This window comes from Oncorhynchus clarkii, chromosome 9 (assembly GCF_045791955.1).
Source record: "Oncorhynchus clarkii lewisi isolate Uvic-CL-2024 chromosome 9, UVic_Ocla_1.0, whole genome shotgun sequence".
NCBI lineage: Eukaryota > Metazoa > Chordata > Actinopteri > Salmoniformes > Salmonidae > Oncorhynchus > Oncorhynchus clarkii.
This window is the reverse complement of record NC_092155.1, coordinates 16,162,266-16,305,930: the sequence shown is the minus strand read 5'-3', so window position 1 is coordinate 16,305,930 and position 143,665 is coordinate 16,162,266. Positions and strand designations below refer to the sequence as shown.

Sequence of the window (143,665 nt, the reverse complement as noted above, 5' to 3'; positions counted from 1 at the left end):
AAACAAAGGTTAGAGTTGTGTGATGAATTTTGTTTGTAGGTGTTGAGACCCTTGAGATTAAATGCTGCAAGATTTTGTTTGAAAAATACAAAAATATCTACATTCATGAAGTACTGAAGAGTATCCTATTGAGTTGAATGTTTATAAAGAATTAACACTAGGAAACTCTATTTTACTTTCTCTTTCAACAGGAAATGACCCCTCCTTGCCGTAAAGATAAGTGTGACGCACCCACCCATGCACGCGCGCGCACACACACACACACACACACACACACACACACACACACACACACACACACACACACACACACACACAGTAAAAACAGGTAGAGTCAGACACATGCCCAGCCCATGTCTGGCTGTTTCACAATCTATCAGAGACGGAGAGACGGAGAGGGAGAGACTGAGAGGGAGGGAGAGAGAGACTGAGAGGGAGGGAGAGAGAGACTGAGAGGGAGGGAGAGAGAGACTGAGAGGGAGGGAGAGAGAGACTGAGAGGGAGGGAGAGAGAGACTGAGAGGGAGAGAGAGAGACTGAGAGGGAGAGACTGAGAGGGAGAGACTGAGACTGAGAGGGAGAGACTGAGACTGAGAGGGAGAGAGAGAGACTGAGAGGGAGAGAGAGAGACTGAGAGGGAGAGACTGAGAGGGAGAGAGAGAGACTGAGAGGGAGAGAGAGAGACTGAGAGGGAGAGAGAGACTGAGAGGGAGAGAGAGACTGAGAGGGAGAGGGAGAGAGAGAGACTGAGAGGGAGAGAGAGAGACTGAGAGGGAGAGAGAGAGACTGAGAGGGAGAGAGAGAGGGAGAGAGAGAGAGACTGAGAGAGAGACTGAGAGAGACTGAGAGAGAGACTGAGAGAGACTGAGAGAGAGACTGAGAGAGAGACTGAGAGAGACTGAGAGGGAGAGAGAGACTGAGAGGGAGAGAGAGACTGAGAGGGAGAGAGAGACTGAGAGGGAGAGAGAGACTGAGAGGGAGAGAGAGACTGAGAGGGAGAGACTGAGAGGGAGAGACGGAGAGGGAGAGACGGAGAGAGAGACGGAGAGGGAGACGGAGAGACTGAGAGGGAGAGAGACAGAGAGAGAGAGAGAGAGACTGGGAGGGAGAGAGAGAGAGACTGAGAGGGAGAGAGAGAGACTGAGAGGGAGAGAGAGAGACTGAGAGGGAGAGAGAGAGACTGAGAGGGAGAGAGAGAGACTGAGAGGGAGAGAGGGAGAGAGAGACTGAGAGGGAGAGAGAGACTGAGAGGGAGAGAGGGAGAGAGAGACTGAGAGGGAGAGAGAGACTGAGAGGGAGAGAGAGACTGAGAGGGAGAGAGAGACTGAGAGGGAGAGAGAGACTGAGAGGGAGAGAGAGACTGAGAGGGAGAGAGAGACTGAGAGGGAGAGAGAGACTGAGACTGAGAGGGAGAGAGAGACTGAGAGGGAGAGAGAGACTGAGAGGGAGAGAGAGAGAGAGACTGAGAGGGAGAGACTGAGAGGGAGAGACTGAGAGGGAGAGACTGAGAGGGAGAGACTGAGAGGGAGAGGGAGAGACTGAGAGGGAGAGAGAGAGACTGAGAGGGAGAGAGAGAGACTGAGAGGGAGAGAGAGAGACTGAGAGGGAGAGAGAGACTGAGAGGGAGAGAGAGACTGAGAGGGAGAGAGAGACTGAGAGGGAGAGAGAGACTGAGAGGGAGAGGGAGAGAGAGAGACTGAGAGGGAGAGAGAGAGAGGAGAGAGAGAGAGAGAGAGAGAGAGAGACTGAGAGAGAGACTGAGAGAGACTGAGAGAGAGACTGAGAGAGACTGAGAGAGAGACTGAGAGAGACTGAGAGGGAGAGAGAGACTGAGAGGGAGAGAGAGACTGAGAGGGAGAGAGAGACTGAGAGGGAGAGAGAGACTGAGAGGGAGAGACTGAGAGGGAGAGACTGAGAGGGAGAGACGGAGAGGGAGAGACGGAGAGAGAGACGGAGAGGGAGACGGAGAGACTGAGAGGGAGAGAGACAGAGAGAGAGAGAGAGAGACTGAGAGGGAGAGAGAGAGAGACTGAGAGGGAGAGAGAGAGACTGAGAGGGAGAGAGAGAGACTGAGAGGGAGAGAGGGAGAGAGAGACTGAGAGGGAGAGAGAGACTGAGAGGGAGAGAGAGACTGAGAGGGAGAGAGAGACTGAGAGGGAGAGAGAGACTGAGAGGGAGAGAGACTGAGAGGGAGAGAGAGACTGAGAGGGAGAGAGAGACTGAGAGGGAGAGAGAGACTGAGAGGGAGAGAGAGACTGAGAGGGAGAGAGAGACAGATAGAGAGATGGTGGGGGGTTTAGGGAAAGAAAGAGGGAAATTAATAGGTGTGACAAAAAGGGGAAATGTGAACTTTACAATGTTTGTCAGTTTTGTAGAAGTAAATAAATGAATGTTATAGCCAATCATAGTAAGATGTACGTACGCACCTTCAGAACTATCAGTTGATAGAGTATGAGTGAGAGACACAAAACCCAATCTAAACCTTTTAAAATATTTTATTAACCCAGTAAACAGTAGCATCAGAGAGAGACGAGATTCCGATCAGTTTTGATTTCTCAGAAGAGAGTGGGAGGTGTTCTGCCAGATAGACAGAAAGAGAGAGCCACGGTACTGCTGTTGTGTGGTGTAGATTCATAATAATTGCTGACAAATGTGATACACTCCTGTTTTATAAATAGATAAATCAACAGAATATGGAATACTTATTCCACAGTCCTAAAATTGAGAAATCATTTAGAAGAGAAAATAATACATAATAATCGTATATATTTTTTTACTTTAAAGACTTTTGTCCATTAAAAAAACATAGGTCGCTGTGTTTCTTTAGCAGTTCATCAGTAGTTTAATTGATTTACCTTTTGCTGAAACACACCAGTATTCTAGTCCAGTAGCCATGTTGTCCAACCGTTAAGCTTTTACCATAGTACCATAGTATCCTCCAAGCTCATCATTAAGCTCAGGCCCTGGGTCTGAACCCCGCCCTGTGTAATTGAGTCCTGGACTTCCTGGCGTGCCGCCCCTAGGTGGTGAAGGTGGGAAACAACACCACCACTTCGCTGATCATCAACACTGGGTTCACACAAGGGTGCGTACTCAGCCCCCTCCTGTACTCCCTGTTCACCCATGACTGTGTGGCCAAGCATGCCTCCAACTCAATCATCAAGTTTGCAGACGACTAACTAGGCTTGATTACCAACAACGGGAGGAGGTGAGGGCTCTGGGAGTATGATGCCAGGAAAATAACCTCTCGCTCAACAAAACAAAGGAGATGATCAGAAACAGCAGAGGGAGCATCCCCCAGCATCCACATGACAGCATTTTTAAAATGTATTTAACTAGGCAAGTCAGTTAAGAACAAATTCTTATTTTCAATGACGGCTTAGGAACAGTGGGTTAACTGCCTGTTCAGTGGCAGAACGGCGGGGTTTGAACTTGGAACCTTCTGGTTACCAGTCCAACACTCTAACCACTAGGCTACCCTGCCGCCCCGGAGAAGGTAGAAAGTTAAGTCCCTCAACGTACACATCACTGACAAGCTGCAACACAGACATTGTGGTGAAGAAGGCGCAATAGCGCCTCTTCAACCTCAGGAGGCTGAAGAAATGTGGCTTGTCACTTAAAACCCTCACAAACTTTTACAGATGCACAATGGAGAGCATCCTGTTAGGCTTTACACCACTTGGTATGGCAACTGTACCGCCCACAACCGCGGTGCTCTCCAGAAGGTGGTGCGGTCTGCACAACCCATCACCGGGTGCAAACTACCTGCCGTCCAGGACATCTACAGCACCCGATGTCACAGGAAGGCCAAAAAGATCATCAAGGACAACAACCACTCGAGCCACTGCCTGTTCACCCCGCTATCATCCAGAAGGTGAGGTCAGTACAGGTGCATCAAAGCTGGGACCGAGAGACTGAAAAACAGCTTCTATCTCAAGGCCACCAGACTGTTAAATAGCCACCACTAGCACAGAGAGGCTGCTGCCTATATACACAGACTTGAAATCATTGGCCACTTTAATAAATGGAACACTAGTCACTTTAATTACGTCACTTTAATAATGTTTACATATCTTGCATTACTCATCTCATATGTATATACTATATTCTATACTATTCTAATGTATCTTAGTCTATGCCGCTCTGACATTGCTCGTCCATATATTTATGTTCTTAATTCCATTCCTTACTTAGATTTGTGTGTATTGGGTATATGTTGTTAAATTGTTATATATTTCCTGTTAGATATTATTGCACTGTCGGAACTAGAAGCTCAAGCATTTCACTACACCCGCAATAACATCTGCTAAACACATGTATGTGACCAATAAAATTAGATTTGAGCTCTTTTATTGTTTTGGCAAGCAATTCTAATCAACAGAGTATGGAATACAAGCCTTAACACAATCCTTCTGTAATCATTTAAAAGAGTAAATACAAAATGAATCATAGTAATCAAATAAGTCAGCAAGATTTTTTTGTAAATAAAGTCAATATTTTTACAATTGAGGTGATGTCACTGACTACATTTCCATGAACTATAAGCTATTAGGCTGTAAAAAGGGAAACCCTGATATCAAATCTTGTCACGGTCGTCGTATAGAGGAGACCAAGGCGCAGCGTGGTAAGCGTACATACTTCTTTTAATGGAAGATCAAACACTGAACAAAACTATACATAACGTAAAGCTATTACGGCTAATGCAGACAGACAACTTAACATAGACTAAGAACCCACAAACTACCCAAGGAATATGGCTACCTAAATATGGTCCCCAATCAGAGACAACGATAAACAGCTGCCTCTGCTTGAGAACCAATCCAGGCAACCACAGACATATAAACACCTAGACTTACAAAAACCCCTAGACTTACAAAAACCCCTAGACAATACAAAAACGAAACAAACCACCCTCGTCACACCCTGACCTAATCAAAATAATAAAGACTACAAAGATAACTAAGGTAAGGGCGTGACAAATCTATGCCTTGGGAAATACAATTTTATGAGCCACTTCTCTGTCTCCAGTTCTTTCAACTCATACACTGTTATAATGACATGTTATAATCATTCATGTTATATATCGTGTTCTTTTTGTGTGTGCTTTTTTTCATGTCACTCATTACATGATTTACATTGAAAGGAAATTATTTGTCTTTTAATCATTTGAAATTAGCAATCAAAAATGTGCTAGTGTAATTCTGTAAAACATTGAAATAAAAAATGTGCTACTGTAATTATGTTAAAACAATGACATGACAGGTTTGATTTGTCTGAAATGGTTATTTGTTTGAACAGTTTTTCTTCTTCTGTGGTATGGTACTGACTGTTGTGTTTAGTAAACTATTGAAACAGAGGTTGTTAACACTCATTGACTCATTTCACCTGTGTTTTCTGAATACCTAGAGTGCTCCTGCTACTTCTTTTCTTCACTCAAACTCAGTTTGCTGTACCCCTCTGACACACTTCTTACACTGTCCAAAACACCATTTCCCTCCTCCAAGATATACTTACCCACTTCCCAGACTGCCTCAGCTGCTTTCTTTACTACCTCTCCTGGTGTCTCTGCATCCTCTGCTGCAGCAGCTCCTATCATCCCCCCTCCTATTGCTCCCCCAGCAACAACTCCTCCAGCTATGCTTACTGTTATTGCTGTTCCTAGTCCTCCTGCTGCAAGTTCAGTTACCGTGGGAATCTTACCAAGTACTGAGCGAACTAATGCTACTGCCCCTGCAACCCCAAGGAGAGCTGCCACTATTGTACCTGTTGCTATCCCTGTCAATTTGATCAGGAGTCTCTTCCACACATTTTCAGTGGCCTGTTCTTTGATCTCTTCCGGTGACTTCTGGCCTTTTGACTCCTCTGTAATACTTTCTATCTCTACTTTTATTTCCCGCATCACTGCTTTGAGCATCTCGTTGGTGTAACATCCTCCTCTGTTCTCTCTCATCATCTCCTCTATGGTGTTGAGTAACTCTGCTACTTGGTACTGGTTGCTGTACTGACCCTGCTGACTGTTGTTCCAGAATTCATTATCAATGACATGACAGCGGCCACCACATTTCTTCACAAGCTCATTCAATTTCTTGTTAGTTTTCACAAAATCATCAATGGCTCTACCTTTGAGCTGGTAACCATGAGTGAAGAGAACTATGGCATATTTGAAGGCCTCTGGTGAAAAACATTCCTCAATTTCTGCAATGACTTGTTCCTCGTGGACTGTGTACTTTCCCACTTTAAGCACAATGAGAAAGGCATGTGGCCCCGGAGCACACTCTACAATACATCTCACTAGTTCAGGTTTCAGCTCCTCTTCAGGGATGTTTGTGTCAAAGAGTCCAGGTGTGTCTACTACAGTGAGCTTTCTTCCATTGATGATCTTGGTCTTTGTTTCACACTTGTGTGTTTCAGAGTTGGCTGAACTGTCTATCTTGAACTCTTCATCTCCTCCTCCAAAGATGGTGTTTCCTGCACTGCTTTTGCCCCATCCTGTTTTCCCCAGCAGCACAATCCTCCTTTGGTTTGACTCTATAGGGAGGAGGGGTTGTCATTATGACTTAAATGTATTTTCATTAACACACTGGACATATTGTTTATAGTAATATGCATGTATAATCACAAAGATCTCTAAAGGATCCCATTAATTGTTAACTAATTTTTTGTAAAGAATTGTACCTTAAATAATACTTTAAAGCTAGAGTCCTTAATGGAAAAATAGTCTCACCAAACCTCTGCATTGGTAAACAGCTGAGGGGTGGGCCCATAGTTTTAACCATGTTATGAGGATAAACAATATTTGATTACATTTACATTGTTGACAAACTTTGGAGTGAAACAAGCTGTGCATTTGGGGTTTTGATGGGGTGCGACAGTTGAACTAAGCTCATATATATGTTATATTCGTCAATAATCAATAGATACAGTGCCTTGCGAAAGTATTCGGCCCCCTTGAACTTTGCGACCTTTTGCCACATTTCAGGCTTCAAACACAAAGATATAAAACTGTATTTTTTTGTGAAGAATCAACAACAAGTGGGACACAATCATGAAGTGGAACAACATTTATTGGATATTTCAAACTTTTTTAACAAATCAAAAACTGAAAAATTGGGCGTGCAAAATTATTCAGCCCCTTTACTTTCAGTGCAGCAAACTCTCTCCAGAAGTTCAGTGAGGATTTCTGAATGATCCAATGTTGACCTAAATGACTAATGATGATAAATACAATCCACCTGTGTGTAATCAAGTCTCCGTATAAATGCACCTGCACTGTGATAGTCTCAGAGGTCCGTTAAAAGCGCAGAGAGCATCATGAAGAACAAGGAACACACCAGGCAGGTCCGAGATACTGTTGTGAAGAAGTTTAAAGCCGGATTTGGATACAAAAAGATTTCCCAAGCTTTAAACATCCCAAGGAGCACTGTGCAAGCGATAATATTGAAATGGAAGGAGTATCAGACCACTGCAAATCTACCAAGACCTGGCCGTCCCTCTAAACTTTCAGCTCATACAAGGAGAAGACTGATCAGAGATGCAGCCAAGAGGCCCATGATCACTCTGGATGAACTGCAGAGATCTACAGCTGAGGTGGGAGACTCTGTCCATAGGACAACAATCAGTCATATATTGCACAAATCTGGCCTTTATGGAAGAGTGGCAAGAAGAAAGCCATTTCTTAAAGATATCCATAAAAAGTGTCGTTTAAAGTTTGCCACAAGCCACCTGGGAGACACACCAAACATGTGGAAGAAGGTGCTCTGGTCAGATGAAACCAAAATTGAACTTTTTGGCAACAATGCAAAACGTTATGTTTGGCGTAAAAGCAACACAGCTGAACACACCATCCCCACTGTCAAACATAGTGGTGGCAGCATCATGGTTTGGGCCTGCTTTTCTTCAGCAGGGACAGGGAAGATGATTAAAATTGATGGGAAGATGGATGGAGCCAAATACAGGACTATTCTGGAAGAAAACCTGATGGAGTCTGCAAAAGACCTGAGACTGGGACGGAGATTTGTCTTCCAACAAGACAATGATCCAAAACATAAAGCAAAATCTACAATGGAATGGTTCAAAAATAAACATATCCAGGTGTTAGAATGGCCAAGTCAAAGTCCAGACCTGAATCCAATCGAGAATCTGTGGAAAGAACTGAAAACTGCTGTTCACAAATGCTCTCCATCCAACCTCACTGAGCTCGAGCTGTTTTGCAAGGAGGAATGGGAAAAGATTTCAGTCTCTCGATGTGCAAAACTGATAGAGACATACCCCAAGCGACTTACAGCTGTAATCGCAGCAAAAGGTGGCGCTACAAAGTATTAACTTAAGGGGGCTGAATAATTTTGCACGCCCAATTTTTCAGTTTTTGATTTGTTAAAAAAGTTTGAAATATCCAATAAATGTTGTTCCACTTCATGATTGTGTCCCACTTGTTGTTGATTCTTCACAAAAAAATACAGTTTTATATCTTCATGTTTGAAGCCTGAAATGTGGCAAAAGGTCGCAAAGTTCAAGGGGGCCGAATACTTTCGCAAGGCACTGTACATATCATTAATTTAATTAAATCTCCAAAAGTAACTGCTGGTTGCCCCTTTAATGAAAATGAGTTCATGAACAATAACTACATGAATCAACAAAACTACATGTCACAATTCCCCCATAAACTATAAACAATGAATAAGAAGATACTCACTGTCCATCCTTGTCGAACAAGTGCAATATTTTTCTGTTTAAGCAAACTTGACTATTGGTTTGATCCAAAAGAGTGAAGGAACATAGGAACTTTCTGAGCAACTTCTGTCTTTCTGTTATATTGTATCTAGTTTAAGTAAAGAGAAAATGTCCCACTTTTTTAACTAAATGGATCTTCCTAGATTCTCTATAAAGTATCTCTATGGTGAGACTCCTCCTGTACACTTCTCATTTGTAGCAGGCTAAATACAACATTTTGAATTGCAGGGTCAAACTTTAATGGGACTTTTCGGCATCGTCAAATAATTGTATCTACTTCCCCAGATTCATATGAACTCGTGGATATATTTTTTTATGTATCTGCGTCAAATATGAAGGAAGTTAATAGGTCGTTTCGCGAGCCAATACTAACTAGTGTTAACGCTATGACTGGAAGTCTACAGGAACAGCTAGCATGTTAGCAATTCCAGTCATTGCACTAACGCTACTTAGCAAAACAAGTTCATCTGACTCTGGGGAAGTAGATAAAGGGCCTCACTGCCAAAATCATAAACTATCCCATATAATCCACTAAACCATATAAATGTGCCACTTTTCCGCCGTTTGACACTTAAATATTTGTAGTCCGTCCCAGGCTTCTGAAACAACCTCACATCACCTGCACCTAGTTCCTCTAGTCAAGGACTCCATAGTCTAGAAGTCAGTAATGTGAAGATAAGCAATAGTGCAGAAAGAGCCTAGTCCTGGTTTAATTAAAGCTCTGACCAGGAAACCACCCCATAATGTTATTGAATTATAAAATATGTTCTATTTAACAGACACTCACCAGACAATGAAGACATCTTCTCATATAGACAAGTATCCTCTGCTCAAATGACAGAATGTGAACTTAAAACAGTCTATTTAGCTGTGTGAAGGGATGGCGTGTTGTAACCTGCATGTGTTATGATGAATGTGGCTAAATAAAAATCTCTCAAAGTAGTAACTCTTGGCTTGCACATATGAATGTAGGAGCACAGCATTCCTGAAATAATGCATCTTTGTATAATGCAGTGTTCATGTGTAATGATCCCTCCTTGTCATAAAGATAAGTGTGACACACCCACCCATGCACACAGGTGAGTCAGACACTTGCCCAGCCCATGGCTGGCTGTTTCACAATCTATCATCACATCCTGCTTTACTCTCTCTCTCTTTACTCTCTCTCTCTCTCTCTCTCTCTCAGACAGACAGACAGACAGACAGACAGACAGACAGACAGACAGACAGACAGACAGACAGACAGAGTATCAAAGGATTTGATTTAAGAGTATCAATCCCTTTACAAGGTTCCTCAATCAGTGCAGCCTAACTCTGATCCTGAACTAAATCGAACCTATAATGCCTTCCTCCTTTTACACCCTGACCTTAGAGACGTTTTATTTCTCTATTTGGTTAGGCCAGGGTGTGATGTGGGGTGGGCATTCTATGTTTTGTTTTCTTTGTTTCTTTATTTCCATGTTTTGGCCGGGTATGGTTCTCTATCAGGGACAGCTGTCTATCGCTGTCTCTGATTGGGAATCATACTTAGGTAGCCCTTTTTCTCTCCTTTCAGTGTGGGTAGTTATCTTTGTTAGTGGCATTATTGCCCTGTAAGCTTCACGGTTGTTTTGTTGGCAACATTTTAAATAAAAAGGAAAATGTACGCTCACCACGCTGCGCCTTGGTCTACTTCTTTCGACTGCCGTGACACCTCCCTACCCCTCATGATTTCAAGATTGGAAAGGGTCTTGGTTTTTACATATCAAAATCCGATAAGTAAATTGAACTCTGTGGGTGTTTAATTTTACACTTTTGAAGTGTTTATATGAGAACCACCAGAAAGTTGTAGCGGCTTCTAGGAGTAGTGGGTAGAGGAGTCAGGCGCAGAGAGCAGGTTAGTTCAGAACGTGGATCTTTATTCCACAGACAGTGAAAACGGACATGCCAAACACAATGGCGCATAAAAGACCCAGTCCAAAACAAACAGGACTAAACTGTCCGGAAAAATAGAATCCACAAATAATCCAACACCATGAACAGAAAACAAGCCCGCACAATAGCCGGCGGGCCTAGTGCCCTTAAATAGCCCACAAACAAAACTAAACTCAAAACAGGTCTAACCAATCAGACCAAACTAACAGAAACAAAAAAGCACCGCCCGAACAGGAAGAGGCACCATCTTCGGTGGGATTCGTGACAAATATGTTGAATTTACACTTTTCAAATTTTTGCCCTTTTGACACTGATACTTTCCAACACCAGTGGTATATTTATTTACCTTTATTTCGACAGGGAAGTCATATTGAGAATAAAGTCTCTTTTACAAATGAGCCCTGCACAATACAAAAACAAGCACATCAATAGGCAAACCTGAGCAAGAAGGGCCTTGGTCAGGGAGGTGACCAAGAACCAAATTGTCACTGACAGAGCTCCAAAGTTCCTCTGTGTAGTTGGTTGTCCTTCTGGAAGGTTCTCCCATCTCTGCAGCGCTCCACCAATCCGGCCTTTATTGTAGAGTGGCCAGACAGAAGCCACTCATCAGTAAAAGGCATGTGACAGCCTGCTTAGAGTTTACCAAGAGGCACCTAAAGGACGCTCAGACCATGAGAAACAAGACTCTCTGGTCTGATGAAACCAAGATAGCATTCAGGCCAAAGAGTTCAAAGTGTCACGTCTGGAGGAAACCTAGCGCCATCCCTGAGGTGAAGCATGGTGATGGCAGCATCATGCTGTGGGGATGTTTTTCAGTGGCAGAGACTGGGAGTCTAGTCACGATCGAGGGAAAGATAGAAGGAACAAAGTACAGAGAGATTCTTGATGAAAACATGCTCCAGAGCACTCTGTACCTGGGGCAAATGTTCACCTTCCAACAGGACAATGACCGTTGTCACGAACCGGCTCAAAGCCCATAACAAAAGGGAGACAATGTGGAGGTAAGGAGTAACAAAATATATATTTATTAAATAAAGCAACTAAGGAAAATATACAATGGTGTGTGTAATCAGTAATCAGTAGTGTAAGTGAGTGTTTTGCATGCATGAATGTGATAATGCAGGGTGTTGAAAGGTGCTAAAGCAAACAAGAAAAAACCACCAAGAAACACAACAAAAACTATCAAAGTGTCTGCATGGAGAGAGACTCCCCTATGAATGGGGATTTTATCCTGGGACACACCGGGCCCAGGTGTTTCCCATGTAGCTGACGACCCTCCCAACTCCGCCCACCGGCATCATAACAAGGAAACAAGAACAAAGAGAGAACCACGGCAGACAGAGTTAGAGGGAGGGTCGTCACACCGTAAACACACAGCCAAGACAACGCAGGAGTGGCGTCGGGACAACTCTCTGAATGTCCTTGAGTGGCCTAGCCAGAGCCCGGGCTTGACACCCGATCTAACATCTCTGGAGAGATCTGAAAATATCTGTGCAGCAACGCTACACATCCAACCTGACAGAGCTTGAGAGGATCTGCAGAGAAGAATGGGAGAAACTCCCCAAATACAGGTGTGCCAAGCTTGTTGCATCATACCAAAGAAGCTCGAGGTTGTAATCAATGCCAAAGGAGCTTCAACAAAGCATTCAGTAAAGGGTCTGAATACTTACAGTTGAAGTGGGAAGTTTACATACACTTAGGTTGGAGTCATTAAAACTAGTTTTTCAACAACTCCACAAACTTCTTGTTAACAAACTATAGTTTTGGAAAGTCGGTTAGGACATCTACTTTGTGCATGACACAAGTAATATTTCCAACAATTGTTTACAGACAGATTATTTCACTTATAACTAATAATGTATCACAATTCCAGTGGGTCAGAAGTTTACATACACTAAATTGACTGTGCCGTTAAACAGCTTGGAAAATCCAGAAAATTATGGCTTTAAAAGCTAATTGACATCCTTTGAGTCAATTGGAGGTGTACCTGTGGATGTATTTCAAGACCTACCTTCAAAGTCACTGCCTCTTTCCTTGACATCATGGGAAAATCAAAAGAAATCAGCCAACACTTCAGAAAAAAATTGTAGACCTCCACAAGTCTGGTTCATCCTTGGGAACAATTTCCAAATGGCTGAAGGTACCATGTTGATCTGTACAATCAATAGTACGCAAGTATAAACACCATGGGACCACGCAGCCGTCATACCGCTCAGGAAGGAGACACTTCTGTCTCCTAGGGATTAATGTACTTTGGTGCAAAAAGTGCAAATCAATCCCAGAACAACAGCAAAGGACCTTGTGAAGATGCTGGAGGAAACAGGTACAAAAGTATCTATATCAACAGTAAAACAAGTCCTATATTGACATAACCTGATAGGCCGCTCAGCAAGGAAGAAGCCACTGCTCCAAAACCGCCATAAAAAAGCCAGACACGGTTTGCAACTGCACATGGGGACAAAGATCGTATGTTTTTGGAGAAATATCCTCTGGTCTGATGAAACAAAAGTAGAGCTGTTTGGCCATAATGACCATCGTTATGTTTGGAGGAAAAAGGGGGAGGCTTGCAAGCCGAAGAACACCATCCCAAACGTGAAGCAAGGTGGGTGGTAGCATCATGTTGTGGGGGTGCTTTGCTGCAGGAAGGACTGGTGCACTTCACAAAATAGATGGCATCATGAGAGAGGAAAATTATGTGGATATATTGAAGCAACATCTCAAGACATCAGTTAAAACTTGGTCGCAAATGGGTCTTCCAAATGGACAATAACCCCAAGCTTACTTCCAAAGTTGTTCCAATATGGCTTAAGGACAGCAAAGTCAAGGTATTGGAGTGACCATCACAAAGCCCTGACCTCAATCCTATAGAAAATGTGTTGGCAGAACTGAAAAAGCGTGTGCGAGCCTGGAGGCCTACAAACTTGACTCAGTTGCACCAGCTCTGTCAGGAGTAATGGGCCAAAGTTCACCCAACTTATTGTGGGAAGCACAAATTTCTAAAAAACAGTTTTTTGGGGGTATTGTGTGTAGATTGATGGAGGGGGGGACAATTTAATACATTTTAGAATAAGGCTGTAATGTATCAAAATGTGGAAAAATCAAGGGGTCTGAATACTTTCCGTATGCACTATATATCACAGTGGCAAGAGATACGAACTAACAGGTTGTAGAGAAAGCAACGCAACAATCACAACACATAGGTTGTAATATGGCTTTTCTTCAGGTTTGACTTCCCCAGTGATTTTACCCACAGACCGCTACTGATGAAACCAAGAGCAGACGTCAGGGCCCAGGCCGATTTGAGGACAACTTGTTCAATAAAATAGCATGATCAACAATCAAATAAAATCAATATATATATATATATATATATATATATATATATATATATATATATATATATATATATATATATATATATATATATATATACACAGTGCCTTGCGAAAGTATTCGGCCCCCTTGAACTTTGCGACCTTTTGCCACATTTCAGGCTTCAAATATAAAGATATAAAACTGTCTTTTTTTGTGAAGAATCAACAACAAGTGGGACACAATCATGAAGTGGAACGACATTTATTGGATATTTCAAACTTTTTTAACAAATCAAAAACTGAAAATTTGGCCGTGCAAAATGATTTTGTCACCCTGCAGCGCCCGTGTCAGGGTCACCTCCCACAGGTAGGCCACGTGGCCAGGCAGGAGAAGACTTTGGAGAAGATGCATTTGTTCAGGCCTCCCTGTGGTTCTGCTGGCCCTTGAGGAAGTAGATGGGGAAAATGATGGAGGCAGAGAGCCAGAGCAGGGTGGCGTAGCAGGCCATGGTGATAGGGAAGTTATTCCAGGAGACGGGGCCTTGGGCCTGGAAGCCAAAGTGCTCCATCAGCAGCACCAGCAGGGTTCTAGTGAAGCTGAAAGCCCAGCAGAACACACACCAGTCTCCCACCCCGGAGAGGGAGGCCCCGTGGGCCGACACACTGAAGATGACGCAGGAGATCAACAGGGCAGCCACACGCACCCACAGCAGCTGGGAGATGAGCAACACTATCAACGGCATGGTGGGAGGTGTTTTACAGGGGAGTGCGGAATATATACTGTAATACAATATTAATACAGTAGGAATACAGTAGAAGTTCACTTGCTCAGAATCTTTAGTTGTGTCTAAGGAGGGGATCAGTGTTATCCTGTCCTTATACAGTGTTCTGCAAGAACATAAGAAACAAAGGGCCAGGTGATTCACAGAGCATCCAGAACTGTGAAACAGAAACTATTAGCATGACTTTCGGTTTTACATTTCTATACATGAGAGCAGTTCTTGGAAATGGTTCCCAGCCAGTTCTTTTCTGTCTGCACCTGAGGACATACTCTCCTAGTTTGGTACACACATTCCATCAACATGACTCTCGGTAAATTGTTATATGCCTGAGAGCAGTGTTGTCATATTCACTAGGACGAAACTAAAGCAAAAGGGTTGAAACTGAGAGGGTCTACCTTAATTGGTTCAAACAGAAACTTGTTTCCATTGCAAGGTGTAAAACATTTTGCTACGGTGTATAACCTTTTGCTACGGTGTATAACCTTTTGCTACGGTGTAAAACCTTTTGCTACGGTGTAAAACCTTTTGCTATGGTGCAATACATGTTTGCTACGTTAAGCACTAATAAATGCAACCCGGCTTATTTTGGTTGTTAAGCCTGTTAATTGATTACCACATCGCCCTCCTAGTCACATGTTCTACTCCAGTACATTTATTCTCACACTAATGATGATATGACAGTCAGAGAGAGAAAACTCTTCTAGCTGTGACTTGTACTAGGCTAGTCAGTATACACAGAGATAGAAAGCCCTGGGGTGAATGTCAATTTTAGTTCCTTGATTCCTCCCATCCTCCCTCCTAGTCTCCTCCTTAAAGCACATTGGTGCAGAAGATCGGAGGTTCCTCCCCTATCTCTTCTTCTCCATTGCGTTTTGAGAAGGAGGCAAGGAGAGAGGACGAGAGGAATCAAGGAAATACAATTTATTCAGATGCACTCCTTGAAGTCAAGCTGAAAGGATAAGCCATGTCCTCCTTGATGCCAACTCCCTCTATTGGCATTGGTGTTTGCTGTCAGTCTCACAACTCACCACTCGTTTGTCTCAGCTTCATCCCTTTTCATTGGGCCAAAGCTAAGATCCTCCTAGGACTTTGAGTAGCTGGCTTCTTCTGAAATTACACCAGACAGATGACACAGAGACTAAGATCAGATTTGTTTCCTCTGATAGTGGATTTGAAACACCACAGATTTCCAAAGATTTCATTGAAAAAAAGCTGAGTTACTGAGTTTGTATTTGTATTTATTATGGTTCCCCATTAGGGGATCCAGCAAAATTAAGGCAGTATATACAATTGAAACATTTCACAAAACACTGTGTGCCCTCAGGCCCCTACTCCACATCTACAGCACTAAATAAATGTGTATGTGTGTATATAGTGCGTATGTTATCGTGTGTGTGTGTGTATGCATCAAATCAAATCACATTTTATTAGTTGCATGCGCCGAATACAACAGGTGTAGACCTTACAGTGAAATACTTCCTGATGAGCCCCTAACCAACAGTTTAAAAAAAATACAGATAAGAACAAGAGAAAAGAAACAAGTAATTAAAGAGCAGCAGTAAAAAACTACAAATATACAGGGGGTTGCCGGTACAAAGTCAATGTGCAGGGGCACTGGTTAGTTGAGGTAGTATGTACATGTAGATAGAGTTAATTAAAGTGACTGTGCATAAATGACAACAGAGTGGCAGTGGTGTGGAGATGGGAGGGGGTGGCAATGCAAATAGTCTGGGTAGCCATTTGACTGGATGTTCAGGAGTCTTATGGCTTGGGGGTAGAAGCTGTTTAGAAGCCTCTTGGACCTAGACTTGATGCTCCGGTACCGCTTGCTGTGTGGTAGCAGAGAGAACAGTCTATGACTAGGTTGGCTGGAGCCTTTGACAATTTATAGGGCCTTCCTCTGACATCGCCTGGTATAGAGGTCCTGGTATAGAGGTCCTGGATGGCAGGAAGCTTGGCCCCAGTGATGTACTGGGCCATTTGCATTACCCTCTATAGTGTCTCGCGGTCGGAGGCCGAGCAGTTGCCATTCCAGGCAGTGATGCAACCATGCTGTCGATGGTGCAGCTATAGAACCTTTTGAGGATCTGAGGACCCATGCCAAATCTTTTCAGTCTCCTGAGGGTGAATAGTTTTTGTCGTGCCCGCTTCATGACTGTCATGGTGTGCTTGGACCATGTTAGTTTGTAGGTGATGTGGACACCAAGGTACTTGAAGCTCTCAACCTGCTCCCCTGCAGCCCTGTCGATGAGAATTGGGGCATGCTCGGTCCTCTTTTTCCTGTAGTCCACAATCCTCTCCTTTGTCTTGCACCATTCGGCCAGGTCCCTGACCTCCTCCCTACGTTGTTGTTGGTGATCAGGTCTACCACTGCTGTGTCATCACCAAATGTAATAGTGGTGTTGGAGTCATGCCTGGCCATGAAGTCATGAGTGAACAGGGAGAACAGGAGGGGGCTGAGCACGTACCCCTGAGGGGCCCCTGTGTTGAGGATCAGCGTGGCGGATGTGTTGTTACCTACCCTCACCAAATGGGGGAGGCCCGTCAGGAAGTCCAGGATCCAGTTGAAGAGGGAGGTGTTTAGTCCCAGGGTTCTTAGCTTATTGATGAGCTTTGAGGGCACTATGGTGTTGAACGCTACGCTCTAGTCAATGATTAGCATTCTCACATAGGTGTTCCTTTTGTCCAGGTGGGAAAGGGAAGTGTGGAGTGCAATAGAGACTGTATCATCTGTGGATCTGTTGGGGCGGTATGCAAATTGGAGTGGGTCTAAGGTTTCTGGGATGACAGTGATGATGTGAGCCATGACCAGCCTTTCAAAACACTTCATGGCTACAGACGTGAGTGCTACGGGTCGGTAGTCATTTAGCAAGGTTACCTTAGTGTTCTTGGGCACAGGCACTATGGTGGTCTGCTTAAAACATGTTGGTATTACAGACTCGGACAGGGAAAGGTTGAAAATGTCAGTGAAGACACTTGCTAGTTGGTCAGCGCATGCTCGCGGTACACATCCTGGTAATCCATCTGGCCCTGAGGCCTTGTGAATGTTGACAGCTGGTGGTGTCATGCATGTTTCAATGTTATATGCCTCGAAGCGGGCATAGAAGTAGTTTAGCTCGTCCGGTAGGCTCATGTCACTGAGCAGCTCTCGGCTATGCATCCCTTTGTAGTCTGTAATGGTTTGCAGGCCCTGCCACCGCCGACGAGCGTCAGAGCGTCGATCTTAGTCCTGTATTGACGCTTGCCTGGTTGATGGTTCGTCGGAGGGCATAGCGGGATTTCTTATTAGCTTCCGGGTTAGAGTCCCGCTCCCTGAAAGAGGCAGCACTAGCCTTTAGCTCAGTGCTGATGCTGCATGTAAATCATGACTTCTGGTTGGGGTATGTACCTACGGTCACTTCGTGGACGACGTCATCGATGCACTTATTGATGAAGCCAATGACAGATGTGGTGTAGTCCTCAATGCCATTGGAGGAATCCCGGTATATATTCCAGTTTGTGCTAGCAAAACAGTCCTGTAGTTTAGCATCTGCTTCATCTGACCACTTTTTTATAGACCGAGTCACTGGTGCTTCCTGCTTTAATTTTTGCTTGTAAGCAGGAATAGTAGGATCAAATTATGGTCAGATTAGCCAAATGGGGGGTGAGGGAGCGCTTTGTATGCATCTCTGTGTGTGGAGTAAAGGTGGTCCAGAGTTATTTTCCCTCTGGTTGCACATTTAACATGCTGATAGGAATTAGGTAAAACTGATTTAAATTTCCCTGCTTTAAAGTCCCCGGCTACTAGGAGCGCCACCTCTGGGTGAGCGTTTTCTTGTTTGCACATGGCAGAATACAGCTCATTCAATTCTATCTTAGTGCCAGCCTCTGACTGTGGTGGTATGTAAACAGCTACAAAGAATACAGATAAAAACTCTCTCGATAGGTAGTGTGGTCTGCAGCTTATCATGAGAAACTCTACCTCAGGCGAGCAATAGCTCGAGACTTCCTTAGATATTGTGCACCAGCTGTTGTTTACAAAAATGTATAGCTGTTCCTTTCAAGCTGACGTACAGGACAACACCCAACGCCCAACGGGACCACACCCACTACCCACATGTCCAGCGAGCAGTTAAATTGCTAACATAAATTGCTAGCACGTTTGGAAAAGAAAACCTATATTTCTATTCACCACTATATAGTAAAACTGGATTACTATATGAAGTTTTGTGTTTTGTTTTTATTTCCCATCACCAGAAAGGAAGTGGCAGTGCTGATGAATTAAGATCAGTTGCAAATGTTCAGAATTATAAAAATATTTTTTTTTTACTAGTTCCTAGTTATAATTAGGAAATACAATAAATAACTATTTGAGGTTTGTTTAAATATAAACACTCTGACGAGACTGTAATACAACTAAAATACACCGTTCTTAGAATAAACACTCCAATAAAAAAATAAAAAATGAGAAGCAGAGTTTATTAGGTGTACAGTGGAAATACACTCACAGTTCACATTAACAGAGGCACCTCAGCCAGATACCCAGACTAAGTCTTCCTTAATTAACAGGACCACATTGAATGTGTAAACACAAGGCCCTGTATACACTCAAGTTGTACAACTCACATACCACACTTTTGACACAACGGTTGTGATACAACAGAGTTTGTCTGCAAAAACTAAAATTACGCAAGTGTTGTGGAGACACAACACAATGGTTGTGTAAAACATGTTGTTAAAACAAATTCTTTGTTGCATCACAAAAGTGTATCAGTAGAATCACACTGGGAGACAAATGTATATCTAAATGCAGTCACAGAGAACGTAAATAACCCTACCAAGTTCTGGAAGCTAATCAAATCAGGTGTCAGGTTCTTATGTATCAATCTTTTCAGTCTCCTGAGAGGGAATAGGTTTTGTCGTGCCCTTTTCATGACTGTAATGGTGTGCTTGGACCATGTTAGTTTGTTGGTGATGTGGACACCAAGGAACTGCCCCGTCGATGAGAATGGGGGCGTAATCGGTCCTCTTTTTCCTGTAGTCCACAATCATCTCTATACCCGGTCTGCTAGGTGGTTGCAACTTAAAGTCCACTAGGCAAGACTACCTTCTCGTCTTATGCACCAGAGTCATGGAATAATCTACAATCCATGCTTCATCTAGTTATGTTAGTGCTGCTGAATGAATTTAAAATGTTGATGGGAGACTGTTACAGAGGAGTGTAAATACTTTATTAGGCTGGATCATGTTGTTGTGTTGTATAGTATTGTTGTATGTCTTAATTCTGTAATGTATTAATTGCTGCTGCCTTCTTAGCCAGCTCTCCCTTGAAAAATAGGTATTTTCCTGGTTAATTAAAGGAACTAATAAATAAATATATGCATCTTTCAGCAGGACAGTAACCTAAAACACAAGGTCAAATATACACTGGAGTTGCTTACCATGACGACATTGAATGTTCCTGAGTAGCGTATATACAGTTTGATTTATATCGGATTTAAAATATTTGTGAAGACTTGAAAATGTCTGTCTAGCAATGATCAACCAACTTGACAGAGCATGATTTTTTTAATACTAATAATGTACAAATAATGTAAAATCCAGGTGTGTAAAGCGCTGAAACTTACCCAGAAAGCCTCACAGCTGTATTCACTGCCAAAGGTGATTCTAACATTGACTCAGAGTTGTGAATACCTATGTAAATGCAATCTATCTGTATTTAAATTAAAATACATTCACAAACATTTCTAAAAACATTTTAATTTTGTCATATTGGGGTGTTGTGTGTAGATGGGTGAGATTTAAAAACAATATTTAATCAATTTTGAATTCAGGCTGTAACATGACATGTGGAATAAGTCAAGGGGTATGAATGCTTTCTGAAGTCACTTTATATAAATCTAACCAATCACATGTATTTATGTTCTTTAGGAAGAGCTGCATTTTTTAAATTTCGAATTGCTTGCTTAAACTTACCAAATGACATTTCTTTCCTAAACTTAATCAATCACGTTTCTGCCCTCAAGGTAGAACTGCCCTTCGAACAAGACTGAATAAGGACAACTCTAATCTGCTCTAAATACCTCTTATGGATTTGATAATTGCTTGTTGTAATGTACAAAGAAAAATACAACAAATTGTGAACAAAATACAAGTGAATATAAAAGATTTCATAGTGACCATAACAAAACAGGACGATTGAGTAAATAAAGTAATTTCACAATGCTGGTAATTGCTACTAAGGTGATGTCACGGACCTTACTTACATAAGCTAAAAGCTATTAAGCTGTGACACCCTGATATAACATTTATGTTGTGCTCAATAAGAATTGACGAACCACTTCCCTGTTTCTCCAGTTCTAACTCATACAGCGTTATAGTCATTCAAATATGGATTTGTATTATTCCTTTCATAATTTACTATGAAAGTACAATACAAACTGTTGAATCATTTCAAATTATAATAATTTTAGCCAAACATACAGTACGGAGAAAAAAGTAAATGCACTCACTTCTGTTAGTCACTCTGGATAAGAGCATCTGCTGACTAAAATGCAGTTTAAACTCTAATGGATGTGTCGGCAGTCATTGTAAATAAGAGTATGTTCTTAACTGTCTTGCCTAGTTAAATAAAGGTACAACTTTCAAATTCAAATTAAAACATTAAAATCAAACATGTTCTACTCTATCATTGTGTTAAAAAAATGTCATAAAACATTTGTAACCGTAATTCTGTTTAAACATTCAAATCAAACATTTGCTAATGCAATTATGTTCAAACATTGATAAAGAAAATGTCTTACTCTAATTAGGTTAAAACATTGACCTGTTCTAACATTTAATTTGTCTGAATATTTTTGAATGGTTTGAACAGTCACTTGATTTTCACAAGGCAACAGGTTTTAACATCTTCTACTGTGGTATAGTAGTCCTATAGCAAACTATTGTTATCACTCATTCACTCATTTCACTCAAATTTAAAAACCTGTGTGGGTTTTTTTCTGAATAGCTAGCAGTCCTGCTACTTATTTTCTTCACTCAAACTCAGTTTGCTGTACCCCTCTGGCCCTGACAAACGTTTGACTGTACCCAAAAATACCATTAGCCTCCTCCCAGATAGCCTTAGCTGCTTTGTTCTGTATCTTCCTGGTGAATCTGCATCCTCTGCTGCATAGGTACCTTTTATTCCCCAACCTATTGCTGCCCAAGCAAACCATCCTGCAGCTATTGCTAATGCTCCTAGTCTTTCTAGCGCACTTCTCCCAATAACTACTAATGAAAATGGCACTGCAACCCCAAGGAAAGATCTAAGTACTTGACCTGTTGTTACCCCTGTCATTTTGTTCAGGAGTTTCTTCCACACTCTATCTTTTCCATTGACATTTGGCCATTTAACTGCCCAAATAATCTTTATCTCTGCTTGTATTTCTTCCTCTACTGCTTGGAGAAACTCGTTGGTGTAGCACCCTCCTCCGTTCTCTCTCAACATGTTCTCTAAGGTGTTGACTAGTTCTGCTACTTGGTACTGGTTGTTCCTGTACTGATCCTGCTGAATGTTGTTCCATAATTCATTATCGATGACATGACAACGGCCACCACATTTCTCCACAAGCTCACTCAGTTTCTCATTAGTTTTCACAAAATCCTCAATTTTATTTATCTGTTATTTTACCAGGTAAGTTGACTGAGAACACATTCTCATTTGCAGCAACGACCTGGGGCATAGTTACAGGAGAGAGGAGGGGGATGAATGAGCCAATTGTAAACTGGGGATTTTTAGGTGATCGTGATGGTTTGAGGGCCAGATTGGGAATTTAGCCAGGACACCAGGGTTAACACCCCTACTCTTACGATAAGTGCCATGGAATCTTTAATGACCTCAGTCAGGACACCCGTTTAACGTCCCATCCGAAAGACGGCACCCTACACAGGGCAGTGTCCCCAATCAATATTTTTAGACCAGAGGAAAGAGTGCCTCCTACTGGCCCTCCAACACCACTTCCAGCAGCATCTGGTCTCCCATCCAGGGACTGACCAGGACCAACTCTGCTTAGCTTCAGAATCAAGCCAGAAGTGGTATGCAGGGTGGTATGCAGGGTGGTATGCAGGGTGGTATGCAGGGTGGTATGCAGGGTGGTATGCAGGGTGGTATGCAGCATATATTGTTTTTGCAAGCAATTTAATCAACACAGTATGCCAAACCACAATCACAAAGTCCTAATAATTTATAATGGTAAATACAAATGAACTTGAAACGAAAGATATAATACAGTTATTGTCGAACCATCTTTTTGCATTTCACCCATTACATGACACAAACAAACAGAATAATATTTTTCTTTTAAATCAGCAGTTTGGATTTAAAACAGTTTCCAAGAGCATATTATCAAACTTGTATTGTACTATTATAAAATGTTTCTCATTCTGTTAAAACATAGACCATCATAATTTGTCTCCCTTTTCTTTGATTTCCCTTGTATGTATCTTGAATACCTTGAATATCAGTAAAAAAAAAACATGATGTGACTGGTCACATTTAAATGATAAAAATGAAGGCAATGACATATATATATATATTTTTATCTGCATGTGCAATACTTTGTTATAACCTGAAGATTATAACCATGATGGGAAAATCCCATTAAAAAGTTAACTTCCTACGCCCAGATGTCAACTTTCTCTTCTCCTCCCTATAATGACTTGTGAGTTAAAGGAGTTGGGCCGGATGATGTAGAATTGTGATAAAGCCACTTTCGCTACACTGGAAGTTAATAGGAATACAACTTTTAGATCGCAAAAACGTCTATCATACATGTCAGGTTTCAATACTGGCCGATGTCATAACGTGGGAGATCGTCATGTCTCGGATGAGTCATTTATAATATTTTAGCGATATTCCTACCTCAAGAAATGTGTAATTTAACAGAGGGTCCACCACATTTCTCTTTTTTGTCTGCCTCTTCAGTCCAGAGTGCATTGCATGGTGCTGGTGCATTGCCGTTGCGAAGGGACACTCTGCAAGGAACATCGATCTGCAGGTTGAACATGGTGAGTTTGTAGACTCCTAAATTGATAATGCACTTTGTTTAGGTGATTTTACAGCTAACTAGCTACTTCACATGCTGATATTGACTTTTGCATTATTGTGTGTAGCTACGTTTACTAGCTTGCCACCCAGCACATAGAGAGAGCATTGCATTGTGGGTTGTGTAGTCGACTTAACGTCTGCTAACCATGTGTATGTGACAAATAAAATTAGATTTTGACTTGAGCTGCAACAGATTTCCACAACCATTGTCTTGTATTGCTACCAACCTTATTATAATGACAAAAATAAACATTTGTTCATAAAACATATTGTTCTCACAAATTATTAGAATTAGGGGTTTATTAGGGAGGATTTTGGATTCGGGTTTAGGGTGGATTTTTCCTCTAACAGATAGTAGACTGCTGTAACTTGCTGCACGTTTAGATATCACTCCACTACATATTCCACCATATCCAGCACACCTGGATTAAAGAGTACTGCTTTAGCGGTGTTCACTGCTGCCTCCTTTACTGTATTTGCTGCAAATATTTACAACAATTGTTTACAGACAGATAATTTCACTTATAACTCACTGTATCACAATTCCAGTGGGTCAGAAATGTACATACACTAAGTTGACTGTCCCTTTACACAGCTTGGAAAATTCCAGAAAATTATGTCATGGCTTTAGAAGCTTCTGATAGGCTAATTGACATCATTTGAGTCAAATGGAGGTGTACCTGTGGATGTATTTCAAGGCCTATCTTCAAACTCAGTGCCTCTTTGCTTGGCATCATGGGAAAATCAAAAAGAAATCAGCCAAGACCTCAGAAAAAAATTGTAGACCCCCACAAGTCTGGTTCATCCTTGGGAGCAATTTCCAAATGCCTGAAGGTACCACGTTCATCTGTACAAACAATAGTATGCAAGTATAAACACCATGGGACCACGCAGCTGTCATACCGCTCAGAAAGGAGACGCGTTCTATCTCCTAGAGATGAATGTACTTTGGTGCGAAAAGTGCAAATCAATCCCACAACAACAGCAAAGGACCTTGTGAAGATGCTAGAGGAAACAGGTAGAAAACTATCTATATCCACAGTAAAATTAGTCAAATATCGACATACCGCTTGGCAAAGAAGAAGCCACTGCCATAAAAAAGCCAGGCTATGGTTTGCAACTGCACATGGGGACAAAGATCATACTTTTTGGAGAAATGTCCTCTGGTCTGATAAAACAAAAATAGAACTGTTTGGCCATAATGACCATCGAAAAAGGGGGAGGCTTGCAAGCCGAAGAACACAATCCCAACCGTGAAGCACGGGGGTGGCAGCATCATGTTATGGGGGTTCTTTGCTGCAGGAGGGACTGGTGCACTTCACAAAATAGATGGCATCACGAGGGAGGGAAATTATGTGGATATATTGAAGCAACATCTCAAGACATCAGTCAGGAAGTTAAAGCTTGGTCGCAAATGGGTTTTCCAAATAGACAATGACCCCAAGCATATTTCCAAAGTTTTGGCAAAATAGCTTAAGGACAACAAAGTCAAGATATTGGAGTGGCCATCACAAAGCCCTGACCTCAAACCTATAGAAAATTTGTGTGCAGAACTGAAAAAGCGTGTGCGAGCAAGGAGGCCTACAAACCTGACTCAGTTACACCAGCTCTCAGGAGGAATGGGCCAAAATTCACCCAACTTATTGTGGGAAGCTTGTGGAAGGCTACCCAAAACATTTGACCCAAGTTAAACAATTTAAACGCAATGCTACCAAATACTAATTGAGTGTATGTAAACTTCTGACCCACTGGGATTGTGATGAAAGAAATAAAAGCTGAAATAAATCATTCTCTCTACTATTATTCTGATATTTCACATTCTGTTAAAATAAAGTGGTGATCCTAACTAACCTAAGACAGGGAATTTTTACTAGGATTAAATGTCAGGAATTGTGAAAAACTGAGTTTAAACGTATTTGGCTAAGGTGTATGTAAACTTCCGACTTCAACTCTATGATGGCTTGGGGATATCTACAGCCTGCATTCCATATATTGAATTGGTGGTTGTGTACTATGAGGTACCAGGGAGGAGATGGCTCTGGTATGGAGAGCTGATAAGAAGAACCTCGTCTTGGGGTCCAAACCCTGGTTTCTATACAATGGGAACAGTCTTCACAGCAGATTCTATCTGTGAATTATTCATTGATTTCATACAAATCCTAACCTTTTGACCCATTCCACACATCTGTTGTTTGTCACGTATTCAGGAGGATGTTTTAACTATAAAATGCGGTGTCTCAGTTATGCTCGTTGGGCTCTCAACGATCTCTACGGGTCATGGTTGACCAGCTCCATTATTGCAACAATTAATCAAAATTAAAGTTTGATTGTTTGAAGAATCCGCAGTCTCTCTTTTAACTAGAATTTCCACGACACTGTTTACAAGCTTCCTCAATCTCAACAGTGGAGCCTAAAAGTATTAATCCGTTTACATGGTTCCTCAATCGCAACAGTTGAGCCTGATCCTGAACTCAACAAAACCTATAAAGCCCTCCTCCCTACCTCTCATGATTTCAAGATTAGAAAGAAATTTGTTTTTTTGCATATGAATTCCTGAGATAATGTACACTATATATACAAAAGTATGTGGACACCCCTTTAAATTAGTGGATTTGGCTATTTCAGTCTCCATAGACAAATATTGGCAGTAGAATGGCCTTACTGAAGTGTTCAGTGACTTTCAATGTGGCACCGTCATTGGATAAGTCAGTTAATCAAATGTATGCCCTGCTAGAGATTCCCCAGTCAACTGTAAGTGATGTTATTGTGAAGTGAAAACGTCTAGGAGCAACGAAGTGGTAGGCCACACAAGCTCACAGAACGGGACTGCAGAGTGAAGAAAGCATGTAGCTCATAACAATCTTCTGTCCTCGGTTGCAACACTCACTATCGAGTTCCAGAATGCCACAAGAACTGTTCGTCGGGAGCTTTATGAAATGGTTTCCATGGCCGAGCAGCTGCACACAAGCCTAAGATCACCATATGCCAAACATTGGTTACAACTACGCCTGGTGTTTGTCAGTGTGTGAGAGAGGAGGGAGAGAAACTATTGTGTAAAATGTATTCAGTTGCTCTTTGACAATGTAAAAGTATTGTTACATTACCTTTATCTTCACCAAGCAAATGAAAAGACAGTTCTGTCTCACTGTGGATGAAATATCAAACTGTAGATCATGTATTATTTAGGCTACAGTTGGGCTGATAAAAAATGGTTTAAAAAACTGTTCTGCAATGTGGATATAATGGCTCCCGAGAGGCGTAGTGGTCTAAAACACTGCATTTCAGTGCTAGAGGTGTCACTATAGACCCTGGTTTGATCCCAGGCTGTGTAACACTTAGGGCGGCGCACAATTGGCCCAGCGTTGTCCAGGTTAGGGGAGGCCGGGGTAGGCCGTCATTATTCTTAACCTTTGCATGAAGTTAACATCCCCTTTAAAATGCTGCTATCTGGTACTTTTAGTTGAACGCCATCCTTTACTTTTCCATGAGTTGAAGTTGATTTTAATGTCTGGTTTGTATGAAGACAATGAAAGGCTTGGTAGTATACATTTTCTTTGTCATATTGTAATTCAGTGCCTTCAGAAAGTGTTCATACCCTTTGACTTATTTCATACCCTTTGCCTTCAGAAAGTGTTCATACCCTTTGACTTATTTCACACCCTTTGACTTATTTCATACCCTTTGACTTATTTCATACCCTTTGCCTTCAGAAAGTGTTCATACCCTTTGACTTATTTCATACCCTTTGACTTATTTCATACCCTTTGACTTATTTCACACCCTTTGCCTTCAGAAAGTGTTCATACCCTTTGACTTATTTCATACCCTTTGACTTATTTCATACCCTTTGCGTTCAGAAAGTGTTCATACCCTTTGACTTATTTCATACCCTTTGCCTTCAGAAAGTGTTCATACCCTTTGACTTATTTCATACCCTTTGACTTATTTCATACCCTTTGCGTTCAGAAAGTGTTCATACCCTTTGACTTATTTCACACCCTTTGACTTATTTCATACCCTTTGACTTATTTCATACCCTTTGCCTTCAGAAAGTGTTCATACCCTTTGACTTATTTCATACCCTTTGACTTATTTCATACCCTTTGACTTATTTCACACCCTTTGCCTTCAGAAAGTGTTCATACCCTTTGACTTATTTCATACCCTTTGACTTATTTCATACCCTTTGCCTTCAGAAAGTGTTCATACCCTTTGACTTATTTCATACCCTTTGACTTATTTCATACCCTTTGCGTTCAGAAAGTGTTCATACCCTTTGACTTACACACTCAATAGCCAAGATGGAAGAGGTACATCAAAACAAAACACACCAAATGTGTTGTTTATGCTGCATCCACATATTCCTATCGCATACAAAAATACTTTACATATCAAATTAACCTGAAATCATCATGTTTTTACATTTTAGCCTGTTAAAGGTTAAACCTAGTTAAAGGTTAAATATAACAACAACAAAAATAAAACATAGGTTATTGTTAGATGATTGCAAACGAACTTGCTGCTTGCTGTCACTTTGTGAGAGAGTTTGTCACATTAACGTTGTACCACAGCCATTTTGAAAAGGAGGTTTTCCACCAACGTATCCGTATGATCTGATCAGCCTGTCAGGGAGTCTGAGTGTCTGGTTGAGGTGTTCTGCTGGTGTCCACTGATACTGTGTTTATTCTGCATGCACAAAGTATTCAGACCCCTTGACTTTTTCCACATGTTGTTACATTACAGCATCATTATAAAATGTATTAAATCGTTTTTTTTACTCATCAATCTATACAGTGTGAAATTAAAAAATAATATCACATTTACATTTACAAACCCTTTACTCAGTATTTTGTTGAAGCTCCTTTGGCAGCGATTACAGCCTTGAGTCTTCTTGGGTATGACGCTACAAGCTTGGCACACATGTATTTGGAGTGTCACTGCACGCCTATTTTCAGGGCTCTCCAGAGATATTAGATTGGGTTCAAGTCCGGGTTCTGGCTAGGCCACTCAAGGACATTCAGAGACTTGTCCCGAAGCCACTCCTGTGTTGTCTTGGTTGTGTGGTTAGGGTCACTGTCCTGTTGGAAGGTGAACCATTGCCCCAGTCTGAGGTCCTGAGCGCTCTGGAGCAAGTCATCAAGGTTCTCTCTGTACTTTGCTCCGTTCATCTTTCCCTCGATCCTGACTAGTCTCCCAGTCCCTGCCGCTGAAAGCATGATGCTGCCACCATAGGGATGGTGCCAGATTTCTTTCAGATGTGACGCTTGGTATTCAGGCCAAAGAGTTCAATCTTGGATTCATCATACCATAGAATCTTGTTTCATGGTCTGAGAGTCCTTTTGGTGTAAACTCCAAGAGGCTGTCATGTGCCGTTAACTGAGTAGTGGCTTCACGTCTGGCCACTCTACAATAAAAGCCTTATTGGTGGAGTACTGCAGAGATGGTTTTCCTTCTGAAGGTCTCCCATCTCCACAGAGGAACTCTGTCAGAGTGACCATTGGGTTCTTGGTCACCTCCCTGATCAAGGCCCTTCCCCCCTGATTGCCCTTCCCCCCTGATTGATCAATGGGAAGAGCATGCAGCTGAGCTCAATTTCGAGTCTCATAGCAAAGGGTCTAAATAGTTATGTAAATAAGTTATCTGTTTTCTTTTTTTTTTTTCTGAATTTGACCCCTTTTTCTCCCCAATTTCGTAGTATCCAATTGTTGTAGTAGCTACTATCTTGTCTCATCGCTACAACTCCCGTACGGGCTCGGGAGAGACGAAGGTTGAAAGTCATGCGTCCTCCGATACACAACCAACCAAGCCGCTGCTTCTTTAACACAGCGCACATCCAACCCGGAAGCCAGCCGCACCAATGCGCCGGAGGAAACACTGTGCACCTGGCCACCTTGGCTAGCGTACACTGCGCCCAGCCCGCCACAGGAGTCGCTGGTGCGCGATGAGACAAGGACACCCCTACCGACCAAGCCCTCCCTAACCCGGGCGACGCTAGGCCAATTGTGCGTCGCCCCACGGACCTCCCGGTCGCGGCCGGTTACGACGTTTTCTTTTGTTTTAAAACATTTGCAAACATTTCTAACAATCTGTTTTCACTTCATCATTATATGGGGTATTGTGTGTAGATTCATGAGGGAAAAAAATGTTTTAATGAATTTTAGAATAAGGCTGTAACGTAATAAAATGAACAGTTTATGCATGACGAGTGTCTGGTTGAGGTTCTATAGTAATGTTCACTAATACTGTATTTCTACTTTCTACTTTCTACTTTCTAAACTGTGTGTTTCATATTATATTTCCTAAATGAGTGTTTATGCTATATAATAAACTATGTTTGCGTCTCAGTGGTGTTACGGCTCAGTAGGCAGTTTTTCTGAACAACTGATCTGATCAACTGAGCAATTGTCCCTGTGTCTCCTTCAAGGAAGTTACTCTCCCTTTATAAAGCCGTTATTCAAAATATGTTATGAATGTATGAAAACTTGTCAGACCTGTTGGGGGAAGGGCACCTTTGTCCTATACTGTAGGTAGATGTTGTACAAGGGCACAGAAGTCCATTCTCAGCAGAAGAATGTAGAGGATGATTTTGGCAGTGGGGTATTCGTGGGTTGCTGTTATTGCCACTTGGGTGAAAACCTTGGCTACATCAATCCTTCCTGTGCTGATGTCACTTGTCCCTGTGTGGATGACGATGTGAAATGTTTCTCCCAGGGTGCGTTCTGACAGGGCAGAGTCCCAGGGCAGAATGTGTTGTTGGGCACTAGATCTTGTTAACCTTTTACCCTTCAAATAGTCATCTTTCACTGAAGAACTTGCTGTTGGAGGAGTCACACAAGATGACAATGTTAGCCTTCTCCTGCACTGACCGTGTGCCACTGTTGTGAGCTGTGGAGTCTGGTACTAGGGGTATCATTGGTGTAAGTAGGTGGAGTAGCCAGGGGTACAACTTTGGTTATAAGTGTCATGAATGATGATGTGTGTCAGTTTTGAGGGTGAAGTGCAATAGGTCAAATCATATCAAATGTTATTTTTCACATGCGTCTACATCAGGTAGACCTTACCGTGAAATGCTTACTTACCTTCACCAACAATGCAGTTCTGAATATGTCACCTATGTATGTGTTTATGTATTCATGTATTTCACAACATTAAGTGCTAGATGATTTGTAAACGAACTTGCTGCTTACCGTCACTTTGTGAGAGAGTTTGTCACATTAATGATGTACCGTCGCTACGTCACAGGCATTTTGAAAAGTAATTTGTACACCACCGTATCTGTGGTCTGATCAGCCGGTCAAAGTCTGAGTGTCTGGTTGAGGTGCTCTGCTAATGTCCACCGATACTGTATTTCTTCTATATAGCGAATAAACGCTGTTTCATATGGCGTAAAAGAAGTGTGAATGTTGGATTCTGATGGGATATGACGGTTGAACTGAGCTCATAGGCATTTATAAGTTAAGGTCCTTGAGAATCAATTGGTTTATGTAATTCATTTAAAAGTCCCAGAATGGATGCACCAATCATAGATTGGTCTTGCAATTAACCCTTAAGCTACCGACTGGGGTCATTTTGAATTCAAAGGCATATTTTTGATCACATCGCAAAGGTGTTGTATTCAATTTTACATTAATAAATCCACTTGTTCTTAATACATCTAAATGGTTGTTCAATGTCAGTATAAATATGGACTTATTTTTATCCCCCAAAAAAACACCTGTCTCCACCTATAGTATTTTGATAAATAGGATATTTTATCTAGCTTTCTCTGGAGATATAACAAGTTACCGATACCCCCAGAGGGTGAACCGGGACCGGTAGCAGTAATGTTGACCTGAGAGACAGATCACCTGCAGAGATGGAGTCCCTTTTGCACTCACCTATGATAATACCTAATTGTATAACAGGTATTACTGTATACAAATTCTAAATGACCTTAGATGTATGCATAGTTGCTGTCAAAGCAGCTCATTAAAGTATGTACGTACATAAGTGGTATGAATACTTGGTAGATCTGCAATACAGAAACCAGCTACTCTTTGAATGTACACATACGTAGTCCTGTATTGGTGTGTATTCTCAGAAAATGAGTTATACCAGAATTCCTATAATATCCACCAGAATTCATATAATACCCTCCAATATTCTATATGTGAAACTTATGAGATGTTCGATCGGGTTCAAGTCTGGGCTCTGGCTGTGTGCTTAGGGTCGTTGTCCTGTTGGAAGGTGACCTTCGCCCTAGTCTGAGGTCCTCAGCAATCTGGAGCAGGTTTTCATTAAGGATCTCTCTGTACTTTGCTCCAATCATCTTTCACTTGATCCTGACTAGTCTCCCAGTCCCTGCCACTGAAAAACATCCCCACAGCATGATGCTGCCACCCCGAAACTTCTTGGTTTCATCAGACCAGAGAATCTTATTTCTCATGGCCTGCGAGTCCTTCAGGTGCCTTTTGGCAAACTCCAAGCAGGCTGTCATGTACCGAGGAGTGGCTTCTGTCTGGCCACTCTACCAAAAAGGCCTGATTAGTGAATTACTGCAGAGATGGTTGTCCTTCTGGAAGGTTCTCCCATCTCCACAGAGTAACTCTGGAGCTCTGTCAGAGTGACCATCGGGTTCTTGGTCTCCTCCCTGACCAAGGCCCTTCTCCCATGATTGCTCAGTTTAAATACAAATACAAATAGAACCAACAATGATTCCTTGTTCTACATGTCGGTGAGGCATGTTAACACATACTGCATATCTAAACGTTCCAAAACGTTGTGTCCTGGTTCAGCCCCCAGTTGCAGACATAGGTCGCATTCCTGTGCCTAGGCGTCGCTGACGTAGGTCAGATCTTACACCACCTGGGGTCCAGCAAATTATACAAAACGTTTTAGCTGTTAATAGGCTGTATTGATACAATACCGGTCATTCTTGTGACCGGTCATTCTGTATGGAGTGTTGCAATACTGGAGTATGACCAGTTGGTGACGTCTTGTGTTTGTCTTGCTCTTCGGACATGGTTTGATATCCATACACAACTACCAAATACTGTCTGGGAGAGGACTAGCTAGCCAATAACAACATAATATGGAACATCGGTTTGAAGGCTGCAATTAAATACATGAACATATTAATGCAATCAGAAATGTGGATTAATCAGGGAATGCGAGGAAATATAGGACAATGGGATCTCACCTAATGGAATGAACCAGTTTGATCATATGAAGCGAGTTGTTTGGAAAGCCACGACGAATCGAATGGACTGTCTTTCCATAAAGAAATGAATGCAGGTTTAATGAACACATTGTTACGAATGGGGCACTGGACATACTATTACATTCAAGAAGGATAACTGGCCTCAGTCGCAGCGTTTCAGATTCTACCTTGCGAATGCTAATTCTTTAGCTTCAGCTAGACCCCTGTCGCGTCGGCGTCATAGACGACGGGACGCGCTTGTGCCCAGTCACAGAGCGTAGGTGATGTCGCGGATGGCATTCGGCCTCTATCAGAATTAACTAGGTAACCAGCCATTATTTGCTTATCAAAAAACAAGTATTCTCTACACAAGTGAGTGCTGCAGTAATAACCGTCATTTTGTTGGCAACAGCAAGTGTTTCATCTACATCAAAACAATATTTGTCAATAGAGCTTGACATGATGGTAAGCCAGCCTTATGGTTATGGCTAACTTGATGTAAGGCGCTAACTAACGTTAGTCAGCTAGTCAGCTAGCAAACATCACTGCATTTTATCCTGGATGTCAATAACATCAGCTAGCTAGTCGCTTGTCTGCTTGGGATAGTTAATCAGAAACATTTCCTTGCATCGTTCACTGACATGCCAACAGCTAGCCCTGACAAAGTAGCTAACTAACTTTGCATTGCTAACTAGCAATACACAGGCTCCAGCTTCTAGCCACAATGGCAAGCTAGTGGTGTCGTGTTGCAGTGCAACGTCCAGTCAGGTCAGATGCCATTCTGTTTACAGCGGATAGTCTTCTCTCAAACAAGCTAGATAACAAACTGGACACTTCGCTAGGTAATCTGCACCAGTGCATGTATTGAACGAGACGGTTTGAATTGTGCAATATCAATGTTGCAGTTAGCCAGCTTCTTGGAACAGTTCACTGGACCACATTGAGCGTTAGCCAAGTTCTTAAAACAGACAAACATGTACTATTGGTCTTCTGGAAGAGCCACACCAGTAAACTAGCATTAAGGACTCTGTAACTAAATTTAGCTCGCAGGGGATGGAAACAAATTTACTGAGGATAATGCGAGTAGAGTTGTCTAACGTTAGCTGACGTTAATTGGCTTGGCAGTGTCAACATAATAAACTAGAAGAATACAATTTCAAACGTTATTTAGATTTGAATGATATTAACGTTGGGATACTAGTTTGAATTGCATTTGTGTCCTTCGTTTTGGATGCTTACTAGCTGATGTACCTCAGAAAGTAGAATAGAAGCTGTTTACATAGATATCAGACAGCGAACCAAGCATCACTGTCACCAGGTCATAATTGATGAAGTTATTGTGACAGTTATCACGTCAAATCAAAGTTTATTTGTCACGTGCGCTGACTACACCAGGTGTAGGTAGACCTTACAGTGAAATGCTTACTTAAAGGCTCTAACCAAGAGTGCAATTTTGAAGTAAAAAAAAGTATTAGGTGAACAATAGATAAGTAAAGAGAAAAAAACAGACGGGGAACGGGGAAACACAACAACAAGCCTTTTACCTTTTTAAAAATGGTTTTGTTAAAAATTGTTTTGTTAAAAATAGTTTTGTTCATGTTGCTAGTGTTGATTGCTATGTAATGACACTTTGTCTTAAGACTGAATGAACAAAGTAGACATTGCACAGTCAGTGGTGTCTGCATTTCATGCATCTTGCTTGAAGGTGGCACCCACCTTAAAGGTGTCCCCCACCCACCAGCTATTTCTAATATTTTCCTGTGGCACTAGATAGTTCTAACACTGTATCAATTTGTCGGGTTCCCCATTACAACTGTCTACTGTAAGGTACTTGGAGATTGCCTGTGAAAACATGAGGAAGGTGTTCAGAGCAGTCTCTGAACGGAATAAGCTCCCCACTAGCTGACGTGAGGAGTTGAAACGTAGCAGGCGGCAGCACTGTGGAACTCTGCGGAAGAAATTTGAAGAACAAAGGAGATGGTCACCCTGCTGTGACATAATTGGACCGCCGGAGAGGACACGGACGCGCTCGAGCCGTCTGCAGTCATGAGTCTCCGCACCCCCACCTCAACACTGGACAGGTAGGACTGACTGCTGGTGATGGTGGTACTAATGACAGATGGGACAAATGTATTTCCTTGATTCCTCATGTCCTCTCCTTGTATCCTTCCCAAAATGCCTTGGAGGAGTATATCAGAGGGGAGGGAAATGCAATGTGCTTTGAGAAGGGGAGAGGCAGTGACTACAGATAGGCAGCCAGTGACTATTATCAAGGTTCTCCCTAAATTGTGCAAGAGTGACACTGCGCTACCTTGTGGACTACCTGTGCCACTTTGTAATGAAAATATATAAGTACCACCTTGTTAAAAAATCCTGGGGAGAACCCTGATATTTGAACATAATACACTATAAAGTGGTTTGAACACTGAATGCTGATTGGGTATGATAAATAACTTTTTATTGTTCAAATTACATTGGTAACCAGTTTACAATAGCAAAGAGCCACTTCAGGGGTATGCGATATATGACCAATATACCACGACTAAGGACTGTATCCAGGCACTCTGCGTTGTCTTGCTTAAGAACAGCACTTAGCCTTTGGCAATATACCACACACAGCCCCTCGTGGCTTATTGCTTAATTAGCCTATTGCTTCTACCATTACAACTTGAAGGCCTAGTTGTACGCTTAAGCATCTCTGTTGGATGTTGTGTTAAATTGGGATCCCCTCAGCTTAGCCTTCTGTACAGGGCTATTCTCAGCTGGGAGGCAGCTTTATCACCTTTGATGTGACGTCCTTTATGGCTCACTGCCCATTATTCTGTGTGCATGCCTGTCTGTCTGCCTGTCTGTCTGTGAATCGTTGTCTCAAAGTCGGGAAGTCAGGCGACAATGTCCAAAATAAGCCTTTAGAAACGCAGCTAATTTTGGACATATTTTAGCGAGAGTGAATTCTTCAATGTTGAGAGATCACATCTTCCGCTATTTGCATTTGAGCTTTGGTCCAACAGAGTAGGTCATATGGACCCCAAAACACATTGAGACATTATTTTTGCTGTAATAGAGGATAAATGAACTCTTCCATTTTAAGTCTCAACTCCTCAAATTGCCCACAGAACAGACACTAATAAAACGAGAGCATCAATTAACATTGATTCTGGATAACGAATCATCTGCATTGGGTTACCACGTACCGCTAGCAGCATTTTAGCCAAATACTGTTATACTGGCTGTCTAGTCTGTGTTTTATAAATGTGCAATAAGCATAAAGAACAATTATATAAGGAATTGGCAACTCGCTCTCATTCTGAGGAATAAGGTAGGCCACTTGATTTCAACATCTGAACAAGGTGGACAGGCTAACATGCTTTTCAAACAGTTGGAGAGGTTAAACTATTTTTTATAAAGTCATTCAGTTATTAGTGGGTCTTTTTTTGTGGAAAGCTCATATAGCCTGGGTATAACTTCACAAACCCTGAATTCATTAGATTATTGCTGACTGTATGAAATGCAGTGTATTTGACCTTTAATTGTACAACAACACTTATTTAGAGAGAACATTAAAAAACATATATTTATAAATAGTGAATTGCCCATAAATTTGAAATAATGGAGATATGATTGCTAGGCCACATCTCCCAGCCTTATCTCCTGTCTGTCAGTGTTTCTCCACTTTTAAGTCTTCTACTTTATCCTAAACTCATTTTCTTTCCTTTTCTCTCTTGGTCCCTTTCTGTATTCTCTGTTGTTCCCTCTCTTTCTCACGCTTCGCTTTCAGCCCTTTTGCTGCTTGGTGAGTTTTCTGCTCAGTTTGTTGAGCTTCGTAGAAACTAAGCACAGATTACAGTACTGCACTTCCAGCAGTCTCTCCTCACACAATCTCTCCTCCAAGCCCTGGCACTCTGTCCATCTATCTACCCCCTGGTGTCCTCTCCTTCCACCCACCTATAGTCCTGGCACTCTGTCCATCTATCTACCCCCTGGTGTCCTCTCCTTCTCCTTCCACCCACCTATAGTCCTGGCACTCTGTCCATCTATCTACCCCCTGGTGTCCTCTCCTTCCACCCACCTATAGCCCTGGCACTCTGTCCATCTATCTACCCCCTGGTGTCCTCTCCTCTCCTTCCACCCACCTATAGCCCTGGCACTCTGTCCATCTATCTACCCCCTGGTGTCCTCTCCTTCCACCCACCTATAGCCCTGGCACTCTGTCCATCTATTTACCCCCTGGTGTCCTCTCCTTCTCCACCCACCCACCTATAGTCCTGGCACTCTGTCCATCTATCTACCCCCTGGTGTCCTCTCCTCTCCTCACGCCCTCCGTCCTCCTGCCTGACATCCCTCTCCTTCTTTCCTCACGCCCTCCTTTCTGCCAGACATCCCTCTCCTTCTTTCCTCACGCCCTCCATCCTCCTGCCAGACATCCCTCTCCTTCTGTACTCACGACCTCCTTCAACAGTGTAGCCTATGTGTGTCTCACATGTTCTGGGGTGACGTTTCCCCTATGTACTCATCTAGGATCAGCTTTCCCTCCCCCAGTATTAACCTTAACCATTGGTGGGGGAAATGCTGTACGGACCCAAGATCAAGCCTCTAGGGGCGACTTCACCGTACTCTGTCTCATGTTCCTCATGTCCTGCTTTTCCCTCCAGGCTAAGCAGCCTGACGATAGGAGACTCGGAGCGCAACACCTCCAGCGGCCAGCAGAGGGAGCCTCCAGCTGACATCCCCCCTGAGAACACAGGTACATGGGGTTTGTACTAGCCTCACAAGCCACCTGATCTCACAAGCTTACATGAATGTTTCATGCATCTGTCTGGTAATTATGAGGCTAGGTTTGTAGCACAGATGTGGCATACCCAAACCTATATGTACAAACTACCTAGACTAACCTCTACCCTGCACTTTGACTCGGTACCGGTACCTCCTGTATATAGACTTTTTATGTACTTGTTACTTTATATTTTTTACTTTAGTTTATTTCGTAAATATTTTCTTAACTCTATTTCTTGAACTGCTTTGTTGGTTAAGGGCTTGTAAGTAAGCATTTCAAGGTAACACCTGTTGTATTCGGCGCATGTGACAAATAAAATTTGATTTGAAAATGTGATTTCATATAGCAGTTTAGTACTGGTTCATGGTATGCCCAACTGACTTGAATGGTCTTCTCTTAATCTCTCTCTCCCTCATCTCTCTACTTCTCTATTTCTTTCCCTCTTTATCGCTCTCTTCAACTCCCTTTTCTTTGTCTCTCTCCATCTCCCTCTCGCATCTCTCACCTCCCCCTCTTTCCCTCTCTCTCCCCCTCCCTCTCTCAGGTCCAGGTCTGGTTCAGAGATGTGTGGTGGTACAGAAAGACCAGCTGGGGTTTGGCTTCACCGTGTGTGGCGAGAGGATCAAGCTGGTGCAGAATGTCCGACCAGGTCAGACACACATCCACACAGTAACTGACTTCATTTCTACACGTCTTATATGATGGTTCTGGAATGTTTCTCACCTGTCTCTTCATGCAGGTGGTGCAGCAGTCAAGGCAGGGGTCCACGAGGGAGACAGAATCATAAAGGTTACTCCTCATTTCAAACGTAAACTAAAAACCATCTCTGTCTCGGTCATCAGAGACTCAATACAATCAGCAGACTTAGTCTGCCTTCTCTCTTTCTTTCTCAGGTGAACGGCTCGCTGGTGTCGTCCATGTCTCACCAGGAGGTGGTGAAGCTCATCAAGTGTGAGTGTCACTGGTTTCTGTATCGATGATGGTTAAGGTTATGATGACTTTAGGTCTATGCTGTCAGTAAAATGTCGTTGCCAACAGCTGTTTATTAAATTATCTTTCTTTCTCTTTTTTTCCTTTCTCTTTCTTTATTTTTCTTTCTCTCTTTCTCACTTTCTTTCGTTCTTTCTTTCGTTTTCTTTCTTTCTCCTTTCCTTCTTTCTTTCTCTCTTTTTATTTTTCTTTCTTTCCAGCTGGGCCGTATGTTGCCCTGACACTTCAAGGACCGCCCCCTTCAGCAGCCGCCCTCATCCTCCAACCCCTCCCCGCTGACCTCTTACCCAATCAGAGGACGTCACTGGGAGGTGAAGCCCCGCCACCACCACCTCCACCCCTGCCCCCCGGACTTACCAGCACCCCCTCCCAAAGAATCAACAAACCACTACAGGTGAGCACCACACCTGGGTCTGTATTCACAAAGCGTCTCAGACAACGAGTACTGATCTAGGATCAGTTATACATTTTGGATCATAAGGAATAAGATTATATGGACTCCTATATTAGACACTTTATAAATACTGTTCCTGGACCATTGCCTTACAAATACTGACTGGTATACCAGCTTGACCATAATACTGACCAGATGTTCAAACCAATGTGGTATAACATGGGTCAACAAGGAGGAGCCTAACATTTCTTTTCCCTCTCCTCTTCTGTCATTGTGTTAGAACCTAGATGTACAGAAACACGCCACTCAGATCCTCAGGAACATGTTGGAACAGGGAGAGGCTGAGCTCCAGGTAACAGTCATAGGGTGCACTCGTTTTCAGGGGTGCGCTCGGGCGGGGTCTGGTTTTTCCCGCCCTTGGAAAATTATTTTGGGGCGGGGCCTTGCTGATCGTGACAATATAAACAAGGAAGTGAAAATAAAAAAAATGTAAAATCAAATTTAAGTCACAGGGTTTCAAGTCTCTGTTAAACGATTCCCAGAATCAGAAGAGAATTGTTAGGAAATCTGTAATTCTCCATCCAAGATTTTTGGAAAACCTGGGAATATGGAGAAATGTTGCAAACCCATACAATCAAACCCACTTAGAATGGACACTGATCTGGAATATAGACATACCTGTTCTATATGTTGCATTTCTAGCTGTAATGTTGTGGCCCACTGAATATGCAATGGTAAGGACTAGCGGTCGACCGATTATGATTTTTCAACGCCGATACCGATTATTGGGGTACAAAAAAAGCCGATACCGATTTAATCGTCCGATTTAAAAAATATATATAAACAAAATTAAAAAGACAATTACAACAATAAAATCAATTTATCCTCAAATAAATAATGAAACATGTTCAATTTGGTTTAAATAATGCAAAAACAAAGTGTTGGAGAAGAAAGTAAAAGTGCAATATGTGCCATGTAAGAAAGCTAACATTTAAGTTCCTTGCTCAGAACATGAAAACATATGAAAGCTGGTGGTTCCTTTTAAAATGAGTCTTCAATATTCCCAGGTAAGAAGTTTTAGGTTGTAGTTATTATAGGAATTATAGGACTATTTCTCACTATACCATTTGTATTTCATATACCTTTGACTATTGGATGTTCTTATAGGCACTTTAGTATTGCCAGTGTAACAGTATAGCTTCTGTATCTCTCGTCACTCCTCCCTGGGCTCGAACCAGGAACACAACGACAACAGCCACCCTCGAAGCAGCGTTACCCATGCAGAGCAAGGGGAACAACCACCCCAAGTCTCAGAGCGAGTGACGGTTGAAACGCTATTAGCGCGCACCCCCGATAACTAGCTAGCCATTTCACATCGGTTACACCAGCCTCATCTCGGGAGTTGATAGGCTTGAAGTCATAAACAGCAGAGCTGCTGGCAAAACGCACAAAAGTGCTGTTTGAATGAATGCTTACGAGCCTGCTGCTGCCTACCACCGCTCAGTCAGACTGCTCTATCAAATCATAGACTTAATTATAACATAATAACACACAGAAATGCGAGCCTTAGGTCATTAATATGGTCAAATCCAGAAACTATAATCTCAAAAACAAGACGTTTATTCTTTCAGTGAAATACGGAACCGTTCTGTATGTTATCTAACGGGTGGCATCCATCAGTCTAAATTTTACTGTTACATTGCACAACCTTCAATGTTATGTCATAATAATTAATTACGTAAAATTCTGGCAAATTAGTTCACAATGATCCAGGCGGCCCAAACTGTTGCATATACCCTGACTCTGCGTGCAATGAACGCAAGAGAAGTGACACAATTTCACCTGGTTAATATTGCCTGTTAACCTGGATTTCTTTTAGCTAAATATTCAGGTTTAAAAATATATACTTCTGTGTATTGATTTTAAGAAAGGCATTGGTGTTTATGGTTAGGTACACGTTGGAGCAACGACAGTCCTTTTTCGCGAATCCGCACCGCATCGATTATATGCAACGCAGGACACACTAGATAAACTAGTAATATCATCAACCAACTAGTGATTTTGATTGATTAAGTTTAATGCTAGCTAGCAACTTACCTTGGCTTCTTACTGCATTCGCGTAACAGGTGGGCTTCTCATTTATTTCACCTTTAGTTAACCAGGTAGGCAAGTTGAGAACAAGTTCTCATTTACAATTGCGACCTGGCCAAGATAAAGCAAAGCAGTTCGACACATACAACGACACAGAGCTACACATGGAGTAAAACAAACATACAGTCAATAATACAGTATAAACAAGTCTATATACGATGTGAGCAAATGAGGTGAGATAAGGGAGGTAAAGGCAAAAAAAGGCCATGGTGGCGAAGTAAATACAATATAGCAAGTAAAACACTGGAATGGTAGATTTGCAGTGGAAGAATGTGCAAAGTAGAAACACAAATAATGGGGTGCAAAGGAGCAAAATAAATAAAATAAATACAGTAGGGAAAGAGGTAGTTGTTTGGGCTAAATTATAGGTGGGCTATGTACAGGTGCAGTAATCCGTGAGCTGCTCATCTGCTGACAGTTGGTGCTTAAAGCTAGTGAGGGAGATAAGTGTTTCCAATTTCAGAGATTTTTGTAGTTCGTTCCAGTCATTGGCAGCAGAGAACTGGAAGGAGAGGCGGCGTGAGGTAGGTGGTTAGAGCGTTGGACTAGTTAACCGTAAGGTTGCAAGATTGAATCCCTGAGCTGACAAGGTAAAAATCTGTCGTTCTGCCCCTGAACAAGGCAGTTAACCCACCGTTCCTAGGCCGTCATTGAAAATAAGAATGTGTTAACTGACTTGCCTAGTTAAATAAAGATTAAATAAAGGTGTAAAAAAATGAACTTGAAAACGGCCCTAATTAATCTGCCATTCCGATTAATCGGTCGACCTCTAGTAAGGACACTGTTTATGAGAGTATCTATTTAGTTTGACCAATCATCATTGACCATTATCAGTGCCTCTGATAATGTCACTCTGACCAATCCCGCAGGACTTGATGGAGGAGCTGTCACGGAACCCCTCCCCATCACTGGAGGAGCGAATCGATAGTGCCAAGAGGCGCACCCAACAAGTGCGGGTTAAAATCAAGCAAGATCTGGTGAGATGCCTGTGTGCATGACAACAGACCCCTAACAACGCTTAACTAGATCTCTCATGTCCCCACTAGATACTATATATTAGATTGTCATTACCTTAGTTTATAACGTTTGTTATTTGTTATTTCTTTGTCTCTCAAGGATGGAACTCGCCCCGAAGCTGTGTCCAACTATGTAATAGCAGGAGATGGTTTGTATTGGATTTGTTTGTCTATGATTCTCTGAGTTGTGTGCGTTTTTATGATACCAATGCACTGGTGTAAAGTACTTAAATAAATCAAGTACTACTTAAGTAGATTTTTTGGGTATCTGTACTTTACTATTTATATTTTTGACAACTTTTACTTCACTACATTTCTATAGAAAATAATGTACTTTTTACTCCATACATTTTCCCTGACACCCATAAGAACTTGTTATGCTTAGCAGGACAGGAAAATCGTGTAATTCACGCACTTATCAAGAGAACATCCCGGGTCATCCCTACTTCCTCTGATCTTGCGGACTCACTAAACACAAATGCTTTGTTTGTAAATTATGTCCAAGTGTTGGAGCCCATGCTATCAGTAAAAAAAAAAAATGACAAGAAAATTGTGCCCTCTGGTTTGCGTAATATAAGGAATGTTAAACAATTTATACTTTAACTTTTGATACTGAAGCATATTTTTGCAATTACACTTATTTTTTATATTTAAGTATATTTTAAACCAAATCATTTTACTCAAGTAGTATTTTACTGGGTGACTTTTACTTGAGTCATTTTCTATCAGGATCAGTGTCCAAGGTGTATTTACTTTTACTCAAGTATGACAATTGGGTACTTTTCCCACCACTGTACAAATGTATATAATTTCTCCATTTATCGGCAGCTCGGCTGTCGGTGGACTCAAGTGAAGGAGACTTTGAGGTAAGTAATGTCAGCACCAGATGCACCAGACCTTTATGAATGACTGTCCTTCTCACCCCTCCACCCCCTTCTCCCCCAGACCTGTGAGAGCCCCCACTCCTCCCCCTCCTTCTTCAGGACCCCCCTACGCTGGAGACAGGGCTCCGACACACACACCTTCTCTGACTCGGTGATACCAACACACACACACTCTTCCACTCACAAACACACACACACACACATTCTGATTCAGAGAAGATTTTTCACACATGCACTGCATATATACCGTCTAGTCTGAGTCAGTGATGTGAACAATGTCTCCTACACAACTACACACACACACACACACACACACATGCCAAAGGTTTTATTTTCCTAATCCAGACCTTTGTGACCTGTCTTTTGGCAGGCTGGGAAGACTCAGATCATTGGCCCCGAGGAAGAGGAGGAAGAGGACGACAGCTATGCTGTCAATGAGGTGAGACCGTCTTTATCAGCAAACATCACTTACCTCATCTACGTATCCTGCATCTCACTCATCTGTGGAACTATATGAATCTCCCTCTCTCTCTACGTCTCTCTCCCTCTCTTTCCCCTTCCTCTGTCTTTCCCTACTTTAGATGGACGGTCCATTTCAGGACATAGAGCTTCTCAAGTCGAGACCGGCCCATATGACGGTGTTCATGAGATATGTCTTCAGCCAGCTACTGGATCCCAACCCACTGGTCAGTACTCTGACCCTAAAGACTGCTATTGACGGTTGTTCCACTTCTTACATGGGAACTAATCTGGTGTGTGTGTCGTCTCTCTACAACAGCTGTTCTACCTGTCAGTGGAGGCCTACCTGGGCTCCAGCCCTAAAGACGCCCGTGCCCTCGCGCCTCAGATCTGCTCCCACTTCCTGGACCCTGATGCTGTGCGTCTCTCATTGGTTTATTCAGTTAATTAGTTTGGTAAATTAGTCTTAATCAATTAGACCGGACCATTTAATAATCTTGCAAGATTTTAAAGTACTCTTGTAGTAACGGTTGTAGTTACGGTTCCTTACATTTTTTATTGAATTTTCAGCCGTTAAAAATCAGAGTACGAGAAGAGTACCTGGCTGATATAGGTAAGATCCAACACAACACACTAACGTTACTGTGATGGTTTTATTTTGAGTTAACCTTTAACCAGCCAAGTCAATTAAGAACAAATTGTTATTTGCAATGATGGCCTGGCAAGAAGCCAAAGGCCTCCTGTGGGGACGAGGGGTTACAATAAAAAAACAACAATGTAAGACAAAACAGACAACAGACAGAAGACTGGCAACAGCACAAATACAACCGCAAACAGTGCGTGTGTGCAGTAAAACATGTTTCCTCACAGAAGGCAACGCAATCTAGTGACACGGGGTGACAACAATAAACAGCTACATGTCTCAACAACCTGTTCATCTATTTGCCCTTTGACCTCCTCCAGGGACACCAGGTCCTGGGGTTTTAGGTTGGCTGGGAGGGAATTCCACGACCAGGGGGGGCTGAGTAATGAAATGACCTTTTTCCATTCTCTGTAAACATTTTTGGGACTGTTGGCATAAAACAGATTAAGATCAGAGCTTGTTTTAATTTCGAGTTAGAAGAGAGGATAGATAAAATGAGCGGTGTTTGAGCCTGCGTGTTGCTAGTGATGTCCACTCGACAGCACTGTAGCGATTGGTGACAAAAATAAGGCTGCATGACACACAGTCAAGAGCCTTCAGTATAGAGCTTGAGGACATGAACAGTATCACCAATCACGGAGAGAAAAGCACAACTAATCAACTATTTTCTGACTGCAAAGGAAAAACAAGCTCAACTTCTCATCCCAGTTATTTGTACGTTTTGACGTGCTCTATAGAATGGCCTTCCAAGGTACTAATTACATGGTTTTCAGAGTGTTTACTCTTGGAAAATACCATGCATTTTGTTTTACAGGAATTCAGAACAAGCTTCAAATCTTCCAGATTCTTTTGAATGATGTTTTAAAGCCGTTTGAGCTTTGCCAAAAGCTAAAGGGAAATTTCTGCCACTTAATAAGTAAACAGTGTCACCTGCATAAACATTTCTCTGTCTCCCAATGTTGTTGATCTAGATAATAAACCACAGGGGACCTAAAATGGATCCTTGAGGAACACCTGATTGCAGCTCTATGGTGTCAGACTTACAACCGTCTGCCTTAACACACTGGGTTCGATTTGCCTGGTAGTTTACAAACCCCTCCAGCGCATGACCAGTAATGGTAGTTGTGTAAAGTGGTCAGTCTTAACTCTGTCAGTACAGGGTTGTGATTCTAGTTCAGTCTGTAGTAAGTCTTACTGTGAGGTGTTGTGTCCTGTCTCAGAGAGTCGTCTCCATGCCCAGGAGGACATCAGGGGACCTCTGTCTGAGCTCCAACAGCAGGTGCTACCTGACATTCAGGACCAAATACAGGACTACAGGTACAGTACAGTGTATGGAACAAGCTGAATCATCTAGAGGGGTGTCTTGTGTTTGACAGTGTGTGTGTATATGAAACCCATTGGTGTGTGCATTGAGGCTTGTGCTAAATGCAGATAATGGCCGTGTGTATGTTATTTTGTTTGTTAGAGTTGGGCGATATGGACAAAAATCCAGATCGACTGTCCCATTAACAACCATATTATCAAACTTATTTCAATTCAATCTTCAATTCAATTTCTCTGTTATAGGCTACTTGTCGTAATGAAAGGGAAGGTGGGGATACCTAGTCAGTTGTACAACTGAACACATTCACCTGAAATGTATCTTCCACATTTAACCCAACCTCTCTGAATCAGAGTGGTGCGGGGGGGCTGCCTTAATCGACATCCACGTCATCGCTGCCCGGGGAACAGTGGGTTAACTGGCAGAACGACGTAGTTTTACCTTGTCAGCTCGGGAACGATATCAGCATAATGCCTGCGACGAGAGGATCGGTCGGATCATTTTCAGTTTTTCGTCCCAGCTGTAGTTTGTGTGTATTGAAAGTTGTGTGACCTTTGACCTTGTGTGCTCTGGCGCATGTGTTTGTGTAGGAACAAGCAGATGATGGGTCTGGGCTCTCTGTTTGGAGAGGGAGACCTGCAGCAGCTGGATGGAGACCCAGCCAAGGAGAAACAGGTGGTGGACAGACAGGTCACTGCTCTCTGGGAGATACTGTGAGTTGGACCATCTAGCTATGATACAACATGTTTATCCCATGTGACCTTATCAGGAAAAACTCTGGGGCCCCTATATATGCAATGCATTCTAAGGGAGACACAGTAAATAGGACTGCTAAGATTGCAACAAATAACACACATTGTTACTTTTGTGCTTTGCTGCGATGGTTCAGTGTTAGCATAGCAAAACAGTAACTATGGTAGGACAGTGACCGAGCCAGCTGGCAGTAGAGGGAGCTCAACTAGCCTCAACATCTCACCGTACCAAAGGTCAGAGTGTGATCACTGATCACTCGGGAGGCTTTGCAGGTAACCTCGAGCCGCGGCCGCCCTACCCACATGATGTTTGTTACACACCTACTCACTCCTATCACATGACTCACTGCTAGGTAGATACAAAACAGGTCACCTTGTTTTTTATCAGCAAGGATTTATTTATTTTGCACCTTGTTCAACAGGACCGAGTCACTTTGGAACTAAGCCAGAGACCTTATTAAAAGAGAAGTTGTTGTTTTTGAGCAGAAGAGTGCGAGAGTGAAGAAGCTAACAGTTGTTTTTCTGTGTGTTGCAGCTCGAAGCACGAAGACGACAGAAGGTAATAAAAGTTGGAGCGTCTCATGTCTGTTGCTGGAACGTGATTGAATAATAATGCTTGTTTGTTTGTGTAAACGTACCCTTCTCCATTCTGTTATTTCTCTTCCTTTCTTTGTCTGTTTCTCTTTCTTTCTCTTCCCCGTTACCTTTTTCACACTCGCTCGCCCTCCCCCCTCTCTCTCGCCCTCGCCCTCACACTGCCTCTCTCTCTCGCCCTCACACTGCCTCTCTCTCTCGCCCTCCCACTGCCTCTCTCTCTCGCCCTCACACTGCCTCTCTCTCTCGCCCTCACACTGCCTCTCTCTCTCGCCCTCACACTGCCTCTCTCTCTCGCCCTCACACTGCCTCTCTCTCTCGCCCTCACACTGCCTCTCTCTCTCGCCCTCCCCCCTCTCTCTCGCCCTCACACTGCCTCTCTCTCGCCCTCACACTGCCTCTCTCTCTCGCCCTCCCCCCTCTCTCTCGCCCTCGCCCTCACACTGCCTCTCTCTCTCGCCCTCACACTGCCTCTCTCTCTCGCCCTCCCACTGCCTCTCTCTCTCGCCCTCACACTGCCTCTCTCTCTCGCCCTCACACTGCCTCTCTCTCTCGCCCTCACACTGCCTCTCTCTCTCGCCCTCACACTGCCTCTCTCTCTCGCCCTCACACTGCCTCTCTCTCTCGCCCTCCCCCCTCTCTCTCGCCCTCACACTGCCTCTCTCTCGCCCTCACACTGCCTCTCTCTCTCGCCCTCCCCCCTCTCTCTCACCCTCACACTGCCTCTCTCTCTCGCCCTCCCCCTCTCTCTCTCGCCCTCACACTGCCTCTCTCTCTCGCCCTCCCCCTCTCTCTCGCCCTCACACTGCGTCTCTCTCGCCCTCACACTGCCTCTCTCTCGCCCTCACACTGTCTCTCTCTCTCGCCCTCACACTGTCTCTCTCTCTCGCCCTCACACTCTCTCTCTCTCTCGCCCTCACACTGCCTCTCTCTCTCTCGCCCTCACACTGCCTCTCTCTCTCTCGCCCTCACACTGCCTCTCTCTCTCGCCCTCACACTGCCTCTCTCTCTCGCCCTCACACTGTCTCTCTCTCTCGCCCTCACACTGTCTCTCTCTCTCGCCCTCACACTGTCTCTCTCTCTCACCCTCACACTGTCTCTCTCTCTCACCCTCACACTGTCTCTCTCTCTCGCCCTCACACTGCCTCTCTCTTGCCCTCACACTGCCTCTCTCTCTCGCCCTCCCCCCTCTCTCTCGCCCTCATACTGCCTCTCTCTCACCCTCACACTGCCTCTCTCTTTCCTTCCCTCTCCCTCCTCAGTTCTCCTCTAGCCTCTGCGGTGCTGTTGTACCTCCGTCACTCGGGCATTAAGCTGAGGGACTCCAGGGTGTTTCCAGGACTCAGCACTGAGAAGGAGAAGTGGCTCGCCTTTTTCCCCAAGACCAAGAAGGTAGGAGCTGGAGTCAAAGGTCGAATACTGTGTTCTGGGTCATATTCAGTAGGCACTTGTCCAAAAAGAAACGTTTGCTTGAATTTTTACTATGCAAAAAAAAAAAAACGTTCTCCATGTCCAAGATGTAAAACAATCATTTCAAGCACATCAGAGCTTTACTGTTGTTTACTTCTACAGCTGAGCAGTGCAAAGAAAGAGAAGGATGGAGAGGACAGGAAGAGAAACCCCATCCTGAAGTATATCGGCAAGCCTAGGAGCACCTCCCAGTCCAGTAACTACACACACACACACCGGGACAGACACACAGACAAACACACACACACATTATGTTTTCATCGTAACAGTATGGTTTAATTCCCATTATCTCATCCTTCGTTTTGACCCTCGTTGATCATTTTTTTGTCTCATGTTTTCTTTTGCTTCACTTTGATTTCCCAGCGTTCCATGTCCCCTTGTCTCCCACTGAAGGTGTGTCATTTATTATTTTGAATATCTTATTTTATCTTGTTTTTTTTTCCAGTGTTTTCTCAGCTTATTTTAAAACATGATAATGTATAATAATAAATGCCATTTAGCAAACACTTTTTTTTTATCCAAAGAGACTTGATGTACTGTTATTGCATTCACTTTGGGGTTTTAGGCTGGGGATCAGTAAAGCACACTGTAACAACTGCTGATTTTTAAAATGGGCTTTATAAAATACATTAGATTGATTTGATGTTCTGTGTGTGTGTGTGTGTCCTGTCTCGTCTCCTCTCAGTGCGTCCTGGCAGTGTGAGGAACATCATCCAGCAGTTTGAGAACCACCCAGAGATCCCCGGGGAGGAGGGGGACGAGGGAGACCTCCAGAGACTGTCCTCCAGCAGCCTGGGAGAGGACAGTATGGACAGGTATCAGAGAGAGAGAGAAAGAGAGTGTCAGGTCTATTGTGCACAATTGTTTGTGTGTCAAGATTGTACATGTTTACTTATGTGTTTCTCTTTCTCTCTCTCACTGTCTCTTTCTCAGCCCTATGGTGTCGGTGCGTCTGGCTCGTAGTGAGTCTCTGAAGGCGCAGGGGGAGGGGCGTCGGCGGGGCGGGGCTTCAGGAGTGGAGACAGTCCCTCGTTCCCGTAGCGACGTGGACATGGAGGACTGTGGGGAGGAGATAGAGGGGCCGGGCCTGAGACCCCTACACCACAGCGCCTCCTCCTCAGCCACCAGTAGCTCAGCACGGTGAGACTACACACACACACACACGTCTTGCTCATACACACATATCTGAAACCACACACGTTGCACAAACTCACACACAGACACTGTTTCGGAACACACTGAAGGATCCACATGCTCCTGACGGGGTTGAGCAGCAGCATTGTAGCACAGAATAAAGACAACAGAATAGAACCAGATCTGATTGGTTTTTCCTCCTCAGATCCTTGGAGAACCCCACGCCTCCATACACCCCTCGGTCGTCTAGACGACAGTAAGTCATCACTACAACATCACTACAACCTACTGAGGTCTTCAACTTTGATCGACCTGGAAGTATATTAAAACATCTCTCTCTGTGTGCTTCTGCGCGCGCGCGCGCGTGTGCGTAGGTTTGAGGAGTCCCCGGTGGCCCTGCTCCCTGATGCCCCAGCCCTAGAGGACGACGTGGTGGACAGTCACAACTGGCAGGAGACAGTGGCCCCTCAGGTCCTGGCTACACTCTGTCCCCGAGAGGTGGACCGACAGGCCGTCATTTACGGTAAACATCCACTGCTTGACCTTTGGGTAGCAGCAGAGGAATGTGCAAGGATACATTCAGGCCGAGAGGAACATGTGAAAACCTTATGCATCTACAACTGTTCCTATATCCTGTCTAAACACTTCTATTCTGTTATTTTCAGAAGGAAATATTATTAGGTTGTTATATTTACATTCTTCTCTGTGTCTCCCCCTTCCTCTCACCTCTCCCGCCATTCCTCCCTCCCTCCGTCGTCTCCCCCCCCCCTCTCTCCTCAGAGTTGTTGACGACAGAGGCGTCTCACCTGCGTACTCTCAGGGTCTTGGATCAGGTGTTTTTCCAGAAGATGAGGTGTGTTCTGAGCTCTGACGAGCTGGCCTGCATCTTCCCCAACCTGCCTCAGGTCTACCAACTACATGGTCAGTGTGTGTGTGTGTGTGTGTGTGTGTGTGTTTCTCAGTTCTGTCAATAGGTATTCAGGCCATGTGGATTTAAAGATCTGATAAGATTGTGTTGCATTAAAAAGGTTCTCTGTTTGTGGCATCGCTGTGTAAATATAATATGTTTTGATAGATTTAAGTGCTCCATGGTAGAGAAGCACTGTTTTAGCGTTGTCTTTGATTTGGTAGTGTCTCATTGACGTTAAGCTCAATGTTATTGTGTTTGATCAATGTTGCTTCAATGATTTTACTGTTTAATCAACGTTGTTCCATCGTTGTTATTGCGTTGCAGTGAGCCTGTGTGAAGCCATGAAGAAGAAAAGGGAATCTCCAATCGTTCAGGGCATCGGTGACATCATGCTGGCCAGGGTGAGTTGAACTAGCTAATCACGTCATCCCAGTCCCGTGGCTCAGTTGGTAGAGCATGGTGCTTGCAACGCCAGGGTTGTGGGTTCTATTCCCAGGGGGACCAGTATGAAAATGTATGAACCCACTACTGTAAGTCGCTCTGAATAAGAGTGTCTGCTAAATGACTCAAATGTAAAAAAAATGTCATCTCTCCCTCCCTCAGTCTTTGTTTTACTATCCCTTCAAATCAAATGTTATTGGTCACATATTTCCAGTGTTAGCATGTTCATCAGTGTTACGCTGTTAGTGGTCAGTTTGAGGGATCAGCTGTTGATAACACCTGTCCAATAGTTTTCAATCATATGCTTATTGAGTGAACCGAACATTAGGAACACCTTCCTAATATTGAGTTGTACCCCCCCTTTGCCCTCAACAGCCTCAATTCGTCAGGGCAGGGAGTCTACAAGGTGTTAAAAGCGTTCCACAGGGATGCTGGACCATGTTGACTCCAATGCTTCCCACAGTTATCAAGGTGGCTGCATGTTCTTTGTGCGGTGGACCATTCTTGATACACACGGGGAACTGTTGAGTGTGAAAAACCCAGCAGCGTTGCAGTTCTTGACACAAACCGGTGCGCCTGGCACCTACTACCATACCCCGTTCAAAGGCACTTAAAAAGTTTATCTTGCCCATTCACCCTCTGAATGGCACTCATACACAATCCATGTATACTTGTATACTGGAGCCTCAGAATGGAATGAGTTGCCTCTGCCCATAAAAACAACATCCTCTCTGGGCAGCTTTAAACATATGTTTGATGTCTTCTGTGCCCATATGAATAACCCCTATGATGTAACTGGAATGATGAGATAGAGGTTCTTCTTCTCTGTTGTTGTTTTATTATTTCACTGCCATACTGTGTTGGATCTTGTCTAGTAGCCATCTTGTCTCAAGAGGACCACAATGGAAATAAGTCCCAGACTGTATTGTGTTATCCTCAATGATTTTATTCATGTGCATGTATGGCTTTTTCAAGTTTTATGTGTGCTTGTTTTTTAAAATGGTCGAATTAATAAACTAAACTAAAATCCATGTCTCAATTGTCAAAAAGGTGTAAAAATCCTTCTTTAACCTGTTTCCTCCCCTTCATTTACACTGATTGAAGTGAATTTAACAAGTGACATCAATAAGGGATCATAGATTTCACCTGGTCAGTCTGTCATGGACAGAGCAGGTGTCCTTAATGTTTTGTACACTCAGTGTATATTGTGTAGTGTTGTGTTTTGACTGGGATATCTGTGTGTACCTGTGTGTTAGTTTGAGGGCGTGGCGGGGGAGGAGTTTCAGGAGCAGGCGTCCCACCTGTGCAGCCAGCAGTCTCAGGCTCTGGAACTCATTAAGAACAAGCAGCGCAAAGACCCCCGCTTCACACACATCATCCAGGTAACACACGCATTACCCGGGTAACACACACGCATTACCCGGGTAACACACACGCATTACCCGGGTAACACACACGCATCACCCGGGTAACACACACGCATCACCCGGGTAACACACACGCATCACCCGGGTAACACACACGCATCACCCAGGTAACACACATACATGCAGTCACAATGGCTTTTCCATTAATTGATTTGATTGTTTGATGGATGTATTGTCAGGAGTGTGAGGCCAGTCCTCACTGTAGGAGGCTGCAGCTGAAGGACCTGCTGGTGTCTGAGACACAGAGACTCACCAAGTACCCTCTGTTACTGGACAACATCATCAAACACACAGAGGGTACGTAGTATCCATCATCCACCTCCATCTCTCACACTCATACTCACCAAGTACCCTCTGTTACTGGACAACATCACACACACTGATAGTCTGACAGTTTAGCACCAGTGGTCTTCATTAAGTTACTGTTAGATTATATGTTAGTCTTAGTAGTTAGGTGATATGTTAGTCTTAGTAGTTGGTGATATGTTAGTCTTAGTGGTTGGTGATATGTTAGTCTTAGTAGTTAGGTGATATGTTAGTCTTAGTAGTTAGGTGATATGTTAGTCTTAGTAGTTGGTGATATGTTAGTCTTAGTGGTTAGGTGATATGTTAGTCTTAGTAGTTGGTGATATGTTAGTCTTAGTGGTTAGGTGATATGTTAGTCTTAGTAGTTAGGTGATATGTTAGTCTTAGTAGTTAGGTGATATGTTAGTCTTAGTAGTTAGGTGATATGTTAGTCTTAGTAGTTAGGTGATATGTTAGTCTTAGTAGTTGGTGATATGTTAGTCTTAGTGGTTAGGTGATATGTTAGTCTTAGTGGTTGGTGATATGTTAGTCTTAGTAGTTAGGTGATATGTTAGTCTTATTAGTTAGGTGATATGTTAGTCTTAGTAGTTGGTGATATGTTAGTCTTAGTGGTTAGGTGATATGTTAGTCTTAGTAGTTGGTGATATGTTAGTCTTAGTAGTTGGTGATATGTTAGTCTTAGTAGTTAGGTGATATGTTAGTCTTAGTAGTTAGGTGATATGTTAGTCTTAGTAGTTAGGTGATATGTTAGTCTTAGTAGTTGGTGATATGTTAGTCTTAGTAGTTAGGTGATATGTTAGTCTTAGTGGTTGGTGATATGTTAGTCTTAGTGGTTGGTGATATGTTAGTCTTAGTAGTTGGTGATATGTTAGTCTTAGTAGTTGGTGATATGTTAGTCTTAGTGGTTGGTGATATGTTAGTCTTAGTGGTTGGTGATATGTTAGTCTTAGTGGTTGGTGATATGTTAGTCTTAGTGGTTGGTGATATGTTAGTCTTAGTGGTTGGTGATATGTTAGTCTTAGTAGTTGGTGATATGTTAGTCTTAGTGGTTGGTGATATGTTAGTCTTAGTAGTTGGTGATATGTTAGTCTTAGTGGTTGGTGATATGTTAGTCTTAGTGGTTGGTGATATGTTAGTCTTAGTGGTTGGTGATATGTTAGTCTTAGTGGTTGGTGATATGTTAGTCTTAGTAGTTGGTGATATGTTAGTCTTAGTGGTTGGTGATATGTTAGTCTTAGTGGTTGGTGATATGTTAGTCTTAGTAGTTGGTGATATGTTAGTCTTAGTGGTTGGTGATATGTTAGTCTTAGTAGTTAGGCGAGTAGGTTAGTCTTAGTAGTTAGGCGAGTAGGTTAGTCTTAGTAGTTAGGCGAGTAGGTTAGTCTTAGTAGTCAGGCGAGTAGGTTAGTCTTAGTAGTTATGCGAGTAGGTTAGTCTTAGTAGTTATGCGAGTAGGTTAGTCTTAGTAGTTATGCGAGTAGGTTAGTCTTAGTAGTTATGCGAGTAGGTTAGTCTTAGTAGTTAGGCGAGTAGGTTAGTCTTAGTAGTTATGCGAGTAGGTTAGTCTTAGTAGTTATGCGAGTAGGTTAGTCTTAGTAGATAGGCGAGTAGGTTAGTCTTAGTAGTGTTTTAAGAATAGCTACTGCTTTGAACTAACTGGTCCTATTTGATGTTGTGATATCACTGGGTGTAACGTCTTTCTATACAGCTGGCTCCACAGACCTCCCGCCTCTCCAACGTGCACAGGCCTGCTGCCGTGGGATTCTGCAGGCCGTCAATGAAGTCGTCAGGGAGACTGAACACCGGCAACGACTCAACCAATACCAGCGCAGGCTGGACCCCACGCCACAGTTCAAGGTACCTCCTTTTCCTCTTCAGAGTTTTTAGTATTTTCCTCATCTTCAAAGTTAGTATTGACCACCTCTTCAAAGTTAGTATTGACCACCTCTTCAAAGTTAGTATGGACCACCTCTTCAAAGTTAGTATTGACCACCTCTTCAAAGTTAGTATGGACCACCTCTTCAAAGTTAGTATGGACCACCTCTTCAAAGTTAGTATTGACCACCTCTGCAAAGTTAGTATTGACCACCTCTGCAAAGTTAGTATTGACCACCTCTTCAAAGTTAGTATTGACCACCTCTTCAAAGTTAGTATTTACCACCTCTTCAAAGTTAGTATTTACCACCTCTTCAAAGTTAGTATTTTCCTCCTCTTCAAAGTTAGTATTTACCACCTCTTCAAAGTTAGTATTGACCACCTCTTCAAAGTTAGTATTGACCACCTCTTCAAAGTTAGTATTTTCCTCCTCTTCAAAGTTAGTATTTTCCTCCTCTTCAAAGTTAGTATTGACCACCTCTTCAAAGTTAGTATTGACCACCTCTTCAAAGTTAGTATTGACCACCTCTTCAAAGTTAGTATTGACCACCTCTTCAAAGTTAGTATTGACCACCTCTTCAAAGTTAGTATTGACCACCTCTTCAAAGTTAGTATTGACCACCTCTTCAAAGTTAGTATTTTCCTCCTCTTCAAAGTTAGTATTTTCCTCCTCTTCAAAGTTAGTATGGACCACCTCTTCAAAGTTAGTATTGACCACCTCTTCAAAGTTAGTATTGACCACCTCTTCAAAGTTAGTATTGACCACCTCTTCAAAGTTAGTATTGACCACCTCTTCAAAGTTAGTATTGACCACCTCTTCAAAGTTAGTATTTTCCTCCTCTTCAAAGTTAGTATTTTCCTCCTCTTCAAAGTTAGTATTGACCACCTCTTCAAAGTTAGTATGGACCACCTCTTCAAAGTTAGTATTTTCCTCCTCTTCAAAGTTAGTCTCTTCCTCCAACACACTCTTCAAAGTTAGTATGGACCACCTCTTCAAAGTTAGTATTTACCACCTCTTCAAAGTTAGTATTGACCACCTCTTCAAAGTTAGTATTGACCACCTCTTCAAAGTTAGTATTGACCACCTCTTCAAAGTTAGTATTGACCACCTCTTCAAAGTTAGTATTGACCACCTCTTCAAAGTTAGTATTTTCCTCCTCTTCAAAGTTAGTATTTTCCTCCTCTTCAAAGTTAGTATTGACCACCTCTTCAAAGTTAGTATTGACCACCTCTTCAAAGTTAGTATTGACCACCTCTTCAAAGTTAGTATTTTCCTCCTCTTCAAAGTTAGTATTGACCACCTCTTCAAAGTTAGTATGGACCACCTCTTCAAAGTTAGTATTGACCACCTCTTCAAAGTTAGTATTGACCACCTCTTCAAAGTTAGTATTGACCACCTCTTCAAAGTTAGTATTGACCACCTCTCCAAAGTTAGTATTGACCACCTCTTCAAAGTTAGTATTTTCCTCCTCTTCAAAGTTAGTATTTTCCTCCTCTTCAAAGTTAGTATGGACCACCTCTTCAAAGTTAGTATTGACCACCTCTTCAAAGTTAGTATTGACCACCTCTTCAAAGTTAGTATGGACCACCTCTTCAAAGTTAGTATTGACCACCTCTTCAAAGTTAGTATTGACCACCTCTTCAAAGTTAGTATTGACCACCTCTTCAAAGTTAGTATTGACCACCTCTTCAAAGTTAGTATGGACCACCTCTTCAAAGTTAGTATTGACCACCTCTTCAAAGTTAGTATTTTCCTCCTCTTCAAAGTTAGTATTGACCACCTCTTCAAAGTTAGTATTGACCACCTCTTCAAAGTTAGTATTGACCACCTCTTCAAAGTTAGTATTTTCCTCCTCTTCAAAGTTAGTATTGACCACCTCTTCAAAGTTAGTATTGACCACCTCTTCAAAGTTAGTATGGACCACCTCTTCAAAGTTAGTATGGACCACCTCTTCAAAGTTAGTATGGACCACCTCTTCAAAGTTAGTATGGACCACCTCTTCAAAGTTAGTATGGACCACCTCTTCAAAGTTAGTATTGACCACCTCTTCAAAGTTAGTATTGACCACCTCTTCAAAGTTAGTATTGACCACCTCTTCAAAGTTAGTATTGACCACCTCTTCAACGTTAGTATTTTCCTCCTCTTCAAAGTTAGTCTCTTCCTCCAACACATAGCATAACAGCTTTATTCTGATGATGTCCTCTGTCCTGTCAGAGTCTGGACCTGACCAGTAAGACAATGATCCATGAGGGTCCTCTCACCTGGAAAGTCAGTAAAGACAAAACCTTAGGTAAGACCCACAACACTCCACAGATATAACTGTTGTGCTTTAGATTCTGTTGGCTCCTCTGTCCAGAGCTAAAAGGAATCAGCTGCGAGAGACCCCGGGAGACACTGTCCCAGACATGTATTCCATATTGGAGTCACTGTTCTGATTCTGCTGTATTGTTGCTTCAGTCACCAGATAATACACTGGGAGTTGAATCATTTGTGCCTTGTTAACTTTTTGGGTGACTATCTTTGACTTGATTGATTTTCCCTCCCAGAGATCCAGGCCCAACTGCTGTCAGACCTGCAGGTTCTAAGTTCTAGTGTTCAGTGTTCTGTAAGCGTTCTAACCGTATGGTTCTGGTTCTCCTTCATCTCTCAGAGATCCAGGCCCTGCTGCTATCAGACCTGCTGGTTCTGCTCCAGAGAGGTCCAGACGACCGGCTGCTACTGCGCTGCCCGTCCCGCTGGCTGGGGGGAGGAGGAGGTGGTAGCGGGGACACCAAGGCCTCCTTCAGCCCCGTGGTCCAGCTAGACTCCCTCCTGGTGCGCTCTGTGGCCACAGGTAAGAGGTTAGAGGTCAGGGGTTATGGGACAAAGTGTAGAGTGGCCAATGGTTGTGTATAGATTAATCAGTGATCTGGGTTAGATTTAGATAACAGTTTAATGCTGTAACAACAATGTAATAACAGAAAATGGGATCTCAATCATTTTGCAAGATAATAAGATAATGGCTTTATTATCCCTGTGGTGATGATGATGGTTTGATTGTGTCTGATTCCCTCAGACAACAAGGCCCTGTACGTCATCAGCACCACAGAGAGAAAGATCTATGAACTGGTAGCGGGGACGTCCTCAGAGAAAAACATGTGAGCACATCTACATCATCCATATCTATGCCAGGAATAGAGATTAGTTTACAGATAATATACATGATAGAGGTTCATCAGGATTTTAACCTGCAGCATTTTACTCATCACATGGAAAAGCTTTGGTGGACATTTTGAGTGCCATTTTATTTTTATTTTTCACAGCTGGAAGGACCAACTTGAAAAGACCATCTCATTGGTTGCTGGCTCCTCACCTTCGACCAATAACAGATCCACACCTATTTTGTGAGTAATCCTTACACTGGCCCGTTTCTAACAATTAACATTGAAGATCTGTAGACTCTGATAGCATTGCAGACCATTCGCTATAGTTGTCTTAAGCAGTACTGATTCCATCTCATTGATCTCTCTTCTGTCTTCTCACTCATTCCTCGCCCTCTCTCTCCTCTCGCCCTCTCTCTCCTTTATCTCTTTCTTCTTTATCTCTCTCTCAGCTCCCCAAGTCTTGGCAACGCTTCCCCTGTCTCAACTGGCAGCCATGTCTATCAATCAGGTGAGACAAATTGTGTTAGTAAGGAAGTGTATGTTTTTGGAGTGGATTATAGTGACTACAGATATAAATATTTATTTCTGTACAGTAATATTCTCTATCATTCCCCAACTCTGCTCTGTCGTTCATCACATTGATGATCTTTAATCTCCCTAGACGACTCGATGACGGAGCAGGTGGTTTTCATGGAGACGGACTCCCCTAACGATGAGGATAACGAACTCGCACGCACCACACCAACGGACCAATCAGGAGCTTTCTTCTGCGGGGAGGGGCAGGACTACGTCAAGCGACGAATTGGAGTAGCAGAGGCAGCTCTTGAAGACGGTGAGAAAGCAAGAGACTTGACTTGAACATATTAAAATATGATTTTGTATACGTATGTACTAGCGTCACTAGAATGTGTTTGGTTGAGAATCAACTTTCCACTTATTCAATACCACTTTTCTTCCTTTTCAGTGGAGACGCTAAGGCAGCTGATTTTCCGCGACCTGGAAGATGGGTGGAGTCACGGCTCAGATGGCACGCCCACAAATGAGGCAGCCAATGAGAGGAGCCCGTTCAATGACCACCAGAGGACGCCGTCCTCTGAGACTCTCCTTAGCGTCAGTCCCAGCCAATGGGAGGCTGAGCACGCAGAAGCACCGCCCTCGGAGGTGGAGTGCCCAAGTGTGCATGTTGTGAGGAAAGGTAACGAGGACAGAAGATTTAGACAGTAACCTAATATTGTTGTCCATTTTCATTAAATTACTGCTTGTTTCTTTGTGGAGCCACGTTGGTGTCTAATATGATCAAATGAAGTCAGACTCTACAGAATGACATCTGAATGTTTGATAATACACACTCCACCCATACCTTCTGCGTGGTCACACTCCTCCTTTACCTTCTGCATGGTCACACTCCACCTTTACCTTCTGCATGGTCACACTCCTCCTTTACCTTCTGCGTGGTCACACTCCTCCTTTACCTTCTGCGTGGTTACACTCCTCCTTTACCTTCTGCATGGTCACACTCCACCCATACCTTCTGCATGGTCACACTCCTCCTTTACCTTCTGCATGGTCACACTCCACCTTTACCTTCTGCATGGTCACACTCCTCCTTTACCTTCTGCGTGGTCACACTCCTCCTTTACCTTCTGCATGGTCACACTCCTCCTTTACCTTCTGCGTGGTCACACTCCTCCTTTACCTTCTGCGTGGTCACACTCCTCCTTTACCTTCTGCGTGGTCACACTCCTCCTTTACCTTCTGCGTGGTCACACTCCTCCTTTACCTTCTGCGTGGTCACACTCCTCCTTTACCTTCTGCGTGGTCACACTCCTCCTTTACCTTCTGCGTGGTCACACTCCTCCTTTACCTTCTGCGTGGTCACACTCCTCCTTTACCTTCTGCGTGGTCACACTCCTCCTTTACCTTCTGCGTGGTCACACTCCTCTTTTACCTTCTGCGTGGTCACACTCCACCCTTACCTTCTGCGTGGTCACACTCCTCCTTTACCTTCTGCATGGTCACACTCCTCCTTTACCTTCTGCATGGTCACACTCCTCCTTTACCTTCTGCATGGTCACACTCCTCCTTTACCTTCTGCATGGTCACACTCCTCCTGTACCTTCTGCATGGTCACACTCCTCCTTTACCTTCTGCATGGTCACACTCCTCCTTTACCTTCTGCATGGTCACACTCCTCCTTTACTTTCTGCGTGGTCACACTCCTCCTTTACCTTCTGCATGGTCACACTCCTCCTTTACTTTCTGCATGGTCACACTCCTCCTTTACCTTCTGCATGGTCACACTCCTCCTTTACCTTCTGCATGGTCACACTCCTCCTTTACTTTCTGCATGGTCACACTCCTCCTGTACCTTCTGCATGGTCACACTCCTCCTTTACCTTCTGCATGGTCACACTCCTCCTTTACCTTCTGCGTGGTCACACTCCTCCTTTACTTTCTGCATGGTCACACTCCTCCTTTACCTTCTGCATGGTCACACTCCTCCTTTACCTTCTGCGTGGTCACACTCCTCCTTTACTTTCTGCGTGGTCACACTCCTCCTTTACCTTCTGCATGGTCACACTCCTCCTTTACCTTCTGCATGGTCACACTCTTCCTTTACCTTCTGCATGGTCACACTCCTCCTTTACTTTCTGCGTGGTCACACTCCTCCTTTACCTTCTGCGTGGTCACACTCCTCCTTTACTTTCTGCATGGTCACACTCCTCCTTTACCTTCTGCATGGTCACACTCCTCCTTTACCTTCTGCGTGGTCACACTCCTCCTTTACTTTCTGCATGGTCACACTCCTCCTTTACCTTCTGCATGGTTACACTCCTCTGTTAGATTCAGCTGATCTGGTTTTCGGATCTCATTCTGTCTGTCAAACTCTCATACAATATCACCTCTTTCCACTTACACTCACTCTTTCACTCCATCTGTCCTCAGCTGTGGTTGCGGGCTCCCCTTCTATCCCTGATGACATCACTGAAGATGTCACCCTCCACTCTGACCAATCACCTGAGCCGAGAGGCGAGGCCAGTGTACGGGGTAATGCTCCAGTCGTCAGTCTAGTTGTGCTCTTCAAACCTTCATGAATATCTTCCATTAGGTCCAAGTCTCTCTGTCTGAGGTTTGTGACTACTACACCAGAGTCACCAGAGAACTATTTTGAAACGGACATCGTATGGTTCTTCCTGAATTTGTCCAATAAGAACACTCACTTTCGTTTTTCCATTTTTTAAACGTTTTCCAATTCATACCTACTGAACACAACCCTCTAGCTGCATACTATAAGATTTCACAGGTGTAGTGTCAATTTAACATGGAGATTGACTTTTGTTCCCGCGGGTGCTCATTGCAACTCTGTAAACCCACTGTGCTGCAGGAAACGTGTTCTACCTGGTGATGCCTACAGAGCAGGGAGAGGGACTGCTGGACGAGAGTCACACAGATGAGGTCAACGACCCCCCCACCCCGACCACCACTGAACTTCCTGATCTGGAACAGGAAGTGATTTCATCGCCCGTACAGACTCATGAGAAAGAAGGGCAGGTCGCTTCCATCATGTCTGCGGACAATCAATCGGAGAGGGGAAATCTGAGTCGGCAGGAAGGGCAGAGTCAATCACAAAAGAGCCTCCAGAGCCATATAATCAAAAACGTGGATGACATTTTCCACACCATCGAGGAGTTGATGAGAAAGCTGCACCAGCTGAGGGTAAGGCGTTTTAAACACACACACACACACACTTGGACGTTGTTTCCATGCTAATCTTTCCTTGTCGTTTTCTCCCCTCATAACCCCCTCAGGACATAGAGACAGCTCATCACCAGCTCCGGAAAACACTGAGAGAGCCGCCTGTCAATCCAGAGTCTGGTGACCTCTTTCGTATCCAGGCAACCATCGTCAGGACACCGTTTCTGGACCGGGACCCAGGGGACGGTGAGTTCAGGGGTTAGATAGAAGAGGTCAGGGTCATACAGAAGAGGTTTTGTGGAAAGATTTGGTCTGGATAAAAGGCATTTCATAAAGGCATTTCTTAAACCTTCAAATTCAATATGGACCTTTCTGATTGTTGGTTTGTGTTTGTCTGTGTTTACATCAGCTCTGTTATTGACATATCTCTCTCTCTCTCCCTCCAGGAAAGGAGGCGAGCCCAGCAGAGCCAGCCAAGCTGAAGATCCTCTCCACTGGATTCTAACGTTGTCATTTCAGCGAGGACTTAAGACTTACCCCCACCCTGCCGTAGATATACGCACACACACACTGATGGACTGGGACCCCAACCTTTACCCCCTAACCCCCTCTCACACCCCTCACCATCAGACCAATCCCAGCACGCACTGCTCATGGGAGCAAAATCCAGGAAGTATCGGGATGTCGTTGGCGTTGCCCTGGGAGACCAGGAATTGATGCAGGACTGATGCCCCTGCCCCCTGACACCCAAGGGGCTGCCCCCAGCATGGAGTTAGGGTGAACTCTGACCTCGGCGGAGCAGGAAAGAGTCCTGGGATGAGAGGATGGACAGATGAAGGGGGGAAATGGAGAGAAGCAGTGATGAAACAGTTGTGTGAAGAAGCAAAGAGAGTACAAGAAGTGAGAGGAATCTAAATTGCGTAATGTCAAGGATAAAATGTTGAATGGAATGAATAAGGTTGGCTACATTGGAAGGAGAAGTTAGTATACTTTGAAAAGAACACTGGGTTTAAGGGAGAGAGTTGAGAAGTGACTGATGTTTTGACAAAATAACGACTGGACAACTGAAGGAACCCGGCACTTTACCCACAATGCATCCTCTGTCATGTATCCATACGCCAAAGCTGATTGGATTGGTGAGGGATAGGACACTGGACAGATCACCGGCTCCATTGGGAGTCAAAGCTGCACCTAGTTTGAGCCAAGATGGTAGTTCTTTACCGCTGGTTGCTTTACAGTATGCCTGCCATGGAGGCTGATCGAAGGACTGTGTCTATATAGCTATATATTCAGGTTTATTGCACTGGGCCAAGAGGAAGGAAGGAGGGAGTAAAGAGATCACAACATGCACAGTCCTCATTCATCCATAAAATCATTCATGTTATGTGATACATATGTTTGATAATCACACAGGAGAGAAACGCCATGAAGGAAGAGGGGTGTTGTTGTTAAGGGATAACCAAGATGGCGGTCGGTCAGTCATTCTGACGTATGCAGCAAGTCCTGCATGTATGTACAGCTGCTAAGCTACAGGATGGGTTGTCTGTAGCGACAACATCTTCCTGGTGACCTCAGTAACGCGTCGTGGTAACACTACTACCGCACTGTTCTCTACTGAATGGCTGTTGTCTCGTCTACAGCGCTACTCCTAGACATACATGACCACTACGAAAAAGGATACATGTTCAATGAATGCACAGATGTCTATCATGTCGTCATCATTTCCTAAAGAACGCTCTACTGTATTGTGTGTGTAATACTGTGAATCCCCTCTATACTACTATACCATGACTAGTGTTTGCTGTACTGCCACAAAAAAACATGAAGGGATGTTCCTTCATACAGAGTAGCATAGGTCTGAACTGAAAGACACCTTTTGCACAGACGACTTGTATTCATTGGGAGAGGAAGTCTGTTAACCCTCTAAGTGTGTGGTCAGCGTACGATATGTCTGTGTGACACTACAGTGTGTGTGTGGTCAGCGTACGATGTCTGTGTGACACTACAGTGTGTGTGTGGTCAGCGTACGATATGTCTGTGTGACACTACAGTGTGTGTGGGGTCAGCGTACGATATGTCTGTGTGACACTACATTGTGTGTGTGGTCAGCGTACGATATGTCTGTGTGACACTACAGTGTGTGTGTGGTCAGCGTACGATATGTCTGTGTGACACTACAGTGTGTGTGTGGTCAGCGTACGATATGTCTGTGTGACACTACAGTGTGTGTGTGTGGTCAGCGTACGATATGTCTGTGTGACACTACAGTGTGTGTGTGGTCAGCGTACGATATGTCTGTGTGACACTACAGTGTGTGTTGTCAGCGTATGATATGTCTGTGACACTACAGTGTGTGTGTGTGGTCAGCGTACGATATATCTGTGTGACACGACAGTGTGTGTGTGGTCAGCATACGATATGTCTGTGTGACACTACAGTGTGTGTGTGAAGGGATGTTCCTTCATACAGAGTGGCATAGGTCTGAACTGAAAGACACCTTTTGCACAGACGACTTGTATTCATTGGGAGAGGAAGTCTGTTAACCCTCTAAGTGTGTGGTCAGCGTACGATATGTCTGTGTGACACTACAGTGTGTGTGTGGTCAGCGTACGATGTCTGTGTGACACTACAGTGTGTGTGTGGTCAGCGTACGATATGTCTGTGTGACACTACAGTGTGTGTGTGGTCAGCGTACGATATGTCTGTGTGACACTACAGTGTGTGTGTGTGGTCAGCGTACGATATGTCTGTGTGACACTACAGTGTGTGTGGGGTCAGCGTACGATATGTCTGTGTGACACTACATTGTGTGTGTGGTCAGTGTACGATATGTCTGTGTGACACTACAGTGTGTGGTCAGCGTACGATATGTCTGTGACACTACAGTGTGTGTGTGTGGTCAGCGTACGATATATCTGTGTGACACGACAGTGTGTGTGTGGTCAACGTACGATATGTCTGTGTGACACTACAGTGCGTGTGTGTGTGTGTGGTCAGCGTACGATATGTCTGTGTGACACTACAGTGTGTGTGTGTGGTCAGCGTACGATATGTCTGTGTGACACTACAGTGTGTGTGTGTGTGTGTGTGTGGTCAGCGTACGATATGTCTGTGTGACACTACAGTGTGTGTGTGTGGTCAGCGTACGATATGTCTGTGACACTACAGTGTGTGTGTGTGGTCAGCGTACGATATGTCTGTGTGACACTACAGTGTGTGTGTGTGTGTGGTCAGCGTACGATATGTCTGTGTGACACTACATTGTGTGTGTGGTCAGTGTACGATATGTCTGTGTGACACTACAGTGTGTGTTGTCAGCGTATGATATGTCTGTGACACTACAGTGTGTGGTCAGCGTACGATATGTCTGTGACACTACAGTGTGTTTGTGTGGTCAGCGTACGATATATCTGTGTGACACGACAGTGTGTGTGTGGTCAGCGTACGATATGTCTGTGTGACACTACAGTGCGTGTGTGTGTGTGTGGTCAGCGTACGATATGTCTGTGTGACACTACAGTGTGTGTGTGTGGTCAGCGTACGATATGTCTGTGTGACACTACAGTGTGTGTGTGTGTGTGTGTGGTCAGCGTACGATATGTCTGTGTGACACTACAGTGTGTGTGTGTGGTCAGCGTACGATATCTCTGTGACACTACAGTGTGTGTGTGTGGTCAGCGTACGATATGTCTGTGTGACACTACAGTGTGTGTGTGTGGTCAGCGTACGATATCTCTGTGACACTACAGTGTGTGTGTGTGGTCAGCGTACGATATGTCTGTGTGACACTACAGTGTGTGTGTGTGTGGTCAGCGTACGATATGTCTGTGTGACACTACAGTGTGTGTTGGGGCTCCAGAGGGGATTTTTCGTTTACCTTGGCATAGTGGACGATTCCAGACTCTTACTTTCATTCTGTCTCTTAGCTCGACATTCGTTTACCCACTCTTTTGAGTAAGTTATTTTTCTTCTGGTCTTTTGTCTGTGTTTTTCCTACATTTCTGTCTAGAGTTCTCTAACCATCTCTCTCACATAGAGGTTAGAACTGATGGTTCCTCCCTTTGTCAAACCGCTGCACAACAAACTAGGGCATGCATACACATGTCTTTAATGATCATTTTCTCTTATAATCTCGTTCACTTATGTAATATAGAAATCACAATCTTGTATTTTTCCTGGAAAGCCTTTGTCCTTTCTTTTGATTTTATTTTTGTAGATACGACGACGACAAAAAGTGTACATTATTTTCTCTCACGTTTGAATAAATGGTGAGGTTGTTAGCTGCGAAGAAGGAAAATTAAGTCTTGTTGCAGGTTCATGTGTATTGTGACATTAAAAAGAACTTTGAAAAAAGGATTGAGTCCTAACTCGCCCACCTTCGTTGATATGAGAAAGAAACTAACTCTACCATGAACATTTACAGATACTGAATCAAATGAAGCCACCAGTAAGCATATTTATTCACACATTATACATCCACTATTGAGTACAGAAATATCAGGCCAATTTCTCTCAAGGGCCCGACAAATGTATTGTATTTTAGGGCCTCCGTATCATTGAAGTTGACCACTTTGAGGAGAGCTGTGGAGGTGACAGTGAGCAGCCTCAATTGGTTTGACCTGGGAAAACTTACCCCGAATGGCCTACTGTATTCGCCTTATAGGAAAGGAGCCAAGGGCTTAAGTCAAGTAAGCCAAGTATTGATGTTGAGGGCCAGGAAATATTATATTCAGTAGGGGAAATCCAAACGGACCTTTGTCCACTAACATGATGGGTGAATCTCAATTGTATTTCCTTGACTGCTCACGTCCTCTCTCCTGCTTCCTTCTCAAAATGCATTGGAGGAGAAGGTACCTAATATATACAAAATCATGTGGACACTCCTTCAAATGAGTGGATTTGGCTATTACAGCCACTCCCATTGCTGACAGGTGTATAAAATCGAGCACACGGCCATGCAATCTCCATAGACAAACATTGGCAGTAGAATGGCCTTACTGAAGAGCTCAGTGACTTTCAACGCAACACCGTCATAGGATGCCACCTTTCTAACAAGTCAGTTCATCACATTTCTGACCTGCTAGAGCTGCCCTGGTCAACTGTAAGTGCTGTTACTGTGAAGTAGCAACCTCTAGGAGCAAACAGCAAAGTGGTATACTGGGGCTGCAACAAGCTCACAGAACGGGACCGCTGAAGCGAATAGTGAGTAAAAATAATCTGTCCTCATTTGCAACACTCACTACCGAGTTCCAAACTGCCTCTGGAAGCAACGTCAGCACAGTAACTGTTTGTTGGGAGCTTCATGAAATGTGTTTCCTTGGCCGAGCAGCCGCACCGCACACAAGCCTAAGATCAACATGCACAATGCAAAGCATTGGCTGGAGGGGTGTAACTCTCACTGTCATTGGACTCCGGAACAGTGGAAAAGCGTTCTCTGGAGTGATGAATCACACTTCACCATCTGGCAGTCTGACGGACAAATCTGGGTTTGGCGGATGCCAGGAGAACGCTACCTGCCCAAATGCTTAGTGCCAACTGTAAAGTTTGGTGGAGGAAGAATAATGGTTCGGGGTAGGCCTCTTATTTCCAGCGAAGGGAAATCTTAACACTATAGCAGAGAATGACATTCTAGACTTTGGGGCAACAGTTTGGGGAATGCTTTTTCCTGTTTCAGCATGACAATGCCCCTGTGCACAAAGCGAGGTCCATAAAGAAATGGTTTGTCGAGACCGGTGTAGAAGAACTTGACTGGCCAGCACAAAGGCCTGACCTCAACACCATCGAACACCTTTGGAATAAATTGGAAAGCAGACTGCGATCCAGGCCTAATCACCCAACATCATCAGTGCCCAACCTCACTAATGCTCTTGTGGCTGAATGGAAGCAAGTCCCCACAGCAATGTTCCAGCATCTAGTGGAAATCCTTCCCAGAAGAGTGGAGGTTATTATAGCAGCAAGGGGGGACTCCATATTAATGCCCATGATTTTGGAATGAGATGTTCGATGAGCAGGTGTCCACATACTTTTGGTCATGTGGTGTATGAGGGGAGGAACCACAGACTTTTTCCAATTGAAATGTTTTTATATATTTTTTTAACCTTTTATTTAACAAGGCAAGTCAATTAAGAATACATTCTTATTTATGATGATGGCCTACCCCAGCCAAACCCTGACGACGCTGGGCCAATTGTCCTAGGGGACTCCCAATCACAGCCGGATGTGACTCAGCCTGGATTCAAACCAGGGACTGTAGTGACGCCTCTCGCACTGAGATGCAGTGGTCGGGAGCAGTGGTCTAAGGTCACATGCGTTTTGAAAAGGAGGTGAGGAGAGCGAAAAACAATTGAGATTCACACGATGGAGTTGGAAGAGGATATATTTGGATATATTATATCTTTATGGGGACTTGTGCATGCATGGGTGGTAGGTTTCTGAGTAGGTCTAATGCACTTTCCAGTCGAGCAGACAATGCATGTCAGAGTAAAGTGTGTTTAAACATGTGTTTTATAATGCGGCACAGGTGTTGTTGCACTACAACTGACGCATGAGAAATCGCATTCAATGCACTGCTGCACGTGCGTTGAGCCCTATCTATATGTCTTTCCAAATTCATATTCGGTTACATTCAAGAGCTCGGACATGTAATTAATAAATAAGTGTAGGGTTTTGGGTCATAGGCCTAATTCTGGAGCACAGAATACGTGGAATAGGCCTACATCTGTTAGGTTTGCTAAATTGAGGAGCATCCACGGGTCAGAGGCAGCTTTAAATGAAACGGACAGTTTGGGGAGGATTAGGTCTAAGCGTCTGTAGTAAAACTCATTGGACAAACTGCAGTCCGGTGATTGTCTTCATAGAGGTGAAATGGGAGCAAGGATTATGCCGTGCACTCGGCTCGTCTACCAGCGAAAGTGAAGGTGAGAATTAACAGAACCAGGAGGAGGAGAGAGAGAGAGAGCTAGAGAGGGGCGGTGGAGGAGTAAGGAGGCGGAGCGTCGTAGTTGAGGACTCCAGTGAGTGGAGGGAGGCCGGCCATTGATTTTACCAACCGTAAAAAAAAGCAAAGAGCAAGAGGGGTTTGAATGAATGAAAAACTAATCGAATCCTAGTTATCCAGAAAGACAGAGGGTAACCGTTTCCATACTAGGACACAGAAACCAAAATAAAAACTGTGGCTGAAGGGACCTTGTAGCGGATTTTCGCCCTTTGGATAGGGGAGCGAGCGTTTGTCCCATACCCGGCGGCATTGTTTTGCCATTAAACGGAACCACAGAACAAAAGCGCAATATATTTTGACTTCGCATAACTGCGAAATGGAATTGATATAATTTACCTGATATAACATACACTTGGATTTTCTTTATGAATTGTATTATGCGATTATTAATGTAACACAAAAGCTTTGCGTATCATGTGGAGCGTTTAACTGTCTTGAGCACCCCTCTCGGTGATGAATGTCCGTATTCACACACGCAGCGGGGCTCCCAGCGAAGAACAGATGCAGAAACCGAGAATGGGATGCGTCTCATGTCTTTTGTATAGCCTGGATGATTTTCAGTTGAGAAAATGATATCGTATTTGAAGAGCGATTAAGTTACAAACCCTTCGTCCCTGGAAGGTGCTGTTGGGAAGGAAACTGAATGTGGATATGTGTACATCCCAGCCGACTGATTTGAATCACTGTTTGGGATTTTCTTTGTGTCGAGATTTTTTGTCTACAATTCCCTTTTTACCAATTTGGGTAGCACATTTGAAAATAAAGGTAAGCTTTCTGAACTGCTCGGAGTGTTTAGATTTTTTTGTTAAAATTCATTAAAACATTATCTTTCTCCTGCCAGGTTTGTCCCTCTGCCTCTAAAGCACTCAGAGACCGTTAATATTTCAATTCAAGTCCTTGAATTGCTGGCTGGTTGTTTATGATTAATGAAGTGGCATTGATGGAAAGGACAATTGGCCTATTTATTTGCATATTTAATTATAACTTCATCCGTCGACATTGTTTTACAGGTAATGCGCCAATCTTGCTTGATTTGCGGTTCTGTCAGAAAGTAACGTCAGATTTGAATCTCATGAGTTTGAATAACATGTCTCCAGGCAACAACATTAAGTGCTCCACCCAAATTGCACTTTTACGTACGTGTGCCAAATATGCGCACATGTATACAACTGGTTTAGAGTAGTTTGTTGATGAATGCAGCATGCTGTGGTTTTCCAACCAGACTCAATGTAGCCTAGTCCCCTAAAATCTGTATCGACAACCCACATCTCCGTGCTGCTGCATGGGCGTGAGACTTGATACATTATTTCAAGACGAGGTTTGACATGTCGCCTCGTATTAACCTTTACTGAGAAACGTAATATTTTGGGTAAACACCAATAATAGGTTTACAGTAAAATAGGTTATTCTCACCCTTTCGTAATTCCTGCGTGTCTGAGTTGCATGCGGCTCATTGTGTCAACCAGAGGAATGAGCCGGTGCGTAATGGATAGGCCCCATGAAGCCTGTGGGTCGATTAATTTAGTTATTCTGTGCTGAGGCGGCGCCACCCCCCAGATCCCGACTACCTCACCGAGGCTTTCATCTAGGCCTGTGGAAGGGATGGGAGCCGCAGGCATTCAGACACAGCAGTGCCACCTGGGACTGTAGAACTTTTAAAGCCTATTACACACACACAAAAAGCTGGTTTGTTTGGTTGACCTAACTGCTGGGTTGCAGGTGTTGGGTCACTTAGTTCGGTTGTTTTCTTTAAAAAAAACTGCTAGGTTATTGAGATATGATCAGAAGATTGGAGGCCTAATTTAGTAGGGGCGTGGCTTTCAGATAATTATTTTTAGCCACCCATGAGACTAAATGTCATTCCTGTTCATCTGTTCTGTTGTATAGTTATCAAATGCTAAGGTTGAACATTTACATTTTGAATGATCCTTACAGAAGTGTATGAATTCCCTAAAAGCCTATTGTTGGGATACAATAAGGTGGTGTACCATAATGTGTAAAATAATAATTAAGTCTGCATTTGCACTATGTAAACTTAACATGATGAACAGGAATGACATTTACTCTCACGGGTGACCATAAGAGCTAGCTGAAAGACGCAGCCTTAATAAGTCACGCCTCCTGAACAGAACCTAAAGGTTATATTAAAAAAGACCCAGCTGCTAGGTCAACCCAGCGTGAGAGTAAAAATACCCAACTGAAGGTCAAATGAACCCATGTTTGGGTAATCCCAATGCAACCCAGCTGGCTGGGTCAAAATAACATGTTCTGTCTACTATTTAACCAGTGCTGGGTTACCAAATAACCTACATTTGGTTGTTTTTAGCCCATAAAACAATCTTGAAGTGTTTTGAAGTCACAGGCTGTTAAGCTTTCAGATGGAACACTCAGAGCATTTGTGTGTTGTCTAAATCAGGAACCTACAGTCAAATGGTTGCAGAGAGCTGGAACACACACACACACACACACACACACACACAACCTACAACACACAATATTCCACGCTCACTAGTCCCACAAACTGGTGGTTGGGTTCTAGACTTGTGTTGTTGCATTAATACGGCAGCTATTAGTGGTTAGAGCGTTGGACTAGTAACCGAAAGGTTGCAAGATCGAATCCCCGAGCTGACAAGGTAAAAATCTGTCGTTCTGCCCCTGAACAAGGCAGTTAACCCACTGTTCCTAGGCCCTCATTGAAAATAAGAATTTGTTCTTAACTGACTTCCCTAGTTAAATAAAGGTCAAATGAAGGTGTTTGGTGTTAAATGGGTCAGAGGAAATGGAGAATAATAGTGCATGTAATGTCCTCAATAGGCTACAACACACACCCATCACAATAATACCTTGCTGCTTGGGAAGCAATGCCAGCTGCTCTAAACAGTTCAGAGGGTGAACTCTGATTGAACTCAGTAATGGTGCTCCAGGCATCCTCAAGTTATAATAACCTTTACGGCTGACATTACTATTAACTTACACCCTCTGTTAGCAATGTTAATATCCCAATGTATAACTTCCTAGCATCCTTCTGTTTCTGAAGCTGTCTGTTGTGATTAGTTTGATTAGACCTATGGTTCCTGCTAGGTTCGTGTAGCTCAGTTCTTCTCAAAACAACCCTATTCCCCTGGGAGTGATACATGGCCACGTCTGTTTTTAGATGTGGGTTGCTGTCGCTTATAAGCGTTTCATTCTTCTTCAGCGATTTCATTCAATGGTTAAAATGCCTGGGCACACAGTTTATTTTTCTGGGTAGGTGGTTCTGCAAAAGGCCTCACATTGTTCTTGTTGCTCTTCAAATGGTTTGGTCGTAACTCACATCATGCCTCTTAGGCCTCTACAAACCCTGTGTCGAATTCTAGCTAATGTCATTGGCATTTGTATGAATAGTGTGTGTGTGTGTTTTTAACCAGGGAGCTCATGTCTTACTCTCACATGAAACCTATTATGTGGTCCCATAAACAGTTGAGTGAATTGGAGTGAGAATGACAGAAATAGAGTGCAGAGGTGGTTATTCACTACACATTATCACATTAGTAATCAGTGCCTCTCTGACAAGAGAGAGACATACTGGTCCAGCTAAAATGGCATTGGACATTGGTCTTTGCAACACATTCTAGCGGAATCGAAATGGGAAAAAAGTGTTTCTGATCGAGTTCTTTTAGACGAAGAGGCAAGGGAGAGAGAGGGTGGGTAGTTGATAGTCAGGTCACCATGGCAACAAGCCCCCATCCCCTCACCCATTGTCTCTCATTCATCCCCATAGTAATAGCCAAGCTCTGTTGCCCCGGAGACCACAGGGGATGGTAGGGGAATGCAGTGTCTGTGTGTGTTTCTAGTGTGTGTGTGTGTGTGTGTGTGTGTGTGTAGTGCATGCACAAACAGGAATATGAAAGGCAGTAACAAGCTCCTGTCAGCTTGGTGAAACTAATTTGTTGCTGTTAAATGGTGTGTATTTTCCATCTGAACTAACGTATGAGGGGTAATATTGGGCTTGTACCACAGGGGGATACCATAGAGGTAAAACCTCTGAAGTCCTTCCACAACTTCATCGTGAGGCTTCTTCAGCTGCTTCGAGAAAGGACTTCATTTTAACCCAACTCTTATTCTAACCCAGCTCCCAATGATGGAACATCCTTCCTTCCATGTGTGTCTTGTGACACAGGCTGTGAAATAATCCTAATTTATCGGACGAAAGCAAGCTGACAACTCACTGAGTTGTTTCATGACACTCTCCCAGACAGACATTGTTGTGTGGAATCCTATTTAAAGAGCGCTATATCAACGTTACATCCCTTTGGCGTCTGGTGTTTTCCACGACCTTCCCTTCAGTCCTGTTGTGACAGCCTGCCTATCTGATAGGACTACTAACATGGTAATAAAATACATTACATGGTAATAAAATGTTCAAATTATGTCACCCAAGTCATAGACTGTTTCTCTGCTACCGCACAGCAAGCGGTACCGGAACGCCAAGTCTAGGACCAAAAGGCTCCTTAACAGCTTCTACCCCCAAGCCAAAAGACTGCTGAACAATTAATCATGATTACATTGACCCCCAATTTGTTTTGTACACTGCTGCTACTCGCTGTTTATTATCTATGCATAGTCACTCCACCCCTACCTACATGAACAAATGACCTCTAACCTGTACACCCGCACACTGACTCAGTACCGGTACCCCCTGTATATAGCCTCGTTATTGTGTTACTTTTTATATATTTTTTTACTTTTAGTTTATTTGGCAAATCTTTTCTTAACTCTTCTAGAACTGCGCTGTTGGTAAAGGGCGTGTAAGTAATCATTTCCCGGTGAGGTCTACACTTGTTTTATTCGTCGCATGTGACAAATAAAGTGTGATTTGATTAATAAACAGTTTTATATCTCTTCCTCTTTTTCTCCCACCACTTCGCTCTCTTCCTCCTTCTCTCTCCCTTTGCTCTTCCTCTCCCTCCTGCCGTCAGGTCTGTCCTCCCCCTCTCCTCCGGCCTCCAAGATAGATTCCCTCAGGAGTAAGGTTGAGCTCCTCCGCCTGCCTCTGGCCCTCTCCTCCAAGTCCATCAGCCACCGCAAGAGTCAGCTGGGCGGAGCCGGGGAGTGCGGCACGGGGGGAGGAGGGACCCACAGGGGCAAACCCCGCCCACCGGCCTCCGACATGGACAACGAGTCGCAGTATTCAGGCTACTCCTATAAGTCCTCGCACTCCCGCAGCTCCAGGAAGCACAGGTGGGTAACACATACATGATATATACACTGAGTGTACCAAACATTAAGAACACCTGCACTTTCCATGATATAGACTATCCAGGTGAAATCAATGATCCCTTATTGATGTCCCTGGTTTAATCCACTTCATCTACACTTATTGAAGGGGAGGAGGCGGGTTAAATAAGGAGTTTTAAGCCTTGAGATAATTGAGACATGGATTGTGTATGTGTGCCATTCAGAGGGTGAGACAAAAGATTGACGTGCTTTTGAACAGGTAGGTGCCAGGTTTGTGTCAAAACTGCAACGCTGCTGGGTTTTTTACAGCTCAACAGTGTCCCGTGGTGAAAATGGTTCACCACCCAAAGGACATCCACCCAACTTGACACAACTGTGGGAAGCATTGGAGTCAACATGGGCCAGCATCCCTGTGGAACGCTTTCAACACCTTGTAGAGTCCATGCCCTGACGAATTGAGGCTGTTCTGAGGGAAAAGAGAGGGTGCAACTCAATATTAGGAATGTTTTGTACACTCAGTGTATAATTATACAGAACACACACACACACTCAGTCTCTTGTAAATGCACTTTAACTTGCGTGTGACCACATATCCTACGTTATAGAAGCTTTGAGTGTGTGTGATATTTTAGACGATGGGGTTTGGTTAACCTCTAGGAAGTAGGACCTGTTTTAGGGTTAACCCTTTGTCTCTGTGTGTGATCTTCAGGGATAGGCGGGACAGGCACCGCTCCAAAAGTAGAGACGGCAGTAGTCGTGGAGACAAGTCAGTCACCATCCAGGCCCCCGGAGAGCCTCTACTGGACACAGAGTCCACCCGTGGAGATGACAGGGTCAGAGTTCAGTCCTTTCCTACAATACATTTCCCATCACTACCCTGACCAATCTATCTGTCTGTATTCTGTCATCCTCCACCTTTACTTGACTTTCTCTCTGTCTTTCTCTAATCTGTCTCCTTCTCATTATCCTCTTGTCTCATTTGTTCAGGTAATATTTCCTCTCCCTATGACCTCCAAACATATGCTCAAATAATCTCTCTCTCTCTTTCTCTCTCTCTCTACCTCTCTCTACTCCAGGACGATAACTGGGGTGAGACCACCACTGTGCAGACTGGCACGTCAGAACACAGCGTCTCTAACGAGGACTTGACCCGCGTCTCCAAGGAGCTCGAGGAGTCCTCCCCGTTGGAATGCCGTCGTTTCCTGGGCCCTGCGTTGGGCGCCGTCCTGGGCCTCTTCGCCCTGGTCACTCCCCTGGCCTTCCTGGCTCTGCCCCAGCTGCTGTGGCGTGAGTCCCTGGAGCCCTGCGGCACGCCCTGCGAGGGCCTCTACGTCTCACTGGCCTTCAAACTCCTGGTCCTCCTCATCTCCACCTGGGCTCTGTTCCTGCGCCCGTCGGGCGCCACCCTGCCCCGCCTCTACGTCTTCCGCTGCCTGCTGCTGGCGCTCGTCTTCCTCTTCGTAGCGTCCTACTGGCTGTTCTACGGCGTGCGCGTGCTGGAGCCCCGGGAGAGGGACTACAGGGGTATCGTGGGGTACGCGGCGTCGCTGGTGGACGCCCTGCTCTTCATCCAGTACCTGGCCTTAGTGCTGCTGGAGGTCAGACACCTGCAGCCTGCCTTCTGCCTCAAGATGGTGCGCACCACAGACGGGGCTAGTCGCTTCTACAACGTGGGACACCTCAGGTGTGTGTGTTTGTGACGTTTCATAAATGTTGTTTGTGCATGTGTAGTTTTTCATAAAGCATGGAATGTGAGTTTGTTGATGTGTGTGTTTTAGTGTGTTAGTGTGGGTTTCCTGTATCTGCAGGTGCTATTTTTTGGGGTGTTAATTTGCATGTTTCATACCATAATCTCAGCTTTGGTGTTAGTTTCAGAGACCGTTAGCATCATTCAGTCAGCTGAACTGAAACCTGCATTACCTCATCAGCCTGTTTGTTGGGGCTATTTGCATATGTGTGTCATTTGTATGGTGAGTGTTTAGGTTGCATCAAGCTATTTGGAAAGCACTCATGAGTATGGTGCAATGGGAGAGGTTGTGTTTGCTCCACTAGTTATCTGCTTCCCACCCTAGTGGGTTTAGAGGGGCGCTGAAGCTGACAGGTGATCGATAATAGCTGCAGTACCACATCTGTCCTGTAGTCTGTGCTACAGGTGCCACTATTGAAGGTTAAACGTTTGTCTGATGTTTGAATACGTTGCAGATGGGATAATTACAATGATGCTACTGATGATAATGGTGGTAATGTTAATGATGTTGATCTTAGTGTTGATGATGATTAGAACGTATTCCACTTGGGTCTCCCGTGTGGCGCAGCGGTCTAAGGCACTGCATCTCAGTGCTATAGGCGTCACTACAGACACCCTGGTTTGAATCCAGGCCGTATCACAGCCGGCCGTGATTGGGAGTCCCGTAGGGTGGCGCACAGTTGTCCCGGTTTGGCCGGTGTAGGTCAAATGAATAAGAATGTGTTATTAACTGACTTACCTAGTTAAATGAATAAAACACATTTTGAAATAGTAATGGCAGGTCATTAAAGGTTCCTGTGTGTCTCTCGCTCCAGTATTCAGAGAGCAGCAGTGTGGGTGCTGGACCAGTACTACAGTGATTTCCCAGTCTACAACCCTGCTCTCCTCAACCTGCCCAAGTCCATCCTCTCTAAGAAGACTTCTGGCTTCAAAGTCTACACTCTGGGAGAAGGTAAGACTCGACACTATCCTTCCTTCTCTCCTCGTCTCCTCCTCTCATCCCTTTTTTCCCTCAGTCACTTTTCACCCCTGTCTTTATTGTCTTCCAATAGTGACGCCATTTCTTTGCTCAATGAATAGCACATTTTTTAAAATGTTGATTGCTTTTTTCTTGATCGTGATTTATCCTCCAGAGAACAGCACCAATAACTCGACAGGTCAGTCCAGAGCGATGATCGCTGCGGCGGCCCGAAGGAGAGACAACTCCCACAACGAGTATTACTACGAGGAGGCAGAGATGGAGCGCAGAGTCCGCAAGCGCAAGGCCAGGTGAGGAGAGGAGAGACACTGAGCTTGTCAGACAGGGGTGGCAGTACTTAAAACTTGCCATTTATGCTTAAAAAGGCTGCCATTGGTGCCCCCAAGACAAGGCATACAGGAAGTGTATGCCAGTCTAAAACGTCACATCCATAACACATGCCCTACCTCCTCCCAGGCTGGTGGTGGCGGTAGAGGAGGCTTTCACGCACATCAAGCGTCTCCAGGACGACGAGCCGGCCGCCTCGTCCCCCAAACACCCCCGTGAGGTGATGGACCCCCGGGAGGCGGCTCAGGCCATCTTCGCCCCCATGGCCCGGGCCATGCAGAAGTATCTGAGGACCACGCGCCAGCAGCCCTATCACAGCATGGAGAGCATTATCAACCACCTGCAGTTCTGTATCACGCACAACATGACCCCCATGGTGAGCCACTACACCCTTAACCTGACCACTACTCCCTTAACATGACCCCCAAGGTGAGCCCCTAAACCCTTAATATAGCCCCTACACCCTTAATATAGCCCCTACACCCTTCATATAGCCCCTACACCCTTCATATAACCCCTACACACTTACAACATGGCCCCTTAGATTCATACACTCTTGATGTGATCTCTATACCCTTGACATGACCACTAAAAATAACAGCCATACATGACCTAATATTCAACTTGAGGTATTCATGACCATAACGGGATTAGAATACGCATGAATCACTCGATGAATCATATCTAGCCTACTTAACATTCCCCTGAGAGAAAGTGAACCCATGGCTGTTGCCCCACTTTCGATATGACAAGATGTGGCACCCTGTCAGACTGTCTTATCTCATTCTCTCTGTGTGTTTCTTTCAGGCCTTTCTAGAGCGCTACCTCTCCCCAGGCCCTACCATGCAGTACCAACGGGAGAATGGTAGGGGTCGCCAGTGGACCCTGGTGAGCGAGGAGCCGGTGACGTCCGCCCTGCGCCCGGGTCTGGTTTTCTCCCTGCGGCGACTCGACTTCTCCCTGGTCGTCACTGTGGCGCCCCTCCCATTCCTCCACCTGGGGGAGGAGTTTATCGACCCCAAGAGCCACAAGTTCGTCATGAGGCTGCAGTCAGAGACCTCTGTGTAGAAATGGAGAGAAGACAAGAAATTAAAGGATAGAGGTGGGAGAGGAGATGATACGAGTGAGGAAAAGAGACTGTTTCAAATTTGCTCAAAGCCCAACTCTCAGCGTTGACCTCTGCGAGAGAGGGAGAGAAGACACAAAGGTGAAGAAAGAAAGAAGGAGAGAATGAAGAGAGGTAGAGAGAATATGAGATGGGGAAAGGAACAGAGAGAGTGACACATTTTCAATTTTACTCAGAGCCCAACTCTCTGGGTCCTCTCTTACTGTTTTTAACTGACCAATCAGACACCAATCATCCAATCAGACACTTCACCTAGACCTGAGTGTGTTGACACCATGTAAGCTTGATACTGTTACCAAGACTGTGCAGAGTCCTAGGGAGTTATTACACTTACACAGACCTTAATACAGCTCATAGCTCTGTTTATAACGATGTAATAACCACCTTATGTGATTTAAAGCCACCCCAAACCCTTTACGATGATGATGATGACTGTTCAACGCAACTCAATTGCTGTGTTTTCTCAAAATCCCCAGATTTTGGTTAGAAAAACTCATAGTAGACTTTCTTGGTTCTACATTCCACAGCATATATACGCACCCTATTCCCTATATAGTGCGCTACATTTGTACCCTATTTTCTATGGGCCCTGGTCAAAAGTAGTGCACTATATAGGGAATGGAGGGTTATTTCAGACGCATCCTAGATGTAGCACTGTCTAGACAGCTATCTCTTTTCACACAAAGCAGTGGAAATGTATGTGGCGTCTGCCACCAAGGGCTGGAGGGGAGACCACTGTGGTCGTCCTGTTTAATTAACTGTGTGTGTGTGTTACTTTGTTACAGTCATTGGGACCAGTATGTTTGTCATTCCTTGGCAATAACTGCACTAAATTCACAACCAGCCTATTGAAGTTGACATTACTATGTTACTCAGGGGCGCAACTTTCACTGAGGACGGGGGAACATGCCCCCCCCCCCCCATACACACACACATTCTGAAATTGCATTTTGTGCTCCCCAGTTTTATCATAGGAATGTGATACAAAACGAGGAAACGGTGTGCTTTAGGACCATGCGGACACCTCCGAGTGGTTGAATAGGCTGTTTGGAGTGTTTATCAGACCAAAAATTAACATAATAATAATAATTAGGTCCCCCCCACTTCTAATACCTAATTTGCGCCCCTGATGTTACTAACCAATAAGCTGATGGGCTGTTAAGCAGTATAGGCTCAACGAACAGATACATGTGAATAGGAACACTTACATGTATGAAAAATAACTAGAAAAGTCAAGTTTCAAGTAAAAACTGTAGTTGCAAATCAGCTACTACATCAACCAATCAGGTGATTGAAATATCACTGAATAGACCAATAAACGGACTGTTATTTTCATTGGACTAAATCTGCTTACTGTGGGTTCTTCAAGAGACAGCTGACGAATGTTTAGGTGAAACACTAACCGGCTTTAAACATTTTTTTTATAAGAAATACAATGTTTTTGTGACGTTAATGGATAATATTATGTTGGACTTTTTATCTGTATTCCAGTGTTGGTTTTATAATGAAGGAGGAGGAACAGATACAAGAAAACAGAACCACTTGTCATGAGACATTAATTAGTTTCTTTGTGCCAAATCCCACTCAACTCCAGATACAGGGGCGCGTCCCAATAACATCTATTTTCTCCTGAAGTGTGCAATTTTGTACTTCTTCCCACAAGTCTAAAAGCATTGGATTGGTAAAGGCATGGGCTAGAGGGAGTTTCATATACCATCACATCAGGGAAGGGACGTGAACAAGTCAAGTGACATCTTTGAGGAAGGAGCGATACTTGGGACACAGCCATAGTGTACCACATGACTACTGTTCTGAACATGTGACCAAAACACAGAAGTACAAAATAATAAAAACACTGTTGTCACAGGAGGTTGGTGGCTCCTTATTTGGGAGGACGGGCTCATAGTAATGACTGGAATGGAATAGTATCGAACTCCTCAAACACATGGTTTCCGTATTTGATACCTTTCCATTCTCTCCATTACAGTTATTATGAGCCGTCCTCCCCTCAGCAGCCTCTTGTATTGAGTGCGTGGTGTGACTAAGGTGTGACTAAGATGTGAGTAATATGGAAACATTGTGCTTGATGATTTGTTTCGATTCACAGGCTGAGGTGAATACCCGTAACAGTCCTAATAGGTCCTGCACACACAATGGTTCTTGTCCTTTTTGGCGGCTAACAGCTACAGTAGTCTGTTGTGTATAAATGGTTTGATCCCTTTTTTTACATGTGTACGGTATGTTTATTAGACCTTCATTTCATTATGAACCCTGATGCATGTAGTTACATGACGTTTTGTAAAGTTACATTTTTTGCTGCATTTTCTTTTGTTTCATTTCATGTCGAAGTGAAGTCCCTAACCTTGTTTTTTAAGACCAATGTGATGTAAAGACATTTGAAGTTGAAAAAAATGTTTTAATATTGGATCATTTTAGGACAAAATTGTTACAGCCTTTTTAATAAATGATCTCTTCATATGATGCTATGTGGTGTTGTTTAAAGACCCCTAACCCCTCCCCCCTCTCTCTGTCTCTCTCTTTCTCTGCCTGTTTCTCTCTGTCTGACTGTCTTTCTCTCTCCCTCTCGCTCTTTCGCGCTCTATCACAATGTATTTTATATTCTTAGTGAGAGCAGAGTTGACCTCAACATTGTTTGGAACAGGAGGGAAGTTTCACGTCAGCAGAGAGACCCTACAGACCACATTGTCATGGAAGCTCTGCGTGGGGGTGTGTGGGGGCATGATTAATTTGCTGTTTAAATGTCAGTCAGTTCTGTGGAAAAAGGGGTGGAAACGAGAAGTGTTACGCCGGTCATGCAGAAGATACTTACTTCCTCTACTCAAACACTTCTCAATTCTGCTAATATTAATACATAAATGGTCTTCAATAGTGTATCAACTGCTCCACTGGGCCGTCATCACCTCTCTGTGAACATTTTCAGTGGTGTAAAGTACTTAAGTAAAAGTATTTTTAAATACCACTTACAGTAAGTCGTTTTTGGGGGTATCTGTATTTTTTCCTTCCTTGATACTCAACCAAAATACTTTTAGACTTTAATTCAAGTAGTATTTTACTGGGTGACTTTTACTTGAGCCATTTTCAATCAAGGTATCTTTACTGTTACTCAAGTAGGACAATTGTGTACTTTTTCCTCCACTGAACATTTTGCAGGTGCAAGTTTAACAGAAAATGACTGTGGTTAACTACTGTGAAAGGGGGGGGGGGGGGGGGGGGGGGGGGGGGGGGGGGGGGGGGGGGGGTGGGAGAGGGACGTTTCTGTTATACGCCTGATAGGCTTATAACACGTGCCCTAGAATAGTTCTCAAATGAGCCTCTTTTTGTTTCTGCTAGCCTCGTATTGGGATGATATTGATAATTATTTTCATAGTTCGAGTTCATGCTAAGGAATAATTTATTCACAAAGAACTGTGTGCGCTACTTTTTTTGGCTTGCACACAATTCCCCATAATGACAAAGTCATGTTTTTAGATGTTTTGGCAAATGTATAAAACATTAAATACATAAGTATCTAATTTACATACAGTAAGTATTCACACCCCTGAGTCAATACTTTGTAGAAGCACCTTTGCCGGCGATTACAGCTGTGAGTGTTTTGGGATTAGTCTCTAAAGCTTTGCACAGTTGAAATGTACAATATTTTCCCATTATTCTTTTTTAAATTCGTCAAGCTATTTCAAGTTGATTTTTTGATTATTGCTAGACATTTTTAAGTCTTGACATAGATTTTCAAAGCCGATTTAGGCAACAACAAGAAATGTACTAGACCATTCAATATCATCTTTTAAAGCAACTCCAAAAAAAAAAAACACTTTAACATGATGGGCTATTGTGTGTTGATCAGTGACACAAAATGTCAATTGAATCCATTTTAAATTCAGGCTGTAACACAACAAAATGTGGAAAAGTAAAGAGGTGTGAACACTTTCTGGAGGCACTGTAAATAGCAGAAAGAGGAAGTTGACGCTATAAGTAAGACGCTATGTCAGAGACGAACAGGGTCCATTTTAAAAGTGCTGTTGAAGATGATACGTGTAGAACTTTTAGTTCTCTCTCTCCTAACAGTCTTATCAGGTAGGCTGCTTACTGTACTTTTCCATTTGGCTTGGTAGTGTTGATAAATGTTTGTTGTTGTTGATATTGTCTGTCATCTTTCAGAAATTAGCTACAAGAGGCAGGATTGAGGTGAATTCCATTTCAATCTAGGATGTCAATTGAAATTAAATTACTGGAATTTAAAGAAAATCTTTGAATTGGACTTTCAAATGATCTCCTACATTTAAATGGGATTGACCTCAAACCCTGACGAGGGCACTTACCATGATGTCACCTTTTCACTTTAAGAAATCTAATGGTGTGCAGTGGTGTAAAACACTTCATTAAGTACAAATACTTTAAAGTACTACTTAAGTAGTTTTGGGGGGTATCGGTATTGTACTTTACTATTTATATTTTCGACAACTTCAACTTTTACTCCACTACATTCCTAATGAAAATGAAATCATTTTTACTCCATACATTTTCCCTGACACCCAAAGGTACTATTACATTTCAAATGCTTAGCAGGACAGAACATTATTCCAATTCACACACTTATTAAGAGAATATTTAAAACCAAATACTTTTAGACTTTTACTCAAGTAGAATTTAACTGGGTGACATTCACTTTTACTTGAGTCATTTTCTATTAAGGTATATTCACTTTTGGTGAAGTGTGACAACTGGGTACTTTTTCCATCACTGATGGTGTGTAGCTAACATCAAGGTATACAGTCAACTTTCCTCTGTCCATATCACATCTAGTATTATAGTTTTTCTCAATCGCGTTTAACGTACTGTATCTATAGCAGAACAGCAATGATCAACTGATCAAATACATGTATAGAACTTCTGATCAGTTTCTTGACTTTGTCCCTGACTTGCATACCACCTTTTCCAAAATATTAAATACGAATGTCATAACTGAAAACACAATTCACTGCTAAGTGTTTGGATCACAGAACATAAACACATTGTGTTCATCAGAAGAGAAATGTGTGCACTTTTATTCACTGTTCCCGACAATCAGTAAATAAATATTACTGCATGGAATTGTAAATCATTCCATCAGTGTCAAACCATGTACAATATATGGAAAGATCTAGACAAGAGATGGGGCAGCAGGGTAGCCTAGTGGTTAGAGCGGTGGACTAGTAACCGAAAGGTTTCAAGTTCAAATCACAGAGTTGACAAGGTACAAAGCTGTCATTCTGCCCCTGAACAGGCAGTTAACCCACTGTCATTGAAAATAAGAATTTGTTCTTAACTGACTTGCCTAGTTAACAAAAGAGGTAACAAAAGAGAGTTGGGTTTCCTATATGTAACTGTGGGTTTCACCTAAGTCATCATCTCCAACATTGTGACCTTCTATTATAGAGCTTTGCTTTGGTCTGGATTGAGGCCTAAAGATTCAGTTGTGTTGCTCCATTCTATTCACCTTTCTAATTCTATTTCTATTCTATTTCTATTGTGTTTCCATATGCCAATGGAAAGTCTACAAAACTATGAGAAAACCAGCCTTTGTTTTGAAAACATGGAATTGAATTGTGATGATACCGATGAATGAATCCTGCACACAATGTTCTTATTTTAATACTCAAAAAAAAATCAGTAATAACATTTGATTTGATGTGTATGACATTGTTTGGTGATCTATGCATAAAATGGAGAGACATTTCCCATAATGTTGCACCTTTGAATAGTTATACTTCCAATTTTGAACATCATGATTTAGTGACTGCAGAAAAAATGTATTGATCTAATGGGATTTTTAAAACCTACTGTTTTGTCTGCTTGGACTCGAGAGATAAGTATGGTTGTGTTCATCCTGTTGCAGGAAGTCGTGTTCTTTTGATGAATGTATTTGCAATTTTGAAGTATAATATAGTGTGGGTGAATGCATTTAGGTTTTGAGAAGGCAAATACATTTGGAAAAATGTGTTTCCTGTTTCTTTCAAAAGGCCACAGAGTTCTGTGTCTTGACAACATTGTTCTAGCTCTGATACAATGTGTTTAAGGTTGAGATGCCAAATCCTCCATTTGATATGTATGGCGAAAGTCTCACCACATGATCGAAACAGAAAAAGGAAACTCAGAGAAAGTTCCAGATTTAAAAAACATGGTCATGTGAATGATGTCATATGTGTCCTAAATCTATACTATTCCTGTTTCAATTCATTTACAGTTATCATACAACCTGCTTTGCAGTTTTTTCTGCTGAATAATAATTAATTTAGCTAATAATGTATATAGTAATTTATGTTGATACCATCAGAATATTGATGATGATGATTATTTTATATCCAAAGAGAAACATATACTGTTATATTACTATTATATAAATGATGTGTTTCATCTAGTTATTCCTGTAAACATCACCATCAGAACAGACATTTTATTACAGTAACAGATTGATTGTTATGTTTCAGTGGTGATGGGAGATACCATTGGCTACCTGGGAGAGTCTGTCACCTTATCCTCTGGAGCCAATCCATCCTGGCACATCACCAAGATAACGTGGTCCATATACAACAACGACACCTGGATCGCAACATTCAGGAGCAGAAATAGCAACACAGAATGGCTCGGGAAGTTTAAGAGTCGACTGAGTCTCAACACCTCGTCTGGCGACTTGGAGATCAGAGATGTTCAGAGAGGGGATGAACTGGTTTACTCTGTTCTCCTCACACACAGTCAGGGGGAGCAGCAGATCAGTAAGGTACCGCTCACTGTGACAGGTAAGAGTCTCAGTCACAACTGTGCCCTGTTTTAAAGGAGCACTCTGTAAGATCTATACAAGATTTGCCTCAAGGGGCGCAAAGTGAGCCCAAAATGTCAAGAGTCCCCAAAAATGTAACTCGTTGGGCATAAATCACCCTCCAGAGTTTGGGAATTTCACGTTTTGTACATTTCACTAGTTTGCTAGCCTATTATAGGCAAAACTATTCTTTAAAATATTTTCAGTGTTCATTTTTATCTCTACTTAATTCAAATTTCATTGCATTTTTTTCTAATGTAAAATGTGTTATCTATTTACAAGACCTTCCTTTGTTTCTCTTCAAATGTCCAGAGCGTCTCGTTGAGCCTAGTGTTCAAAAGGTCTTCAGCGTTCTGAAGGACGGACACTGTGTGATGGCTCTTCGGTGCTCCTCTTCGGTGAAGGACACCAGATTTTCTTGGGAGCCAGAAGCTTCGTTTGACGGCTCCTTCTGGAGGGGGAGTCCCAACGCCAACGTCTCTGTTGTCTGGGCGTCTTACAGCCCCAACAGAAATGTAATCTTCATCTGTACTGCCAGCAACGGGCTCACTAACGCCTCTAAGGTTGTGAGGGAGATATGCCAAGGTACAGTCATTTCTAGGGCCAGTATATATTTCAGTAACACATGACCTGACCAGGAAAAACTGGTGTATTCATCAATCTTTGGGCGAGGAATCTGAGTCCTTATTTGTGTTCTTACCTTGCTACCATACTATTTTTTTCTTTCCCTACGTCTTCAGATGAACAGCCAAAGCCTGACATGGTGGTGGAGGGGGAGAACCGCGTCCCCGGGATCATAAAATTGCTCTTAGGATTTCTGTTCGGATGTCTTTTAACATATATTTTCAGAGGTGAGTGGGAATTGAATGACAACACATTTGAATTTCTATCAAATTTCACAGTGCCTTGTGTATAAATATATGCTCCCTTAATTTAAATTCAAGCTGAAATGCAGACCCAATCTTTTGTGTACTAGGTGCAAAATAGAAGATATCACTGACTGCCTTGTTTTATGTCTATCATAGAGTCCCTCACATGCTTATCAATCAGGTTCAACAAGTAAGTCGCTTTTCTTTAGAATCTACTTCACACTGGGCACAGACATCAATCAGTTGTCAACTATTGTGAATTCAACATGAAATCAACCCCCAAAAATCTGCATGCTATTGCATTTAGGTGAAAAATTAGGTGAAAAAAAAGATGAAATGCCCTTACATTGATGATTTTTTGCAAATACAATCACTTTTCCACGTTGATTCAATCTCCTCAAACATATTGTTTTGGTTGAATTGACATGGAAACAATGTTGATTCAACCAGTGTTTCACCAGTGGGTATGTACATCACATGTATATTTTTGGGCATTTTTACAGGAGTCGAAGCATCAACAAGTTGTGTCCTACACTTTCGGGAGTTGAAAAAAACTCCAGCCTACCTATAGAGAGGAGTTGAACATCGGAGCTGTCAAACCAAAACTCCAGCCTACCTATAGAGAGGAGTTGAACATAGGAGCTGTCAAACCAAAACTCCAGCCTACCCATAGAGAGGAGTTGAACATCGGAGCCGTCAAACCAAAACTCCAGCCTACCTATAGAGAGGAGTTGAACATCGTAGCCGTCAAACCAAAACTCCAGCCTACCTATAGAGAGGATTTGAACTGTCACATGATCTCAGTATATGCAACTTTTCAGGAAAGTTAGGAACCAATATGCACAGGCAGTTAGGAAAGCAAAGGCTAGCTTTTTCAGACTTTTTTTTGCATCCTGTAGCATAAACTCCAAAAAGTTCTGGGACACTGTAAAGTCCATGGAGAATAAGAGCGCCTCCTCCCTGCTGCCCACTGCACTGAGGCTAACAAACACTGTCACCACCGATAAATCTACGATAACCGAGAATTTCAAGAAGCAATTTTCTACGGCTGGCTCCAGATTATCTATACGTCTTTGCTAGGTAAATCCCCGCCTTATCTCAGCTCACTGGTCACAATAGCAGCACCCACCTGTAGCACACGCTCCAGCAGGTATATTTCACTGGTCACCCTCAAAGCCAACTCCTGCTTTGGCCGCCTTTCCTTCCAGTTCTCTGCTGCCAATGACTGGAACAAATTGCAAAACTCCCTGAAGTTGGAGACTCATATCTCCCTCACTTACTTTAAGCATCAGCTGTCATAGCAGCTTACAGATCATTGCACCTGTACATAGCCCATCTGTAAATAGCCCACCCAACTACCTCATCCCCATATTGTTATTTTTTCGTTGTTGCTCCTTTGTACATCAGTATTTCTACTTGCACATTCATCTTCTACTCATCTATCACTCCAGTGTTTAATTGCTAAATTGTAATTATTTTGCCACTGTGGCCTATATATTGTCTCACCTCCCTAATCTTACTTCATTTGCACACTATTGTGTTATTGACTGTACATTTGTTTATTCCATGTGGAATTCTGTGTTGTTTCTGTCACACTGTTTTGCTTTATCTTGGCCAGGTCTCAGTTGTAAATGAGAACTTGTTCTCAACTGGCCTACCTGGTTAAATAAAGGTGAAATAAATAAAACATTTATAAAAATAAACAAAACACCTGTTCTGAAAGGCCCCAGAGTCTGCAACACCACTAAGCAAGGGGCACGACCAAGCAAGCGACACCATGAAGACCAAGGAGCTCTCCAAACAGGTCAGAGACAAGTTGTGGAGAAGTACAGATCAGGGTTGGGTTATAAAAAAATATCAGAAAATTTGAACATCCCGCGGAGCACCATTAAATCCATTATTAAAAAATGGAAAGAATATGCCATCACAATAACCTTGCCAGAGAGTACCACCCACCAAAACTCACAGACCAGGCAAGGATGACATTAATCAGGAAAGCAAAGGCTAGCTTTTTCAAACAGAAATGTGCATCCTGTAGCACAAACTCCAAAAAGGGGAGACTCCCCAAACATATGGAAGAAGGTACTCTGGTCAGATGGGACTAAAATTGAGATTTTTGGTGTGTGAAGCATGGTGGTGGCAGAATCATGCTGTGGGGATGTTTTTCATCGGCAGGGACTGGAAACTGGTCAGAATTGAAGGAATGATGGATGGTGCAAAGTACAGGGAAATTCTTGAGGGAAACCTGTTTCAGTGTTCCAGAGATTTGAGACTGGGACGGAGGTTCACCTTCCAGCAGGACAATGACCCTAAGCACAATGCTAAAGCCACACTTGAGTGGTGTAAGGGGAAGCATTTTAATGTCTTGGAATGGCCTAGTCAAAGCCCAGACCTCAATCCAATTGAGAATCTGTGGTATGACTTAAAGATTGTTGTACACCAGCGGAACCCATCCAACTTGAAGGAGCTGGTGCAGTTTTTCCTTAAAGAATGGGCAAAAATCCCAGTGGCTAGATGTGCCAAGCTTATAGAGACATACCCCAAGAGACTTGCTGCAAAAGGTGGCTCTACAAAGTATTGGGGGGGGGGGGGGGGGGGGGGGGGGGGTGAATAGTTATGCACGCTCAAGTTTTCTATTTTTTTGTTTCTCAATAAAAAATATTTTGCATACTCAAAGTGGTAGGCATGTTGTGTAAATCAAATGATACAAACCCCCCCAAAAATCTATTTTAATTCCAGGCTGTAAGGCAACAAAATAGGAAAAATGCCAAGGGGGTGAATCCTTTCGCAAGCCACTGTATGCTCCCCCACTTAAGCTACTGCCTACCCATACTACCTCAATGCCTTATCATCTGAAGCTGTTGAAGCCAATCAGTTTTTTACAGTGACTTTGAGGTTCTTAAATGGAAGTGCTGTATATAATACATATATTATTATTATTATTATTATTATTCACACACCTGAAAATATATTTTGATTTCTGTTGTAATTAATGTTGTTCTATCACTTGAAGGTAGCCTTTCTCAAATACTGCAATTTTTTCTTTACTGTGAATCAGTATATGATCTATGCGTTATGATTTCTACAAATCGTTGTATTTATTAGGATGTTCTCTCCCTTTTCTCAATATGTAAAGACGGTATTATTGTATTAATAAGGTCTATTCATTGTCTGATTTCACACAACAACAACAATAGTTAGTGAGTATATGACGAATTGATGTGAATGTGGCCTATGTGATTTCTACAAAGCATGTCTGTGGAATGTAAAACATTTTACTGTACAATAGACACATCTAAACTACAATAAATACAAATACAAATAACTTGTTTCCAAACAGAAACACCGGCAATCTTTAAGAATATAGTTTTGAATTGCCATTAGTCGTTATTACACAAATATAAACAGTTAATGCAACAATAGAATGCAATAGAACCTAACAAAAAGTTATGTAACACTGACTATCTTGAAAATAATATAAAAATAATAAGTTGTACCACACAATGACCATGAACAGATGAAGGTTGCAGTTCTGAACAAGTAAGAAAATAAAAACAGAAATATGCAGGTTGTGATGAAATGAAACTGTAACATCTATTACAGAAGGTACACATGTAGGATGCAGAAGATGCAGAGGGTTCTATATCTATAGAAGCCCAGCTTATGACCACATCCTGTTCAGCTCACAGTACTTCCTGGTAGGAAGAAGAGGGGTCTTCTGGCTGGCGTCCAAATGTGATCTTGTCATATAGAGTCTGCGGCTAAATGTTAAAAGCGACCAAGAACAAACTGTTTCAGCATTATGAAATGTAGGCACTTTCCAAGTAGACTACATAGTCTCCCTTTCACACAGAGACTGTTTTATTTGATTTATGTTCAAAGATATCAGGTATGACCATTCATGTCTCGCTCTCACCATGTTCAGAATTGGGACAGCCAGATCTTCTACGGTCTCATAGATGGACATTACCTGACTGTTTGTTCTTGTCTGGAATAAAAACAGAAAAAGGTACTTAAACCAATAAACAAAATGGATGAACATCGCACAAAAACACAAAAATACTGCTAAAAAGCAATCAGCAATTACAGTACACAGTATAGTGTAATACAGTACACAAACATGGGTCGTTCCACGAAAGAGTGCCTGCACATCAGAGTCTCCAGAGTTACCAGTTGATACATACAGTTGAAGTCGGAAGTTTGCATACACCTTAGTCAACTTAGTGTATGTAAACTTCTGACCCACTGGAATTGTGATACAATGAATTATAAGTGAAATAATCTGTCTGTAAACAATTGTTGGAAGAATTACTTGTGTCATGTACAAAGTAGATGTCCTAACCGTCTTGCCAAAACTATAATTTGTTAACAAGAAATTTGTGGAGTGGTTGAAAAACCAGTTTTAATGACTCCGACTTCCGACTTCAACTGTATAATCCAGAGGAACATCCCAATAATATTTTATGTAGAAATTGTAAATTGTAATTTTAAAAGGCTGTGATATTACATGAAGTACCCTTTAGACTACGTGGAGAATTCCATAAATCTGCATTTTTATATGAATACAAATTTGCTAAAGTGGCAAAATGCAACATTTTGACATGTCCCTTCGTGCACCTGTGCCTTCTAGGAAGATGTTTTATTTTTTAAAACTTTTACCCCCTTTTTCGTGATATCCAATTGTTAGCTACCGTCTTGTTTCATTGCTGCAACCCCCATACGGACTCTAGAGAAACGAAGGTCGAGAGCCATGCGTCCTCCAAACACGACCCTGCCAAGCTTCACTGCTTCTTGACACACTGCTCGCTTAACCCGGAAGCCAGCTGCAACAATGTGTTGGAGGAAACACACTTAATATGCACTTACTATGGTATTTATTTTAAAAAATATCTCTTGAGATTGGAAAACGTGTTTTCAGGGAGTTGAACCTGCTTTTTATGACAGAATGTAAAAAATTTGTGAAATCTACAACTTTCTTTTGACCAAGATACACTTTCTCAAAAGGCACTGAATTGGGAGAACTAGGGTTACAAAACTACCGGTAATTTACCAAAGTTTTCTGAATCTTCAGTAATTTTGGTAGTCAACAGAAAATATATGGCAATCTATGGTAAATTTGGTAATTTATATTTGAATAACTTTAAAAAATATATATTACATATAGTATTCTTTTTTTATATATACTGTATAATGTCACGCCTGCTCCAGCTCCCCCTCTCTGGTGCTCGAGGGTGCCAGGCGGCCCATCATTACGCACACCTGTCACCATCGTTACTCGCGTCAGTGTTTCATGGGACTCCACTGGACTTGATTACTTATTGATTGCCTCCCCTATGTCTGTCACTTCCTCAGTTTCTTCCTGTGTCTGCATTTACGTTGTTCTGTTATTAATTAAATATTCACTCCTCACTTATAAAGGATATTTCATGCTGAAACCCTCATATTTAACATCAATGTTATATTTCAGATACATTTTTACAGCTTTGTGATTCGATTTTTGTATTTTAAAATCATCTTATTTAATCATTTAATATATTTTACATGTAATAAGGCCACACAGGGGGCCAGAGATAATTGTAGACACCTGTGAAAATCTAAAATACCCAAAAGGGGCACTAGTTACATCAATTACATAAAAACCTTGAAAGTTACCAAAATTCTGGTAGTTTACTGGTAAACTTCGAAAGTTTCCAGCAATATTCCCTCCCTTTGCAACCGTGGGTGGAACGACCCACATGGGCTTAGACACATTAAGATACATAATAATGGCAATGCATACTCACATCTTTCATTCTTGTGTCGTCAGTTAGATCAGCTGTGTATGACAAGAACAATATATCAAACAATCAGATAGATACCAAACCGGATATCTACAAACATACCCAAGAATGAATAAATTACACACTTATGAGGTTCCACACTCTTTTTCTGATATCCATAATATTCATAAGGCCAACATTTTGGGTTAAGGGATACTAAGAATAATTATAGAGCCTTAAATGTCACTTTAAGTAAGGATGAGACCCCTATGCTGTACATACCCGTGTTACAGCGCCCCCTGCAGTAATACACTGCCACAGCTACAGTGAGGATCAGCAACACAGTGACGCCTACTGGTACCACGATGTAGATCCTATACCACTCCATCCATGTATCATACTCTATAACACAGATGTGATTAGACTGGTGTTTCTGAAACCTGCTCATGGAGACCCAAAGGGGTCCACGTTTCATTTCTTGCCCTAGACATGATTCCACTAATCAATTCATCATCATACCTTAGTGGAATCACCCCTGTAGTGTTATGGCATTAACCTAAATGTGCACCAATTTGGGTCCCCAGGACCAGGATTAACACTGAACCTGTGATTCCTAACTCCAGTCCTCTAGTACACCCAACAGCACACATTTTATGTTGTAGCACCAGACAAATGATTCCTTAATTAACTAATTGAGGGCCTGAAGATTAATGACAAGTAGAATCATGTGAGCTTGTCACCGGAGCTTCAATAAAAATGTGTACTGTTGGGGGTACTGGAGGACTGGAGCTGGGAACTACTGGATTAGACTATGCAATATGCTAAAGTTCCAAATTACATCTACCCAATGTCCTCACATGTATTACATAATACTGTATATTATATCTACCCAATGTCATCACATGTATTACATAATACTGTATATATTATCTACCCAATGTCATCACATGTATTACATAATACTGTATATTACATCTACCCAATGTCCTCACATGTATTACATAATACTGTATATTATGTCTATCCAATGTTATCACATATATTACATAATACTGTATATTGTATCTACCCAATGTCCTCAAATGTATTACATAATACTGTATATTCTATCTACCCAATGTCCTCACATGTATTACATAATACTGTATATTACATCTACCCAATGTCCTCACATGTATTACATAATACTGTATATTATGTCTATCCAATGTTATCACATATATTACATAATACTGTATATTGTATATACCCAATGTCCTCAAATGTATTACATAATACTGTATATTCTATCTACCCAATGTCCTCACATGTATTACATAATACTGTATATTATGTCTATCCAATGTTATCACATGTATTACATAATACTGTATATTATGTCTATCCAATGTTATCACATGTATTACATAATACTGTATATTGTATCTACCCAATGTCATCACAAGTTCTACACAATATTGAATATTATATCTACTCAATGTCATCACAAGTTCTACATAATACTGTATATTACATCTACCCAATGTCATTATTATGATATTTAGTTACCTGGGGTGGTTGTGTCATTACTACACTTTACTGTTGCCGAGGCAGATTTCTCACTGACTGAGTTGGAGGCAGTGCAGGTTACACTGATGTCTCCGTCTGCTGGTGACAGAGAGAAGTGTATCTGCTCGTCGTCCCTGTACGTCTCATTCCCTCTCTCCCAGGTGTAGGAGAGGTTGGAGCCGACTGACACGTTGCACAGCAGCCACACTGAACAGGACTGGTTGGCCAATAGCTTGATCTCCTTCTGGATCACCACCTTGGATATAGGCTCTGAGAGACAGATAGAAGCAGAGAAACAGAGAGAGAAACAAAGAGAGAGAGAGAGATAATCATTCTAAATGGACCATACCTCCAGGAGAAAGACTATACAAGATAAAACCTTGAAAAAACACAAAGCAGCCTACCATGGACTTGAAGATGGATGGTCTTGGTTGGAATCTGTCCTTTGTTTGATGCGGCAGAAACTAGAAATTCCCCTGAGTCTTGCAGTGTCAGTTCTCTTATTATTAAACTGAAGTTACTATCGTTCATCTCTAGTCTCCCCTTAAACTGTGATCTTGGTAAGGAAATGTTCCCATCAAATTCTACAATGACCATTTTTTTATACTTCCACTCCACTGACTTGATACCTTCCCTTTCTAAGCCTGAGGGCAGCTCCACTGAGTCCCCCACTGCTTTGTTGAACAGAGAAATACCCACACCTGAAACACACAAATACACAACATGACATTCTGACATTGATCAATGGTTACACACTTTACACTACAGGGCTCTTATTACTGTGTAATTATTGTTAATGAAAGTAGAGTGTAGAAAGTATTGTAATTACTCATGTTACACTGTACACAGTGTACCTACAGTGTGCCTACACAAATAATAACACAATAATAGACTGCAATGTAAAGTCTTACCCCATCCCCAAATAGATAATAATGGATTTCATTATTTAATGGGTTTCATACTTTACTTTATTCAAGTCCACTCCTCCCCCACATTCAGCAGAACACGATGAGATTACAGGAAAAGAGAAGTGGGGGATGGATCTTTATCAATATATGCTCCTTTGCTCACGTACAAACTGAACTCAGCATAAAAATAAACTTCCCTTTTTCAGGACCCTGTCTTTCAAAGATAATTAGTAAAAATCCAAATAACTTTACAGATCTTTAAACACTGTTTCTCATGCTTGTTCAATGATCCATACACAATTAATGAACATGCACCTGTGGAACGGTTGTTAAGACACTTACAGATGGTAGGCAATTAAGGTCACAGTTATGAAAACATAGGGCACTAAAGAGGCCTTTCAATTCACTCTGAAAAACACCAAAAGAAAGATGCCCAGGGTCCCTGCTCATCTGCGTGAATGTGCGGATTTGCTTATATCGTTGAAGGAATGAGCGCTACACCGAGGCCTGTACTCTGGAGCGGGATCGATTTGGAGGTGGAGGGTCCGTCATGGTCTGGGGCAGTGTGACACAGCATCATCAGACTGAGCTTGTTGTCATTGCAGGCATTCTCAACGCTCTGCATTACAAGGAAGACATCCTCCTCCCTCATGTGGTACCCTTCCTGCAGGCTCATCCTGACATGACCCTCCAGCATGACAATGCCACCAGCCATACTGCTCGTTCTGTGCGTGATTTCCTGCAAGACAGGAATTTCAGTGTTCTGCCATGGCCAGCGAAGAGCCAATCCCATTGAGCACGTCTGGGACCTGTTGGATCGGAGTGTGAGGGCTAGGGCCATTCCCCTCAGAAATGTCTGGGAACTTGCAGGTGCCATTGTGGAAGAGTGGGGTAACATCTCACAGCAAGAACGGGCAAATCGGATGCACAATCTCCATGAGGAGGAGATGCACTGCAGTATTTAATGCAGCTATTGGCCACACCAGATACTGACTGTTACTATGGATTTTGACCCCCCCCCCCCCCCCCCCCCTTTGTTCAGGGACACATTATTCAATTTCTGTTAGTCACATGTCTGTGTGAACTTCTTCAGTTTATGTCTCAGTTGTTGAAACTTGCTATGTTCATACAAATATTTACACATGTTAAGTTTGCTGAAAATAAACACAGTTGACAGTGAGAGGACGTTTCATTTTTGAGTTTTGAGTTCTGAGTTTATGTGGATATGCAACCATCACATGTAAGAGACTTTGGATCCTTGAAAGGCACTATATAAATACCATGTATTATTATTATTACTATTATTATAATTGTTATTATTATTTGAACGATTAATATTATTACATCATGTGTTTACAGTGTAATTATGCACCAGAAATGCATCATACACTGCATGGGCAACATATACATACATATAAACAACATGTAACAACATATACATACATATAAACAACATGTAACAACATATAAACAACATATACATACATATAAACAACATGTAACAACATATAAACAACATATACATACATATAAACAACATGTAACAACATATAAACAACATGTAACAACATATAAACAACATGTAACAACGTCTAAACAACATGTAACAACATATAAACAACATATACATACGTATAAACAACATGTAACAACATATAAACAACATGTAACAACGTATAAACAACATGTAACAATGTATAAACAACATGTAACAACATATAAACAACATGTAACAACATATAAACAACATGTAACAACGTATAAACAACATATAAACAACATGTAACAACGTATAAACAACATGTAACAACATATAAACAACATGTAACAACATATAAACAACATGTAACAACATATAAACAACATGTAACAACATATAAACAACATGTAACAACATATAAACAACATATACATACATATAAACAACATGTAACAACATATAAACAACATATAAACAACATGTAACAACGTATAAACAACATGTAACAACATATAAACAACATGTAACAACATATAAACAACATGTAACAACATATAAACAACATGTAACAACATATAAACAACATATACATACATATAAACAACATGTAACAACATATAAACAACATATAAATACATGGCTGTCTACAATCAATCATATATTATTAACCTTTAAACAACATTTTCTTTCAGTAAGTAAGAATTAAAGAAAACAGTTACAAGGAAGCAAACTTTAGTATGTAGGACATAACAGCAGTTGTTCTGGTCCTGCAGTGTAATTTAAGAGTCATTTGGACAGACTTTATTTGGATAGTCCCATATGCAGAGCATTCAGAAAAGTATTCAGCCCACTTTACTTTTTCCACACTTGTTACGTTACAGCGTTATTCTAAAATGGAACAAAACATGTTTTCCCCCTCATCAAATCTACACAATACCCCATAATGACAAAACATAAACAGGTTTTAATAAATGTGTGCAAATGTATATATAAAACCCCCCCTGAAATATCACATTTACATAAGTATTCAGATCCTTTACTCAGTACTTTGTTGAAGGACCGTTGGCAGCGATTACAGCCTCGATTCTTCTTGGTTTTGACTCTACAATCTTGGCACACCTGTACTTGTGCTTTCCTCCCAGTCTTCTCTGCAGATCCTCTTAAGTTCTGTCCAGTTGGATGGGGAGCGTCACTGCACAGCTATTTCCAGTTCTCTCCAGAGATGTTCGATCAGGTTGAAGTCCGGGCTCTGGCTGGGCTACTCAAGGACATTCAGAGACTTGTCCCAAAGCCACTCCTGCATTGTCTTGGCTGTGTGCTTAGGGTCATTGTCCTATTAGAAGGCGAACCTTCGCCCCAGTCTGAGGTCCTGAGTACTTTGGAGCAGGTATTCATGAAGGATCTCTTTATACTTTGCTCTGTTCGTCTTTCCCTCGATCTTGACTAGCGTCCCAGTATTTGCAGCTGAAAAACATTTCCACAGCATGATGCTGCCACCACCATGCCTCACCATAGGGACGGCGCCACGTTTCTTCCAGATGTGATGGTTGGCATTCAGGCCAAAAATGTCAATCTTGATTTCATCAGAACAGAGAATATTGTTTCTCATGCTCTGAGAGTCCTTTAGGTGTTTTTTTGGCAAACTCCAAGAGGGCTGTCATGTGCCTTTTACTGGGGAGTGGCTTCTGTCTGGCCACTCTACCATAAAGGCCTAATTGGTGAGATGCTGCAAAGATGGGAGTAACTTCCAGAAGGACAACCATCTCCACGGAGGAACTCTGGAGCTCTGTCAGAATGACCATGTGGTTCTTTGTCACCTCCATGACCAAGGCCAGCTCTAGGAAGAGTTTTGGTGGTTCCAATTTCCTCCATTTAAGAATGATCGAGGCCACTGTGTTCTTGGCGACCTTCAATGCTGCAGACTTTTGGTACCCTTCCCCAGATCTGTGCCTCGACACAATCCTGTCTCGGAGCTCTACGGACAATTCCTTCGACCTCATGGTTTGGTTTTTGGTCTAACAACTGTGGGACCTTATGTAGACAGGTGTGTGCCTTTACAAATTATGTCCAATCAATTTAATTTACCACAGGTGGACTCCAATCAAGTTGTAAAAACATCTCAAGGATGATCAATGGAAACAGGATGCACCCAAGCTCAATTTCGAATCTGATGGTAAATGGTCTGAATACGTATGTAAGTAAGGAATCCGTTTCTTCACTATTTAATATAATTTTTTACAATTCTAAAACCCTGTTTTCGCATTGTCATTATGAAGTATTGTGTGTAGATTGATGAGCATTTGTATTTATTTATTCCATTATAGAACAAGGCTGTAACTTAAGAAAATGTGGAAAAGGGGAAGGAGACCGAATACATTCTGAATGCACTGTAGATGATCTACAGATGGTCAAACTATCAACAAACTATCATTTGATAAGCATATGCTTGCTAAGGTTAGGTTAAGGTTAGGTTTAAAATAATGTTTAGCGTAAAGGTTAAGGTTAGGATAAGGGTTAAAGTTAGTTAAGCAACAAGGAAGTTAACCGTTTAATCCTAACTTTATCATGCAAGCAAATGTTACTGATACAAAACATGAGAAACAGAAAGTAAAGATTCCATACAATACTAACCATAGTGGAGGATAGAGAGTAGGAGTATTCCCTGTTTGGAGAAGGAGGAGAGGGGACCACCAGACATTTCTGTTAGGAGTTGTATGTCTGTTTCCTCTGGCTGTACGTCCTACCTATCTCTAAGGGATTGACTGGTAGCTAGCTAGACCCACAAACACACACTGAGAAGAGTAGAGAAGAGAAAGAAGAGATTTCCTTTGATGAGCGCTGCTGTTCTAGAATACTCCCGGTATGTTAGTTAAAAAGGAAGTCACACTCTATAGTCGTTCTCTGAAAATACCCCTTTACTCAGCTTGAGAGTTAGACCATGAGGATTGGGTGTGTTTGGGGTCTTTTACTGTATGGATCAGGCTGATGGTATCAGAACAGTGTCTGTGTGATTTTCATGTAGGTGTCGTATGCCTGCAGAAGGTTTGCATGAGTTCTCCTGCATGCTCATTGTTCAGTGTGGCTGAGGTACATGAAAAACACAGCAACTTGTGTGTTTTTGGGAGGAAGTGGGTCCTAGCTTACCGACAAAGGTCCCCTTCTACGTTTCAGGTAACATCTTGTGTCACTTCCTGTCTGGTGGTCTCCGTGACACACACACACACAGACACACTGTAGAAAGTATTCAGACCCCTTGACCTTTTCCACATTTAGTTACATTACAGCCTTATTCTAAAATGAATTAAATACATTTTTGACATTTCTCTTCTAGTCTATCTATAATAGTATATAATATTATATTATGTTTTATTCCAATTATTCCATAATTAATTATGTTTTATTCCAATGTAATGCCAGACATTCAATTATAGAGTTTTGCTGTCAGCAATGTGGTTGAAACTGAAATGTTGCCACCCCAGCACTTTTCCTGGTTTGGTAAAGAGGAAGTGATACACAGTACCAGTACTGACCAGCTCATCAGAACTGCTGCAGAGAGGATATGACATTAGAAAACTGTCCTTTTCAGGCCCACCCTTCCCTAAAAAGTCATTATGAAAATCTCAATGGGTCTTCAGCTGATGGGGTACAGCAGTTGAACTAAGCTCATGAGGTTAAAGTTAAGTTATATTCTTCAAGATTCAATGGGTATATATCTTTAAAGAGATTCTCCAACACTTGTATACTTTTTAGCAAGTAGTTGTGAAAGTATCGCTCATGAGCCAAAAGTAGTCCTTGAAATTGCGTATTACGTCACATATGTGCAGATTGCTCTCTCTCTCACACTGCTGTGGGTGCATGATGTACCTCTTGCTAGATGTCACTCATATGGCAAGGGACTGAAGCTCATTGGTTGAACTCAAATTGCTAGGGGGCTTGCCCAGGTGGGGAAAATTAAGGGAAAATGGTGCAGCACAGCTTCCAGAAAACCCCCAGACTTCCTTACTAATTAGGGTAAGACAGTACTTCTGCTCATACTACGTAATACACTAGAGTATATTTACAAAAATATGTGGACACCCCTTCAAATGAGTGGATTTGACTGTTTCAGCCACACCTGTTGCTGACAGGTCTATAAAATCAAGCACACAACCATGCAATCGCCATACCCAAACAGTAGAATTGCCTTACTGAAGAGCTCAGTGACTTTCAATGTGGCACCGTCATAGGATGCCACCTTTCCAAGTCATTTACAAAGATTTCTGCCCTGCTAAAACTGCCCAGGTCAACTGTAAGTGCTGTTATTGTGAAGTGGAAACGTCTAGGAACAACAACGGTTCAGTCGTGAAGTGGTAGGCCACATAACCTCACAGAACGGGACCGCCGAGTGCTGAAGCATGAAAATCGCGTGTCATCGGTTGCAACACTCACTATCGAGTTCCAAACTGCCTCTGGAAGCAACATCAGCACAATAACTTTTCATCTGGAGCTTCATGAAATGGGTTGCCATGGCAGAGCATCCGCACACAAGCCTAAGATCCCCACGCGCATTGCCAAGCATTATCTGGAATCGTGTAAAGTTTACTGCCATTGGATGCTGGATCAGTGGAAACATATTCTCTGGAGTGATGAATCAGTCTTCACCCTCTGGTTTGGCGGATGCAAGAAAAACGCTTCCTGCCCAAATTCATAGTGCCAACTGTAAAGTTGGGTGGAGGAGGAATAATGGTTGGGGCTGTTTTTCATGGTTCGGGCTAGGCCCTTTAGTTCCAGGGAAGGGAAATCTTAACGCTACAGCATACAATAACATTCTAGACAATTCTGTGCTTCCAACTTTGTGGCAACAGTTTGGGGAAGGCCCTCTCCTGTTTCAGCATGACAATGCCCCCGTGCACAAAGCGAGGTCCATACAGAAATGTTTTGTCAAGATCGGTGTGTAAGAACTTGACTGGCCTGCACAGAGCCCTGACCTCAACCCCATCAAACACCTTTGGGATGAATTAGAACGCCAACTGTGAGCCAGGCCTAATCGGCCAACATCAGTGCTCGACATCACTAATGCTCTTGTGGCTGAATGGAAACAAGTCCCGGCAGCAATGTTCCAACATCTAGTGGAAAGCCTTCCCAGAAGAGTGGAGGAGCAAATGGGGGACCAAGTCCATATTAATGCCTATGATTATGGAATGAGATGTTGAACAATGTTCAGGTGTCCACATGCTGTTGGTCATGTAGTGTACTTTGTAGTCTCCACATTTCCAGAGCATGTCTTTAATTTAAAAGTCACAAAATGGATGTACCAATCACAGATTGACCCTTTCACTCACACGTTGACGAGCCCAATAACTTGATTAGGCTGAAGGGAGGGTTGGACAAAGCAGGTTGTATGGAAGAGTTGACAATGATGACAACATCCACTCATTCTATCTTGTGGATGAAAAACGTAAGTTTATTAAAAAAGCGCAACGCAAAGATATTCAAAAAGTACAGTTGAATAGAAAAAAAACATGTATAATACTGAAAGTATTCTGTAAAAATCATAAAGAAATATGTTATTATATCATGTAATGACAGAAAAATGGATCAAAGATAATACATTTCAGACATTGACAACATAAACAATAAATAAAAAATAGCCATGATGGCACCGCTACGGCAGCCATGGATGATCGTTCTCATAAATGTTTTGTACATTTAATCATATTTAGTGGTCTTTAAAGGTCCAATGCAGCCACGTTTATCTCAATATCAAATCATTTCTGGGTAACAAGTAAGAATCTTACTGTGATTGTGGTAAACAAATAAACTAAAATAGTTTCTAAGCAAAGAGCAATATGTCAAACAAGAATGATGCTATGAATGTGTGGGAGTGGTCTGAGTGGGAAGGGGCAAACTGAATATTAGGCAGTAGTTCCTAATGTCTGGCATACTCAGTGTATATACACACAACACAGGAAATCACATTTTTTGACTGCACTGGGCCTTTAAGTTTTTTTGTATGGCCATTTTTCTATCAGCTTTTTGTTTTTTGATTGGTAGTTTAGAATCCATAATTAATTGGTCATCAATAATGATTTTAAAGTTCGAATTTGCCAGTTTTGTCTCAATTGCTATCTAACAAGCTAGCTTGGAGACTGTGTGTATGTGAATGGACTAGAATGTCACAACACTGGAGAGAAGCAGAAGAAGTGAGAGGACTGCATGAGGAGATGGCTGGGACTAGTGGATAAGATACTCTAACTGCTAATGTTATTCTTCCAGCATCTTTGTGGCAGCATAATAGCATCACCCAAGTGGGTGCTACATAGAGTTAGTGGAGAGGAGTGGCTAGCCAGCTAAGCTAAGCATCACCAGCATGGTGCGCTGGTGAGGCTTCGGACCCTGACTGTCTTTCTACTCTGAGCGGCTCCCTCTGTTCATAGGATCATCAGACCATCAATGCTTCCTCAGACCTCGGTGTTATCAGATCTGCTTCCCTGATCATCTATCATCCCTTCCAGTTTCATTACTGTCAAAATGTATACTTTTTAAAAATGTTATACAATTACTGTAGCTGCAGATAAGATCCATAACACCATATCATTGTTTAAAAAGGTGTTGCAGTTATACACAAAAACCAATATTAAATCAAATATATATGTTGTTATATATACATATAAATCCGTATGTGTATGTGTGAGGGCGCTTGCGTGGGTGCGCTTGCGTGTGGGTGCGCTTGCGTGTGTGTGTGTGTGCATAATCCATATTCCCAGGTTTATCCTGCTCCTCCTCTGATGAAGTGTCCCTCCATCTCCCTCAAGGACCTCTAACATATCACCACACAAAGTTATTTATCCCTCCATCTCCCTCAAGGACCTGCATGAAGTAAAACAATCCCCTAAGAATAAAACATAGAGACATACAGTGGGGCAAAAAAGTATTTAGTCAGCCACCAATTGTGCAAGTTCTCCCACTTAAAATGATGAGAGAGGCCTGTATTTTCATCATAGGTACACTTCAACTATGACAGACAAAATGAGAAGAAAAAAAATCCAGAAAATCACATTGTAGGATTTTTTATGAATTTATTTGCAAATTATGGTGGAAAATAAGTATTTGGTCACCTACAAACAAGCAAGATTTCTGGCTTTCACAGACCTGTAACTTCTTCTTTAAGAGGCTCCTCTGTCCTCCACTCGTTACCTGTATTAATGGCACCTGTTTGAACTTGTTATCAGTATAAAAGACACCTGTCCACAACCTCAAACAGTCACACTCCAAACTCCACTATGGCCAAGACCAAAGAGCTGTCAAAGGACACCAGAAACAAAATTGTAGACCTGAACCAGGCTGGGAAGACTGAATCTGCAATAGGTAAGCAGCTTGGTTTGAAGAAATCAACTGTGGGAGCAATTATTAGGAAATGGAAGACATACAAGACCACTGATAATCTCCCTCGATCTGGGGCTCCACGCAAGATCTCACCCCGTGGGGTCAAAATGATCACAAGAACGGTGAGCAAAAATCCCAGAACTACACAGGGGGACCTAGTGAATGACCTGCAGAGAGCTGGGACCAAAGTAACAAAGCCTACCATCAGCAACACACTACGCCACCAGGGACTCAAATCCTGCAGTGCCAGGGACACCCCCTGCTGAAGCCAGTACATGTCCAGGCCCGTCTGAAGTTTGCTAGAGAGCATTTGGATGATCCAGAAGAAGATTGGGAGAATGTCATATGGTCAGAGGAAACCAAAATATAACTTTTTGGTAAAAACTCAACTCGTCGTGTTTGGAGGACAAAGAGTTGCATCCAAAGAACACCATACCTACTGTGAAGCATGGGGGTGGAAACATCATGCTTTGGGGCTGTTTTTCTGCAAAGGGACCAGGACGACTGATCCATGTAAATGAAAGAATGAATGGGGCCATGTATCGTGAAATTTTGAGTGAAAACCTCCTTCCATCAGCAAGGGCATTGAAGATGAAATGTGGCTGGGTCTTTCAGCATGACAATGATCCCAAACACACCGCCCGGGCAACAAAGGAGTGGCTTCGTAAGATCTCAACCCCATAGAACATCTTTGGAGGGAGTTTAAAGTCCGTGTTGCCCAGCAACAGCCCCAAATTATCACTGCTCTAGAGGAGATCTGCATGGAGGTATGGGCCAAAATACCAGCAACAGTGTGTGAAAACCTTGTGAAGACTTACAGAAAACGTTTGACCTCTGTCATTGCCAACAAAGGGTATATAACAAAGTATTGAGATATTGAGATACTTTGATACTTGAGAACTTTTGTTATTGACCAAATACTTATTTTCCTCCATAATTTGCAAATAAATAAATTAAAAATCCTACATTGTGATTTTCTGGTTTTTTTTTTCTCATTTTGTCTGTCATAGTTGAAGTGTACCTATGATGAAAATTACAGGCCTCTCTCACCTTTTTAAGTGGGAGAACTTGCACAATTGGTGGCTGACTAAATACTTTTTTGCCCCACTGTACTTTAAATAGATACATTAGAATTTGATATTAGAACATTAGTTCCAGATTTATATCATTTTAGTATCAATACCATATGGTTATTAGTCTTACCGGGGCATTAGCGTGGCTTCAATCGAGAATAGACTGAATCTGCCTCTGGTGGGGTTGCTCTTTCTATAGAGGACAGGGTTATATACAGAATAATAGAACCGTTAGATACAGAATAATATACAGAATAATGTAACAGTTATATACAGAATAATGTAACAGTTATATACAGAATAATATACAGAATAATGTAACAGTTATATACAGAATAATAGAACAGTTATAAACATAATAATATACAGAATAATGTAACAGTTATATACAGAATAATATACAGAATAATGTAACAGTTATATACAGAATAATATACAGAATAATGTAACAGTTATATACAGAATAATAGAACAGTTATAAACATAATAATATACAGAATAATGTAACAGTTATATACAGAATAATATACAGAATAATGTAACAGTTATATACAGAATAATATACAGAATAATGTAACAGTTATATACAGAATAATAGAACAGTTATAAACATAATAATATACAGAATAATGTAACAGTTATATACAGAATAATATACAGAATAATATCCAACTTTTCAATATGGGGTCAAAGAGTTACGAGGTTCTGATAGGGGGAATATGGAAGATGGGATGTCCAGTCTTACCTCTCTTCTTCTTGGTTTTGACCTTCTTTTGGAGGTCAACCTCAGCATAGGTCACATCAACAGGTCCAGCTGCTGCTGACAATGGACATTTCCAGTCAACAAATGTATGAAATTAGCTTAATGCATATTCTGCTTTCCAATTGGCCAGCCTGTATCTTCAGACAATTTAGTTGCAAAATAATATTTGCTTTGAGAGTGCAAATCCAAATGTATGTTAACATCAACACTAGAATCCATAGTTCATCACACTGATGATAAAAAGGTAACATGATCAGAAACATTTCTCACCAGTTTGTCAGGACATACTTACATATAGTTTCATACCCGTTTAATAGATTGTTGATTTAATCTTACCGGGGACTGTGTATGGCTTCACTAGAGAATAGACAGATTCTGGCTCAGGTGGGGTTGCTGTTTCTGTAGGGGTGAGGATAACACATCAGAATAATATAACAGTTATATACAGAATAATATAAAGAATAGTGTACAGTTATTTACGGAATAATATAGTCATATACAGACTAATAATATACAGTTATATACATAATAATATACAGTTCTATACAGTTATATATGGAATAATATACAGTTATATATGGAATAATATACAGTTCTATACAGTTATATATGGAATAATATACAGTTATATACATAATAATATACAGTTCTATACAGTTATATATGGAATAATATACAGAGTAATATACAGTTCTATACAGTTATATATGGAATAATATACAGTTACATACAGAGTAATATAGTTATATATGGAATAATATACAGTTATATATGGAATAATATACAGTTACATACAGAGTAATATAGTTATATATGGAATAATATACAGTTATATACATAATAATATACAGTTCTATACAGTTATATATGGAATAATATACAGTTATATACAGTTATATATGGAATAATATACAGTTATATACATAATAATATACAGTTCTATACAGTTATATATGGAATAATATACAGAGTAATATACAGTTCTATACAGTTATATATGGAATAATATACAGTTATATATGGAATAATATACAGTTATATATGGAATAATATACAGTTATATACATAATAATATACAGTTACATACAGAGTAATATACAGTTCTATACAGTTATATATGGAATAATATACAGTTATATACATAATAATATACAGTTCTATACAGTTATATATGGAATAATATACAGAGTAATATACAGTTATATATGGAATAATATACAGTTATATACATAATAATATACAGTTATATACAGTTATATATGGAATAATATACAGTTATATACATAATAATATACAGTTCTATACAGTTATATATGGAATAATATACAGAGTAATATACAGTTCTATACAGTTATATATGGAATAATATACAGAGTAATATACAGTTCTATACAGTTATATATGGAATAATATACAGAGTAATATACAGTTCTATACAGTTATATATGGACTAACATACAGTTATATATGGAATAATATACAGTTACATACAGAGTAATATGAAGTTATATACAGATTAATATCTAGAATAATAAACTGAATAATATACAGATATATACAGAATAATTTATACAATTATTCAATATGGGGTCAAAGAGTTACGAGGTTCTGATAAGGGGAATATGGAAGGAGGGATGTTCAGTCTTACCTCTCTTCTTCTTGGCTTTGGCCCTCTTTTGGAGGTCAACCTCAGCATAGGTCACATCAACAGGTCCAGCTGCTGCTGACAATGGACATTTCCAGTCAACAAATGAAGGACTTAGATTATTGCATATTCTGCCTCTTCGTCCCAAACTCAGAAATGACGAATTAAGGTTTTAATGACTGCCAACCTGTAGAATGGGTCTTACCTGTGGCTTTCCCTGTCTTCACCTCAGAGTAGACTGGATTTTCTTTAGGATAATTTCTCTTTTCTGAGGAGAAGAAGGAAGAGCAGAGAATTTGTAAATATGTATTTATGTACACACATCTACATGAAATGTAGATTACAGTTTTGTAGTGAATTGCCATGAAAAATAAATACATGACAGAACAGTCTCAACAGCCAATTATTGCAGAATATACAAGGATAGGCAGCAACAAGAACCACCAGTATTTCAGTTCTCAAATCACAGAGCCATTTTCTCACACAACTATTTTCAGTACAATTACATTAGATTATTTTTCCCTCTGGGATACACTGCTACATTTGTCACAGTTGAGGATCACCTTTCTTTTTCTTGGCCAACTTTTTCAGCTGAATCTGGGCGTAAGTCACATGACTTGGTCCAGCAGCAGAAGCACCAGCAACATCTGAGACATAATACACAAACACCTTCACTTAGTCAAACTCTACATGTCATATTAAATGAAGAGCAGCAGACTACTTCACATTCATACTGAAAACATTACATTACACTACCGTTATCATTGTTGTCTGAGGAATTGATCGTATCGTAGATGTTAGCGTCACCTGTTGGTCAGAGAAGAGAGATATTTTGTTTAGATTTTTAGGTTGGTTATCCTAAGATTGACTAGGGATCAATTGGGAAGTATAATGAATTTGGTTAACTTTCTGAATTGACCGGAATTTAAATGATTTTGTCCCCAAAGCTGGTTGTTATACAAAGTGCATGTAGATGAGTCAGTGTATGAGGTTACAGAGATGAGACTGGTAGAGGTCTGGGCTGAGAGACTGACCATGTAGACATGTATAAACAGTATCAGGAGCCTGACCCTGGGTAGATCCTTGGTCCTGTTGGGGGTCCTGGTTGGTTCTCTGGGGCTGAGGGGGCCTACAGGGAGAGAGATACTCAGCGTAAGACGCACAGAGAAGATGTTATACTGTATGTATCAATATAGTTGAGAGACAGGTGTACTCACCAGAATAGTCTGTTGAAACAGGAACCTGTAATGACAAACACATTGTGTTATGTACTGAACTTTCTCCAACTATTTTAATTTTTATTTAGACATTTTGATTCTAAACATAATAATATTAAATGATACATTTCAAAAGTCTTACCTTTTCTGTTTTGATATCTCACCAGCAGGACCAGGAGAATGACCAGTAGAACACCAGCAACAACCAGACCCACAACCACTGCTACTAGGACTGATGTAGAGGATCCAGGAGCTACGACCGGAGAGAGAACAGAACAACAGCATCAGACTCTGACATGGAAAATAAATAAAGTAGTTCAATTCCTGTATGTATTTGAGTCTGGAGAGAGAACAGGATAGACAGAGAGGATACATGGGTTTACAGTATAGAGCATGTAAAGAAAGCAGGGTGGCCCGTCTTTTGACAATTTAGTTGAGTCATCATATTTTCTAGGGGAATGGAAATCCCAAACTATATTAACATCAACACTTAAATCACATGTTTTTCACACAGATAATAAATAGATAACTAACTTGTGATCATAAATGTTTTCTCACCTCTCACTGTCACCCAGCTCTCTGGTGATTCTCCTTCATCAGATTTACACTTATAGAATCCTTCATCTGACTTGGATACTGTAGGGATGGTCATCTCTCCTGTGGTCTCATTCTTGATGAGTGTTCCATCTTTGTAGAAATCAGTCTTGGGGTTAGGATTTGTTCCCTGATGTCTAAATGTACAGGTCAGAGGCACAGAGTCTCCTTCAGTCACAGGATGGACAGGACTCTCCAGGATCACATCACCATCTGTGTAACATAATATATAAATAATACTGTAAATCTGGAGTCATCACTCACAATACATCAACATCTTATGAGCGTGTATTTATGAGATGCAGTCATTCAGTTACAGAATTGAACATATTATTATACATGTATTTATGAAAGATTAGCGAATGTTGTACAATAGACGTACCATTTACTGTGATGTTGACAGCATTGCTGTACTCTCCTGATCCAGACTCACACCAGAACACTCCACTGTACCATGTGTCCAATGATGTGATGGTGCAGGTGGATTCTGTTATTGATCTCCAGGTAGAGACACACTCTGGCAGCCATGCTGTCTCTGTGTGTCTCTTCAGTCTCCATCCAGTAGAGTTCCCCTTCAGCTCACAGCTCAGTGAGAGAGACTTTGATGTAAAATGTTGAGTTCTGTTGGGAAGTACTGTAAGAGACACTGAAGGCTGCAGATCTGTAACAAAGAGAGACAGCCAAACCTATAGTTATATAGACACATGAGGGTGACTTAAAGATGATTTAATACAGTTTCAATGCAGTTGGTTACCTCCTGACCAGAGAAACTGAGGTTCACTGTAGAGTGTGTCATAGACTGGGTCTCCTCTCCCAGCTCTACACACATATCCTCCTGTGTGAGTAGGACCAGCAGGGATCAGAGTGTAGGAGTCTTCACTAGTCCCATTGTCAGATAGGGGCTGTAGAGAGTAAGACTTGTCTGATAGGGAGGGTAACCCAGCTCTGTGGGGAACAGCCCTGTACCAGGAGAACCTCCAGCCTGTAGACGTCTTGTCAACTTTACAGTTCAGAGTCACTGAGTCTCCAGGGTTCAGCCACTGAGGAGAGATACTCAGGACAGGTTGGGGTTGATCTGTGATTTGATAGAGGACAGGTTTCAACCTTTCAGTCTTAGAAAGTATTCTACTGAACCCAATTTAATTTATACTTGATTAGATAGACTTACCAGACACGGTCAGTTTTACAGCATCACTGGTCTTGGAGAACTTGTTTCCCTTTACACCCTCACAGGTATATGATCCACTGTTAGACATGTAGACAGGACTGATTCTGTACTCAGGCTTTGTGTTAAAGGAGATCACTACCGGACTATTCTTATACCATCTGTAGTTCCAGTCAGTGTCTCCACCTCCCTGTATGTCACATCTCATAGTGACAGTCTCTCTAATGAATATCTGGGTCCAGTTGGGTTGGAGGGTCAGAACAGCAACAGGTCTCTCTGCATAGACACAACACAGAAAACTGAATAAACAGTTGCACTATAGCTTCAAGTTATCTATCATTGTTGTGATACAGTAAACAGACAAATATTATACCATAGATTACTGTCTATCCATATACAATAGCATCATTTTAACATAAAACTGTTTTAGACTCACCAGTAATGTTTATCTGGACTGGGTCACTGTACAGGGTGTAGTAGACTGGGTCTCCTCTCCCAGCTCTGCACCAGTACTGTCCTCCATCAGAGACACTGACCCTGCTGAGTGTGTAGGAGTATCTAGAGGTTGTGGTTACTGGAGTAGAGTCTGGTCTGTGTCTGTACCAGTAAAACTTCCATCCAGGCGACTCTACAGTACAGCTCAGTGTCACACTGTCTCCTGTGAATATGTTCTCTTTGTCTGAAGTCAGTGTGGTCTTTGGCTGATAATCTGTGGGTATTTCAATAGGTTTGAGTGATAAGATAACAACAACAACAACAACAACTAAAATACTCACTATTCACAGTAACAGTGACATCATCACTGATGGATGAAGATGTGGGTCTGGATCTTCTCTCTCCCTGACACCAGTAGAGACCCTGGTCAGACTCAGTAACTCTACTGATGGTTGAAGATGTGGGTCTGGATCTTCTCTCTCCCTGACACCAGTAGAGACCCTGGTCAGACTCAGTAACTCTACTGATGGATGAAGATGTGGGTCTGGATCTTCTCTCTCCCTGACACCAGTAGAGACCCTGGTCAGACTCAGTAACTCTACTGATGGATGAAGATGTGGGTCTGGATCTTCTCTCTCCCTGACACCAGTAGAGACCCTGGTCAGACTCAGTAACTCTACTGATGGATGAAGATGTGGGTCTGGATCTTCTCTCTCAATGACACCAGTAGAGACCCTGGTCAGACTCAGTAACTCTACTGATGTATGAAGATGTGGGTCTGGATCTTCTCTCTCCCTGATACCAGTAGAGACCCTGGTCAGACTCAGTAACTCTACTGATGGATGAAGATGTGGGTCTGGATCTTCTCTCTCCCTGACACCAGTAGAGACCCTGGTCAGACTCAGTAACTCTACTGATGGATGAAGATGTGGGTCTGGATCTTCTCTCTCCCTGATACCAGTAGAGACCCTGGTCAGACTCAGTAACTCTACTGATGGATGAAGATGTGGGTCTGGATCTTCTCTCTCCCTGACACCAGTAGAGACCCTGGTCAGACTCAGTAACTCTACTGATGGATGAAGATGTGGGTCTGGATCTTCTCTCTCCCTGACACCAGTAGAGACCCTGGTCAGACTCAGTAACTCTACTGATGGATGAAGATGTGGGTCTGGATCTTCTCTCTCCCTGACACCAGTAGAGACCCTGGTCAGACTCAGTAACTCTACTGATGGATGAAGATGTGGGTCTGGATCTTCTCTCTCCCTGACACCAGTAGAGACCCTGGTCAGACTCAGTAACTCTACTGATGGATGAAGATGTGGGTCTGGATCTTCTCTCTCCCTGACACCAGTAGAGACCCTGGTCAGACTCAGTAACTCTACTGATGGTGGATCTGGTATTATGGTATTTATACTGGGACAAGCTAATCTCACTGTTGTCTTTGTACCATTTATAGCTCCATTTTTGTACTTATAAATGAATGATATAATGTATACCCATTCATACCCATTGATTCTTGAAGAATATAATCTGGTTTTACTACAATGTTTGTAAACAATGTAAATGTAAACAGACAATGTAAAGCCTCAAAACTTTGTTAAAACTATAATTCATTTATGGGTTGTTCTACAGAAGTGGTGCACTTTTGGGGGTTTATATTTGTTTTCTAAGTTGTATCCTATTTTTCCCAACTTTCAACACACGTCTTCCAGCATCTGTCAGATAGACATATATACTTCTCACACACTTTGTTTATATTGTATACCTGAATTCCTTACCACCACACTAAACGGGTCACTACAGAAACATAGTGAAATATAAGCAGTAAAGGGAGCACCATGCACAGTAGTGATCATTCTGATTAACCTATTACAGATTCATATGAGAAAATGTATTTGCATAACAAATTAACTAAATAGTAAAAACATGATGTTTAACCAATTTTCAAAACCTTTAAATTGAATTTACAGAAATATAATCTCTATTGTTCTCTGTAAAATGTTCAATGTTGATTGTATGAATGTGGAACATGTTGACTGATTTAATTACTTAAGCATCTAATTCATTATGTTGTTAAATGTTTAGTTCACTTTTCCTTTCATTATTTTGGCAAAATAGCAGGTGTTTTGGTGTAAGTTTTTAAAAATAGAGATAAATAGAGAACGCTAGATGGAAAAAAAAACTCATTTTACTACAAACATTGCCATTGACGGCTTCCACCATTAAAAACTAGTCAACTGGGTGGGGATTCCTATGGTTTGGGATTGATCAGCCAATGATCAGAGAATATTGTCTTCCTCCAATTGGGTTGCCTCATAGGGAAAGATAGAGGACTCTAGTGCCTAAAAGCATGTTTTTGCATGGGCAGCACTATTGAGGACTTTCACAATTTTTAAGTATTCAACTGGGTTGGACTTCCTATGGGTTAAGAAAGGATCACATACTTCCATTCAGGTCATCAAGGGGGAGAGCCAATTAATTATAATTGTGAGTAAACATTCCATAACTGCAGGTTGCAGTATATCACCAGCCTTGATGTTTTACCACTTCAAACAACACACTAGGTGGCAGTGTGAACCCTTTCTGTTTGTCATAGAAATAGTAGAAGAAGACAATTGACGATTTCTAAATGGAGATGGCCTCAATGAAGCTGCCCATCTTCTCACAGATGCCATAATGCGACATACAGGTAGACAATAATGCAATGTCTATCTAAGTCCATGTGTTACCTATGGTTTGTGAACCAAGTTTTAGACCAGAACATTGGTCCCACTATCCAGAACCAGTGAATTGAGACCATAACAAGATAAAGACCAAATGTAAGTGTTCTTGAGTGGTCTCAAGACCAAGACCACTAGATCCTGAGTGGTCCCAAGACCAAGACCACTAGATCCTGTGTGGTCTCAAGGCCAAGACCAATAGATCCTGAGCACATGGGCCGTTTCTGCAATTGTAAGAAGCTCAAGTAAAGTAAACTTGAGTACAGTACATTAGAACACAGTAGAGAACAGTAGAATACATTCAAGTAGAGTACAGTAGAGTAGGGTACAGTTTAGTAGAACACAGTACAGTTCAGCAGAAAACAGTACAATACGGTCAACTAGAGTACAATAGAGTAGGGTACAATTCAGCAGAAAACAGTTCAGTAGAGTACAGTACAGTAGAGTAGGGTACAGTTCAGTAGAGCACAGTACAATAGAGTAGGGTACAGTAGAGTACAGTACAACAGAGTAGGGTACAGTACAGTAGGGTACAGTACAGTAGAGTACAGTAGAGTAGGGTACAGTTCAGTAGAGTACAATAGAGTAGGGTACAGTACAATAGAGTAGGGTACAGTAGCATATGGTAGTAGTAGTGTTTTGCTCAAATATATATCAATGGGTCTTGGATGGTTTGAGCCCCCCTGTAGGCTATTAGCTCCATTAGCTCTGACATATTGAAAACTCTAATCATTGGCGACTCCATTACCCGCAGTATTAGACTTAAAACGAATAATTCAGCGATCATACACTGTTTACCGGGGGGCAGGGCTACCGACGTTAAGGCTAATCTGAAGATGGTGCTGGCTAAAGCTAAAACTGGCGAGTGTAGAGAGAATAGAGATATTGTTATCCATGTCGGCACCAACGATGTTTGGATGAAACAGTCAGAGGTCACCAAGTGCAACATAGCTTCAGCTTGTAAATCAGCTAGAAAGATGTGTCGGCATCGAGTAATTGCCCTCGCTAGAAGCCTGTGTTTCAGACATAAGGAAGTGGATGGCTGCAAACGTTCTACTTTTGAACTCGGACAAAACAGAGATGCTTGTTCTAGGTCCCAAGAAACAAAGAGATCTTCTGTTCAATCTGACAATTAATCTTAATGGTTGTACAGTCGTCTCAAATAAAACTGTGAAGGACCTCGACGTTACTCTGGACCCTGATCTCTCTTTTGACGAACATATCAAGACTGTTTCAAGGACAGCTTTTTTCCATCTAGGTAACATTGCAAAAATCTGAAACTTTCTGTCCAAAAACGAAGCAGAAAAATTAATCCATGCTTTTGTTACTTCTAGGTTAAACTACTGCAATGCTCTACTTTCTGGTTACCCGGATAAAGCACTAAATAATACGGCTGCTAGAATCCTGACTAGAACCCAAAAATGTGATCATATTACTCCAGTGCTAGCCTCCCTACACTGGCTACCTGTCACGGCAAGGGCTGATTTCAAGGTTTTACTGCTAACCTACAAAGCATAACATGGGCTTGCTCCTACCTATCTCTCTGATTTGGTCCTGTCGTACATACCTACAAGTACGCTACGGTCACAAGACGCAGGCCACCTAATTGTCCCTAGAATTTCTAAGCAAACAGCTGGAGGCAGGGCTTTCTCCTATAGAGTTCAATTTTTATGGAATGGTCTGCCTACCCATGTGAGAGACGCAACCTCGGTCTCAACCTTTAAGTCTTTACTGAAGACTCATCTCTTCAGTGGGTCATATGATTGAGTGTAGTCTGGCCCAGGAGTGTGAAGGTGAACGGAAAGGCTCTGGAGCAAGGAACCGCCCTTGCTGTCTCTGTCTGGCCGGTTCCCTTCTTTCCATTGGGATTCTCTGCCTCTAACCCTATTACAGGGGCTGAGTCACTGGCTTAATGGTGCTCTTTCATGCCGTCCCTAGGAGGGGAGCGTCACTTGAGTGGGTTGAGTCACTGATGTGATCTTCCTGTCTGGGTTGGCGCCCCCCCCTTGGGTTGTGCCGTGGCGGAGATCTTTGTGGGCTATACTCGGCCTTGTCTCAGGATGGTAAGTTGGGGGTTGAAGATATCTCTCTAGTGGTGTGGGGGCTGTGCTTTGGCAAAGTGGGTGGGGTTATATCCTTCCTGTTTGGCCCTGTCCGGGGGTATCATCGGATGGGGCCACAGTGTCTCCTGACCCTCCTGTCTCAGCCTCCAGTATTTATGCTGCAGTAATTTATGTATCGGGGGCTAGAGTCAGTTTGTTATATCTGGAGTACTTCTCCTGTCTTACCGGTGTCCTGTGTGAATTTAAGTATGCTGTCTCTAATTATCTCTCTCTCTCGTCGGAGTGCATGCTGGGAGTGAGTCGTTAAGCAGGAGTGATTGTGAGAGCGAATGGAATTTCTTTTCACTCTATCGGGTTTTGGTATGTATATATATATATATATATTGATTAGTTTAGTTGTTTTAAGGGTATCTTGTTTATCTATCATTAAGCACATATAGGGGTGGTGGGATCTTTGAGGTTGGTTTTTCGTGAGGGCACAATCAGCGGTTGTGAAGTGGGTGGGGCTGGTTGCAATGGCCACTCGCGGAAGTGTAGAGTTTGAAAAACTGAGTCGGAGGCATGGAGTAAAGATTCCTGCTGCGGCCGGGTGTTCAGTGGAAGACTGTAGCTTGGCTGAGGGTGCTATCATTGGGTATGATAGCATCAAATCAGCCTCAAGGATGAATAGCGCTGTAGTGATATTCTTAGATTCAATTGAAAAGGTGAATAAGATAGTTGAGAGAGGTGTTGTGTTGCGGGAGATACAGACGCCGGTATTTCCGCTTATGAATCCGGCGAAGAAAGTTATGCTTTCTAACGTGCCACCATTTGTTAGAGATGAAGTGTTAGAGCGAGAGTTATCTCGCCATGGTCAAATCGTATCTACAATAAAGAAGGTTCTTTTTGGATGTAAATCTCCGTTGTTGAAACATGTCGTGTCTCAGGAGACAAGTGCATATGATTTTAAAAAAGGAAGGAGATGAACTGAATTTAGCGTTTAGTTTTAAGATTGATGGATTTGATTATGTCTTCTATGCATCTACTGAATCAATGAAATGTTTTGGATGTGGAAGAGAGGGGCATTTGGTGCATAGTTGTCCAGAGAATGAGCGCGCTGAGCCTGGTAGTAGCTTTAGTGCGGGTGCAATTAACGCACCACCGCGAAGGGATGAAAATACTACGGGTGCAGTGGAAGAGAGAAGGTGGGCAGATGTGGTTGGAAAAGTAGGAGAGGAAGGCATTGTGTATACGGGGGCAATTGTGGTAGATCAGAACAAAGAGGGAGGGGAAACAGTAGGTGAGATTGCGACTGCCGTCGCTGAGGTGGTGCTGGAAAATGAAATTGGAGGTCAAGAGGAGATTGAAATAACGGAAAAGGAAGCGGATGTTTTCAAAATACCGAGGAGTAAAAGGAAGAATTTAAGGGGTGGTGAAGGGTCTAATTCTAAGAGAAAGGTAGAGATGGATAAATCAGTTGAAGATGAACAGGTTGTAGAGATGGAGTTTTCTTCTGGGGAGGATAGCGAGAGTGAGTCATCTGACGCATCACAACAATATAGTGAGATAGATGGGATGGAAGGGAGGTATGGGATCGAGAAGATACGTCAATTTCTGAAGTTGACAAAAGGGAAGAAATATATGCAGGATTACAATGTAACTGATTTTTTCCCTGAACGTGAATTGTTTATTGAATCAGCAAAGTTTCTGATGTCAAAAATTACAGGGGGAGGTTTGAAAAGCCCTGAAATTGCTAGACTCAAGAAAGTGGTCACGAGAGTGATAAGTGATGTAAATTCCAAAGAAAATTAAAGAGTTCAGTTGCAGTTTTAACTCTGTAAAGAGATGTGGTGGCTGTATCTTCCTCTGTATTTCTTTTATTATCCATGAGCAGTTTTAAGATCTCTTCTTTAAACGTATATGGGGCAAGAGATGTTAAAAAAAGAGCCATGGTGTATGAGTTAATGAGGGGAAAGGGAAGTGACATAATTTTTCTACAAGAAACGCATAGTAATTTGGAAAATGAAGTTATGTGGCAACAGGAGTGGGGGGGGGGGGGGGGGGGGGGGGGCAGTGGTGTGTAGTCAAAAAGTGGGGGTGTGGTTATCTTGTTCTCAAAAGGGTTTTTGCCTTTGTCATATGAGGTTGAAGAGGTAGTTGAGGGGAGGTTATTAAAAGTTAGAGCAAGGTATGAAAACATCAATATGTGTCTGATAAATGTATATGCCCCAGTGGTGACAGTTGAGAGAGTATGTTTTTTAGAGACATTATCAAATACCATTGGGAAATGTAACAAAGAAGATTATTTGTTTAATGCTGGGGATTTTAACTGCACAGTTAGCGATTTAGATAGAAATCACCAAGAACCTCATATAGCCTCAAGGACGTTTTTAAAACGCCTTATTGTAACAAATGAACTGTGTGATATTTGGCGGAGTCAACATGGAGGAACAAGGCAGTATACCTGGGCGCATGTGAGAGAGAACATCATCTCTATGGCCAGGTTAGATAGGTTTTATGTTTTTGAGCATCAATCTCAGGTCTGTAAATCAAGTGTGATAACCCCAGTGGGATTTTCTGATCATTGTTTAATAACAGAGGTGGTGTTCATTAACGATGTAAAACCTAAAAGCGCATACTGGCATTTTAATATAACTTTATTGAGTGATGCTCACTTCAGGAACTGTTTCAGGTTTTTTTGGGAGAGGTGGAGGTCTCAAAAGGCCAGTTTTGTATCCCTTCAACAATGGTGGGATATAGGGAAAATCTAGATTCAACAATTTTGTAATCAATACACGAGGAATGTCACCAAGGATATCACCAGATCAATGAAAGCCCTAGAGATTGAAATAGTGGAACTCATGACGTTGGTTGAGACCACAGGAGATCGAGGTGATACTCAGGCCCTCAAGAGGAGAAAAGCTGCATTGGCAGACCTGCTGGGTATCAGAGCACAGGGGGCACTGGTGAGAAGTAAGTTTCAGGGAATATCTGAAATGGATGCCTCATCCAAATTTTTCTTTGGTTTAGAGAAAAAGAATGGACAAAGAAAAATTATTCATTGTCTCAAATCAGCTGTTGGACAAGAGCTCACTAGCCCTAGTGAAATTAGAAAGAGGGCAGTAGAGTTCTATGCTGAGCTCTACAAGTGTGAGTACAAAGAGGACAAAACAGTGACACAGCAGTTCTTTGATGGGCTCCCAAAGGTGACTGCAGAAGCTCAGGTTGAGCTTGAGCAACCATTGTCTTTGCAGGATTTATACACTGCATTAAAAGGCATGGAAAATGGAAGGGCACCAGGCATTGATGGGCTTCCCGTTGACTTTTTTAAGTATTTTGGGGCTATGTTGGGAGAGGATTGGTTAGAAGTAGCTAATGATAGTTTAACCGGAGGGTCATTACCAATAAGCTGCAGAAGGGCTGTCCTCACCCTACTGCCCAAAAAGGGTGACCCGAGGGAGGTGAAGAACTGGAGGCCGGTGGCTTTATTGTGCACTGATTATAAGATATTGTCAAAGGCTTTGTCCAACAGGCTGAGGGAGGTGATGGGGCAAATCATACATACGGATCAGTCCTACTGTGTTCCTGGCAGGCAGATAGGGGATAACATTTCTCTGATTCGTGATTTTTTGGACGTCTCTAGGGCTATTGGGTTGGATGCTGGTCTAATTTCAATTGATCAGGAAAAGGCATTTGACCGAGTTGAACATCAATATTTATGGCACACGTTTGAGGCGTTTGGGTTCAGCTCTGGTTTTATTGCCATGATAAAGGTGATATATGGTGACATTGAAAGTGTATTGAAAGTTAACGGTGGTTTGAGTGCTCCTTTTAAAGTGTGTAGAGGTATTAGGCAGGGATGTTCTATGACAGGGATGTTATATGCCATTGCTATAGAACCACTACTAAATAGCATTAGAAGTCGCATTGCAGGGGTGTGCCTTTCAGAGGATATTCCTCCTATTCGTCTTTCAGCCTATGCTGATGATGTAGTTGTGCTAGTGAAAAATCAAGCGGAGGTGGATAGCTTGAGTCTAATGGTTGATCGTTTTACGGGAATATCCTCTGCAAAGGTAAATTGGGAAAAGAGTTGTGCTTTACAGATTGGATAATGGTCTGGAGGGATCATGCCTTTGCCAGGGGGGCTAGAATGGTGTAAGGGAGGTTTTAAGTATCTTGGAGTGTACCTAGGAAATGAGGGGACTATGGAAAAAAATTGGAGTGGGGTGGTTGAAATGGTGGAAGGGAGGATGAGGAGATGGCGTTGGTTATTATCTCGTATGTCATATAGGGGGCACACTATTATAGTTAACAATGTGATTGCCTCTGCACTGTGGCATCGGTTGTCAGTTCTAGAACCACCATCTGGCCTTCTGGCTAAGATACAGGCAATTATTGTGGATTTCTTTTGGGATAAATATCACTGGGTTCCACAAAGTGTTTTGTATTTGTCAAAAGAGGAGGGGGGACAAGGTCTTGTACATCTTGCTAGTAGGGCTGCTGCTTTCCGGTTTCAGTTTATTCAAAGGTTGCTTTATGGACCGGAAAATGTGGTGTGGAGAGGGGTGGCAGGTCTTATATTACAGAGGGTTGGAGGATTAGGTTTAAAGAAGGCTTTATTTCTGGTTGATAGTAGTCAGATTTTTAGGGAGGGAGTACCTCCGTTTTACAGAGGCCTTCTCAGAGTGTGGAGCATAATGAAGGTGTCCAGACGAACTTCAGCGGAGTCAGTGGATTGGCTGTTGGAGGAACCTCTGGTGTATGGGGCAAGACTGGATTGTACAACTGCAGCTGTTCCACATTTCTCCAAGATTCTGGTGAAGGGGAAAATCATCACCTTAAGACAGTTAATGGCCATGGCTGGGCCCGCCTTAATGGATGGAAGACGGGTGGCAGAACATTTGGGGATGAGGTCGGAAAGGATTGTCGGACAAATGCTGGGGAGCTGTAGGAAGGCTCTGTCAGCGGAAGAATGGGGTATGCTTAGTAGCCACAAGAAGAATGTGCAAGATGAAGACGTCTCATTTCCAAAACTAGGGATTACACCAAATATCCCAGAGTCAGAAAGAAAGGCGTTATTGCTGGATTTGAGAGGGTTGGAGGAGGTGGGTTTGGTTGAGGTGAATGGGAAGGAATTGTATAGGGGGTGTGTCAAGGTGTTGAATAAAGATACATTGAAAAATAGAAAAGACACTCCATGGAGGGTAAAATTGGGCATTGATGACAAGGTAAAGCCAGCATGGAGAGCACTGTACAAGCCACCGTTACAAAAGGGTACTGGTGATATGCAATGGAGGGTTTTACATGGCATCATTGCAGTTAATGCTTTTGTATCTGTTATTAACTCAGATGTTAGAGATGGATGTCCTTTTTGTAATATAAGAGAAACCATTTTTCACTGTTTTATGGAGTGTGAGAGGATAAAACCTCTATTGGAAATGCTGGAATCTTTGTTTAAAGCTGTAGGGGAGTTTTTCAATAACACTGTGTTTATTTTGGGGTTTCAATATAGTAAACAACAGAAAAGAAAATGTCAAATGTTAAATTTTATTTTGGGACAAGCTAAGATGTCAATTTTTCTGAGTAGGAAACATAAGATAGAAACGGGATATGGGCAGGATGTAAGATGTGTTTTTAAAGGATTAGTGAAAGCAAGAATAAAAGTAGATTTTGAGTTATTTTCAGCTGTAAAAGATCTCCTATTATTTGAGGAGAAGTGGGCCTACGAAGGAGCGCTTTGTTTTGTAGAGGAGGGGAAATTATTTTTTGCTGATGAAATAAGTTGAATGTATATGTTATGTATTTATTTTTGTTTAGGAATTACATTTGTTGTTTCATTTCTGAAAAGGTAGTGTGTCATTATTTATGTTAACACTTGAGTAAAAAATAAAGGTTTTATAAAAACTCAAACTCTCTTTCTTTCTCTCTCTCGGAGGACCTGAGCCCTAGGACCATGCCTCAGGACTACCTGGCATGATGACTCCTTGCTGTCCCCAGTCCACCTGGCCGTGCTGCTGCTCCAGCTTCAACTGTTCTGCCTGCGGCTATGGAATCCTGACCTGTTCACCGGACGTGCTACCTGTCCCAGACCTCTTATTTGACCATGCTGGTAATTTATGAACATTTGAACATCTTGGCCATGTTCTGTTATAATCTCCACCCGGCACAGCCAGAAGAGGACTGGCCACCCCTCATAGCCTGGTTCCTCTCTAGGTTTCATCATATATTTTGGCCTTTCTAGGGAGTTTTTCCTAGCGAACGTGCTTCAACACCTGCATTGCTTGCTGTTTAGGGTTTTAGGCTGGGTTTCTGTACAGCACTTTGAGATATCAGCTGATGTACGAAGGGCTATATCAATACATTTGATTTGATTTGATATCCTCAATGGTGCTGCCCGTGTTGTAACAAACATCATAAATGCACAGCTACAAAGATGAAACCTCTATACAAATGCTTTCCTTTATGTTAAAATATGAAGTTTAGGAGTCAGTGTACAGGACAGACTCCTCTCAATAGAAATACAGTATGTGTATCAACAAATACTTTGTCCTAAAATAATTTAACAATGTGTTTGTTATTGCTTTGGAGTTTGGACACTTCACAGAACAACACTGTCCCATCACTGTCCCAATACTTTAACTAAGAATTCTGACACAATAGAAAAAGTGTCCATCTTTATGACAAAAACACAAAGTAACTCACCTTTTACAGTGAGAATAATAGCATTACTTGGTTGTGAAGATGTGGGTCTAGACACTCTGTTCCCTTCACACCAGTACTGACCCCAGATCTACTGATGTGAGAGACTACAATGTTACTGTAACCAGACTGGGACACTACATTATCATTCCTGCCTTTGTACTACTGATAGACCCTGCTACTGTCAGACCCTACTGAACATGTCAGAGTAACTGTCTCTCCAGGGAACACAGGGTTTAGCTTCACAGTCAGAGTAGTTTTGGGAAGAGCTGTGAAAATAATGCACAAAACATCTGGATACCTGGCTGGTAATTCAGCTGATGCTGTAACATTGTGATAAAAGTATATTTGACATATGTTGACTCCATTCAGTTAGAATTTACAGTGTATATATCTGTATTTAGATGAACCCTCATTGGCTCTAAATTTAGAAAGCCCAGATTGAAGACAAACAGTGACCTCACCAGTGATGATGATGGGGAGAGCTGAGCTGCGATATGACATCTGGGGCCGATCTCTCCTCCTCCCAACACACCTGTACTGACCAACCTGACCAGTCAGGGTGATGGGGATGGTGATATCTATGGCTTTACTGGTCTGACTGGGAAGGTGATGGTTGTCTCTGAACCAGCGGTACGTCCAGTATGTGTAGTCTGATATGTCACACTGCAGACTGACTGTCTCTCCAGGGTAGAGGAGACCCTGTGGAGTGACTATCTTCACTGAGGCCGTGGGCAGAGCTGTGGAAACAGTTATATGAAGACAAATGCAGTCAGAGCAACACTCTTTCCAAAGTATGATCTGACTTCAGTAAATAGTACAGTAACTTTTATTTTAGACATATAAACTATATATGCAAAAGTATGTGGACACCCTTTCAAATGAGTGGATTCGGCTTTTTCAGCCACACCCGTTGCGGACATGTATAAAATCAAGCACACAGCCATGCACTCTCCATAGACAAACATTGGCAGTAGAATGGCCTTACTGAAGAGCTAAGTGACTTTCAATGTGACGCCGTCATAGAATGCCACCTGTCTAACAAGTCAGTTTGTCAAATTTCTACCATGCTAGAGCTAACTGTAGTCAACTGTAAGTGTTGTTATTGTGACGTGGAAATGTCTAGGAGCCACAGTGGCTCAGCTTTAATATGGTAGGCCACACAAGCGCACAGAAAGGGACCGTCGAGTGCTGAGGTGCAGAGCGTGTAAAAAAATTCTGTCCTCGGTTGAAACACTAACTACTGCGTTCCAAACTGCCTCTAGAAGCAAACTCAGCACAATAAATGTTTGTTGGGAGCTTCATGATATGGGTTTCCATGGCCGAGAAGCCACACACAAGCATAATATAACCAATACAATAGAGCAGGTTACAGTTCAGTAGAACACAGCACAGTAGATTAGTTTATAGTACAATAGGGTAGGGTACAGTTCAGTAGAGCACAGTACAGCAGAATACGGTTCAGTTCAGTAAATTACAGTACAATAGGGTGGGTAACGTTTCAGTAGAGCACAGTACAACAGAGTAGGGTACAGTACAGTAGAGCACAGTACAATGGAGTAGGGTACAGTTCAGTAGAGCACAGTACAATGTAGTAGGGTACAGTTCAATAAACTACAGTTCAGTAGAGTACAGTACAATAGAGTAGTGTACAGTACAGTTGAGCAGAGTACAATAGAGATCGGTATAGTTTAGTAGAGCACAGAACAGTAGAGTAAGGTATAGTTCAGGAGACTACAGTGCAATACATTCAACTAGAGTACAGTAGAGTACAGATCAGTAGTGTAGGATACAGTTCAGTAGAGTACAGTAGAGCACAGTACAATAGGGTAGGGTACAGTTCAGTAGAGCACAGTGCAATAGAGTAAGGTCTAGTTCAGTAGAGCACAGTGCAACAGAGTAGGGTACACTTCAGTAGAGTACAGTGCACAGAGTAAGGTACAGTTCAGTAGAGCACAGTACAATAGAGTAGGGTACAGTTCAGTACAGCACAGTATAATAGAGTAGTGAACAGTAGAGCACAGTACAATAGAGTAGGGTACAGTTCAGTAGAGCACAGTGCAACAGAGTAGGGTATAGTTCAGTAGAGCACAGTGCAACAGAGTAGGGTATACAGTAGAGCACAGTACAATAGAGTAGGGTACAGTTCAGTAGAGCACAGTACAATAGAGTAGGGTACAGTTCAGTAGAGCACAGTACAATAAAGTAGGGTACACTTCAGTAGAGTACAGTGCAACAGAGTAGGGTACAGTTCAGTAGAGCACAGTACAATAGAGTAGGGTACAGTACAGTAAGGTACAGTACAGTAGAGAACAGTACAATACCTTCAAGTAGAGTACAGTAGAGTAGGGTAGAGTTCAGTAGAGCACAGCACAACAGAGTAGGGTACAGTTCAGTAGAACACAGTACAATACATTCAAGTAGAGTAGAGTACAGTTCAGTAGAGCACAGTACAAAAGAGTAGGGTATAGTTCATTAGAGCACAGCAGATTAAGGTACAGTACAGTAGAGCACAGTACAATAGAGTAGGGTACAGTTCAGTAGAACACAGTACAACAGAGTAGGGCAGAGTTCAGCAGAAAACAGTACAATAAGGTCAACTAGAGTACAATAGAGTAGGGTACAGTTCAGCAGAAAACAGTTCAGTAGAGTACAGTACAGTAGAGTAGGGTACAGTTCAGTAGAGTACAGTACAATATAGTAGGGTACAGTTCAGTAGAGCACAGTACAATAGAGTAGGGTACAGTTCAGTACAGCACAGTACAGTAGAGTACAGTAGAGTAGGGTACAGTTCAGTAGAGCACAGTACAATAGAGTAGGGTACAGTACAGTTGAGTACAGTAGAATAGGGTACAGTAAGGGAGAGCACAGTACAATAGAGTAGGGTACAGTACAGTACAGTAGAGTACAGTAGAGTAGGGTACAGTTCAGTAGAGCACAGTACAATAGTAGAATAGGGTACAGTAAGGGAGAGCACAGTACAATAGAGTAGGGTACAGTACAGTAAGGTAGAGTACAGTAGAGTACAGTAGGGTACAGTACAGTACAGTAGGGTACAGTACAGTAGAGTACATTAGAGTAGGGTACAGTACAGTAGAATACAGTAGACTAGGGTACAGTACAGTAGAGCACAGTAGAGTACAGTACAAAATAGTATAGTTCAGTAGAGCACAGTATGTTAGAGTAGGGAACAGTTTAGTAGAGTACAGTAGAGTTCAGTATAATAGAGTAGGTTACAGTGCAGTAGAGCACAGTGCAATAGAGTATTTTATAGTTCAGTAGAGCACAGTGCAACAGAGTAGGGTATACAGTAGAGCACAGTACAATAGAGTAGGGTACAGTTCAGTAGAGTAGGGTATAGTTCAATAAACTACAGTACAGTAGAGTAGGGTACAGTTCAGCAGAGTACAGTACAATAGAGTAGGGTATAGTTCAGTAGAGCACAGTGCAACAGAGTAGGGTATACAGTAGAGCACAGTACAATAGAGTAGGGTACAGTTCAGTAGGGAAAAGTGCAACAGAGTAGGGTATACAGTAGAGAACAGTACAATAGAGTAGGGTACAGTTCAGTAGAGCACAGTGCAACAGAGTAGGGTATACAGTAGAGCACAGTACAATAGAGTAGGGTACAGTTCAGTAAAGCACAGTGCAATAGAGTAGGGTATAATTCAGTAGAGCACAGTACAATAGAGTAGGGTACACTTCAGAAGAGTACAGTGCAACAAAGTAGTGTACAGATCAGTAGAGCACAGTACAATAGAGTAGGGTACAGTAGAGTAGGGTACAGTTCAGTAGAGCACAGTACAATAGAGTAGGGTACAGTACAGTAGAGTACAGTAGAGTAGGGTACAGTACATTCGAGTACATTAGAGTAGGGTATAGTACAGTAGAGTACAGTACAGTAAGGTACAGTACAGTAGAGTACAGTAGAGTAGTGTACAGTACAGTAGAGTACATTAGAGTAGGGTATAGTACAGTAGAGTACAGTAGAGTAGGGTACAGTACTGTAGAGTACAATAGAGTAGGGTACAGTACAGTAGAGTACAGTAGAGCAGGGTACAGTACAGTTGAGTACAGTAGAGTAGGGTACAGTACAGTTGAGTACAGTAGAGTATGGTACAGTACAGTTGAGTACAGTAGAGTACAGTAGAGTAGGGTACAGTACAGTAGAGTACATAAGAGTAGGGTACAGTACAGTAGAGTACAGTAGAGTAGGGTACAGTACAGTAGAGTAGAGTACAGTAGAGTAGGGTACAGTACAGTAGAGTACAGTAGAGTAGAGTACAGTACAGTTGAGTACAGTAGAGTACAGTAGAGTAGGGTACAGTACAGTAGAGTACAGTAGAGTAGGGTACAGTACAGTTGAGTACAGTAGAGTACAGTAGAGTAGGGTACATTACATTAGAGGACAGTAGAGTAGGGTACAGTACAGTAGTATATAGTAGTAGTGTTTTGGTCAAATAGATGGCAATGTTTGGGGTCTTGGAGGGTAGGAACCTCCCAGTTCGCTATACATCTCAATACTCTACACTTTTTCCTGAATTGTGCACTTGTGCGCTACCCACATGGTGGTCCTCTGGGACAGTTCAGTAGAGTACAGTACAATAGAGTAGGGTACAGTACAGTAGAGTACAGTAGAGTAGAGTAGAGTACAGTGGAGTAGGGTACAATAGAGTAGGGTACAGTTCAGTAGGGTACAGTTCAGTAGAGTACAGTAGAGCAGGGTACAGTTCAGTAGAGTACAGTACAATAGAGTAGGGTACAGTACAGTAGAGTACAGTCGAGTACAGTAGAGTACAGTAGAGCAGGGGACAGTGAAGTAGAGTACAGCAGAGTAGGGTACAGTACAGTAGAGTACAGTTGAGTACAGTAGAGCAGGGGAGTAGGGTACAGTTCAGTAGGGAAAAGTGCAACAGAGTAGGGTATACAGTAGAGCACAGTACAATAGAGTAGGGTACAGTTCAGTAGAGCACAGTGCAACAGAGTAGGGTATACAGTAGAGCACAGTACAATAGAGTAGAGTACAGTAGAGTATTGTACAGTACAGTAGAGTACAGTAGAGTAGGATACAGTACATTAGAGGACAGTAGAGTAGGGTACAGTACAGTAGAGTACAGTAGAGTAGTATATAGTAGTATTAGTAGTGTTTTGGTCAAATTTATGTCTATGTTTGGAGTCTTGGAGGGTTGGAACCCCCCTGCTGTCTATACATCTCAAAACTCTACTCTTTTTCCTGAAGTGTCCACTACCCACATGGTGGTCCTCTGTAACATAGTTGGTAGATTATGGCACATGCAACATTAACATGTAGATGTTCTGCTTGTGTTGTAACAGACACCATAATGGCACAGATACAAAGATGAAACCTCTATATAAATGTTTTCCTTTATGTTCAAACATGAAGTTTATGAGTCAGTGTACAGGACAGACTCCTCTCAATAGAATACAGTGTGTTTATTAACAATGACTCTGTACTGTATTAAATTAACATGTTTGTTATTGCTTAACAGAACAACAGAACATGTTTCACTGTCCCAATCATTTTAGAGCTCATTGTAACTAAGAATTCTGGCACACAGACCATGATTGACTCAATATAAATAGTCAACAACATCAATAAAGCACAACAAAGTAACTCACCTTTTACAGTGAGAGTGACAGGATCACTTGGTTGTGAAGATGTGGGTCTAGACACTCTGTTCCCTTCACACCAGTACTGACCAGCCTGACCAGTCTGGGTGATGGGGATGGTGATATCTATGACTTTACTGGTCTCATGAGGAAAGTGTTGGTTGTTTTTGTACCAGTAGTACCTCCAGTCTGTGTAGCCTGGTATGACACACTGCAGACTGACTGTCTCTCCAGAGTAGAGGAGACCCTGAGGAGAGACACTCACTGAGGCCACAGGCAGAGCTGTAGAAAGACGCATGTAGTTAGTTGATTCATACATAGAATCTGCTCTATCATGATTAAATGTAGTTAGTTGATTCATACATAGAATCTGCTCTATCATGATTAAATGTAGTTAGTTGATTCATACATAGAATCTGATCTATAATGATTAAATGTAGTTAGAGCACCAATCTTACAGGCAGGTACAGTACAGAAGAGTACAGTAGAGTAGGGTACAGTACAGTAGAGTACAATAGAGTAGGGTACAGTACAGTTGACTACAGTAGAGTAGGGTACAGTACAGTAGATTACAGTAGAGTAGGGTAGAGTACAGTAGAGTAGGGTACAGTAGAGTAGGGTACAGTACAGTAGATTACAGTAGAGTAGGGTACAGTACAGTTGAGTACAGTAGAGTAGAGTACAGTACAGTAGTATATAGTAGTCATGTTTTGATCAAATAGATGGCAATGTTTGGGGTCTTGGAGGGTAGGAACCTCCCAGTTCGCTATACATCTCAATACTCTACACTTTTTCCTGAATTGTGCACTTGTGCACTACCCACATGGTGGTCCTCTGGGACAGTTCAGTAGAGTACAGTACAATAGAGTAGGGTACAGTACAGTAGAGTTCAGTCGAGTACATTAGAGTACAGTAGAGCAGGGGACAGTGAAGTAGAGTACAGCAGAGTAGGGTACAGTACAGTAGAGTACTGTCGAGTACAGTAGAGCAGGGGACAGTATAGTAGAGTACAGTAGAGTAGGGTACGTACTGTACTCTAGGGTACAGTAGGGTAGAGTACGTGAGAGCACAGTACAATAGAGTAGGCTACAGTACAGTAGAGTAGGGTACAGTACAGTAGAGTACAGTAGAGTAGGGTACAGTACAGTAGAGTAGGGTACAGTACAGTAGAGTAGGGTACAGTACAGTAGAGTACAGTAGAGTAGGGTACAGTACGGGAGAGCACAGTACAATAGAGTAGGGTACAGTACAGTAAGGTACAGTGCAGTAGATTGCAGTAGAATAGGGTACAGTACAGTAGATTACAGTAGAGTAGGGTACAGTACAGTAGAGAACAGTAGAGTATTGTACAGTACAGTAGAGTATATTAGTGTTTTGGTCAAATACATGTCAATGTTTGGGGTCATTGAGGGTTGGAACCCCCCCTGTTGTCTATACATCTCAATACTCTACTCTTTTTCCTGAAGTGTCCACTACCCACATGGTCGTCCTCTGTAACATAGTTGGTAGATTATGGCACATGCAACATTAACATGTAGATGTTCTGCTTGTGTTGTAACAGACACCATAATGGCACAGATACAAAGATGAAACCTCTATATAAATGTTTTCCTTTATGTTCAAACATGAAGTTTAGGAGTCAGTGTACAGGACAGACTCCTCTCAATAGAATACAGTGTGTGTATTAACAATGACTCTGTACTGTATTAAATTAACATGTTTGTTATTGCTTAACAGAACAACAGAACATGTTTCACTGTCCCAATCATTTTAGAGCTCATTGTAACTCAGAATTCTGGCACACAGACCATGATTGACTCAATATAAATAGTCAACAACATCAACAAAGCACAACAAAGTAACTCACCTTTTACAGTGAGAGTGACAGGATCACTTGGTTGTGAAGATGTGGGTCTAGACACTCTGTTCCCTTCACACCAGTACTGACCAGCCTGACCAGTCAGAGTGATGGGGATGGTGATATCTATGACTTTGCTGGTCTCATCAGGAAGGTGTTGGTTGTTTTTGTACCAGTTGTACCTCCAGTCTGTGTAGCCTGGTATGACACACTGCAGACTGACTGTCTCTCCAGAGTAGAGGAGACCCTGAGGAGAGACACTCACTGAGGCCAAAGGCAGAGCTGTAGAAAGACGCATGTAGTCAGTTGATTCATACATAGAATCTGCTCTATAATGATTAAATGTAGTTCGTTGATTCATACATAGAATCTGCTCTATAATGATTAAATGTAGTTAGTTGATGCATACATAGAATCTGCTCTATCATTATTAAATGTAGTCAGTTGATTCATACATAGAATCTGATCTATAATGATTAAATGTAGTTATTGCACCAATCTTACAGGCAGGTACAGTACAGAAGAGTACAGTAGAGTAGGGTACAGTACAGTAGAGTACAATAGAGTAGGGTACATTACATTAGAGGACAGTAGAGTAGGGTACAGTACAGTATAATAGGGTACAGTAGAGTACAGTAGAGTAGGGTACAGTACAGTAGAGTACAATAGAGTAGGTTACATTACATTAGAGGACAGTAGAGTAGGGTACAGTACAGTAGAGTAGGGTACAGTACAGTACAATAGAGTAGGGTACAGTACAGTAGAGTAGGGTACAGTACAGTAGAGTAGGGTACAGTACAGTAGAGTACAGTAGAGTAGTGTACAGTACAGTAGAGTACAATCGAGTAGGGTACATTACATTAGAGGACAGTAGAGTAGGGTACATTACATTAGAGTACAGTAGAGTAGGGTACAGTACAGTAGAGTAGGGTACAGTACAGTAGAGTACAGTAGAGTAGGGTACAGTACAGTAGAGTAGGGTACAGTACAGTAGAGTACAGTAGAGTAGGGTACAGTAGAGTAGAGTAGGGTAGAGTACAGTAGAGTACAGTAGAGCAGGGTACAGTAGAGTAGGGTACAGTACAGTAGAGTAGGGTACAGTACAGTAGAGTAGGGTACAGTACAGTAGAGTACAATAGAGTAGGGTACATTACATTAGAGGACAGTAGAGTAGGGTACAGTATAGTAGAGTAGGGTACAGTACAGTACAGTAGAGTAGGGTACAGTACAGTAGAGTACAGTAGAGTAGGGTACATTTCATTAGAGTACAGTAGAGTAGGGTACAGTACAGTAGAGTACAGTAGAGTAGGGTACATTACATTAGAGTACAGTAGAGTAGGGTACAGTACAGTAGAGTAGGGTACATTACATTAGAGTACAGTAGAGTAGGGTACAGTAGAGTAGGGTACATTACATTAGAGTACAGTAGAGTAGGGTACATTACATTAGAGTACAGTAGAGTAGGGTACAGTACAGTAGTATATAGTAGTCATGTTTTGATCAAATAGATGGCAATGTTTGGGGTCTTGGAGGGTAGGAACCTCCCAGTTCGCTATACATCTCAATACTCTACACTTTTTCCTGAATTGTGATCTTGTCCACTACCCACATGGTAGTCCTCTGGGACAGTTCAGTAGAGTACAGTACAATAGAGTAGGGTACAGTACAGTATAGTACAGTAGAGTAGAGTAGAGTACAGTAGAGTAGGGTACAATAGAGTAGGGTACAGTTCAGTAGGGTACAGTTCAGTAGAGTTCAGTAGAGTAGGGTAGAGTTCAGTAGAGTAGGGTACAGTACAATAGAGTAGGGTACAGTTCAGTAGAGCAGGGTACAATACAGTAGAGTAGTATATAGTAGTAGTAGCAGTGTTTTGGTCAAATACATGTCAGTGTTTGGGGTCTTTGAGGGTTGGAACCCCCCTGCTGTCTATACATCTCAAAACTCTACTCTTTTTCCTGAAGTGTCCACTACCCACATGGTGGTCCTCTGTAACATAGTTGGTAGATTATGGCACATGCAACATTAACATGTAGATGTGCTGCCCGTGTTGTAACAGACACCATAATGGCACAGATACAAAGATGAAACCTCTATATAAATGTTTTCCTTTATGTTCAAACATGAAGTTTATGAGTCAGTGTACAGGACAGATTCCTCTCAATAGAATACAGTGTGTGTATTAACAATGACTCTGTACTGTATTAAATTAACATGTTTGTTATTGCTTAACAGAACAACAGAACATGTTTCACTGTCCCAATCATTTTAGAGCTCATTGTAACTAAGAATTCTGGCACACAGACCATGATTGACTCAATATAAATAGTCAACAACATCAATAAAGCACAACAAAGTAACTCACCTTTTACAGTGAGAGTGACAGGATCACTTGGTTGTGAAGATGTGGGTCTAGACACTCTGTTCCCTTCACACCAGTACTGACCAGCCTGACCAGTCTGGGTGATGGGGATGGTGATATCTATGACTTTACTGGTCTCATGAGGAAAGTGTTGGTTGTTTTTGTACCAGTAGTACCTCCAGTCTGTGTAGCCTGGTATGACACACTGCAGACTGACTGTCTCTCCAGAGTAGAGGAGACCCTGAGGAGAGACATTCACTGAGGCCTCAGGCAGAGCTGTAGAAAAACACAAACATTAAGGCAAATGCAGTTCATGTTCCAATATTTTCAAAATATGATCACCATATTTCTTTTATTGTGAGAAGAAAAAAAAAAGATTATATTTTTGTTATATAACGAAGAATACTGACACACAGACCATGATTGACTCAATATACCCTGAGTGCACAAAACATTAAGGACACCTTCCTTATATGGAGTTGCACCCCCCACCCATTTTTCCCCCAGAACAGCCTCATATTGTTGGGGCATGGACTCTACAAGGATCCAAAAGCATTCCACAGGGATACTGGACCATGGTGTCTCCAATAATTCCCACAGTTGTGTCAAGTTGGCTGGATGTTTTTTGGGTGGTGGAACATTCTAGATATACATGGGAAAATGTTGAGTGTGAAAAACCCAGCAACGTTGCAGTTCTTGACACAAACCGGTGCACCTGGCACCTACTACCATACCCCGTTCAAAGGCACTTAAGTCTTTTGTCTTGCCCATTCACCTTCTGAATGTCACACATACACAAACCATGACTCAATTGTCTCAAGGCTTAAAAATCCTTATTTAATAACGGTCTCCTCCCCTTCATCTACACAGATTGAAGTGGATTTAACAAGTGACATCAATAAGGGATCATTGGTCTCAGCTGTTTAGTCTATGTCATGAAAAGAGCAGTGTTCTCAATGTTTTGTGCACTCAGTATAAATAGTGTCCATCTGTTTGACAAAGAAAAACACACACAACGTAGTTACTCACCATTCAGGGTGATAGTGACAGGATCACTGATGATTGATGATATGGATCTGGACTGGATCTCTCCCTGACACCAGTAGAGACCATGGACAGACTCAGCAGCTCTACTGATGGTGAGGGTGTCTCCTGTTATAGTGTGTCTGACAGACTGGGATACTACATTATCATTCCTGTCTTTGTACCACTTATAGCTCCAGATACTGTCAGACCCAACTGAACACATCAGAGTAACTGTCTCTCCAGGGAACACCGGGTTTGGCTTCACAGTCAGTGTAGCTTTGGGAAAGGCTGAGGAAACAGAGATTAGACACATACATTGGCTATTTCATATTACACTGATATAGTGATACAAGCAATTGTAGGGAACTTACCAGTGACACTTATGGTGACATATTCACTGGGTTGTGACCATCGGGGATGATCTCTCCTCTTCCCTTCACATCTGTACTGACCAGTCTGAGTGATGGGGAATGTGATGCTTTTACTGGTCTGACTGGGAAACTGTTGGTTGTCTCTGAACCAGAGAAACATCCAGTCTGTGTAGTCTGGTATGACACACTGCAGACTGACTGTCTCTCCAGAGTAGAGGAGACCCTGAGGAGAGACACTCACTGAGGCCACAGGCAGAGCTGTAGAAAGACACATTAAGTTAGTTGTTTCATACATAGAATCTGCTCCATCATGATTAAATGTAGTTAGTTGATTCATACATAGAATCTGATCTATCATGATTAAATATAGTTAGTTGATTCATACATAGAATCTGATCTATCATGATTAAATATAGTTAGTTGAGTCATACATAGAATCTGCTCTATCATGATTAAATGTAGTTAGTTGATTCATACATAGAATCTGCTCTATCATGATTAAATGTAGTTAGTTGATTCATAAATAGAATCTGATCTATCATGATTAAATGTAGTTAGTTGATTCATACATAGAATCTGATCTATCATGATTAAATGTAGTTTGAGAACCAATCTTTCCAAAGTATGATCACCATACTTCTTTAATGAAATAAGTCTTTGTATTTCTATCATAACTATGAATACTGACCCACAGTCCATGATTGACTTAATATAAATAGTGTCTGTATGACACTACTCACCATTGACAGTGATAGTGACAGGGTCACTGATGGATGAAGAAGTGGGTCTGGACTCTCTCTCGCCCTGACACCAGTAGGGACCCTCATTCACTGTTGCTCCATTGATGGTGAGAGTGTCTCCTGTTATAGTGTGTCTGACAGACTGTGATACTACATTATCATTCCTGTCTTTGTACCACTGATAGTTCCAGATACTGTCAGACCCTACTGAACACATCAGAGTAACTGTCTCTCCAGGGAACACATGGTTTGGCTTCACAGTCAGTGCAGCTTTGGGCAGAGCTGAGGAAACACACAACAGATGTTTTTACAACAACTAAACAGCATCCTTAAAATTGTGCCCAAATTCAAGTGGTTATAAGAATGGAAGCACAGATGTGAATGAGAGATAAGATGACGTACGTGTCACTGTCAGTCTGACTGCATCACTCCATTTAGAATCCTGCTGCTGATGTGAACCCAGACATCTGTAGTCACCACTGTGGGAAAACTCAGCTGCACTGATAATACATACATGTTCTTTCTGCGGACATTGATCTGTACTGGGTGTTAACCATCTGTACTCCCGGTCAGTGACTCCTCCCCCCTGTATGACACATCTGAGAGTGACAGACTCTCCACTGAATATCTGGGAGCTGTTGGGGTGTATGGTCAGAACAGCCTTTGCCACTCCTGCACAAAATCAAACCAGCATGATACACATGTTATTTCGAGACACTAAAAACTCAAAATATGTCCAGACAAAATCAACTTTAAAAATCACAAATTAAGAAATAGGATGAAGCATTAAGAGATGGAGTCTTGATGAAGAGAACAAATATCTACCATCATCATCTTCAGAGTGTCCAGAGTTGATGTATGTATTCAGCACTACAACAAAGAAAGTCACATTGCACCAATATTAGCTCTAAATAAATAACATGCCATATTCATGTTACTGATCACCACATACTCTATACTTACTGTACTTTATTTTAAAGGTGCAATCTGCAATTTCCACAAAGATTTTAGCCCTTTTAAATGAATAATAGCCATTCATTCTGAAAGAGTATAACTTTTAATTGCCTCATTAGGAAAAAACATGTGATTCCACATCAAATCAAATGTTTTGGAACACTACACATACCAAATCAAATTGTATTTGTCACGAGCACCGAATACAACAGGTTTAGTAGACCTTACAGTGAAATGCTTACTTACAAGCCCTTAACCAAAAATCCAGTTCAAGATAGAGTTAAACAAATATTTAGTCAATAAACTAAAGTAATAAATAGTCAAATTAAAAGAACAGGCCAGGTCTCTGACCTCCTCCCTATACGCTTTGCCTATTTGATGGTTCGTCTGAGGGCATAGTGAGATTTCTTTAAGGGTCCGGATTAGTGTACCGCTTCATGAAAGCGGCAGCTCTAGCCTTTAGCTCAGTGTGGATGTTCGCTGTAATCCATGTCTTCAGGTTGGGATATGTACGTACGGTCACTGTGGGGACGATGTCGTCGATGCACTTATTGATGAAGATGGTGACTGAGGTGGTATACTCCTCAATGTCATTGGTCATCTGACCACTTCCGTAAGGAGCAAGTCACTGGTACTTCCTGCTTTAGTTTTTGCATGTAAGCAGGAGTCGGGAGGATATAATTATTGTCAGATTTGTCAAATGGAGGGCGAGGGAGAGCTTTGTATGCATCTCTGTGTATGGAGTAAAGGTGGCCTAGAGTTTTTTTCCTCTGGTTGCACATTCAACATGCTGGTAGAAATCTGGTAAAACTGATTTAAGTTTGCCTGCATTAAAGTCCCCAGGCCACTAGGGGCACTGCTTCTAGATGCACATTGTCTTGTTTGCGTATGTCCTTATACAGCTTGTTGAGTATGGTCTTAGTGCCAACATCGGTTTGTGGTGGTAAATAGATGGCTACGAATGATATAGATGAGAACTCTCTTGGTAGATAGTGTGGTCTACAGATTATCATGAGGTACTCTACCTCAGGTGAGCAAAACCTTGAGACTTCTTTAATATTAGAAATCGTGCACCAGCTGTTATTTACAAACGGACACACACCCCCGCCTCTCGTCTAACCAGACATAGCTTCTCTGTCCTGCCAATCCTAACATATGCATTCCTCTTTTCCAATTGGGTGAGAGCTGTGCACATGGATCTTCACATATGATCACATAACCTTTCACATTTGGAACACTTCACATGTGATGATATTTTATATGACGTTTCAGATGTGGATATTTTTAACATTACATTTCACAGGTGATGCCCTAAAATTTGCTGTTAGGATGTTCCCGGAACGTCACAGTCACAGTGTTTTCAACTTTCATGTGACTCACTTTGACATGATTACATTGTGATTGTTTATTTATACTATAATTATTATTCTAGATATCCACTTGACCAAGAAAGAGAAAGTAACTTAACTAAATGACTACCGACCCATTGCACTCAATTCCATCATTATGAAATACTTTGAGGGGCTTGTCAAAGACTACATCACATGCTCCCTCCCCGACACACACGATCCTCTCCATTTCCTCTACTGCCCCTGACAGATCCACGGACAACACAATCGCCATTTCACTGCAAGCAGCCCTCACCCACCCGGACAAGAGGATTGCATATCTGAGGATGCTGTTCATTGACTACAGCTCGACCGTCAATACCATAGTGCCCTCTAAGCTCACCAGAAAACTCACAGACCTGGGACTGAACTCTTCCTTATGCAACTGGGTCCAGGACTTCCTGACGGGCAGCCCTCAGGTGGTGAAGATACGCAACATTACCTCATCCAAACGGATTCTCAACACAGGGGCCCCACAAGGGTGCATCCTCAGTCATCTGCTGTACTCCTTGTATACCCACGACTGCATGGCCTCACACAGTTCCAACTCCATCATCAAGTTCACTGGCGACACAACAGTAGTAGGCCTGATTACCAACAGCGGCGAGACGCCATACACGGAGGAGGTAGGCACTCTGCCGGTGTAGTGCCAGGTAAACACCCACTCCCTCACCTTCAGCAAAATAAAGGAGCTGATTGCGGACCTCAGGAGGAACCAGATTGGACACGCCCCCATCCTCATCAATGGGGTTGCCGTGGAGATGGTCAAAACCTCAAAGTTCCTTGGTGTACATATGTTAGAGGAGCTGAAATGGTCAAACCACACAGACACCAAGGTGAGGAGGGCTCGACAGCAACTCTTTTGCCTCAGGAGGCTGATGAAATTCGGCCTTTTCCCAAGGGGCCTCACAGTATTCTACAGGAGCACCATCAAGAGCATACTGTCGGGCTGCATTACAGCCTAGTATGTTAACTGCATCACAGCCTGAAACTGACAATTACCCTGCCCACACCTTAATGGACATTTACACTTTTCATTGTCAAAGTTGTAAATATGTATATATTTTTTTATTTTGTATTATTGTTTCATTTACACCTGAACTGTTGGATCTCAGAGTTTAAGTATTTCACTGTACACTGCAATTACATTTGACCTTATGCATGTGACTAAATCAACAACTAATCTAAATGCAACATGTCCTCACAAGCATTTCGCCACACCCACAATAACATCTGCTAAATATGTGTATGTGACCAATAAAATGTGATTTGATTGAAACTCACAATCTCTTGGTTCATGGCACTGATTTCACCTGTATTCCTAAATGTTGAACTTTACTGTAAATCTCAGCTTTGTTTAAAATACACTCAATAAAACCTATTATATTTATCATAGTTACTCAGGAGTAACATTAAAACAGAATAATATGCCCCACCAACATTAGACAATTATACAGAAAACCCTCAAATTACTGAATCCAGTATATTAAATCAATGATGACAGAATAGTCAGATTAACTGATAACTAAAATAGAAGTGCAGATGGCATTATTTTGCAATATGCAGAGATGTATACGAACAATTCATCTGTGGGGGACTTCTGAGAATGCAGAAGTACAGACTCTTTAGCGCAGCAGAAAGATCAGCGTACCCCAAATTTAGTGGTTCTGAGTTTCAAATCCCAGGTGGGGTCATATTGAAGTGATCATGTCAAATGTACAGCATGTCACTCACCTTAACTCCTACACCATTTAATTACATCCCTTGCGCTTTCACATGAAAATTGCATTTTCTAATGTGAAATAGATGTTTTCAGATGTTGAGCTGACATTTTCACATGTGAAACAACTGTTTTCAGATGTTGAGCTGACATTTTCACATGTGAAACAACTGTTTTCAGATGTTGAGCTGACATTTTCACATGTGAAACAACTGTTTTCAGATGTTGAGCTGACATTTTCACATGTGAAACAACTGTTTTCAGATGTTGAGCTGACATTTTCACATGTGAAACAACTGTTTTCAGATGTTGAGCTGACATTTTCACATGTGAAACAACTGTTTTCACATGTTGAGCTGACATTTTCACATGTGAAACAACTGTTTTCACATGTTGAGCTGACATTTTCACATGTGAAACAACTGTTTTCAGATGTTGAGCTGACATTTTCACATGTGAAACAACTGTTTTCAGATGTTGAGCTGACATTTTCACATGTGAAACAACTGTTTTCAGATGTTGAGCTGACATTTTCACATGTGAAACAACTGTTTTCAGATGTTGAGCTGACATTTTCACATGTGAAACAACTGTTTTCACATGTTGAGCTGACATTTTCACATGTGAAACAACTGTTTTCACATGTTGAGCTGACATTTTCACATGTGAAACAACTGTTTTCACATGTTGAGCTGACATTTTCACATGTGAAACAACTGTTTTCACATGTTGAGCTGACATTTTCACATGTGAAACAACTGTTTTCAGATGTTGAGCTGACATTTTCACATGTGAAACAACTGTTTTCACATGTTGAGCTGACATTTTCACATGTTGAGCTGACATTTTCACATGTGAAACAACTGTTTTCACATGTTGAGCTTACATTTTCACATGTGAAACAACTGTTTTCAGATGTTGAGCTGACATTTTCACATGTGAAACAACTGTTTTCACATGTTGAGCTGACATTTTCACATGTGAAACAACTGTTTTCACATGTTGAGCTGACATTTTCACATGTGAAACAACTGTTTTCAGATGTTGAGCTGACATTTTCACATGTGAAACAACTGTTTTCAGATGTTGAGCTGACATTTTCACATGTGAAACAACTGTTTTCACATGTTGAGCTGACATTTTCACATGTGAAACAACTGTTTTCACATGTTGAGCTGACATTTTCACGCTGACATTTTCACATGTGAAACAACTGTTTTCACATGTTGAGCTGACATTTTCACATGTGAAACAACTGTTTTCACATGTTGAGCTGACATTTTCACATGTGAAACAACTGTTTTCACATGTTGAGCTGACATTTTCACATGTGAAACAACTGTTTTCACATGTTGAGCTGACATTTTCACATGTGAAAACAAGAGACATGAGGTAAATCTTGAAACCATATGTTCAAATGTATTAAATTAATATTAACACCTCCTTTTCACGAGAGAAAAATGACATTTCCACCTCACATGTGAATTGCAACAATTTCACGTGTGAAAAACATTCACATGGGAAAACCTAACTCTCTGTAGAATTAAATTTTCACATGTGAAAAAATTGGTAATTTGAAAATCGAGATTTGCTGTTTTGGTTGTGAAAATGTTATCACGTTTAGTTTCATGGTATCACAATGAAATGTTGATTCCCCATGTTGTCACATTTATTTCACGAGATCATGTTTTCACGTGCTAAAATATTTTCACGTGTAGTTTAATGTTATCTCATGTCACTTTACATGTTGTCACCTACAGTACCAATAGCATACCACCCTTCATCCCACTGCTGGCTTTCCTCTGAAGCTAAGCAGGGATGGGCTTATTCTGTCTCTGGATGGAAAACTGCTGGAAGTGATGTTGGAGGGTCAGTAGGGGCCACTCTTCTCTCTGGTCAAAGGAGATCCCAGAGCAGTCTAGGTGACATTTCCCTGCTTAGGGTGCTGTCTTATTGATAGGAAGTTAAACGGTTGTCCTGACTCTCTGTGGTTATAAAAAATCCCATGTCACTTATTGTAAGACTAGGGATGTTAACCCTGGTGTCATGGCAACATTCCCAACCTGGCCCCCTTCCATCATAGCCACCTAATCATCCCCCTTATTTCTAATTGGCATAATACAGTGTCTTCAGAAAGTATTCACACCCCTTGACTTTTTCTACATTTTGTTGGGTTACAGCCTGAATTTCAATTTGATTACATTGAGATGTTTTGTCACTGACCTACACACAATATCCCATAATATCAAATTGGAATTATGTTTTCAAAATGTTTACAAATGAAAAGCAGACATTTCTTGAGTCAATGAGTATTCAACCCCTTTGTTATGGCAAGCCTAAATAAGTTCAGAAATGAATTGTGCACAACAAGTCGCATAACACGTTTCATGGACTCACTCTGTGTGCAATGATAGTGTTTAACATGGTTTTTGAATGACAACCTCATCTCTGTACCCCACACAGACAATTATCTCTAAGGCCCCTCAGTTGAGAAGTGAATTTGTAACACAGATTCAATCACAAAGACCAGGTATTCCAACGCTTCTCACAGATGGGTAGATGGGCTAAATAACAAAAGCAGACTTGAATATCCATTTGAACGTCACTTTGGATGGTGTATCAATACACCCTGTCACTAGAAAGATACAGGTGTCCTTCCTCACTAACTTGATTGAGAGGAAGGAAACTTCTCAGGGATTTCACCATGAGGTCAATGGTGACTTTTTTTTAAAGAGTTCGAGTTAAATGGATGTGATAAGAGAAAACTGAGGATTGATCAACAACATTGTAGTTACTCCACAATACTAACCTAATTGACAGAGTGAAAAGCAGGAAGCCTGTACAGAATACAAATATTCCACAACATGCATCCTGTTTGCAACAACACACTAAAGTAATTCTGCAAAAAAGGTGGCAAAGCAATACTGTTTTTTTGTGCTGAAAACAGAGTGTTATGGTTGGAACAAATACAATATAACACATTAATAATGAGTACCACACTTCATATTTTCAAGTGGTGATGTCACGCCCTGACCTTAGAGAGCTTTTTATGTCTATTTTGGTTTGGTCAGGGTGTGATTTGGGTGGGCATTCTATGTTCTTTTTTCTACGTTTTGTAATTCTTTTGTTTTGGCCGGGTATGGTTCTCAATCAGGGACAGCTGACTATCGTTGTCTCTGATTGGGAACCATACTTAGGTAGGTTTTTCCCCACCTATGTTTTGTGGGTAGTTGTTTTCTGTTTAGTATTCTGCACCTGACAGGACTGTTTCGGTTTCGTTTTGCACTTTGTTATCTTTGTTCTGGTGTTCAGTTGCTAAATGAAGTCATGAACACTTACCACTCTGCGCTTTGGTCCGATTCTACGACAACCGTTACAGAACTACCCACCTCAAACGGACCAAGCAGCGTGGTATGGAGGAGCAGAGGGTTCAGGACTCCTGGACATGGGAGGAGATACTGGACGGAAAGGGACCCTGGAGACAGAATGTCGCCGCCCGAAGAAGGAACTGGAGGCAGCTTAAGCTGAATGGCAGCAATATGAGGTGAGTCAGCAAAGCAGGCACGAGAGGGGGGCACACGGGGAGATTGGCGGAGTCAGGCTATAGACCTGAGCCAACTCCCCATGCTTACCGGAAGCAGCGTGTTACTGGTCAGGCACCGTGTTATGCGGTAAAGCGCACGGTCTCCAGGGCACACTCATAGCCCGGTGCGCTATATGCCAGCCCTCCGCAAGTGCCATGCGAGAGTTGGCATCCAGCCAGGATGGCTGCTCAGCACTCTTGATCTCTGGTGCGCCATTTCGGCCCAGGGTATCCTGCTCCGGATCTGTACACTGTGTCTCCGGTGCGCTGGGGCTGTTCAGTTCGTCCTATGCCTACGCTCCGCCCGTACGGGCTAAAGTGGGCATTGAGCCAAGTGGAGAGGTGTGAGTGGTAAGCAACAGATCTCCAGTGCTCCCCACCACCCGGTTCGACCTGTGCCTGCACTCTGGAGGGACCGGGCTAAAGTGGGCATTCAGCCTAGAGGATTGGTGCCAAGGCTGCGCACCAGAGCTCCAGTGCTCACCCACAGCCCGGTTCATCCTGTGGCAGCCCCACGCACCAGGCTGTCTCTGCGTCTCCTCCCTCCAGCGACGTCCTCCAGTCTGGAGCCTCCAGAGTTGCCCTCCAGTCCGGAGCCTCCAGCGACGCCCTCCAGTCCGGAGCCCCCAACAAGGGTGCCGAGTCCGGGGCCCACAACAAGGGTGCCCAGTCCGGGGCCCACAACAAGGGTGCCCAGTCCGGGGCCCACAACAAGGGTGCCCAGTCCGGGGCCCGCTACGAAGGTCCCCGGTCCGGGGTCGGCAGCGAGGATTCCCGCACGGGAGGCGCCACCAAAGTGGGCCAAGCCAGAGGTTGAGTGGGGTCTACGTTCCGCACCAGAGCCTCCACAGTGGAGAAATGCCCACCCAGACCATCCCCTATAGGTTCAGGTTTTGCGGCCGGAGTCCACACCTTTGGGGTGGGGTGGGGGTGGGGGGGGGGGGGGTACTGTCACGCCCTGACCTTAGAGAGCTTTTTATTTCTCTCTTTTGGTTTGGTCAGGGTGTGATTTGGGGTGGGCATTCTGTTCTTTTTTCTATGTTTTGTATTTCTTTTTTCGTTTTTGCCGGGTATGGTTCTGTAACGGTTTTCTTTATGAGAAGGAGAGTCAGACCAAAATGCAGCGTGTGGTTTACGATCCATGTTTATTAATAATACGAAACACGAATCTCCAATACAATACTACAAAACAAAACGTAACGAAAACCTAAAACAGCCTATCTGGTGAAAAACACATAGACAGGAACAATCACCCACAAACACACAGTGAACCCCAGGCTACCTAAATATGGTTCCCAATCAGAGACAATGACGAACACCTGCCTCTGACTGAGAACCATATCAGGCTGAACATAGAAATAGACAAACAAGACATGAAACATAGAATGCCCACTCAGATCACACCCTGACCAATCAAAACATAGAAAATACAAAGTAAACTATGGTCAGGGCGTGACAGTACCCCCCCCCCAAGGTGCGGACTCCGGCCGCAAAACCTGAACCTATAGGGGAGGGTCTGGGTGGGCATCTGTCCGCGGTGGCGGCTCTGGCGCTGGACGTGGACCCCACTCCATGACAGTTTTAATCCCCCTCCTAAACGTCCCTAAATAGGTTACCCACCACAATGATAACATGGGACAGAGGGACAGCTCGGGACAGAGGTAACTCGGGACAGATGGGTAGCTCAGCACTGAGAGGAAGCTCAGCACTGAGAAGAAGCTCAGCACTGAGAGGAAGCCCAGGCAGGTAGTAGAAACTACCAGAACCTGGCTGGCTGGCGGTTCTGGGAGAATCTGGACGACTGGCAGATCTGGGAGAATCTGGACGACTGGCAGATCTGGGAGAATCTGGACGACTGGCAAATCTGGGAGAATCTGGACGACTGGCAGATCTGGGAGAATCTGGACGACTGGCAGATCTGGGAGAATCTGGACGACTGGCAGATCTGGGAGAATCTGGACGACTGGCAGATCTGGGAGAATCTGGACGACTGGCAGATCTGGAAGAGTCTGGACGACTGGCAGATCTGGAAGAGTCTGGACGACTGGCAGATCTGGAAGAGTCTGGACGACTGGCAGATCTGGAAGAGTCTGGACGACTGGCAGATCTGGAAGAGTCTGGACGACTAGCAGATCTGGAAGAGTCTGGACGACGGGCAGATCTGGAAGAATCTGGACGACTGGCAGATCTGGAAGAGACTGGTCGACACAGACTGGCTGCTCTGGCTGCTCCATGCTGACTGGCAGCTCTGGCTGCTCCATGCTGGCAGACTGCTCTGGCTGCTCCATGCTGACTGGCAGCTCTGGCTGCTCCATGCTGACTGGCTGCTCCATGATGACTGGCAGCTCTGGCTGCTCCATGCTGACTGGCTGCTCCATGCTGACTGGCAGCTCTGGCTGCTCTGGCTGCTCCATGCTGACTGACTGCTCCATGCTGACTGGCTGCTCCATGCTGACTGGCTGCTCCATGCTGACTGGCGGCCCTGGCTGCTCCATGCTGACTGGCGGCCCTGGCTGCTCCATGCTGACTGGCGGCCCTGGCTGCTCCATGCTGACTGGCGGCCCTGGCTGCTCCATGCAGACTGGCAGCTCTGGCGGCTCCTTGCAGACTGGCAGCTCTGGCGGCTCCTTGCAGACTGGCAGCTTTGGCGGCATCCTGCAGACAGGCAGCTCTGGCGGCTCCTTGCAGACTGGCAGCTCCTTGCAGACTGGCAGCTCCTTGCAGACTGGCAGCTCCTTGCTGACTGGCAGCTCCTTGCAGACTGGCAGCTCCTTGCAGACTGGCAGCTCTATGCTAACTGGCAGCTCTATGCTAACTGGCAGCTCTATGCTAACTGGCAGCTCTATGCTAACTGGCAGCTCTATGCTAACTGGCAGCTCTATGCTAACTGGCAGCTCTATGCTAACTGGCAGTTCTGAACAGGCGGGAGACTCCGGCAACGCTGTAGAGGCGGAAAGCTCTGACAGCGCTAAACCGGCGGGAGACTCCAACAGCGCTGAAGAGGAGGAAGGCTCTGGCAGCGCTGAACAGGTGAGAGACTCCGACAGCGCTGGAGAGGAGGAAGGCTCCGACAGCGCTAAACAGGCGAGGCGCACTGTAGGCCTGATGCGTGGTGCTGGCACTGGTGGTACTGGGCCGAGGACACGCACAGGAAGCCTGGTGCGGGGAGCTGCTACCGGAG

General features: G+C 42.4%; 7 protein-coding genes, 1 long non-coding RNA gene, 1 other non-coding gene and 1 pseudogene across 13 annotated transcripts; 4 read left to right on the top strand and 6 right to left on the bottom strand.

The window, feature by feature from the left end:
* Positions 1-9,637, bottom strand: part of LOC139417475 (GTPase IMAP family member 8-like) — a 19,814-nt pseudogene extending 10,177 nt beyond the window's left edge.
* A 4,688-nt stretch (positions 9,638-14,325) lies between these two features.
* Positions 14,326-23,636, bottom strand: LOC139416002 (myeloid-associated differentiation marker homolog). Its single transcript, XM_071164229.1, has 3 exons — positions 23,621-23,636; positions 15,768-15,843; positions 14,326-14,845 (listed from the first exon to the last, which is right to left on the bottom strand). Exon 3 carries the CDS (start codon positions 14,698-14,700, stop codon positions 14,374-14,376), a length of 327 nt encoding a protein of 108 aa, XP_071020330.1. The 5' UTR covers positions 14,701-14,845; positions 15,768-15,843; positions 23,621-23,636; the 3' UTR covers positions 14,326-14,373.
* Positions 23,637-32,794: 9,158 nt separating this feature from the next.
* LOC139415977 (rho guanine nucleotide exchange factor 11-like) lies at positions 32,795-65,718 on the top strand. Of its 4 annotated transcripts, XM_071164183.1 has the most exons (43): positions 33,182-33,308; positions 34,812-35,065; positions 36,763-36,777; positions 37,637-37,728; positions 38,303-38,407; positions 38,498-38,547; positions 38,652-38,709; positions 38,949-39,142; positions 39,423-39,494; positions 42,163-42,270; positions 42,410-42,458; positions 43,138-43,175; positions 43,255-43,344; positions 43,564-43,632; positions 43,775-43,879; positions 43,972-44,070; positions 44,223-44,265; positions 45,516-45,612; positions 46,207-46,329; positions 46,904-46,927; positions 48,225-48,354; positions 48,535-48,628; positions 48,796-48,825; positions 49,118-49,247; positions 49,366-49,572; positions 49,772-49,822; positions 49,941-50,089; positions 50,347-50,487; positions 50,801-50,877; positions 52,174-52,299; positions 52,524-52,641; positions 54,359-54,507; positions 56,741-56,816; positions 57,177-57,359; positions 57,582-57,663; positions 57,829-57,909; positions 58,119-58,177; positions 58,331-58,501; positions 58,634-58,864; positions 60,616-60,717; positions 61,055-61,386; positions 61,479-61,611; positions 61,812-65,718. In XM_071164183.1, the coding sequence occupies exons 2-43, from the start codon at positions 35,031-35,033 to the stop codon at positions 61,868-61,870; spliced, it is 4,377 nt and encodes a 1,458-aa protein (XP_071020284.1). In that variant the 5' UTR covers positions 33,182-33,308; positions 34,812-35,030; the 3' UTR covers positions 61,871-65,718. The 4 variants fall into 4 exon arrangements, with proteins under 4 accessions (XP_071020285.1, XP_071020288.1, XP_071020284.1 ...); XM_071164184.1 differs by lacking the exon at positions 36,763-36,777 and having other exon boundaries at positions 32,795-33,308; XM_071164185.1 differs by lacking the exon at positions 48,796-48,825.
* Positions 50,908-50,980, top strand: trnaa-ugc (transfer RNA alanine (anticodon UGC)). Its single transcript has one exon. It is a non-coding gene; the product is annotated as a tRNA-Ala (tRNA).
* A 2,512-nt stretch (positions 65,719-68,230) lies between the features above and the next one.
* On the top strand, positions 68,231-80,234 carry LOC139415975 (vang-like protein 2). 2 transcript variants are annotated; one of them, XM_071164182.1, is made up of 8 exons: positions 68,231-68,282; positions 73,321-73,582; positions 74,289-74,412; positions 74,656-75,263; positions 76,142-76,278; positions 76,460-76,595; positions 76,762-77,008; positions 77,440-80,234. In XM_071164182.1, the coding sequence occupies exons 2-8, from the start codon at positions 73,512-73,514 to the stop codon at positions 77,698-77,700; spliced, it is 1,584 nt and encodes a 527-aa protein (XP_071020283.1). In that variant the 5' UTR covers positions 68,231-68,282; positions 73,321-73,511; the 3' UTR covers positions 77,701-80,234. The 2 variants fall into 2 exon arrangements, with proteins under 2 accessions (XP_071020283.1, XP_071020282.1); XM_071164181.1 differs by lacking the exon at positions 68,231-68,282 and adding an exon at positions 68,367-69,127.
* A 1,516-nt stretch (positions 80,235-81,750) lies between these two features.
* Positions 81,751-88,757, top strand: LOC139415999 (CD48 antigen-like). The gene is made up of 6 exons (XM_071164227.1): positions 81,751-81,850; positions 84,244-84,552; positions 84,885-85,157; positions 85,313-85,423; positions 85,598-85,631; positions 85,945-88,757. The coding sequence occupies exons 1-6, from the start codon at positions 81,802-81,804 to the stop codon at positions 86,021-86,023; spliced, it is 855 nt and encodes a 284-aa protein (XP_071020328.1). The 5' UTR covers positions 81,751-81,801; the 3' UTR covers positions 86,024-88,757.
* On the bottom strand, positions 88,699-98,019 carry LOC139415998 (SLAM family member 8-like). Its single transcript, XM_071164226.1, has 7 exons — positions 97,768-98,019; positions 93,153-93,449; positions 92,749-93,018; positions 91,483-91,602; positions 91,225-91,256; positions 89,358-89,429; positions 88,699-89,202 (listed from the first exon to the last, which is right to left on the bottom strand). The coding sequence occupies exons 1-7, from the start codon at positions 97,832-97,834 to the stop codon at positions 89,125-89,127; spliced, it is 936 nt and encodes a 311-aa protein (XP_071020327.1). The 5' UTR covers positions 97,835-98,019; the 3' UTR covers positions 88,699-89,124.
* A 6,300-nt stretch (positions 98,020-104,319) lies between these two features.
* LOC139416003 (uncharacterized) lies at positions 104,320-106,063 on the bottom strand. Its single transcript, XR_011635043.1, has 3 exons — positions 105,986-106,063; positions 104,674-104,736; positions 104,320-104,391 (listed from the first exon to the last, which is right to left on the bottom strand). It is a non-coding gene; the product is annotated as an uncharacterized lncRNA (long non-coding RNA).
* Positions 106,064-106,528: 465 nt separating this feature from the next.
* Positions 106,529-112,068, bottom strand: LOC139417474 (Fc receptor-like protein 5). Its single transcript, XM_071166756.1, has 12 exons — positions 112,060-112,068; positions 109,735-109,798; positions 109,395-109,667; positions 108,962-109,234; positions 108,548-108,868; positions 108,176-108,454; positions 107,758-108,006; positions 107,342-107,452; positions 107,200-107,224; positions 107,053-107,111; positions 106,739-106,789; positions 106,529-106,629 (listed from the first exon to the last, which is right to left on the bottom strand). The coding sequence occupies exons 1-12, from the start codon at positions 112,066-112,068 to the stop codon at positions 106,529-106,531; spliced, it is 1,815 nt and encodes a 604-aa protein (XP_071022857.1).
* Positions 112,069-120,591: 8,523 nt separating this feature from the next.
* Positions 120,592-132,010, bottom strand: LOC139415997 (leukocyte immunoglobulin-like receptor subfamily A member 4). Its single transcript, XM_071164225.1, has 6 exons — positions 131,732-132,010; positions 130,706-130,978; positions 128,353-128,625; positions 126,495-126,767; positions 121,319-121,594; positions 120,592-121,123 (listed from the first exon to the last, which is right to left on the bottom strand). The coding sequence occupies exons 1-6, from the start codon at positions 131,949-131,951 to the stop codon at positions 121,017-121,019; spliced, it is 1,422 nt and encodes a 473-aa protein (XP_071020326.1). The 5' UTR covers positions 131,952-132,010; the 3' UTR covers positions 120,592-121,016.
* Between the last annotated feature and the right edge of the window lie 11,655 nt (positions 132,011-143,665).

What these genes read in the sequence shown, in the direction of transcription:
- LOC139416002 (XM_071164229.1), bottom strand. Translation starts at nt 14,700, where the DNA reads ATGCCGTTGATAGTGTTGCTCATCTCCCAGCTGCTGTGGGTGCGTGTG.
- LOC139415977 (XM_071164183.1), top strand. Translation starts at nt 35,031, where the DNA reads ATGAGTCTCCGCACCCCCACCTCAACACTGGACAG. An exon ending in GGTGCAGAATGTCCGACCAG is followed by an intron (nt 38,408 to 38,497) that starts GTCAGACACACA and finishes CTCTTCATGCAG; the next exon opens with GTGGTGCAGCAGTCAAGGCA. An exon ending in GGACCGGGACCCAGGGGACG is followed by an intron (nt 61,612 to 61,811) that starts GTGAGTTCAGGG and finishes CTCTCCCTCCAG; the next exon opens with GAAAGGAGGCGAGCCCAGCA.
- LOC139415975 (XM_071164182.1), top strand. Translation starts at nt 73,512, where the DNA reads ATGGACAACGAGTCGCAGTATTCAGGCTACTCCTATAAGTCCTCGCAC. An exon ending in AGTCTACACTCTGGGAGAAG is followed by an intron (nt 76,279 to 76,459) that starts GTAAGACTCGAC and finishes TTTATCCTCCAG; the next exon opens with AGAACAGCACCAATAACTCG. An exon ending in GTCCGCAAGCGCAAGGCCAG is followed by an intron (nt 76,596 to 76,761) that starts GTGAGGAGAGGA and finishes ACCTCCTCCCAG; the next exon opens with GCTGGTGGTGGCGGTAGAGG.
- LOC139415999 (XM_071164227.1), top strand. Translation starts at nt 81,802, where the DNA reads ATGATACGTGTAGAACTTTTAGTTCTCTCTCTCCTAACAGTCTTATCA. An exon ending in GGTACCGCTCACTGTGACAG is followed by an intron (nt 84,553 to 84,884) that starts GTAAGAGTCTCA and finishes TCAAATGTCCAG; the next exon opens with AGCGTCTCGTTGAGCCTAGT. An exon ending in TTATCAATCAGGTTCAACAA is followed by an intron (nt 85,632 to 85,944) that starts GTAAGTCGCTTT and finishes GCATTTTTACAG; the next exon opens with GAGTCGAAGCATCAACAAGT.
- LOC139415998 (XM_071164226.1), bottom strand. Translation starts at nt 97,834, where the DNA reads ATGTCTGGTGGTCCCCTCTCCTCCTTCTCCAAACAGGGAATACTCCTA. An exon ending in ACGACACAAGAATGAAAGAT is followed by an intron (nt 89,430 to 91,224) that starts GTGAGTATGCAT and finishes TTTTTATTCCAG; the next exon opens with ACAAGAACAAACAGTCAGGT. An exon ending in CTGTCCCAATTCTGAACATG is followed by an intron (nt 89,203 to 89,357) that starts GTGAGAGCGAGA and finishes TTTAACATTTAG; the next exon opens with CCGCAGACTCTATATGACAA.
- LOC139417474 (XM_071166756.1), bottom strand. An exon ending in GAGCTGGGTGACAGTGAGAG is followed by an intron (nt 107,453 to 107,757) that starts GTGAGAAAACAT and finishes CTCCGGTCGTAG; the next exon opens with CTCCTGGATCCTCTACATCA. An exon ending in TGTTTCAACAGACTATTCTG is followed by an intron (nt 107,112 to 107,199) that starts GTGAGTACACCT and finishes CTCTCCCTGTAG; the next exon opens with GCCCCCTCAGCCCCAGAGAA.
- LOC139415997 (XM_071164225.1), bottom strand. Translation starts at nt 131,951, where the DNA reads ATGTGTTCAGTTGGGTCTGACAGTATCTGGAGCTATAAGTGGTACAAA. An exon ending in TGTCACTATCACCCTGAATG is followed by an intron (nt 130,979 to 131,731) that starts GTGAGTAACTAC and finishes GTTTTTCTACAG; the next exon opens with CTCTGCCTGAGGCCTCAGTG. An exon ending in TGTCACTCTCACTGTAAAAG is followed by an intron (nt 128,626 to 130,705) that starts GTGAGTTACTTT and finishes GTCTTTCTACAG; the next exon opens with CTCTGCCTTTGGCCTCAGTG.